Source organism: Scaptodrosophila lebanonensis, unplaced genomic scaffold (genome assembly GCF_003285725.1).
Source record: "Scaptodrosophila lebanonensis strain 11010-0011.00,11010-0021.00 unplaced genomic scaffold, SlebRS2 tig00000061-arrow-pilon, whole genome shotgun sequence".
In the NCBI taxonomy this organism is placed as follows: Eukaryota; Metazoa; Arthropoda; class Insecta; order Diptera; family Drosophilidae; genus Scaptodrosophila; species Scaptodrosophila lebanonensis.
Window position 1 is genome coordinate 1,072,575 of NW_022060554.1, and position 144,179 is coordinate 1,216,753.

A 144,179-nucleotide genomic window follows, 5' to 3' on the forward strand; every position below is an offset into this window, starting at 1 on the left:
AGAGGAAAGATTTGATTGTTTGTTTGAATTGAAAAGGATCCGAATTTACTGGACTGATTTAATGGATTCTTTCACTGTTGGGGAGCTACACTATCGACGGTTAACATGGGCTATATTATATTTGCAAAAAAGAATGGAATCCTTACTCAAACGCCAATAATGTAACCAAAGGTGTAAAAAAATTACCTTAAACATTGTCACTTTAAATCGTAAGGCAATATTAATCAAAAGCTTCCAGCCAAATAAAAAATTACAAGTCGATCGCCACCGTGATTAATATTGAAGACATTTAAATTCACTAAACCCTTCTGGACTGCCGCCACATGAATTGACGGTAAAATTTGGAATTGCAATCATGCTTTTGAGAAATTAAAGCCTTCCAAGCATGTGCAATGGGACGATGCTGTTTATTAAGGACAGGACAATTTAAGTGTAGCAACTATTATCAACGCCCAGCAACTGGTCAACTAGCTCATATAACGAGGATACCGAGTGATTGTGAATGAATAATACTAGAATGTCAATGCCTTTAAATTGTCACTTATGTTTATTATCAGTTTGTGTTAATAGTGGACTGTATTTATCTTGCGCTGTGTGCGTTCGATCGGATCTGCGGTCATGCTAATACTAATGCGTGAAGCGAAAAGGCGAATGTACGGCGAATGCACGCCTGTGTTAGTGAACATTTTAAGTTTGGCTGTTACATTTAAATATAAGTAGGTAGTGCTGCAAAGCGTTCCTCAACATCCCGGCCCACCCTGAAACATCGTTTCTGAATGTGGCAACACAGCAATTTTCGTTATAGGTCGTGTCATCTTTCCAGTCGCAGTCTTCAGTTTGACGGCTCGAACAAGTCCATCAGCTCCATCAGTCCATCAGTGTATGTTTCGATTACTCGAGCCAATGGCCAAGCGGATGGTACGGTGTGAGAGTCCTTAACAAGAATAATATACCCAACCTTTACGTTTAAGATTTTCGTGGTCCACCTTGGACGCAGTTGTAGCGTAGACAAATACTCTCGATGCCAGCGTTTCCAAAACCCCTGGTACATGGCTTGTATGCTTTGCCAGTAATTTAAGCGATTTTCTGGTACATTATTGAGATTAGCTTCCTCTATACCTGTAAACGGCCTGCCTATCAGGAAGTGTGCAGGGGACAGATAATTCGTGTAGGTGTCGGGTGTGTAGCATAGTGGTTGCGAATTAACCACCGCACTGATCTGTGCCAACAGTGTATGCATCTGTTCAAAGGTGAGAACAGCTTTTCCAATAATTCTTCGTAGGCGGAGTTTCACTGAGCGTACTGCGGACTCCCATTTACCACCCCAGTGTTGTGCATGTGGTGGAATGAAATTCCTCTTGATGCCTTCGTCTGCCAATGTGCGCGAGACCTTATTTTTGTGTTCTTCTGATGCCAGTAATTGTTCAATCCAGTGTAGTTTTTGCGCCAACAAAGTTCCTACCGTTGTTGCTGTAGATTTGGCCACATTTTCCTCGTAGCGATATGAAGCGGCGTAGCGCTGCTATGAATGTGTCAGTGCTTAAATCTGTGACGAGTTCTAGATGAAGCGCGGATGTAACAAGGCATAGAAATAGACATATGTAACCCTTCCTCATACGTGGATTGCGTCCGCGATGTTATTTAAGAATAATGGGACCAGCGTAGTCACAGCCTGTGTTTTCGAATGGAAGTGCTTGCGTGATTCGAACAGCAAGTAGATCGGCCATGTATTGCTGCGTAGTGTGTTGACGTTGTCGAAAACATGCCAAACAGTCGTGTGTGATCTTACGAATAAGATTGCGTGTGCCAAGAATCCAGTATTTTTGCCGGGCGATGACAAATAGTGCAGAAACACCAGGATGTAAATTTACCCAATGCTCCTGTTGAAGAAATGGTAGTGTGATGCGATGCGATTTTGGTAGCAAGATTGGATGTTTGGAATCCATCGGCAGTTGTGAATTGTCCAATCGTCCGCCAACTCGTAGGAGACCATCCTTGCAAATTATTGGTGATAGTTTTCGTAGTGGTTGTTTTTCCAGTATTTGTTGACGATCACCGTCGAAGAATTTTTGCGCGTGCCGTAAGCATAAAATACGTGCTGCTTGAACTTCTTCAAAGGAAACAGGTATTGATTTGGAGCGACGGAACCAAGCTTCTGTCATGAAGACACCCGTCCTGCAAGCTCATCGAGTGGTGACTTTGTGAGAGTAGTAGCAGACATGGTGACCAAAACTGTTGTTTTCAATTCGTCGTTTGCTTGTATATCTGAAAAAGAAGAACAGACTTGTGCGTTTCGTAACTTTACTATGTATTCTTTCGTATCGTGCAGCCACAATGGTCCATTCCACCAAAGGTCAAAGTTAATTAGATCAGCCGCTAGCATGCCCCTTGATGCACAGTCAGCTGGGTTTTCTTTAGAGATGACATGTCGCTAGGCAGTGTGTGGTATGATGTCAAGTGTCTCTGAAGTTCTATTGGCAACAAACGTTTTTAGTCGTGACGGCGAATGAACTAGCCATGAAAGTACGATAGTAGAATCGCACAATGCATATACGTTGACCTGGCGTTGTAGTCCGGCCTTGACTGATAGAATGAGGCGGCTCTGCAGTAGCGCTCCACACAACTCAAGGCGCGGTAAAGATTGTTGTTTCAGTGGTGCGACCCTTGTTTTCGCAGGCACAATTGAAACGGTTGCAGTGCCGGCTCCATGCGTAACTTGACTGTATGCGACAGCCGCATAAGCTTTCGTTTAAGCATCTGAGAAGGCGTGTAGCTCGATGTCATCTTTGTTATTGTCAACGAACCGTGGCAGGCTCAGTTGATACAGCAGTTTTAGATCGTTACCGCATTTGATCCACCGGTCTGCAAGTTTTGGCGGGAGCTTGTCATCCCATCCCAAGTCGAGAAGCCATAAATGTTGAAATAATATCTTAAATGACATGACAATTGGCGCTAGTATGCCCAATGGATCAAATATCCGTGAGACATCTGATAGCACTTGGCGCTTGGTGCTATCAGCTTCCGTTGCGAGTTGAACGTAGTATGATATTGTATCATCTTCTGGTTTCCAAGACATTCCCAGTATCTTTACTGTTGCGTTGTGTGATGTATTGGCAATGCTTATAGTTGCTTTGGGCATCGATGTAGATATCCGTTTGGTATTGGATACCCATTTTCCCAACTCCAATTTGGCTTGTGATAGTAGCTGCATGAGTTCATTCCGTTTATGAACCAGCTCATCTTCATTGTTGGATCAAGTCAGTACATCGTCGACGTAGAAATCTTCTAGTACAATCTTCGCTGCTGTTGGATATTCGTCTATGTAGTCGCGAGCCAGTTGCTCCAAAACTCTGACTGCCAAATAAGGTGCACACGATGTTCCATATGTGACTGTGCATAGTTGATAGTGTTTGATTGGAGTAGATGGGTCTTCTCTCCACACGATTCGTTGATAGTTGCGATGCTTCTGGTTGAAATCTGACGAAACATCTTCACAATATCTGCAGAAAAAAAAAACGGGTACATTCTGAATCGTAAGCAAACAGCAAATAAGTTACATTGTATGTTAGGTCCTGTGTGTAGTTCATCGTTCAATACCAAGCCGTTGGAATCTTGGAATGAACCGTCAAAAACCACTCGAAGTTTCGGACCAATAACAGGATGGTGTGGCATATAGAATGTTTGTCCGGTGTCGATCTCCTTTGGCCGCAGTTCCCGCATGTGGTCAAAGTTACAATATTCTTGCATACATTTAACGTATTGTGAACGTAGCGGTGGATTGCGCTGTAGACGACGCTCCACAGCCAAAAAGCGTGACACTGCACCTTGCAGTGTATCCGAAAACTCTGGGTTTTCCCGTTTGAATGGCAGCTCTACTATGTACCTTCCATTGGCGTCACGAGTGTGTGTTTTGAGAAAGTGTTCCTCAACCTTTTCCATGTCTGGATCCTGATTCATCTTGTGATATACATCCTCTAACTCCCAAAAACGCTGGAGCGAGGCATTGATATTCACAGCAGTATGAAGCTTAGCAGTAGTTGTTGATGAATGCATAAATACAGCTGATGTTATGATCCATCCAAATGTTGTAGAAATGGCAATTACATTGCCATGGTTGTCAAAACTATTCTGACCAGTAAAGGTGCTCCAAACGTAATCGTTGCCCAAGAGAGTGTCTACTGGGGCCATAGCATTGTAGTCAGGATCCGCCATTTGTATACCATCGAACATCTTGAGTGTCGATGAATTAATGTGATGCCTATCCAATGGGGACGTTATTTTGCCCAGCACGTGCACTGTGACATCTAGGATGTATTGTGAGACTCGGGACTTCACGTGTATAGTGCAGCAGCCTCGAGTGACCTCAGCTTTGATCGTTGAGATCCCAGAAACCAAAATGCGTGATGATGTGCGTGCAATTCCAAGAGTCCGGATGCAACGCTCCGATATGTATGACAGCTCCGATCCAGTGTCCAGTAAGATGCGACAGATTGTGTACGACCCCTGTGCATTTTGAACGTACACGAAAGCTGTCGGCAGTGTTCCTTTATGCAGCCCTTGCGACTTTGTAGTAGTTGCAGAAGCGCCATGCGCGCATGTTGGCTTGACCATGCCCTGCGTGCGGGCTATGTGACTTGTGGTTGCCAATGTAGTTTGAGGAGCGTTTTGGTTACGCTGTTCCTCCACCTTCGCTTGGGTCATGCTGTTCATGTGCTGAAAGTTAGTAGCTTGTGCATGGATTAGTGTATGGTGACGACCAGAACACTGTTTACAAGTATACTTTGATTCACACTCACATGACAAATGTCCAGGTTTTATGCAATTAAAGCATAACGATTTTGATTTAACAAAGGCCCGGCGCTGCTCAACAGTTAAGCCAAGAAACTGTGGACAGGCGTGCAGCATATATTCCTTTGAGTTGCATTTAAAGCAAGTGTTTGGTTGTACAGCAACCAGTGTGCGTGACATACGCTGTGGTCTGTCACCTTGTGCAAACTTCGACGCAGGCACAGTTTCACGTTGACTTAGCTCAAATTCTTCACAACGTGCATCCAGAAATTTGAAGAACTCATCAATAGTTGGCGATTCAAGTTCACGGCTTTCCTCTATCCATTTGCGACGCTTTTCAAACTCGATCTTCGTAAGAAGCAAGTGTATGATCCAACAATCGCGTCCAGTTCGACCAACTGCATCCAGACCCCGTATGATTTCATTAGCACCATCTGTTACCCTTCGCAGAATGGATACATCACTTCTGGTAGTTGTAGGCAAACCAAAAAATACATCCAACAAAGAGTTTACAATATGCCGTGGGCGATTGTATCGTTCAATTAATTGTTGGTGGTGGTCGTTGTTGTTGTTGTTGCAGTTTCGTGTACTGCCAAGCGTTCAAATAACTGTTGTTGTTGTTGAAGCAAATGGTAAATAGCTTCGCTGTTCGTAGCGACGCCCGACATTGCAGCGCCAACGTCTTCTACGACGTCGCTGCTTTCTGTTCGTTCTTTCGGGCACCTGCCCGCTTTGCGCCCCCCTTCGCTACGACCATGCTGATGCAGTATGAAATACTGTAGTCCCTGTGGAATTTTTTTTCTTATGGCAGTCATATGGCCAAGCTCGATGTATTCGATCATAAAATCGACATACATCTTTTGGAGCGAGGGAGATTTTATAACTCTGCGTTCTAGCGATAGAAATAGTCGTTTGGCAATGTCAAATGATGAGCCTAAGACCTGAGGATCGGTTTTTAATGGCAAACTGACTTCCAAACGATCTGATGACAATGTGTGTACACGCTTGTCGAAATCTTCTTCACATGCAATTGTGCATTTACTACCGATACTACCCGCCCAAACAGACTTTTCTGCAATAATGGCGCACCGCCTGAAAGTTTTATTTTACCAGTACATAAAAGGTCAAAGAATGAGTCAGCGCCAAGCAACAAGTCACTTCTTTGGGGCTTGTAAAACTCGGGGTCGGCTAGTTCGAGATTGGCTGGGATTTGCCACTATTTGCTTGACAAATTGCAATCGGGCTGCTATTTAGAAATTGAACTAAGCACCCAAAAATCAGCATTGAACTGGTAAGAGTTGACTTATGAAAAAACTGTTGCGTGTGCAGGATGTGAAGAAGCTTCAACAACGGACAAGTTATTGAGACTGATGCTCTCGATTAGAAGCCACACTATGCATTTGATCAGGGTCTGAATACTTATGAACCAAAGTGTAATGCAGACGAGAACATACCATACACTTTGACGATGTACAAGAAAAAATACTCTATGCCCTGGCATCAAGCAGTTAATGCATAATTGGTTGCTTTTAACAAAAGCACACCTCTCTAAAACAGGAGTCGCACTGAAACCGCGACATTTACAGATATGGTGATCGGCTCCACAAAAAGAGCATTTCTCTTCGGCCTTGGAGCAAGAAAACGATGATTTAGTGGCCTTTTTCGATGGAAACTCAAACCTTGGCTTGCCTTTTGACTTTGAGGATTCTTCAGCAGTCAAGTGTTGGTACCGCCTGTTAAGTACAGTGACACACTCCGACCATAGTGGTAAACTATCGTAATCTACTTTCGAGAAGACGATGTGTATCAACAACGCATTGACAATTTATTTTTCATCCCCCAAAGACAGGAGTGACTCGAAGATGGCTGATACAGTGTCTATGATTGACATCAAAGCTGAAGATGGGGGCTTGCTCATAGACGGAACGTCAAGCATCTGTGCTAATGTGTCAAAAAATATTAAGCATTTGTTGTAATATACCCGCTCTTTCTAAGGCCTTTGAATAGGTCTCACCGGTCACTTGGAAAGCTTTAACTGTCCCTAAGGCTTCAAACGTCTCTGTTTATTCGCACACGTGCGGTAGTGCGAATTGGCAGGACGATCGTGGTCCTGACGAGTTAAAGGGCGCTTATCAAGGCGGGATACCAGTGGTCCGGTTTTATGTTTGGGTGGACACTCGTGGTCCGTTTAATGAATGGTACTTGTGGCCCTGCTGCTTCAGTGGACCTTCGTGGTTCACCGTTTCTATGTATTGGCCATTGCCCAATCACTTCTTAATCGAATGTATGCTGACACCGCTCAGCTACGCAAGCTAATCTGCTGGTGATTTCACAATAATGATGAGCAAGCATTGATCGTGAGTTTAAGTATGCTGGTGTTAACTTACTGCTTTATGTGTGCAGTGCAGTGATTGTTGGTATCATGCTGGAGTAGCAGAATAATATGTGTCTTATTTTTGCTTATTATTATTGCTTATATTATCTGACCAATATCAATGAAACTAAAAATTTGCGTTGATGAGATGTCATATACTCACTCGTGTCGCAACATGTTTGAAACAATGAAGTGTTTGAATTTTGAGATGCGAGTTTGCATCTAGACTTGGACATATAATATATGATTTTCTGGTCGCTTAAACAGGAGAAAAGGAAATAGCGCGAAGCACCTGATTCGGTGCCACTTTCCTGCCTAATATGAATGTATATTTATATGTACTTATATATTTTATCTTTTTCGTAGATAAATTGGTTGGGCGCGTGGGAGTCCTGCCTTGTTGTCGCAATTGGTCGGAAACGGCGCAAAGGAGCGCTGTCTTGCTGGTGCAGCTTATATAAAAAAAACGGCGCGTAGCCACGGAACGGACTCACCGACTGTGTCTATCCTGTTGCTGATGATGGGCTATTGCTCTTCGGGCGGGCGCTTTTGCTGCGACCTATGTTGTTGCTGCTACTGCCACGTTGCAGCTAGCGTTGCCGTTGATGATTCTGGTTCATGCTGCTGGTGATGATGGCGATGCCATCCCCGTTGGGGACGCTGGTGATGCAGCTATTTCTGCTCCTACTGGAGTGCTGCGTATGTCGCCGTTGCTGCCGTTTGCAATGGCCGCTGTCACCATTGTTGCCATTTTTGGTGGATGCTGTCGGTTCACAACGCATCTACATCGCTTGTTCCAATCTTACCTCTTTCATTTAACACTCCGCACTATATTTGCTCTGGCTTTTACTTCTTTAATCGCCCCAAAAAAACGGTTTAGCGTTCTGCGACCAGCCTTTTATAGGCCGGATGCCATGCGCCTCAAACTTTTTCCTGTCATGCATCCGTTTGATGCGGCTGTGACTGTCGACGTTTATATTTGACTGACTAATTGTTTTTAATTCTGTAATGTACTTATTTAAATAAATAAAAAATATGCCATTTACAAAAATAAGAATTTGCGTAAATGCTAATTAATTGTTGAGAAAATACAAAGCCAATGTTTAAGAAGCGCATCTAATCCCACTTTGGCGAAATAATGAATCCTAGTTATGTTGCTCATTAAATATTAAATTTATTTGTAACATTTTTTATAACATCATTTGGAATTTTGCGCAATGACGGGTGTGCTTTCATAAATTGGACAAAAATTGTATCCTGTTTTGACGATCTACTTGTATGTTTTCCCCAGCAAAAAAAAAAAAAAAACATTTGAAATTGAATTCAGAAATTACAATAATGTTCTTACATTTTGATTCGCTGGATCGTATTGTATAGTTAAATGGCAATTTATTACCATTCAAATTTTCGATTTTCAATTATATATGTATTTTATTTGTAACTTTCGTTTGAGTCACAAAATAAGACTAAACTCAGCCAAATGTGATGTGGCCAAGTGGGCATCATTATTGTGCGGTTGTTTTGGATGCTAGTGTTTTCAATATAGTTTTTGGCGCAGGGGCATCGAAGTCATCCAAATAGCATTAACAATTGCTAACTTTTAACGTAAGGTCATAACACAACATTGTTTGCCGTTTGCATTAAACCTCTGTAACACAACATCATTTAATTCGGCTGCTTGTGCACCGCTCTCTTGCTCTAATTAACATTATAATTTGGCAGCGCTCTCGCTCTCTTGCGTCAATTAACATTATAATTTGGCAGCGCTCTCCCTCTCATAGCAGCGGCTGATCTGCAAATGCAGCTGCATTGGTAGGGCGAAAGAGATTTCTGTGGCACCCATGAATATGATGGAATTCCAAACTATTAATATGCCACCGATTTGAAGACGTCCACTAATCGATTTCTTAAAACTATCGATAGTATCGATACCAAACCTTAAATTAATATCATGTAAATATATACATTGTTATTTATGTGTATACCTAACAACCTTTTTATTACAAGCTAATGTGTATAACATGAACGGATTGATTGTCTTCAATAGTGCCAATGATGTTGTGTACCATAATCTTAACAGCTTACTCAAGAGGAAAATTGTTGAATTGGCCGTCATGCAGGGATTGCTACCTCATCCATCCAAAGGCAACCCGACGTCCACATATAATTTGGATAGCAACGTCTTATTGCAAATTTTTAGTCCCATTATAAATTCACAACGCATTATGCATTGTCAATTTGACAACACATACATAAAGTAAGTATAGCCCTAATCGCATATCAATACATCAGTTAATATTTGCAATTCTTCAGCTTTCAATGCAAGAACGATTTCAATATGGTTTTTGGGGAACTCCTTGGATTCAATTTTTTGCAAATAGGCCAGATGCCTTTGCATCAGTTAAGCCGCAAACTTGACTTTGCAATTACACTCACCCGCTATTTTTATGGAGCCAATATTTTTGGCCCACAGGCAGGCAGCACGCAACTGGAGCTATTGACGCAGTGCCTTGACTTTTACGAAGCCAAGCTATTGGAAGAAGAACAAATGTACATAGTTGAGGCAATTCCTAAACTGTTAATTAACATGGAACTTATGCACACCGTTCACACAACGCTTGAGCAAACCTTAGATCAGCTTCGGAATGCTGGTTATCAACGGGCGCATGTCATTTTCTTGGTCTGCCACAAACTTGTGTCATTCAACAGTACGCACCAAGCGTTGCCATTAGCCGCTGCCGATCTAATATTTCTTGCAACAATTTCGCGTGCTTTACAGTCGAAAAAAACTCAGCGAACTGTAGCAGTTTTTCTGCAGGGCGCATCACACGACGTTAATTCTGGATGCGTGCCTTGTATTGTGCATATATCACGGGTCCATGTGCACCAGTTGCTGGTACAAGTGATCGAATATGCCAACATCCAGTTGACCTGCCAGTTGTACGACCTCTTTTATATGACGCATAACATCATGACCGTTTTCTTACAAGGTGATGTTGATGCTATAAAAACAAATTTTGAAAACCTCGAACTTGAGTCGTTGGTAAACCAAACTTTGATTATACTGAAGCGGCATTTAAAAGTAAAGCACGAGGAACTAGACAATTGCATTAAAAAGTTTACGACAAAGTGGGAGAGCCTGCGTAAGATGTACATAGAATTTTCTAAATTTCACGAACGCGAAATAATATTGCGGATTGAGTCGAATATGCCTTCTTTCATCGTTGAGCTAAAGCACCTCTTTACACTGATCTGCTGCGATAGTTCGGATGTAAAACTTGACCAGCTGCCTGTAGTAGCGGCTACTGTTGAATCGAAGCTTCTAGAAATCGCAGAATTTCTAACAGTTAAAGCAAAACGCAACATATCTATTGAAGCGTATTTGGAGGAGTTTCCCGGTTTGCTGCATTTCATATATGTTAATCGCAGCACTGGCCAAATGTTAGCTTCCGATCTTCGAAGCAACCAAGTAGTACCTAAGATGATTTCGGCAATGGTCGAACTTACACGAAGGTATATGAAGCAAGGCCAAAAAACAGTAATGTGGAAAGACAAAACGTTTCACTTTTCGTATTTCCTCTGGTTCGAGGACAAATCGAGTAAAATTTTGAAGTCTACCTTTGACTTGCAAAAGCATTTTTCATCAAACGGCCTGGGTATCGGTGATAATGGTTTAACAATTTCTGCTGAAAAAGGTGCTCTGGACTACTACAATGACTTGGCCGAGGTTTATTTTCCTAAATTAAACACGGAGAAGGTACGCACCTACGAGCTATTTTGCATCCACTTGGGCTTGGTTACGGCGACCTGTGCCGCAGAGCATGCGCGTCGATTGGTTGCTACTGTTAGCGACGTAATTGGAGAACAGAATTTCTAACAGAATCGAGGACATCAACAATATTTCAAATTGTATTAAGCGAAACTAGTCACTTGAACAATTGCAAATACATACATTCCAGCGTTAATCTTAAAACGATTGTTATCCTTCAGTAATTAGATCCGTCTTGATTGAGCTTGCCAATTCCTTTTGAAGATCATGCCATTTTTGTTCAAAAAATAATTTCCGAGCAGTTAATGGCATTGACTTTTGACGTAGCACGTAGTTTTCATTGCCTAATGCCGTATACGAATCATCACCAGACAACTGGCGAAGAGCAATGTTTTTATTCAATTGCTTATCATAATATCGCATGCCAGCCGCCACTAAATCTGTTCCTAGCGTAGCCAAATATTTATCAATCTCGACGTCCGTGCTGACCTGATTGTAATCCTTCATAAAAGTACAACTTCCAATGCCAAATAGTGCCAAAATGGTGTACATCACCATGCGTACCTACAAGTAAGGAAGATGGTAGCGTTTCCTGTTACTTTGTATATATTGGAACTTACGCTAATGTGACGCGCAAACAAGTTCAGACGTAGGTTAAGATAGTGTCCGACACTATAGACCATAAGAAAAGAAAGACTTGGGAAAATTGAGTTTAGTAGGACATAATTTGTTTTTAGCTGCAGAACCGTTTTACAGAACCCAAATATCTGTTCCGTTTCATCTAGAACTAGTGATTGCTGCAACAGTTTACTGCTGGGCGAATTCCACTCGATTTTTTTGTTACGAAAACGTATTTCACTATAATTTATATCATCAGGGCTTGTGTAACCATAATTAACAGGAATGCCAAGTGCGCCGCCAAAGCGATATTTGGTCGAACCGGCATAATACAAATCAAAGCCAAAAACAGTAAAGGACCTTAGTGATTTTCGGTGAAGCTCCGTGTGCAACATGTCAAGGGCTTTTTCTAGACGTGTTTGTACAATGCTCGGAACTGCACGCTCCACGCCATTCTCATAACATTGTACAAAGTGCAGAAGATATGGCAAGCCAAATGTGTGCGGTACATAATTTCCTAAAAATAATCCACAAGTAGTTGCTCCGGCAGCATAAAACGAAAACTTCCTCCATTTAGATGTGTGAAAAAATCCTCTATTCATGGTAAGTAATCTTTTTAAAATATTGACTAGGATGTAAGTTAGGGATGCACAAAAACATTGATGTATCGAGCATCGACAATGTTTTTAACACGATGCATCGATGTTACTTTGCTTCCGACGCGTCGTCGATCCATCGATATTTTTCCAAACATCGAACATTTTTCATGTTTTGTTGGGAGGTCATAATTTGTTGTGTAATTGTTGCATCGGGCTGGGCACAAAGAAGAAAGGTGGCAGCGCTACGGAAGGTGCCGAAAATTTATAAAGTTACTGCAGCGCCATCTAGCAGTACCGAACGAGGCACCGGGGTGGCAACTGCAGTCGCGCAGGCGCAGGGTTGTGTCCCGATGGCACCCCAAAGTGGGGAAACGTCAAGGCCGTGATGAACGGATGCGCAAGGACGCAGGAATCGGCAGAGGTACGACATCCGGCCTATAAAAGGCAAGCCGCAACACGCCATTCCTGTTTTTTGGGGCGACCGTGCAGACTCACGAGGCGGTGTGTTTTTTGTGGATTGAAAGCGGTGCGGAAACCTGGAAATATAAGGAAGAAAAAACGTTTTGAAAAGGAAGGGAAGAACCAGAAGCCGTTCGAAGGTGAGCAAAAAAGATATAGATACAAGGCAAAACTAAAGCCGATGTATGCGTACCTATATATCCACTTGAATGTGCCGATCCATGCTTAAATGCCTTTTGTTCCTTGGCATATAGATTTTTCGGCATATCGCCAAGTTTTTGGACAGCGGTGGAACCGTGCACAGCAGCTGCAGCTGCCATCATAAGCAGCAGCACGAGCTGCATCGTAGCAGGAGCCACAGCGACAGCAGCAGATCCGACACCACCATCGGTAGCAGCAATAGCGGCGCCACTACCAGCAACAGCAACCACGTCAGTCTGCGCCATCAGCAGAGGAGGAGGAGTCAGCCGGTGAGTCCGTTCCTTGGCCACGCGCCGTGCCTGTTGTTTGCGTTTGAGCTGCAACAATCAGGCAGTTTATTTTCTGCAACAGAAAAGAATACAATTAAAATACATACTTGTACATATAAATAAACATAAAAAAAAAGGCAGAAGCGGCACCAAATCAGAGCTTGGCGCTCCATTTAATAAAAATTTTAAATACATATTAAACTACATATTTAAACTACACATTCAGATACTTTATGAAACGGAAGTTGTAAAGGGAGATTGCCAATTGCAGTAGCGCGCGACAAGTCGCTGTTTAAAAAAAAAAGGAAATAATAAAGTATTCAATCATACAGATAAACATATGTTTATATATATATATAAAAAAGGGGGAGCAAAAAGGGGAGTGAGGGTCTATGATGATATGTCTATGATGATATATGCATATATCATACGTCGTTCACAAATTGCACCCATGACCATCGAGAGCTCTCGTTAGGGTTTTTATGGCTGTTGAAATATATCTATACTAGCAGGTATTGCCCGTCTTAACCCGGCTCAATATAATGTTTCCAATTGTATTTATTTTGTGTGTGCATAACCTATCCATAGGAAGGCATTTAAGGTATTTAAATGAACATTTTCTGTTCTTGACAAAAAATTGTTCAGTAGTCCGTTACATTTTTGTTCTTGCCAAACTATTTCGTTAAACGAACATGACCACTATAACTAATATTTTTATACCCTGTACCCAAAGGGTACAAGGGTATATTAGTTTTGTGCGAGTGCACATGGAACACACAGAAGGAGGCTTGGTAGTCCCCACAAAGTATATATATTCTTGATCAGCATGACAAGCCGAATCGATATAGCCATGTCCGTCTGTCTGTATGAACGCAAGGATCTCCGAAAGTATAAGAGCTAGAATAACCAATCTTGGTATACAGATTCTCCTGAGCCCGAGAAAGGACGAGTTTGTTCATTTTTTCTGATCCACCCCCCCACTCACCCCTATTAACGATTTTCTATAACTCCCGTAATTCTTGGAATTTTGAACTAAAATTTGGTAGACACATTCAGTTAGTAATTATATATCCGTTCATTATGATAGGTTGATCAGAAAGAAAGTTATAGCCATATAACCAGGCGCAATGCACACATACATACATATGTACAAGTACACAAACACGCATAAGGCACGATTCTGATGTAAATGTAAATTAATTAATTAATTTAATTACTTTTTTGTGGAGTGGTTTCCTTTCTTGTTTAAAGCTCGTTTTCCCCCTTTGGAGCTAGAATTTTCCAAAAGCCTGCTAGTGTGCTCCTACACTATGATGGATACTATGAAAGGATACTTGAGTCCAAATTTCATCTTTTACCGTTTGGGCTGTGCGTTGATCACCAATTAGTCAGGACAAACTGTTTTATATATAGAGATAACGCAACGTTTTAAGATAGACTATGCGCAAAAAAGGGGAATAATTGTAAGGGTATATCCTAATTTTAAATTCACATTTGAGTCTTTTCGTGCCATATTGAGTCAATACGGTCACGCACAAACTCGGAATATGAAACACGGCACACGTGTCCATGCCGTGCAGCGATGAGCCACGATCAAAAAGCACTGACAATTCTCATCTCAATTTGCTAGAGTAAAACTTTCGATAGTTGAAGCCACCGATACCATAAAAATATCGAAGTTTGAATGCAATAAGCAGAATACTTAAATAATAAAATCTATTTATTTATTGAGATCAATAAGAACAAATCATATATGTACATACATACATCTGCCCGCAACGCGAAGCAGAATATGCGTAGCTCCGTTATTCGGTTTCTGCTTTACTATCGCTTACGCAGTCGTTGCCTAGCGACGGTAACTGTACACTTTAGGCGTTTTGCCTTTGCAATTAACATTAAATGGTCAAAACGAAAGAAGAGCGAGCCAATGACTTGCAGTTGTTGTTGTTTTTAGAGCATTATTTAATTAATAATTAATCAAACAACTGTGTTCGATTGCCCAATGTATACATTAATACGAATGTACATACATGCTATATTTATACACAGGCATACATACAAATGTATGTTTCTCTTTACTTTTTCAACCGTACGTAGAGAACCGCACACATAGACACGAACTGTTGCTTGTTGCGTGTATGTGATGTCCCCAACTATTTGATATTTGTTGTTGCTGCGCTGCATAAAGTTATTAATGAAAACCCGAATGCCAAATGCACTAAACAAAGAAAAAATTACTTTTAAAAATGTTATATAATTTTCAATTAATTAACATTTCTTGCTCAGTCAGTGCAAGACGAATGTACATACATACATATGTAGATACATAAGTACATACATAGATGTGTCTCACATTTTGCTTTGGCTATTTCAATCGTTTGCACGCAACTACACGAACAGCTGTTTGTATGTGTGTGTGTGTGTGTATACTTAGTTGTCCCCAACTGTTTGATATTTTGTATTGTTTGTTCGGCCTGCTTTTGTAAAATGCATATTTTGAAAATCCTTGAATGCAAAGTTGTAGAGTTATTTACGTAAATTTTAAATCGATCGGACTAAATTTATAACACAAACTTTTCATTTGAAATAGTGAATAAATATTAAAACCCCAATAATTCAAGCTCCAACACAAATTTCGAAAATCTGAGTATGCAGTTTTGTTTGTATTCTTCAATTGATTTTAGAAACTAAGTTTTAAGTCGATCGGTTGAAAAATGCGGATTTTTCAAACAAACTTTGGAGCTCGTTTTCCCCCCTTTGGAGCTCGAATTTTCCAAAATCCCTTCTTAGTGCACATCTACACCATGATAGGATACTTCAGCCCAAATTTCAGCATCCTAGCTTTTACCGTGCGGGCTGTGGGCTGTTGACGCGGTTTGCTTTTGTGCCCCAACATTTTTTTTTACAGGAAAACTCCCATAATTTAGGCCCCAAAAAAAATATCAAAAAACCAAGTATACAGTTTTTCTTGGAATTGTTCTATACAAACTAAGTTTGAAGTTAATCAGATGAAAACTGTAGATTTTTCATACAAACGTTGGAGCCTGTTTTCCCCCCTTTGGAGCTCGAGTTTACCAAAATCCCTTCTTAGTGGGTACCTAGACTATGAAAGGATACTTGAGTCCAAATTTCCTAGCCTTTACCGTTTGGGCTGTGCGTTGATCACCAATCAGTCAGTCAGTCAGGACAAACTGTTTTATATATATAGATACACTTGCCCGCATAACTCTGAGTACACACAAAAAAATAGACAAATTTTAGCTTTAACTGTGAATATCTTTTAACATATGCAACTTATTGATCTAAATGTTTTTGATTTGCTTAGATTCGACATTTTTCTTAATAACTACATTTTTTTTAATATTAATATAACAATGAATATATTTTATTTCTATTTTTTAACGAAACCTTTTTGAAAAATGGACCCGCAAAAGTCTGCGTACAAATTGTTTTTCAAACATATTATGTCACTAAATTCGTTTTTAATAGCTTGTTGGGTATCCTTTTCTTTGAAGGACCTCAGCCAGGCGTCGAGGCATCGATTCCACCAGCTTTTTTGTGTCCGCCGGTGTTATTTTTTCCTATTCCTGCAAAATTACCTCCTTGAGCATACTTTTGGAGGTAATGTTGTGCTGCCGGATTCTGCGCTCGAGCAAGTCCCACAAATGCTCTATAGGATTGAGGTCTGGAGATTGGGGAGGTGTTTGCAAACGTTTTTTTACGTTAAACAGCAACCACAGCCTTACGCTGTGAGCTGTATGTTTGGGATCATTATCTTGTTGGAAATAAAAATCATTTTCCAGCCCCAACTTCTGGGCACTTGGGAGCAAATTGTCCTTCAAAACTTGGATATAGCCTTTTTGGTCCATTATCGACTCTATGAACTCCAGCTTCCCAACGCCATTAGCTGCCATGGACCCCCAAACCATTATTCCTCCTCCGCCGTGTTTGACAGTTGGAACTAAATTTTCTTTATTTAAGGCTGTACCAGATTTTCTCCACACCAATTTCTTGCCTTTTATGCCAAAAATGCAGAACTTGCTCTCATCCGAGAAAATGACCTTGTCCCAAAATTCAGCAGGCTTCGACACGTGCTCATTTGCGAACTCCATGCGCTTTTTCTTATTCACCTCTGAAATGTGAGGCTTCCTACGGGCAACTCGGCTGTGATATCCAGCTTTTTTAATAACTCTTCGCACGGTGTCTTCATATATGGTTTTGGAGAACCTTTCTTCCACCTCAAGACGCACCTGCTGAGCAGTCATCCTTGGGTTTAAGCGAACTAAAGCAACGATACGCTTTCCCTCTCGCTTTGTTAATAGAGACGGACGCCCAGATCGTGGCTTTGGTAACACCGAACCCGAGTAAACATAATTATTGAACACCCTCTGACATGATGAGTGAGTTCTGCCCACCAGCTGCCCAATTTCTCTATAAGATTTGCCCTGGACACGCAAACTAATTATTAATTTTCGAAGGTCAGTGTCGATCTCTTTTCCTGATGGCGCCATGGTTGTGATTGATCAAACACAACTTCAATGCATAGCAAAAGTCTTTTGCAAACTTCAAACAAAAGAAAAAGTGCAACTAAGATAACTGTAATTGCATATTCTCTTATTCTACACAGTTTAGTCTGCTTGTACGCAGACTTTTGCGGGTCCATTTTTCAAAAAGGTTTCGTTAAAAAAAAGAAATAAAATATATTCATTGTTATATTAATATTAAAAAAAATGTAGTTATTAAGAAAAATGTCGAATCTAAGCAAATCAAAAACATTTAGATCAATAAGTTGCATATGTTAAAAGATATTCACAGTTAAAGCTAAAATTTGTCTATTTTTTTGTGTGAACGCAGAGTTATGCGGGCAAGTGTATATGTGCACGCAGAGCATAAGCACAGATCGACCGTCTCTGATGACTGCCTCTCTGCAAATGAAATGAAATTCCCTCAGTGCTGTCATATTTTTTTGAGCAAAAACATCTAGATTGCCAAAAAAAATAAAGCTAAAAAATCTAAATTCAAGGCAAAATAAGCTAAAAAACAAGCCGGCTTTAAAAACACAATTTTCCTGGTTAAATTTAAGGAAATGTCTGTTTTTATGTTTTCATATTAATTCTATATTCTTAATTCATAATTTATAATAATAATATGAGATTATTGTAAAAAATAATAATAGAAAATTCACATTAAAATCAAGCTAAAAATTCTACAGTTGTTCAGTTTCAGTTCAGTTTTGTTACGATTAAGACCGCATCTTAAATTGAAAATTAATTAATATAATTATGAATATGGTTTATTTTGCCTACAAAAAACATAACTTACGCTTAAAATGGAGTTAAGCGTATTTAAATTCATCCCATTTCTTAATTTGGATTTAACTAAGTTCACCTGGTTGAAGACCCGCTCCACTTCGCGAACACTTTGTTATACTCGGTTATACTCGAGCCTGGCGGTGATTTGGATACATTTTATTATCGAAAGTCGTTTATCACAGCTTATATTCATGATTTTATATTTTGGTAGAACAATGTAAAGCTTCTGACTGCCATTAACGTGGAAATGGCCAGAGTGATCTTTGTCTCTGCCATCATCAAGTTGACACACGACCTCCTCGCGGTGCTCTCTGGGTAGCTTTCCGGCTCCATCCGGAGTTGGTAAGTGAGCAAATGTGTGCAGCGCTTTTGTGCGTAGGGCTTGGGACCCACCACATGAAAATTTTTTACTCCCAGTGAAGGACATAACAACAGCCTCGGATAAGGAACACCCAAAAGTTGACGACCCTAGCAAACGTTTAAAGGACCACGATTTAAGGATATGCACCTGGAATGTCCGGACCCTTAACAGAGGAGGTGCTACTATCCAATTGGCGGATGCTCTCAATAAAGTAAGAGCTGACATCACCGCCATCCAGGAAATGCGATGGACAGGTCAGGGTTGCTCCCAAAGAGCAGCCTTTGACATCTACTACAGCTGCCATGCAGAAAGACGCGAATTTGGATGCGGTTTTGCGGTCAGCAAGAGATTGCGTAACTGTGTCTCTAGGTTCACACCTGTGAACGAACGGCTGGCAACCATCCGTGTCAAGGCGAGATTTTTCAACATAAGCCTGATTTGCGTCCACGCTCCGACGGAGGACAAAGACGAGATTACCAAGGACGAGTTCTATGCGAGACTGGAGACAGTCTATGACCGCTGCCCCTCTCATGACATTAAAATTGTTCTTGGCGATTTTAATGCCAAGGTTGGAAGAGAGCGCGTCTTTGCCCCGACAGTCGGACAATTCAGCCTCCACGAGACAACATCCAACAATGGACTGAGGCTAATTGACTTCGCCGCAGCACGAAACATGGTGGTGAGTAGCACCAGATTTGAACACCTTGATATCCACAAAGCTACCTGGCAGTCACCCGATCGAATGACAAAAAATCAAATAGACCATGTTGTGATAGATGGAAGGCATGCATCCAGTGTGCTGGACGTGCGTACGTTCCGTGGTGTGAATATTGATTCGGACCACCAACTTGTTGCAGCCAAGGTCCGCATGCGATTATGCATGGCGAAAAATGTACGCCCCAACACGCAGCGAAAACTAGACGTCGGAAAGCTGCTAGCACAACAGACTGCCGAAGCTTACTCCGCTCAACTCTCTGAGCTGCTTTCTCAACCGTTCTCGGAAACCGATACTGGTAGCGGACTTTGGGCACATATTTCCCGCTCACTGCACACAGCCGCAGAAGATGTCATTGGTTTCCAACAGCCGCTACCGAGAAACCAATGGTACGACGAGGAGTGCCGCGAAGCCACTGCAGCGAAGAATGCCGCGTACAAAAGAACCCTGCAGACGGCGACAACGCGCGCTGTGCATGATGTATATCGTGAGAAGAAGAGGGAGGAGAGGCGGCTTTTTAGACGCAAGAAGAGAGAGCAAGAAAAGCGAGAGCGAGAGGAGATGGAGCTTTGTAGAGACAGGAACGACGCTAGGAAATTTTTCCAGAAGGTGAAGCGTCTAACACAAGGTTTTAAGCCCGCAGCGTCAGCCTGTAAGAACTCGGAAGGAAATCTGGTGGTGGACGGGCAAGCGGCACTGAGACTGTGGAGGGAACATTTCTCCAATCTTCTATCAGGCGAAGATGTTAACAATTCCGCCAGCGGAGATGACCCCACAGAACCGATCGCCGACGATGGTATTGAAGTACCGTCACCTAGCCATGACGAAGTCGAAACAGCCATCCAGCGGCTCAAAAACAACAAATCTGCGGGAGCAGATGGGCTGCCTGCGGAGCTGTTTAAGGCAGGCGGCGATGAGTTGGTAGGGTGCATGCACCAGCTCATCTGCAAAATATGGCTAACTGAAAGCATGCCTGATGATTGGAATCTCGGTGTCCTATGTCCCGTCCTAAAAAAAGGTGATCCCACGGTCTGCACCAACTATCGTGGAATCAGCCTTCTTTCCGTCGCATATAAGGTCATATCAAGCGTAGTGTGTGATAAGCTAAAGCCATTTGCGATAGCACTGATTGGGCCTTATCAGTGCGGCTTTATGCCTGGTAAATCCACCACTGACCAGATATTCACGCTACGCCAAATCCTGGAGAAAACCCATGAGTTTCAAATCGATACCCACCATCTTTTCGTCGATTATAAAGCAGCATTCGATAGCCCGAGGAGGGAACGTGTATATGCCGCACTGTCTGAGTTCGGTATCCCTGCAAAGCTAGTGCGACTTTGCAGAATGACGTTGAGCAACACTCGTAGCTCCGTCAAGGTAGGAAAGGACCTCTCCGAACCCTTTGATACCGTTCGAGGTTTCAGGCAAGGCGATGCCCTCTCGTGCTATCTCTTCAACTTCCTGCTGGAGAGTGTGGTGCGCAAAGCTGGTGTACACCGAGGCGGAACGATCTTTTTTAAAAGCGTTCAGCTTCTTGCGTACGCTGATGATATAGACATTATCAGCCGTACCAGGAGAGGCGTCACCGGAGCATTTGCGGCTATTGAGAAGGAAGCTGCAAAAGTGGGTTTGGTGATAAATGAGAGCAAAACTAAGTATATGTTTTCCTCTAGCAGGGACACGCGGCAACCAGACTCCCAGATCGCGGTGGAAAACTATACTTTCGAAATGGTGAAAGATTTTATGTATCTTGGCACCACCGTCACAGCAACCAACGATGTCAGCCTAGAAATCAAATGGAGATTAACTCTAGCCAATCGATGCTACTTCAGCCTCAGTAGGCAATTGAGTAGCAGAGACCTTTCCCGAAAAACCAAGCTAACGCTCTACAAGACGCTCATCCTCCCCGTGCTGCTTTATGGTGCAGAAGCATGGGTGATATCGCAGACTGATGCAGCAGCTCTTGCAGTGTTTGAGAGAAAGATGCTTCGGAAGATCTTCGGTCCCATACGCGTTGGCGACGACTACCGCATACGATGGAACAGCGAACTGTACGAGCTCTACGAGGCGCGTGGAGAGCTGTGTTACGTCAGGTCATAGCCCGATAACGGGTTTGAAGACCAGTCAAGAAGAAGAAGAAGATATTCATGATTTTAAGTGTTAACAAAGATAAGGAAAAAAATATATGGTGAAAAATTAAGTAAAGCTAGAAAAAGGCTAAATAAATTTTGTGTTTAAGCTAGAATTCCCGCAACCCGATGTTTTCGAATTTTTTCCGCACTGGCATTCAAAAAAATCCAGATCTAGCGGGAAAAAAGCTAAAATGACAGCACTGGAGAGCACGAATGCGAATGCTCCCAGTTGGCTCAGCCGAAGTGCGACAGCTCCCATTCGGCAAATACCCGAACAGCTATACGTTTTCGTTTTATGAAATGCAGCATCTATGTATTATGTTGTATGGTTAGTGCTCTTACTCTGTTATATTTTAAATGTCATGTTAATGCGTGACGTGCGGGATGCATTTGAAGTTTTCTTACTTTTCACGATCGCTGCCAACACCACCAATCAAAGCTTACCGACACATTTAAAAATTAATTTAATGTACAAAATAAAATAACGCCATCAATTCAACGCAGTGATCTTCCCTTTCATAATGTCGTAAAAAAACATCTATAGCTACAAAACTATAAAAACATCGATGCATTAATAATATAATCGATGCTTCTCCACCTATATCACTAACCATATGTACATGTTGTAGGGGATAGTGCCTCCAGCTTAGAGGTTGGAAAACATCGAGTTTAGCAAACATCGATGTTTTTAAACTCTTAATTTTAAATATTGTCCATGGTTACGCTTCACTGTCGCCTCCAACACCACCACAGAATCCAACCACTCTTATTACGTTTACTAAACAATTATATTAAGATAATCCATGTTTTAATATTATAAGTATATATATATTAAATATTATATATATATCAAATAAATAATAAAGAGTTGTACTTACACATTTGCCGCCTTTTGTGCTTTTAGAGAAGTTAAAAACATCGATGTTAAAATCGAGGTGGAAAATAATACATCGATGTTTGATATTTTTTTCGGAACATCGATGTATCGTCGATGTATCGTCAAACCTCTACTCCAGCTGGTAAATAAAGTACAAAGCATCGATTTTTCCTCAGAAAAAAAAAATCATTGGAATATAAACTTTATAGTATTTATGAACGATCTGCGTCAAAAATATTTAAATATTAGTACATTAGCAAATTACTAAATGAATACTAAAAACACTAGCATCCAAAACAAGAACAATTAAATTTTCGAACATCACATTTTACTGAGTTAATTTAAAAGTTGTGAGTCAAACAAAAGTTAAAAATACAATACAATACGCAATTCTTGTTTCGAATAAGTACCAATTAACTTTGTATTAATTAAACAGCTATTATTTATGCAAATGTCATATTTGGTTTTTTATTTAACTTATTACGTTACAGAATTCAAACACAATTAGTCAGTCAAATGTAATCGTCGAGCTGCTGACAGATGAGTGCGTTACTGGATTTATGCTGAATTACTCAGTGAAATGTAAACGTCGACAGTCAGCTGTGACTGACAGTTGACTTGAGCGGTAGTTCGAAAAAATGAAATTTTTCGAAGTTCTGTGACACCGACAGATTTTTTTGGAGATTGCAAAAACAACTGCAGGCGAAATCTCCGGAGATTTCTATGGCAACCCTGTATATGCAATTCATGTTTAGTTTGAATTCTTGAGCCTCCGACAAGATTTCTTTTATTTTTGAGTTACTTACATTTGCCTAAATATCGATGATTCGCGCTCAAATAAAACATCATTAAGAATCGAATACTCCTTATCTACGATGTTAAAAAATCGATGTTTTTTGCAACCTTAGTACATACATATATACATATAGTATAGTACACATATTAGTACTTATGTGCAATGATGCCTACAGTATTTTGCGGTTGAAGGTTGTTAATTAGTATTTACTTGTTTAACGTTTTAAATATTTTCAATTAGATAAGTTTATTACCTGTCAATGAGAGACAAAAAATAGTAGTCTGTTTTTCTTTACAATTAAAGTGACTTTAACATAAAGATTACATTCGTTAATGGTGAATTAATTTATTTCGTGTAAGAAAAATTAACTCCCTCGTGGATATTAATGTAACAGTGCTAAAATCGACATTATCAACATGCAAGTGAGTTCAAATGCCTTGTACCCGAAGGATATAAGGGTACATATTATGAAATCGTTTAGTTTTTATAACAATCACAGGCTGTTGTGCTACGTGTATGTATGTATGTATGTACATACATACTTGTATGTACCAATGAAGTTTCTGCAAGAAATATAAATAATTAAATAAATCACGATTTCTTTTTGTAACCTGTACCCAAAGCGTGTACTTGTTTAGTGCGAATGTACATACATATGTCACACACAGAAGGAGGTCTGGCAGATTTCTCAAAGTATACGCTTACATATATGTATGTATGTATGTACATACATATGTATGTATATTCTTGACAGTTTGACGGTTCGCCTAAACCCTAGGCAGATGAAGTTTGTGTTTTTTTCTAATTCATCCGCCACTCCCTTGCTGTTCTTTGCTACTTGGCCATAATTGAATTTTTATTTTTCCATGTTATACTTTCTTTGTTATAGCCTGAACCCAAAGGGTAAAAGGCTATACTAGTTTTGTACGAATGTATTTAACAGGCAGAAGGAGGCGTTGCAGACCCCACAAAGTCTGTATATTATTGATCAGGATGACAAGACAAGTCGTCTGTCTGTATGAACGCAAGGATCTCGGGAAGTACAAGAGCTAGAATAACCAATCGAGGTTCCCCTTACTCCTAGGCAGGTCAAGTTTATTTTTTATTTTAATACACCCCCCCCCCCCCCCCTTCCACCGCAATTCGAATTTTTTTATAAATTCCGTAATTCTTGGAATTTTGAAATAATAATGGCACGTACATCCAGTTAGTGATTATATGTCCGTGTGCCATGTTTCATCATGAATTCTGAAGAAAGTTATAGCCATAAATAAAACCGCTGCCTGTTGTTGTTGCTGCTGAAAAATATAATTTAAAAAAAAAATAAAAAATTTTGTTTTCTTTTTGGTGGGAGGTACAGGGTATTTAAGAGTTGAGCCTGCTCGACTTTATCATTCCTTTCTTGTTTTTTATTAAATTCTTTTAATTTGTGAAAATATCGTTTGTTTTAAAACTTTTTGTATTTAATAGAAACCATTAGCTTTATAAATCTGATGACAAATCAAAATGAAGTGACATAGGGCATTAGACATCAATAAAATCTTATTGAACATTCATTACACTTTTAAGCGAATTCATATGTTTGCTTGTGCACAGTTTTTTGTCTACAGCTTCGGCTTCAGCTTCGTCTCAGCGCTTACTATGTTTGTACCCCTTGTTTTAGCGCCCTTATATTGTCATATTTAGTATTTATAGCCTATACCATAGGAGAATCCGTAATTGTACTTGCTGAGATCCTTGCGTACAGACGGACGGACGGACAGGGCTATATCGACTCCGCTTGTCATCCTGATCAATTATATATACTTTGTGGGGTCTGCCAAGGCTTCTTGTGTGTGTTACACGCACAAAACTAGTATAGCGTCGGTGCCACAGAACTTCGAAAGATTTAATGTTTTCGAACTTCCCCTCCAAGTCTGCTTTAGATAATTAAACGGCACTCGCTTTACTCATAAAAATCATCAACATAAAATTTAAAGTTATTTTCCGTCAAGCTATGCAATTCACATGACAGCCCTGTTATGCACAGCATTTGTAACAACGGACCTGACCACTCAGCGACACACAATTTTTGCCAACTTTGTTTAATTAATACACAGTTATTTGGCACTTAATTGAAACAAGAACTTCATTAAATATATATTTTATTTTTAGCTTGCGTTTGACTTACAAAATAAGACTTAACTCAGCAAAATGTGATGTTCGAAAAATGTAATTTTCTATTTTGGTCAATGGGACTCCCTATTGTTCGGTTATTTTGGATGCTGTGTGTGAATACTCTGGTTTAACTACTTTTTTTTCTCTAATTTAACTGTTAATTTTATAATTTAAATTAAACTTATAGATAAATACAAATACAACTAAATTAGGTGTTCAGTCTTAATTACAATTTTATATTTTAAATTTATATAAATCTGTTGGCTAGGTCTATAGGGTGTGACCTCTTTAGTCTTCTTCTAACTGTAGCTCTTCCAATTCTGCGCCGTTTCAGCAAACGCTTTGCGAGTAGATTTGCGTGGATTCGTAGACGGCTCACTGTGAAGCTTGTTCGTTGAGGACTTCCAAGGACAAACTTCCTGCACTCCAAGGTTAGCAGGCGAACAAGATTTCGGAATTTCTCCAGGTGGAATTTTGCAGCGATTCCGTATACCTGAAGGCCATATCGCCAAAAAGGAGCGATGCAGGATTTGTATACGGTGGCCTTGTTTCTGAGTGACAGTTTTTTTGCTGGTTTCTAACCAGCCATCTCATCTTATTGACCCTGTCACTTAGTGTCATTATGACCCAGGGTATGTGCTTATGATATAATTGTCAACGTCATCTTCACCTGGAGTCTTTTTGCTTTTTATATGTCCTGTGACTTCGTCCACAGTAATATGGTTGTTGAGCTGGTACTAAATGGCTGAAACCGTGCAAACGCCTCAGCTCTTTCCTTTGGCGATCTGGCCCAGATTCCGTCAGACCTTTTTATTGGGAACTTAGCTGCCACTTGCTGTTTGTATCTTTTCGCCAGAGTCCACAGTGAGCGCCTAGAGCTTGTATCAGTGGAAGCATTTGCAAGAAGTCGGTCTTTTTCATTATGCTTCTGAAGTACCGTTTCTTTACCCTATTTGCTTTTTTTAATTAGCATTACCTGTATGAACCTTATTCAGAAAGATGGCATGCGCATCCTCGATGTCTTCTGACACCAAGATTTCCAATTTCAGATCAAGAGTATCCTCCAACTTTCGACGAAATACGGCTATATCTGGTCCCTTCTGAGCCTTGATGACCGGGATAGAATCATAAGTGGTTACTAAGGATAGGCGATCCGAGGGAATCTTAATTCGACGTTTCCTTGAATGACGTAAAAGTCAATAGCGCTTGGTGTATGATTTGCTACATCAGGAGTGTGTGTTGCTTGTCCAGTTGGCAGAATTTGGAGAGAAGAGTTGTGGATTGAATTTTGCAGACATGTTCCCCTCCAATGATAAATTTACTTCCAAGGTTGGTAAACAGCAGGCTGAGGTCTGTTTCTGACCATGGGAGCTTCGGAGCGAGGCTTGTTGCAACTTGAATAGTAGCTATTTGTAGTTGAACCGTCGTCACCGGGTTACAAGGGAAGTAGGATATGTCCTGTTTGCGTGTTGTTTTGTTTGAGAAAGTGATTTGTCTGCTGCAGCTCCTTAAACATAGCTTGTAAAGTATCAACATTTGCTGTGAGAGCCTGTAGTATCCGTTTAACCAACTATTTCTTTTTTTTGCAATATGCTACAAAAATATAAAATAAATTTTGCATACGAATGACCCACCCTCGTGTAAGTCGAGCTTTCATTGGAGGTCTGATCGGTTGCAGAACTTCGCTTCAGTTAGTCGAAGAAATAAAAACCCACGCCAGTGACAGTGAACGTAATTAGTAATATTCCGTAAATATAGAACCACGTGGGTGTAATAAAAAAAAGAACAATTACAAAATTTTTCCTACGCCACAAGAATTGACCCAAAGGGTTTACTAACTGCATAGTGCCAGTTATTTAAATAAAAAAGGTATGGATGAGTGTAAAGGGAAAGTGCAAATAGTCACAATTGTTTTTGCAGGCTTGTTTAAAAAGCACTGGCCAAGGCAACTGGCGATGTTTGAGCCGAAGATTCGGAAACAGTGGATTGATAGTTTTCCGCAACATCTGCCATTCCGCAACATTATCATTTCGTAACATTCGCCACTCCACGGCCATACACGGGCGAAACGGCTACGTGCAACGCCGCCCCACACGTACATATCTCCCCGATCGAGTATATTTTATTGAAGGCATTTTCATACCAAATGCGAAGTTTCCAAATCACTTGGGAAGCGGATCTTCGTAACCTGCATCAAGAATTGAGCACACCCTTGCTTTGGGTGTAGACTTAAAGGAAACGATTGGGGATAAGTACTGAGTCTTACATACCAGCCAGCGACTAAGCCACCCTAGATACGGTTGTGCTAATGTAGTCTAGCGCCCGCGCGCACTACTTTAGTCTAAACTTACAAACAAACTTACAGTGGGCACTAGCAAAGTTTTCTTGGTTAAAATCAAAAATAATAATAATTTCAGTTCTTCCTTATTAAACTCATACATAAATGTTACTTAATCAATTTTAAAATTAAAAATAAAAATGCTTAATTTATGTTCTTAAATGTTATGTTCTTAATCTTCTGGCTTGGAAGTGAACCTCATATGAATTTATATATGTATATATTATTGAATATTCAATATTCAACTTATAATTGTATTTTGTGCGCTAACATACATGCCGCCGTCTACGTCAAAATTGGGCCTAACGATAGCTACGACTACAGGAGTAAGACTTTATAAGCTGCTGGAGTAAAACTAAAAGAAAATATAAAAAGGTTTAAATAGAAAACCAACAACAATTCTTAAATATAAAAGTCGGGTGTCCCGACTTTGAAATACTCTGCACATATGTTTAGAATAACTATAGAAATTAACAAAAGCAAGAGAATTAAAAAAAAATTTTGAACGATTTTACCTCGCGATTTGCATGGGAGAGGGGGGAGGGAGGGAAATTCCAAAATACACATTTTCTGCGTATTCACATTAGGCATCGGGGACTAAAATTTAGTGTCCCTAGGTCTTATGGTCTCCGAGATATAGGCGATTATACGGGAAACCCTCCATAGGACGGGGGGGAGGGGGGGGGGGGGGGAATAAAAAAAATAATGTCTCTATCTCTTATAGTTTCTGAGATCCAGGTGTTCATACGGACGGACAGACAGACAGACAGGGCTAGATTGACTCGTCTCGTCATGCTGATCAAGAATATATATACTTTGTGGGGTCTGCCACGCCTCCTTCTGCCTGTTAGATTTTCAGCTCCCGCAAACCTAATATACTCTTGTACATTTTATGTACAGAGTATAAACACATATATGTATAAGTTAACACGACCACTCAGCGACAAAGAAGTTGCCAAATCGACATAGCAGAGCTGGCGTGATAATAGTGCAAGATCAGCAACGTCCGCAGATATTGCACAACGAAAACCGTCATTGCAGAGTGCAACGCTCCGCGATGTAAGCAGCTGATATGCACGAGGCGCAGTGTCAGCATGTTTGAGGTACAGGGCTAGCTTTAGTTATAAGAAAGAATGTTCTTAGCAGTTAGATGACTTTTGGATATTAAACCGTTCGGAATACACGAGCTCTTGTCTTTTATTAGTGCAACAATGCACTGTGTTAATTGAATAATAAATCCTTAGTCGGTTGAACATAATAATCACCAACGTCAGGAACTTCTTAATTGGCGCCCAACGTGAAAAAACCCAAAAGTCACTCAAATTGCGGCAGCATAAAACGTCACCATCGACGGCAGCAGCAAAAGAAAAAAAATAAATAATAAATTAATTTGATAAAACTGTTACAACACCAACAACTGAAACAGCATACAGCGTCAACACCGACAGCAGCAACAGAAAACAAAAGTTAAATAATAAAGTGTTTTAATAAAATTTGTTATAACAACAATAACTGAAGCAGCATACAGCGTCAACACCGACGGCAGCTTCAGACAAAATTGTTACAGCAACAACAAAACACAACGTCACCATCGACGGCAGCAACGGAACAAAAGGAAAAATTCCACCGGCAACAACAACAACTGAAGCAGCATACAGCGTCAACACCGACGGCAGCAACAGAATACAAAAATTAAATAACAAATTATTTAAATAAAATTGTTATAACAACAATAACTGAAGCAACATACAGTGTCAACACCGACGGCAGCAACAAAATAAAGAGGAAATTCTACTGGCAACAATAGCAACAGAAGCGGCAACGGCAACACCGACGGCGGCGGCAACACTAGAATTCGATCTAGATAAGTAGATCGCTCATTGACAATTTACAAACTAAAAGAATAAATACGTAATAAAAAAAATTTTGTTAAAATTTTTTTTTATCAATTCAAATTTAAAGAAGAATATAATAAAATTTGTTACAAAGTTAAAATACCAATCTTTGCGTAGTGACAAAACTTATGTGTGACAGTGACATAGAAGACTTGCTGGACAAATTTAAAAAACTTGATAGTAGAGTCCGTGTAAAAAACCAAAACGAATAGGAGTTAGGTACTTATGGCTATGTCTTCAGAGCAATTACAGACAGTAATAGAAGCGGCAGTAAACAATGCACTTGCCGCTCAAAAAAGAAGTTTTGATGCACAGATACAAGATCTGAACAACGCAACGTTTTTTGTACTACACAACTTTACGACTTTTGACGGAATAATTGGACTTGACTTACTAAAACAAACAAGCGTAAAACTAGACTTTAAAAATCAAAGATTAATAATTGACACGGAATCAGAAAAAATACAATTTCCTAATTTTATTTTATTCATAATATCAACAATACTACTGTCGATTATATTATAAAACTTAATATAACAAATTAAACTAAACAAAATAAAAGATAAGAAAGCCTAACACAAAGCTGTACAATGACGTCTATTAATGCCTCCGACACGTTGGGGGAATTTTATTTGCCAATTGGCCAGCTATGCCCCGATTTACAGCCATATGCGGTCAGAGACATTAAAGACCTAAAAAACTATGCAAAAAGTAGGTAAAGGTGAAAAATTAATTCTATTTAACAACTAATTAGAAAAAGTACGAAGTAGAAAGAGAAAAAGAAAAAAGGAAAGAGAGACAGAGAAACAGAAAAAGAGAATGTTAGAGAGACGAAAAAGAGGGAAATCTCCAACCCGGTGGGGGAAATTTTAAATGCCAGTCCGGCAAGCTATGCCCCAACTCACAGCAGTAAGTGGTCAGAGATTTCCCCGAAGATAATTATAAAGAATAGATTTGATAGAACAAAGAGAGAGCCCTGTCGAAAGTAAATGTGAAAGATCATTATAATGTCTGCCCATGACCCGAAAACGATTGTGCAAAGCGTAAATGTGCAAGTGTAAATTTCACAAAAGTTGAAAATATCAAACCGACAAAATATCGAACCGATGTATTTGCAGACTCTAATAAGGATTTACCTTATAACACAAACATAGTCGGCACTATCCGAACTGAGAACGAGGACCCCATCTATTCTAAATTGTATCCATATCCCATGTGCGTAGCAGACTTTGTAAATTCCGAAATGCGAGACTTGCTCAAGGATGGCATAATCAGACCATCAAGGTCACCATACAACAACCCCGTATGGGTCGTTGATAAAAAAGGAACTGACGAACATGGGAATAAAAAGAAAAGATTAGTGATAGACTTCAGAAAATTAAATTTCAAAACAATAGACGACAAATACCCTATACCAAATATAACTTCCATTTTGTCAAATTTGGGAAAAGCAAAATATTTCACCACATTGGACCGAAGTCAGGCTTCCATCAAATCCTACTCGCGGAATGGGATAGTGAAAAACAAATAAAAAAAATTAAGAAAATAAAAAAAAAAAATTTGATCGATTTTACCTCTCTCGGTATTCGAGCTCACGTAAAGTGTTTATAATTGCACATTTACATAGCAATTGCGTCTGTGTGAGTGTATGTATGCCTATACGCGTCTATTTGTGTCTGTGTAAGCATTTTCGCAGTCAACCAAAGCACCAGCATCAACAACAGCCGCGGGCAGCGCTTGAGCAGCGCTGCAGCAGCAAATATATTTATGGCTATAACTTCTCGTTAAATCGGTCTATCATAGTGGCACACGGACACACAATAACCAACTGGGGGTACTTGCAAAATTTTAGTTTGAAATTCCAAGAATTACGGGAGTTACGATTTGTGGGGTAGAGGGGGGAGGGAGGGAAATTCCAAAATATACATTTTCTGCGTATTCACATAAGGCATCTGGGACTAAGATTTGGTGTTCCTAGGTCTTATAGTCTCCGAGATATAGGCGATTATACGAATGTAAAATCGGGAAAACCCCCATAGGGGGGAAGTGGGGGGAAATCAAAAAAATAACACAAACTCGTATAGAATACACACATAAGGCATCTTTGTGCAAAATTTGGTGTCTCTATCTCTTATAGTTTCTGAGATCCAGGTGTTCATACGGACGGACAAACAGGGCTAGATCGACTCGTCTCGTCATGCTGATCAAGAATATATATACTTTGTGGGGTCTGCCACGCCTCCTTCTGCCTGTTACATTTTTCAGCTCCCACAAACCTAATATACTTCTGTACATTTCATGTACAGAGTATAAACAGCTTTTTCAGTGGGAAACGGGAAATATGAATTTTGCAGGCTTCCTTTTGGCTTTTGGGCCATTGACGACGTACTTAGAGAACAGATCGAGAAATCATGCTACGTTTACGTCGATGACGTCATAATCTTCTCAGAAAACATGAACGATCATGTAAAACACATAGCATGGGTCTTGGACAAAGTATACCAAGCCAACATGAGGGTCTCGCGAGGAAAATCAAATTTCCTTAAAGACAGTGTAGAATTCTTAGGCTTTGTGGTATCACGCGGTGGTATTACTACATGCCCTAATAAGGTAGAAGCTATTCGTAACTATGAACAACCAACCACACTATTCAATGTCAGATCCTTTCTTGGATTGGCAAGTTATTACAGATGCTTTATTAAAGACTTATTAAAGACAAGACTTATTAAAGACATCAATAGCAAGGCCTTTGAGTGATATCTTAAAGGGAGAAAATGGAAAAGTTAGCGCTGGCCAGTCAAAGAAAATACCAGTAAATTTCGACCAAAAGCAATGCGAGGCATTCAGTAGGCCTAAAGAGGTTCTTGCATCCGAAAATGTAATGTTACTCTATCCCGATTATAAGAAGCCGTTTGACCTAACAACCGACGCTTCGTCCTTTGGTTTTGGGGTTTTGGGGAGAGAGAGCTGAATTTCGCCACAAACGAAAGTGAGTTGCTCGCTATAGTGTGGGCTCAAGGAACCTCAGGAACTACTTGTATGGAGTAAAAAATCTAAATATTTTTACCGACCACCAGCCCCTGACATTCGCAGTCTCTGACCGCAACCCTAACGCAAAAATTACGCGGTGGAAAGCTTACATTGACGAGCATAATGCTCAAATATTTTACAAGCCAGGGAAGGAAAATTGCGTTGCAGATGCATTGTCAAGACAAAACATCCACACTTTGGAGGAAGATGCACAGTTCGATATTGCAACGATACATAGCGAGTTGTCACTCACACTGTTGAATCAACAGGCAAACCAGTCAACTGCTTTCGGTACCAAATAGTAATAGGTGAAAGTGGACCTGCCTCAGATAGGACTGTTATTATGTTAGGTGAGAAAACTCGTCACCTCATACATTTCTCAGGTAGAGAAACGTTAATTTAGAGGGTATGTGACGCGGTCAAGAAGGACGTAGTAAACGCAATTTTCTGCGAACTACCAATACTAGCATTCATTCAACATAAACAAATAGAAATATACCCTACGACGACAATCCGTTATGCAAAACATATGGTAACCGATATTTTGAATAAAGGCGAGCAGAAAGAAATAGTTGTCACAGAGCATAATAGAGCTCATAGGGCCGTTTAAGAAAACGTAAAACAGATTCTCCAAGAATTTGTTAAAAAGAGAAGTATGATCGGCACCCTCAGAAGCAGGTACTTCCGTTGCGTGTGGGCGAGATATTGCACGTCGACATATTTTCAACTGACAAGAAATATTTCCTTACTTGTATACACAAGCTTTCAAAGTTTTCGATTGTCCAACCTATCGCCTCTAGAACAATAATAGACATACAATCGGCAATCTTGCAGCTCATGAGTACAAGTACACTAAAACAATATATTGCGATAATGAACCTTCCATAAAATCAGAAACCATAAAATCACTTCTAAATAATCGATTTAACGTTCAGGTTGTAAACGCACCACCGCTTCATAGCACTTCGAATGGACAGGTAGAGAGATTCCATAGTACTCTTGTTGAAATCGCAAGATGTCTGAGATCTGGAAAAAATATTGCCGATACAACCGAACTAATACTTCAGGCAACTATGGAATACAACCGGACAATACATTCAGTTACCGACAAACGACCTATTGATGTGATTCATTCTTCTCCTCCAGAGCTTGACGCAGAAATAAGAGATAAAGTCCTTAAAGCACAGAATATACAAATGCAAAGGTTAAACGAAGTAAGACAAAATAGAATTTTCCAAGTAGGGGACAGAGTCCTCGTAAGATCAAATAGGAGACTGGAAAATTAACTAACATCCTTGTACAACGAAGAAACGGTAGAAGCAGACTTGGGGACCACAGCCTTGATTAATGGGAGGGTGGTTCATAAGGATAATATAAGGTAACTATAGTATGGGTTTCCTTTCTTACTTAGGATCTGGACTATGCTACTTCTTGTCACAATGACAAACGCTAAACTGACTGACTACTCGAACGCGGACTACATACCAATCATGGACGGAGACACGACAATTTGGAAAGATTTCCAATATTTAAAACACTCGACTAATCTAACAATGTACGCGGAAATGATGGGCGAAACAGAGAAGTTGAGGAACCATTTTCCTCAATCACACATGAGACAGATACTAGACTCGGACATACGACACACGAGAACACTCTTAGCAACAATAGACATTCACCACCGCCACGCCAGAAGCATTAATATGTTAGGCACTGTTTTAAAGGTAGTAGCTGGGACTCCAGATTTTGACGACTTTGAAAAATTGAAACTGACACAACAGGAGCTCATTGAATTTGCAAATAGGCAGGTAAATATTAATACAAAAACGCAACGACAGCTAAATAAGTTAACAGACACAGTAAACATGCTAATAAAGAATTCAAAGAATAGCCATATAAACACAGAACACTTATACGAAACTTTGCTCTCAAGAAATACAATATTAATTTTGGAACTTGAAACTTTAATGTTATCTGTTACACTCACAAAGATTGGAATTATTAACCCAGCAATATTAGACACTAACGATTTAAATAACATAATCAATGAGCGTTCTACGAACATAACCATTACTGACTTGATGGAAGTAGCCCAAATCAGAGTTATACTAAATAATAATAATTTACTACATTTTCTAATTAAATACCCTAAGCCATGTTTAATATGTAAGAAGATTCTCTTGTACCCTGTACAAGATAATAACACCATCCTTAACATAGCTGACGAAAACATCATAGCCGATTGCGGGAATGAAATATTTCCAATCGGAAACTGCAGCGCTGCGCTCACAACAACTTTCTGTAGAAGATTGCCCTATGCTACGTGCGCTCAACAACTACACTCTGATGGCACGGCCCATTGCACCACTCGACCCAGCCATCTCGAGTCATTCACGGTCATCGACGACGGCGACATCATCATCAACGACGAAACAGCGGCTATCACGACTAGTGATAACGAAGTGCAAATTGTAACCGGCACGTTCCTCCTTACCTTCGACGAAGATGTCTTTTTGAATGGTTCTTTATACCGTAACCTGAAGAGTTATGTGAACCAGGAGACTTGTTGTTGCCCAGCAGCGTCAACGTTGGTCAACATAACAGCCCACCAGGAGGTATTAAGCCTACCATACTTACAAAGACTGAGTCTCGAAAACACGCATTACATTGGCGAAATCGAGAAGGAACTGATAAAGCAGCCCATAATACCTGGATTGACTCTGACTACCTTTTTGGTTTGTTGCTACGCCTCTTTCAAATTCTACAAGAAGCGTCAGGCGTTTCGAAGTCAAGACATCCTGCAATAATGCAAGATCAGCAACGTCCACGGATATTGCACAACGAAAACCGTCATAGCAGAATACAACGCTCCGCGATGTAAGCAGCTGATATGCACGAGGCGCAGTGTCAGCATGTTTGAGGTACAGGGCTAGCTTTAGTTATAAGAAAGAATGTTCTTAGCAGTTAGTTGACTTTTGGATATTAAACCGTTCGGAATACACGAGCTCTTGTCTTTTATTAGTGCAACAATGCACTGTGTTAATTGAATAATAAATCCTTAGTCGGTCGAACATAATAATCACCAACGTCAGGAACTTCTTAATTTATATATACATATTAAACAAGAGAGAACGCAACAGTCGAGCGTTGTGTTTTTTGTTTGTGTTTTTTTTTTTCTGATGCACCCCTACACTCCCGCGCAATTCATGTTTTTTCTTATAACTTCCGTAATTCTCGGAATTTTGAAATCAATTTTGGTAGGTACATCCAGTTAGTACTAATGTGTCCGTGTGCCAAATTTCATCATGATAGGTCAATTCTGAAGGAAGTTATAGCCATAAGAGTGTTCAACATGCGTGTATGTATGCAGCACACAGTTGAACCAAAGCAGCAACAAGAACAACGGCTGCGGGCAGCGCTGCCGGCTGGGCTGCAGGCAATGCATGAGCAGCGATTTCATTTATGGCTATAACTTTTTTCAGAATTGACCTATCATGATGAAACTTGAGGGTGAGTGGGGTGGGGGGGGGGGGGGGGGGTGTATCAGAATAAAAAAAAAAAACTTGACCTGCCTAGGTCCTAGGGGAACCTCGATACCAAGTTTGGTTATTCTACCTCTTGTACCTTCTAAGATCCTTGCGCTCATACAGACGGACGGACAGATGGACATGGCTAAATCGACTCGGCTTGTCACCCTGATCAAGAATATATATACTTTGTGGGGTCTGCCACGCCTCCTTCGGTGTTTTACATACATTCGCACAAAACTAGTATAGCCTTACCCTTTGGGTTCAGGCTATAAAAATACGGTAAAATAACATAGCTCGAATTGTAGCATGATAAGGGGCAATGCCAACATAAACTCCACATTGCCATGGTAGGGTGGGTAAAAACGAGGGACGACATTATCTAGTTTACCTCAGATAGGTAGACTTCATAGTATGTACCGAATCGGTGTGTCGGCGCTAGGGTCTTAGGCCGAATTGTCTTGACACACGTTTTTCCGAATTGCTTCCACTTAAATTTTCTTCTCCCGTTAAATATATATACAGTCGACTCTCGTTAATTCAAACCTGCTATAACTCGAACCTCTTTATAATTCAAAGTTATCACGAATTCCCTACAAAATCTCTTTATATTTCGAACTAAATCAATACATTTTTATGCACTTCGTAATTCGAACGAAAAAATCATTGCTATATAACAAGACGACGCGTTAATTCGAACTCATCGGCTTCCAATACTCGATAATTACAAGTGCTAGTCTCACCCGTCGCGCCGCACTTCATACCGTCAAGCAGACCCAAAAATCGACTCCTGCGTCCTGGTCACCGCTCAAGATTCGTCCCGGTAATTGTACACGCGCCTTTGTTTTTGTTATGATAAGTTTGTTTATTTGACACACACTTCCCACGAATTGGTTTGTTTAGTTATCACTCAGTTACTGTTACTCTTTCATTGGTATACAGATTAAAAGTTTGTGTTAGTTATGAGGACACACACTTCCCACGAATTGGTTTGTTTAGTTATCACTCAGTTATTGTTACTCTTTCATTGGTATACAGATTAAAAGTTTGTGTTAGTTATGAGCCCTACTAAGTATAAATGTTTGTAGATTGATGAGAAGAAGTTAATCGAAAAAGTAGCGGAACGTGAGAAGAAAAGTGATGTTGCAAAATAATTTAAGATCCCTCTGAGTACTCTCTCAACCTCAAAGCATAAGAAGAAAATTAATGCTGCTCAAATTGCTGGAAAAGAATTACTAATGTTAATTTTCTTGTCTGGAAGAAACCCTGGTCATTTGTTTAAGACAGTGTACAGGACAAAAAGTGTCTATTAGCGGAAACTTGTTGAGGGAAAAGCAAAAGTGTTCGCGTCTACTCTGAGCATAAAAACTTTGTGGCAAGTGAATGTTTAATGCGAGTAGCTTGAGCTTTTATTATTATTATTTCCTAGTGCAACAAGAAATAAATTCTTATAAATTAATGCACTAGTCACTAGAAACATACAATTTTCATTAAACAAATTTAAGACGGTTTGATTAACCTGGTTAACCTATTTATAAAATTGAAGTTAAATCTAATAGACTATATTATGTTGCAAGTATTTTATGTTGTTAGTTACTTATTTTTAAGAACAAATTTAATTTTTCCCTAAATTGCGATGCACTACTAATTTTCTTTAAATATTGAGGTAGCTGATTCCACAGACGAATAGCATGAATAAAGAACTGCCGTTCAGAACAGCCAAGATTGTATCGTATACTGTTTATATTATTGGTTCTTGAGGATGCACTAAAACGTAGTTTTTCAAGTAAATAGCCCGGTTCTCTGGTATATATAATTTTATGCATCATAATTAAGTTTCTAGAATCTACCCATGTTCTAAACTTCATATGGTAAATGCTGTGTGCCAAACTGGATTTGTGCTCTCCCCTCTTTACATTATAAACATATCGAGCTATATTATTATATGCTACATTTAGTTTCTGCTGAGAGGCACTATAGCACTTACTAAAAATTTCGATACCACAGCAGAGCGTGGGTATCAGATAAGTTTTAGCGATTAATAGTCTGATATCTAAGGGCAAGAATTGCTGAGTCAACGAAAGTAGTCTGAGTAAGCCATAAGTTTTTCCTGTAGCCTTGGATACATGATCACTCCAGGACAAAGAACTGTTGAAGGTGATACCAAGATTTAGGATATGATCCACGTATTCAATTGTGCGTTACTGAGTGATAACTTAGGCAAATTTTCCGTACTCAGTAACTTTTTATATATTATGATGCATTTCGATTTACCAGGATTTAGTGACAAGCCATTGAGAGTTCATCATTACATAAATTCACACACTCATTTATACTACGTAACGGACAACTAACATACATTTGGACATCATCAGCGTACATATGAACACTGCAATTGGACAACGAGGCTGGGAGATCATTAACATGTAACGAGAAGAGGAGTGGACCAACGATTGAACCTTGGGGTACTCCACGTTTTACAGGTAGAAATGTTGATATAGCACTATCGGTTGTCACAGCTTGGCTTCGTCCATGTAAATATTAATTTTTATTTTTATATATTAATTTTACAGCACTGCTCGTAAGATTAAAGAATTTGTGTAACTTGGTACTTAAGATATTATGATCTACCGTGTCAAAAGCTTTGCTAAAGTCTAGAAGCATCAAAAATGTAATATTACTATCGTCAAGTTGCTGTCTAATATTTTCTGTAACGTCTAGTATGGCAGTAGTACAACTTCTAAATTTGCGAAAACCAGATTTTTTATTGCACAGTAATGAATGTTGTGCTAGGTATTTATTGATTTGATTAGCCATAATAATTTCGAAAACCTTGGATAGAAATGGCAAAATTGATATTGGTCTGTACTCATCCTTACCCTTGTGAACGGGAATTACTTTGGCTAATTTCCAAGTATCGGGAAAACACGAAGTCGTAAGCGCAGTGTTACATATGTGCGTTATGTGATTAATTATTCTGGGCAGAATTAATTTAAGAAATACCAATGGCGTTCGACTTAATTCTAAGAACAGAGCTCAGGACAACACATTCTACACACATAAAACTAAAGCTATTATCAAAGCCAGTATTTACTATGGCGTCAATGTAAGGGTTAATCAAGATATCCGGTACAGTCGATTGCAGAAATTTTCTGTTCAGGTCATTGACATCAGCTGTAATTTTTGGAGAAACTTTTCGTTTTCCTATACTAAACTTTTTGAGCTCACCCCATCTCTGCTTAGCTGATATTGCGTTTTTGAATTTGACAGAGTAATAGTGACACTTTTCCCTACAAATCATTTTTACTGACCGTCTTAAAATTTTAAATTGCTGGTAAAGTTCTGGAGTTTTGTATCGCTTCCACCTATCGTACGCAGTATCGCGTTCCTTAATTATTGTAGCAATACCATGATTAAACTTATGACTAGTTTTAAAAATTTTCTTTTTTAAGGGTACATGCCTATATATATATAGGTCAATTTCGCTACACAGTAGTCCAAGATTAATGCTCCTTAAGTCCCTTAAGTATACGATTTGGTCAGTCAGATGGTAGTTAAATTCATACGTCAAGTAAACTAAATCATGCTTGGTACGTCAATTTGGTCATATTGGAGAATCTTATTAGTATCACTAACAAAAAAAAAACGTCAAGTAACGTATTAATCGTGTTGGAGAAATGGGTTGGCATAGTCGAATTGACAAGATTTAAACCCAGAGAAGACATTTCATAAGCGAGGTGCCGCTCAGTTAGCATATTGCACGAAATTTTATCAGCGACAGATACGAATGAAAAAAGTAACGATTAAAATGAGGAAGATACATCAGAACCTTTGGCAGAGGTGTCAGTTAAGGAAGCAAGATCCTCATTCGATACCATACAAAGCTTCTGTCTACAAAACGAAAGGGATGAACACGCATTTCAGGCACTTTTTCTCTTTAAAAAGTTATTTAGCAGTGTGAGAAGCAGCAATATGCTTTGAAGCAAACTAGTATAACAGAGTTCTTTCGAAAGATTAAGTAATTCACATTATGAATACATATATGTACACGAATGTACCTCTAAACTTTTGACATTGTTATAGAATAGCAGTAAATAATTAATAATTGATCAACACTTAATAATTCGAAGTTTTATTTGTTTTCTCTCACAAATTTCAAACCATTTGATATTTCAAATACTTGATAATTCGTAATATTCTAAGAGTCTCTCGAGTTCCGAATTAACGAGAGTCGACTGTATATATAAAGTGCACTTCAAGCTGATACCGAGCCTAGCAAGAGTACACACCCTCTGAGTCTAACAACACCATTAACATCTCTCTTCAGCTATTTTAACATCACTACTGAAACTCTACACTACAAGCCTCAATAGCCGCTTCCAACCTCAAGCTACGGTTTGTAGGTATGTGTTGCCTGTTCTGGTTGTGGGTGGCAAAGTTGTCTGATGTTTCTTCGTTAGTGCCTAATTTCCGATTAGGATTCATATTATGTACGCTAGTACGGGTACGAATTGCATCTGCATAAGAGATGTTCGCTTGCACCATAGCTTCCGGTACAAATTCTTGCCGATATATCGGGTTACTGGCACGTTTTGCTATATTTATCTGTAGCCTTCGTTGCTCAGTTTTAGCTCTGTAGATACGGCATTCCCTAGACCAAGCCAGGTGACTATCACCGCAATTGATGCAGCAGAAACACTCCATCGGGGTTTCCTTACATTGAGTGGTCTTTTGCACATTTTCCACAGATGAATGGCCTCCAAAAATAGGTTTTCGTATGCCCAATACCTTAACATCAGCTTGTAGGTCTTAGGTTAGGTTAGATCGGAATGGCTGGGGTAATGGTTATTACCCGCTCACTTAGACCTGAAAGGCCCTTTGTGATACCATGTAATCTCCTTTTCACTTTCCTCCCAGCGCCGTTGGGTCATAGAAAGCGCTAGGTTATGTGTCCTGAGCCGATAGGAAGTAAGCGGCATGCCCATTCCAGGAAGGACGAATGCAGGCGTTCCATCCCTTGCCAGCTCATTTGCGATGCAGTTGCCCTTGATGTTTCGGTGTCCAGGAACCCATACGAGGTTGACACTGACATGCTCAGCTATCTTGTTTACAGATCTGCTGCAGTTCGTGATGACCCTGGAATTATCCATGTTGGAGTCAAGCGCTTTAAGAGCCGTTTGACTGTCCGAGTAGAAGTAGCACTGCCTTTCGCTCATTGTGTTCGTGGGTATGAGTCGTGCAGCCTCCATCACCGCGGTGACTTCCGCTTGGTAGACGCTGCAGTGGTCGGAAAGGCGAAAGGACAGTCTGATCTCCAGATGTGGGGAGTAGACGTCTCCCCCGACTCTTCCGTCCAGCTTGAAGCCGTCAATGAAGATGTTAATGCCGTCGGATTTGACAAGCGTGCCCATTGGTTGAATCCTTCCAAGCCGAGGTTTCCCTCAGCCTTAGTGCCACGTTGGTTGCCAGTTCTTTCCCGATGATATCCAACGGAAGAAGGTACCATAAAATATTCAAGGCATCAGTTGTCTGTAGTGCTCCGCTGATGCTTAGTTCGGCTGGTGAACGCAGAGGGAAGTATATTATTAAAGGCACCTTCTAAGTCAAGAAAAGCCACCAGCGAATATTCTTTGATGTTCAACGAGTTCTTTATCTTAGAGACCAGAGAGCGAACCGCAGTGTCTGTGGACCTTCCTTTACTATACGCGTGTTGGGAACAAGAGAGCAGGGACGGGTTGATGGTCTGTCTCAGGTAGGTTTCTACTAATCTCTCTAGAGTTTGTAGTAAGAAAGAGGACAAGCTAATGGGCCTAAAGTCCTTTGGCTTTACATGTGATGTTTTGGGATGAACACCACCTTCATCTCTCTCCAGCTTGTGGGAATATGATTAACTATGCCCCTGAGCATAGCCTGTAGCCAAAGCATAATGAGCTCCAGAGAGCGGGGGATTTGTAGGGCTTGAAAGTTTTGATAGCCGAGGAGATTCTCTTCTCATTCACTATGCAGTCCACCAATTGCATTGGTACGCCTTGTGGGAGCAGCCCGGGAAGTGGATTTTAAACAGTAAGCCTAAGGATTCCTTACATGAGTCTACCATCCTCGTCCTGTTAAGTTTTTAAGTTACTCAGCTAGTATTAGTGTTGCTGAGCCTAGCTTTGTTGAAATATTTTCTACAGTCAACCCTGAATTTGTTCAGCTCGGACGACCACAAGTGTGGTTTACGATTGGTTTTGTAAACAGTGCTCGTGCAGGCTTTGTCTAGCGCAGTCGAGCACGCGTTCGTGAAGGTATCAACCAAGGAGTCTAACTCTTCCCTCTTTCTTGGTTCTGTAATTGGTGAGGGAGAAAGGTTCTTGAAAAGAAGTCTTAGATACTGCCACCAGTTTTTATTTCTAGGGTTAGTTATTTTGGTGAGTTTCGGGCGGTCATGCCCTGGCTTAAATCGAATAAATTTATATTCTGAGAACGAGTGCTCATCTATGACCCTCCAATTTAGGATTTAGGATATCCGCGAGGAAGTTAGATGCAAGAGTAATGACTAACACCTCACTACGATTCTTTCTAACAAAGGTTGGGTTGAGTTGCTACCTTTATTACAAATGAGCAAATTGCTAGTAATAATATAATCAAACAGATACTCAAGACCTCCAAGTACTACGCCAATTCTTCTTCATCTTCCGCAATCGGCTAGGGTTTTCAGCAGCTGCGTGGGGGGGGGGGGGGGGGGGGGGGGGTTGCCCTGGTGGTCGTGGGCAAGATAGGAGGAGGCCATCCAGAAAGTGGTCTTACCCTTTCCACGATGACCCTCAATCTCCACGCTGACTGTTGTCATGTCAGTGTCGCTGAATTGTGGAAGTAAAATAGCGTTAGTTTGTTTCGTCGCTAAGATACACGGAAAGGGTGTACAGAAAAGGGTGTACCCATTTGTGTTAAGGCCGCGAATCATGTTGTTATTGATCCAGTGCTCCTGTATCTGGAGTATGGCGAGAGGAAGGGCAGGGGTTGCTGCCTTGCTGTGGGTCTTGTAGGTCTTGTCCTCTTTCAATTTGTATGAGTAATGGTGCGCATTTTTTTCTTTGAGAAACCTTACTAGGCTACTTTAAGAGGCAAATTCTTCTACTTCCACGTGGCAACTACGACGTCCAGTTCAGCCTCCATTAGTATCCCATTTTATACTGATAGGGGGCGGTTTCCGCGATCTGGTTTCTTTGTTGCCAGCGTTTTGTGCAGTTTCATTTTATCAGCGAACGCCTCGGCATGGATGATTTCAGCCTGCGTAGGATCATGACCCTCCAGTAGTGCAAATTGGTTACTGGAAGTTAATAGAGCGTCTTTGGCGAGGTTGCTTGTCTCTAAATAAGAGTCAAGCAATCTTCCTTCTTTTCTGCTGTGTTTTAGCAATTGTATCACTTTATTCAAATACTCAGTATCAATACTGCTCAAGAAAAACTATCTGCTTCGACGACGAGCCCAGACAAATAGGTTTGTGGCACTGAATTTCTTGTACAATGCACGTTTTTATTAAAATAAAACGACGAAATGATCCAACATTCCGGCCCCGTTAAAGCGATAGGCTTTAACATATTTGCAGTACGGCCAGCTTCTGAATTGGCCGTTTCACCACTCCTGTTGTTGTGCGCACTTCTGCCACACGCGCCTTACCGTCTTGCCCGACGGTTGTGCGAACCACGCGCCCTGTCAGCCACTTTTGGGGTGGAAGATTGTCCTCGTGGATGAGAACGAGGGCGCCGACTTCCACGTTGGGCTCTCCTTTGTCCCACCGAGTTCGCTGCTGTAGGCTGAGGACGTAGCCCCTGGACCAGCTGCGCCAAAACTGCAGCTTGAGCGCCGAAAGTTGCTGCCACCGTTTCAACAACCCGGAACTGGTCCTGCTGCCAGCCCTTCCTGGCTCGGATTCGTGCGGCAGCGAACGTAGAGGCCGACCTATTAGCAGGTGGCCTGGAGTGAGGGCTTCGCCGTCGCTTGGATCGCTGCTGAGGGGGGCGATAGGCCTGGAGTTGAGTAGGGCCTCTACTTCCACCAGATGCGTGTTCAGCTCTGCCTGCGTCAGATTGGCGTTCCCGACTCCTCGCAGAAGATGACTCTTGGCGGCCTTCACTGCTGCTTCCCACAGTCCTCCGAAGTGGGGTGCTCGCGGCGGGATGAACACCCAGTCTATCTGTGCGGCGTACGACACCATCCTGTCCTTCTGGTCGCTGAATGCTGCCCGAAGCTCCTTCAGAGCGTTGCTTGCTCCCACGAAATTTGTCGCGTTGTCGCTGTACACGCACTGTGGAAGATCCCGTCTGCCGATGAACCTTTTAAAAGAATTTAAAAAACAATCAGTTGACAGGTCTTCAACAGGTTCGAGGTGGACTGCCTTTGACGTAAAACACACAAATACTGCGACATAAGACTTTAAAGGGGCTCTTCCACGAATTCTGAGGCTCACGTGGAAAGGACCAAAATAATCAACGCCACAAACCGCGAACGCGTGCTCAGGATTCACGCGATCGGCTGGCAAGTTGCCCATTATCTGACTCAGCAACTTCGGTTTGTAGCGGAAGCAATGCACGCAGTTTTTTACTGCCCTTGTGCATGCCTCTCGAGCATTAATAAGCCATATTTGTTGCCTTAGAAGAGCAACCATGACTTTGGCACCTGCATGATGATTTTCAAAATGCAAGGCGCGAACGAAAAGAATTACAAAGCGTGAATTTCGTGGCATCAGCAAAGGAAATTTTGTGTCGTACGGTAGCGAAGCGTTGAGCAATCGTCCGCCTACTCGCACAAGTTGCAAGTTAACTCCGTTTTGCTTGTACTGATGCAAGAACGGATTTAAAACGATTCTGACATATCGAACGGCAGCGGCTTTTCGTCGCCACCATTGGCAAACAACTCAGCGTGACTTGTTGCCCACTTGGCTAGCTGGAAACCACCGGATTCCAATATTTCCGAAACTTGTTTGCAGATGACTTTTAGGTCTGCCAAGGTGTCAGCTCCTGTGAGCATGTCATCGACGTAAAAGTCGTTCTTTATGACGTGCGCTCCAATTGGGTGCGAGCTGCTGTACCGATCACTCAGTTCGAAAAGGCATCGAATTGCCTGAAATGGCGCCGAAGCAGTTCCATAAGTGATCGTGTTCAGACGGTACGTTTTCAGATCTTTAGAGGCATTCTGTCGCCAGAGAACCAGCTGAAAGTTGCGATCTGATTCAGCCACTTCGACTTGCCGGTACATCTTAGAAATGTCAGCACTTACTGCATATCTATGCAGCCGAAAACTAATTAGAGTGGCATATAGTTCCCTCTGAATTGTAGCACCTACCATAAGAATGTCATTCAGCGACACTAGTGCCGAAGTTTTGCTAGACGCGTCGAAAACTACGCGCAGCTTAGTGGTGCTACTTTCAGGCCTCAGAACGCACTGATGAGGAATATAACAGTGTGGTTCTGGAGGAGTACCAACAAGCTCTGACATGTGACCGAGATCTAAATATTCCTTCATGAAATTGTTGTACATGTCATGCGAGCTTTCATCTTTAAGCAGCCTACGCTCTAATGATAAGAAACACCTTTTTGCTGTCTCAAAGGAATGACCAAGCAAATCAGGGTTTCGTTTAAAAGGAAGTTTTACTTCGAAACGTTCAGAAGGTAGCCTGCGGACTGTTTGAACGAAGCTTTGCTCACAGGCTAACTGTTCAGCTGAGTAAAACCCAGCCTTCGATATCTCTGGGACTTTCTCTAACTCCCAAAAACGTTCAACCAGAGAATCGAGAGAACATTCATTGTTTTTGATGGCAATATTACATATTGCTGACGCAGAAGGTGACCTTTGGGTGCATTTTCCAGACACAATCCAACCTAACAGCGTCTTTTGTACAATTGGAAGCGTGGGACCGAGTTTTATTTGACCAACGCACAAAAGCTCAAAATATGTTTCAGCTCCCAGCAGCAGGTCTATTTTAGCTGGTCTGAAATACTCAGGATCAGCCAGTTCGACATTTGGTGGTACCTTCCACTGGTCGAGACGCACGGCATCGCTTGGCTGACAAGCAGATATTGAGCTTAGTACCCAAAAATCTGCCACGAAGGTGTATGCCGTGGTGCGTGACTGAACACAAGTATTGACTTTATGCCGAACTGAAGTGTTCGACTGGCCAACTGTTAAAATGTTTATCGCACCATTTTCTCGGCGTAGGCGCAAGCGTTGAGCCAGCGACTCCGACATGAAGTTGACTTGGGACCCAGAGTCCAACAATGCCCTAGCGACTTGAAATTGGCCAGTTCTATCCTTAACTTTTACAAGTGCTGTAGCAAGGATTACCTGATCCTTGCTTCGAACATGGCTAACATACGCCTCACTGGCCGGATGCGATGCAGCCGCATTATTGGCACCTTGCCATTCATACCGATGAAGCAGCGTATGATGAGCCTTGGAAGCCTTACACTTCGACACACCATGACCGATTTTTAGGCAATTTATACACAACTTTTGCGCTTTGATAAAAGTGAATCGCTCTGCAACAGGAATTGCTGCGAAAGGCTGACAATCAGCTATGTCGTGGTCTGCTGAGTTGCAGTAGTTGCACTTGTGCGCAGATCTTGTTTCACTTTTTGCACAAGAAAATGCCGATTTGGCTTGGCCCTTGACTAATTCTGGCTTTGGCTTGCCTTTGCTCTTAGTTGCTTCTTCTGCAGATAAATACTGATAGCGCCTATTTAATTGTGCTGCGCAATCAGCCCAAGATGGAAGCTTATTATAATCGAGCTGCTCCTCAAACCGTGATTTGGTGGTATGGTCTATGTTAGACATCACTGCGTTCAGGATTTCTTTATCGTCGCCAATTGACAATAGAGACGCGTATACAGCTGAAACTGTATCGATAATGTGTCTTAATCCACTGGGACACTGTATCGAAGAATATTAGACATTTATTGTCATAAACTGATTTAAGACATGCAAGATCCTTTTCATAATTGCCGTCTGTTATTGGGAATGCCTTTATTGTACCTAACGCTTCATCGGAAAGGCATGAAACTAAATTTAAAATCAGCGTGCTTGCCGCTGAACTTGGGCAAGCGCGTCTTTGGCAACTGAGAATGGTGGCCATGGGAAATGCTCGCCGAACAATTGTGTTCGATGCGTGACTCATCGTGCTGCACTGCCGAAAGAAACAACGCTTTCGTAGTCACGCAAATATCCTCAAGTGCACACCTACTATCATTGGTGGGATCTAGCGTATCTATCTCTGCCTGAATTGCCATTGCTTTGTCAATGTAGTCAGTCAGAATTTCCAAACGACACTTCAATTGAACCTTATCAAATGAAATGGTCTTCTGATCAAAGCAATTTTTTAGATTTTTAATGTTATTTACGACTCTGTCGTACCTTTGCACTGCTAACGTGAGTTTGGCATTAACCTTTGACGGATCCATACTGACCGCTTTATATTGCCTTCACTGTACCGGCAACCAACGAAGAAAACAGTGAGTTAGCAGTGCAAGAATAATTACGCGACGCAAAAAGAGAACTGCCCAGAAGTGCAAGCTATAGCAATGCGCGCGGTTATGCTCTCAAACGTACGTACGTAGTTTGAACGCGACTCTCTTGTACGCAATGTATAAAGGCAACTACAACTACCAACTTTTAGCACCAACAGCTAACCATACGGTACTCGCGCAAAGAGAACGAAATGACAACGACGGCAAGTACAGCTGTAAGGGCAATGTACTTAGCGGCCGTCCGACAATTATGCGTGCATATAACGGCGAAAGGAAAAGGGGGCGAAGGGGCTAGCAGTTTAGTGTGCCAACGTCAGGCTTAAACCTCTTTTCAATTTATTATAATACACGTATATAACGTATACATATGTATATATGTGCGATAATGACCATGCAAAATTCACAGTACCAAAAATTGAATTATTTTGTTACTAAGTATTTGTTTGTCTTTTTTGCTCGAGGAAACATTCAATTTTTAGTACGAAATACCTGTGAACTGTCCATGGATTGTTCCGACACTTCCCTCTTAGCCTTTGGCTCAACACGGGACATCTATCGTCTTGGTTAGTGGAAATTCCAGATAATCGTCCACTCCAGCAAGCTTGGCGTTGAAACAGCAACCACTCGCGGCCAGCAAACCCAACAACAACGAAATATGCAAAATAAGTGTCGAATGCACTAATTATTGCAACGAGAAACACTCAAAACCGAAGTCCCTGCTCGGGCGCCAGTGTAAAATTGCAAGCATTTTTGCAATTTTATATACATAAACTTTTAATGTTTATGTACATACGAACGAAATTTTAGTTCGACCGCGGTAATGAGACAGTTGGGTTGCTGGCGAAAAGGCGAAATTTATTTTTGACAAATTCGTGCTGCTTACTTCGATGTTGCTTCACGAGTGCCAGTTATATTCGTTTTTTCATGTGCTTAGGCCTACGACAATGCGAGCTTTTCTTACATTCTAACAGCGCGCCTTACGCTACAATGTTAACTTAAGCTTATGCACTACGTTTACTATTATACTAAAATTCATTGGCTTACACATTACGTTTACAATAAGTATAACTACATTCTAACAATTCAATCTATAATTAAACTTATAATTAGGAACTCCTGATCCAACAGAAGCATTCAAAGAACGCGACAGAGAGTCAACAAATTAGTACTGCAAAAACATTCGCCTTGCGTTCGAATATGCACCAGATATTGACTTCTCTGCACACCCTAAGATTGTCTTTGCATATCCAAGACGAATTCGTTAGAACATGAAAAGTTTTCAAAACTGCTCTGTTAAAATAGGCGTTTCCCCTGACATCATTTGTTTCATTTGGACGGCACTGTCTCATAAAGTAATCAAATAATTGTGTATATCCTCTAGAATAATGTAGGTAGAATTATTGTTATTTTTGAAGTCGGTGTCAGCCAAGGAAACACTACAATATAGTATACCTAGCAATAATAATATGAGAATACTTAAGGAAATATCTTTTTACAAATTAACTTTTATAGAAACGACAATATACTGTGACAGAATACCAATACCTAATTAAACCCATTTGCAAATTAATACGACAATATACTGTGACAATATCTGCGACTTTAAAACGAGAAAAATCCAAATACTTAATTAAACCAAATTCAAAACTAACTTTTATACGACAACTAGCAGGTCTTGCCCGTCTTTGCTGCCTCAGTATTTGTGCTTACAAAATAAACGTTTATTTACTATATGATATTTCTCTTTCGATAATCTCTGAAGTTTCTTATGAGTTCATTTCCCAAATAGCAAATTACTTTGGTACGATTCAAGAGTTAGGACATATGTGCATACATATGTACAATTTGGCAAAGTTATTTGGTCAACTTATGCAACAGCACAACATTTAAATGAGCATACACATATGTACTTGTATATACATACTATATCATAATTATTTCTTCTACTCTTTAATCAAAAGTTTAAAAAGTACAACGCAGTTTATCTTGTATTCTTTCTCAGAGTAAATACATAAACCAAGTTAAAATTTAATCCTCATATGCATGTACATACATAAAGGTGTATGTATTCAATTGTACAGTTCAACACTTATCCGTGTGTGTTTTTATACCCTGTACCCAAAGAGTAAAAGGGTGTACTAGTTTTGTGCGAATGTGTATAACAGTCCGAAGGAGGTCGTAGCAGACCCCATAAAGTACATATATATATATATTCTAGATCAGGATGACAAGTCGAGTCGATATAGCCATGTCCGTCTGTCTGTATGAGCGCAAGGATCTCAGAAAGTATAAGAGCTAGAATAACCAAACTTGGTATCCAGATTCTCCTAAGCCCGAGAAAGGACGAGTTTGTTCATTTTTGATGCACCTGATCTCCCCAAGTCCCCCCTATTCACGATTTTCTATAACCCCCGTAATTCTTGGAATTTTAAACTAAAATTTGGTAGTCACTTATTGCCTATATACCAAGTTTCATCATAGGTCAACTATGAAGAAAGTTATTGCCATAAATAAAATCGTATGCTCTGCCTGCAGCTCTGCCCGTAGCTGTTGTTGTCGCTGCTTTGGTTCAACTTTATGCAGCATACATACACGCATATAAACACGCAGAGACACGATTCTGATTAAAATTTATTATATACATGTGTGGAATATTTCATATTTAATTTAATTAATTAATTAAATTAATTAATTTTTTTAAATAATTTTTTTTTAATTTTCCTTTTTTATGGATTACAGGGTATTTTACTGTCGAGCTTGCTCGACTGTAGCGTTCTATCTTGTTAAAACTCGTTTCCCCCCTTTCGAGAATTTTTATACTCTGGACATGAAATGTATAAGACTATACTAGGTTTGCACGAGCTGAAAAATGTAACAGGCAAAAGGAGGCGTGGCAGACCCCACGAAGTATATATATTCTTGATCAGCATGACAAGACTAGTCGATCCAGCCCTGTCTGTCTGTCTATCTGTCTGTCTGTCTGTCCGTATGAACACCTAGATCTCAGAGACTATAAGAGCTAGAGTCACCAAATTTTGCACAAAGATGCCTCATGTGTGTACGCTGTGCAAGTTTGTTTTATTTTTTTTTTATTTTCCCCCCTATGGGGGTTTTCCCGGTTTCCCATTCGTATAATCTCGGAGACTATACCTATACCTCGGAGACTATAAGACCTAGGGACACCCCTGTGAATACGCAGAAAATCTATATTTGGGAGTTTCCCTCTCTCCCCCCACTCCCCCGCAATCCATAACTCCCGTATTTCTTGGAATTTCGAACTCACTCGGCAAATACCTCCAGTTAGTGATTATAAGTCCATATGCCAAGTTTCATAATGATGGGCCGATTAAACAGGAAGTTATAGCCATATATGTACATAAGACCAAGCAGTGCCCGCAGCTGTTGTTGTTGGTTCTGCTTTGCTCAGGCACACGAGACATACACAGACACACACAAACACACACATACACGCATAATTATTCTACACATACATATGTACAGAGTATTTCAAAATCGGGACACCCGAATTTAGCTTTTTTACTTGTTTAAAAGCCTGTCTTAGTGTTCACCTACACTATGATGGATTCTATGAAATGATACTTGAGTCCAAATTTAATCAGTCAGGACAAACTCTTTGATATATATAGAGATAACGCAACGTTTTAAGATAGGATATGTGCAAAAAAGGGGAATATATATAAGAGTATATCCTAATTTTAAATTCACATTTGTGTCTTTTCGTGCCTTATTGAGTCAATACGATCACGCACGAACCGTGCTGCGATGAGCCACGATCAAAAAGCACTGACAATGCCCATCTCAATTTGCTAGAGTAAAACTTTGGATAGTTGAATCCACCGATACTATCGATATCGACACATCGAAATTTGAATGCAATAAACACAATATCTAAATAATAACATGTTATAATTTATTGAGATCAATTAGAACAAATCATATACATACATACATACATCTGCCCGCAATTCGAAGCAGAATACACGTAGCTTCGTTATTTGTTCTACTCAGTTCATACCAGCGACGATAACTGTAAACTTTTGGCATTTTGCCTTGCAATTAAAAGGCGTAGATGATCAAATAATGTGAACGAAAGAATAAGAGCGTGCCATTGACTTGAAGTTGCCGCTGTTGCTTTCCTTTTAAAAATTTAATTTCTGATTTAAATCCATAGAACACTATTTATCACAATTAAACATCAATGTTCGATGGTCCACTGTATATATACATTCAAGGTACATTCCAAAGTAAACAGAACTTTTTGAATCTAGCGCCCCCTGGTGGCGCTATCTATATGTCGACTAGTGCGTTCGAATCTGCTATCTTTATCGATTGTCCAGTGAGAATTTCATAACATTTCATCGATTGAAATTGATGGAAATGGAATTGAATATCTCCTAAACATCGATTTATCGCATTTTGTCCGAACATTTGGGCTTACGAAAGGTATGTGCACGGTTTGTTCCGCACAAATTGACTGACGACCAAAAATTGCTCAGACGATCGTAGCTTGTGACTGATTATTTGACCAAAAATCGCATTTTAATCGCCGTATTCACCTGATATGGCACCGTGCAACTTCTACCTTTTCGGAAAAATGCATTTGCCCATGAAAGGAAAGCGGTTTGCAGACTTAGAAGCCATTCAAAAGGCTTGCACCGGCATACTGGCGACCATACCGGCCAACGAGCTAAAACACTCGTTCGACATGCTTTTGGATCGTGCAAAAAGCTGTATTGAAGCAGAAGGAGACTATTTAGAATAAAATAAATTGATTTTGCCGAAAAAACCATTTGTTCTGTTTTTTTTTTAAGTCCTGTTTACTTTGGAACACACCTTGTACATATGAATGTACGTACATTATGAATGTACATACACACTACCCAGCAGTACGGCAAACCGGTCCAAAATAGGTGCAAATACCGGTCCGCCGCGCACCACCACTAGTCCGAACTTCATGCCATGCCTCCCTTCGTTTTTACACACGATGTCATACAAAGCGGACAATTGTCCCCGTCTCGCCAACATCGGACTGGTAAATGGACCGGTCCCTTTTATAACGAGTGGACTACTCCATGGACCGGTCCGTGACTACCCCTCTGCCAGTCAGAAAAATCAATACACAAATAAAAATTCTTTCATTATAATTCAGTTTATTGGCTACATAATATTAATACATTAAATTAATGTGTACATATATTTATTATATTATTTATATTAACTATGTATTTTTACGGTACGTTCTCTTCTTTGACAGCTGCAGAGCTCTGCGCAACTTCACTCCTGCGGAGCCTTCAAAATAGATTTACAAGGTGTGTTCCAAAGTAAACAGGACTTTAAAAAAAAACAGAACAAATGGTTTTTTCGGCAAAATCAATTTATTTTATTCTAAATAGTCTGCTTCTGCTTCAATACAGCTTTTTGCACGATCCAAAAGCATGTCGAACGAGTGTTTTAGCTCGTTGGCCGGTATGGTCGCCAGTATGCCGGTGCAAGCCTTTTGAATGGCCTCTACGTCTGCATAACGCTTTCCTTTCATGGGCAAATACATTTTTCCGAAAAAGTAGAAGTCGCACGGTGCGATGTCAGGTGAATACGGCGAGTGGTTAATGGTTAAAATGTGATTTTTGGTCAAATAATCGGTCACAAGCGTCGTTCGTCTGAGCAATTTTTGGTCGTCAGTCAATTTGTGCGGAACAAACCGAGCACACACCTTTCGTAAGCCCAAATGTTCGGTCAAAATGCGATAAATCGATGTTTTGGAGATGTTCAATTCCATTTCCATCAGTTTCAATGATGATTTTGGCTGATTTATGATGAATTCACGCACAGTTTCGATGGAATTTTCGGCGATCCCGAATTTTGCTTGAAATTAATGTGAAAACTTTGAAAACGTTGAAACCACTCGTGCACTCTGCTACGGGATAGGCAATCATCGCCATAAACTTCTTCCATCATCCGTTTCGGTAAAAGTTTTACCAATTTTAAAACAAAACTTAATGTTGGCTCTTTGTTCGAAGCTCATTTTCGCACCGATAATACAAACATACTGACACTTAAAACGCAATAACTTTACTTCCAATCTATAAAATGTTATGAAATTCTCACTGGACAATCGATAAAGATAGCAGATTCTAACGCACCAGTCGACATATAGATAGCGCCACGAGGGGGCGCTAGATTCAAAAAGTCCTGTTTACTTTGGAACGCACCTTGTATAAGCAATTCTAAAATTGTAAATTTATTTATTATACAAGTGTATCAATTATATGTATAAATACTTCATTTTTACTTTTTATAGCCTGTACCCAAAGGGTGAAAGGCTATACTAGTTTTGTGCGAATGTATGTAACACACAAAAAGAGGCGTGGCAGACTTCACAAAGTATATATATTATTGATCAGGATGACCAGACAAGTCCGTCCGTCCGACCGTCCGTCCGTCTGTCTGTATGAGCGCAAGGATCTCAAGAAGTACAAGAGCTAGGATAACCAAACTTTGCATTGAGGTTCCCCTAACTAACTCCGGTAATTCTAGGAATTTTGAACTCAAATTTGCATATTTGTGCATAATTAATTCATTTTTTTTAATAATTTAATTTTTAATTTAATTTTTAACAAACATTTTGTTTTTTTTTAATTTTCCTTTTTTTTTTGTGGAGAGTACAGGCTATTTTAGTGTCGGGCTTGCTCGACTGTAGCTTTCTCTCTTCTTTACATATGTGAAGGTGCTTACATTTTTGAATTGAGAGCTTGGCTCCAGAGTGATCGCACCAAGATAGTATATCATGCACCAGAGGGTCAATGTCGAGGTTTTTTTTTTTTGCCAACTGAAAAATCGCTAGCTTTTTAGCGAAACGACAAGATTTAACTATTTATTAAATGAGACGCGGTGTTCTTTAATTATTAAAATGGCTTTTAATGGCTTGGTAATTGTGCAATAACGATGTTAAACGTGCGAGAAGTATTTAACCAGTCATTTTGCCTGCTGCCGCTACAAGTCAGCGGGCCGGCATAAAAAAGGTAATGCACAAAGAGAGCGCAGTAAAGGGCGCGATAGAGAGCGCAACAGAGAGACTTAAAAACTATACATGGTGCTCCAACATTCCGGCCCCATTGAAAGACTAGCGGTCTTTCAAGTCCATTGGGAGCACCGCCAACTTGTGGACTGGTCGCCTAATAGTGCCGGTCCTGGTTCGTACGTCGGCCACCCGCACCTTGCCGTCCTCGCCGGCAATCACGCCCACCACGCGCCCTATGAGCCACTTCTGTGGGGGGGCGTTGTCGTCGTGGACGAGCACCACTGCTCCGTCGTCCAGGTTGGCCTCGCCTTTGGCCCACTGCGTCCGTTGCTGCAGGCTGAGCAGGTAGTCCTTGGACCACCTGCGCCAAAACTGCAGTTTGAGCTCCGACAGCTGCCGCCACCGCTTCAAAAATCCGGACCCGGCTCTGCTCAAAGACCCTTCTTGCACGCCTTCGTGCGGCAGAGTAAGAAGCGGTTGTCCGATGAGCAGGTGGCCCGGAGTGAGCACCTCTCCATCGTTGGGATCGCTGCCGCTTGCCCCCATAGGCCTGGAGTTGAGAATTGCCTCCACGTCCACCAGGTGCGTTTCCAGGTCGTCTCTGGTCAGGTTCGCGTTGCCTGCGCCCCTGACCAGACGAGCCTTCGCCGCCTTCACCGCTGCTTCCCACAGTCCTCCGAAGTGGGGAGCCCTGGGAGGAATGAACCGCCAATCGATCCCTCGCTCTGCCGCTAAGTCCATCAAGGCGGCTTTGCTCCTTTCGAACGCCGACGTCAGCTCCTTCAGCACGCCGCTCGCTCCTACAAAGTTGGTCGCGTTGTCGCTGTAAACCGTCTCCGGCAGGCCGCGTCTCCCGATGAACCTTTTGAAAACATTAAGAAAGGCGTCAGTCGATAGGTCTGTTACCAGCTCGAGGTGAACGGCCTTCGAGGCAAAACAAACAAACACGGCGACGTAATTTTTAACGGGCGGTCTTCCTCGTATGCGGTAGCTTACATGGAAAGGACCGCAAAAATCGACCCCACAAACCCTAAACGGTCGACCTTCTCGAAGGCGATCACCTGGCAAATTTCCCATTATTTGCCCTAACAACTTGGGCTTGTATCGGAAGCAGTGTACACAATTACGTACAACTGCTGAGCAAGCGCTACGAGCATTCACCACCCAGATCTGTTGCCTAAGAAGCCCAATTAATACCTTTGCACCTGCATGATAGTGCTTGAGGTGTAAATGCCGAATATACAATGCTACTATTGGTGCATCTTTAGGCAGTAATAGTGGAAATTTTGCGTCGTAAGGAATTGGACCATGCAACAAACGTCCACCTACTCGAACCAAACGAAACTTAATCCCAGTGTCTTCGAACTCGTGTATAAAGGGATTAAGAGATTGCAAACTTGGGGGAAGTGGCGCCGACTTTTGTAGAGACTTGATCTCACGGCTGTATATATCAGCTTGCAGCACTTCAATCAGCTTAAAAAACGATAATCTTCGTTCTAAAGCTGACACAATTAAAGAATCACTGCGATTTTTCCTGTAGCAAAATCGCAAAACATATGCCAATATCCGAATTAATTTAGGAAAGGACGACAGTTTCAACATAAGGTCCAGTATGCAATTTGACTCTAGGTCTGATCGAATGACTGTAAGTACAGTCGCATTCTTTTTATCTTCAGATGCCTTATCGTCTGACGATAATTCAACATGGTGAAGATTGGGCCAATCATTTTCACCGAGCTTTAGAAAATTAGGGCCCTTAAACCACAGTGACGATACAATTTCGTCTATATCAGTTCCACGAGAAACTAGGTCAGCAGGGTTGCAGTCTGTAGGCACATGACGCCAAACAGTATTCTCAGAAGCCTCTTGGATCTCAGCCACTCTATTTGCCACGAATGTGGACAACGTGGATGAGTCTCTCTCCAACCAATACAACACTATCTGAGAATCTGACCAGAAGTTTACACTTTCTATAACAAACTTACTCAGCGTGGCGCAAACATGCTGCCAGAGTTTCGCTAGTAAGAGTGCCGCACACAACTCGAGTCGAGGAATCGTCTTTACGTTGAGTGGTGCCACTCTGGATTTGGCTGTAAGCAACGAAACGCCTACGCTATCATTGTTGCAAGTCCTAATGTATATGCAACAACCGTATGCCTGACTTGAGGCGTCTGCGAAACCATGAATTTGCACTGTCTCATAAACGTTTAAGCAAACGTATCGCGGAATATGAATTTTGTGTAGATCACGCAGAGTCTCAATGAACTTATTCCACGAAGTATGCATACTCGCTGGAATAGTTTCATCCCACTCTAGTTTTAACCGCCCAACTCTTGCAACAGAATTTTCGATTTTGTGACGATGGGGCACAACAGCCCAAGTGGGTCAAACAGACGAGACGCTACCGACAAGATGTTTCGTTTTGTTGGCTTTAACGAAATAAAGCTATCCACATCTAGATGGTACCGAAATACATCATCTTGAGGGGCCCAGCGCATTCCAAGCGTTTTCACTGAGGTGGAGTCGTCAAACTTAATTGCCTTTTCGATGATGTTGCCATCATCCCCGAACAAGGCCTGACAATTTGATGCCCACTTTGCCAAAGGGAACCCTCCGGAATCTAGTACCTCTCGTACTTGATTACAGATTTCTTTAAGCTCATCTACAGAATCTGCTCCTGCCAACATGTCGTCAACATAAAAACAATTTTTAATGACATTTGAAGCTACAGGGTGAGATCGAGCATAAATATTTGCCAATTCAAACAACGAGCGCACAGCTAAAAATGGCGCTGACGCAGTCCCGTATGTGACAGTGTTCAACTTAAAGGACTGCAGCTCATGAGAGGCGCTTTCTCGCCAAAGAACGAGCTGGTAATTTCTGTCTTTTTCAGACACGTTTATTTGCCTGTACATCTTTGAGATGTCGGCAGTAATTGCATATTTATTCAACCGAAAATTTACAAGTGTTGAATAAAGCTCCCTCTGAATAGTCGGCCCAACCATTAAAGTGTCATTTAATGACAGGGCCGTTGACGTTTTACTAGAAGCGTCAAACACCACACGCAATTTGGTTGTGGTGCTTTCAGGTCTCAGGACACACTGATGAGGAATATAGTAGTGCTGTCCTGGAGGAGGGGATTCAAGAGCAGACATATGCCCAAGATCACGATATTCTCTCATGAAGTCATGGTACATGTCATGGAGAGTTTTGTCTCTTGCGAGTTTGCGCTCAAGTTGCAGAAATCGTCTTTCAGCAGTTTGAAAGGAAAGCCCTAGTACAGTGGGATCGGATTTGAACGGAAGTTCGACTTGAAAACGTCCTGTAGACAGGCGCTGTACTGATTTGGTGAAGTGAGCTTCACAGGCCTTTTGTTCAGCTGTCTGGCGCACAGCCTTCGACTCATTTGGGCTCCGATCGAGTTCCCAAAAGCGTTGAACTAATGTGTCGAGAGAACAATCACTAACTTGAGCGGCAACATTAGCACTAAGTTGTTGACGAGGTATTTGTCCTGTGTACCTACCAGCAACAACCCATCCCAGCAAGGTCTTCTGCAACAACGGAAGACCAGAATTGAGCTCGATTTGCCCAACACACAACAAGCCGTAAAAGAATTCAGCGCCTAGAAGAATGTCAACCTTGGCTGGTTTGTAAAACTCTGGGTCAGCCAGCTCCAGATTTTCGGGTATTTTCCAGCTCGTTGTGGGCAAAAAGTTACAAGGTTGACAAGTGGATATGGATTCAAGAACCCAAAAATCAGTGGCAAAGTTGTGTGCATTCAAACGAGATTGAATAGCAGCACACACCTTGTGCTTACTATCAGTTGTGGTCCCACCTGCCATTGCAATACTCACTGCCGTGTCTTCACGCTTTAGTCGCAAGCGCTGCGCAAGGTTCTCAGTCATGAGATTCAACTGCGAGCCGCCGTCAAGCAACACACGTGCAGGATGGTAGTGGCCGAATCTATCTCTAATATTCACCAATGCTGTGGCAAGAATGACTTGGTCGGCACTTAAAACGTGACCTAAATATGGTTCTGGAGGTGCGACCGCTTGTAGAACGGGTGAATTTGACACAGCTACAGAGTATCTGTGCAACAACGAGTGGTGTGGTTTTGAACACACCCGACACTTGGAAGCTTTGCAACTGGAAACTACATGACCCACATTCAAGCAATTGAGGCACATTTTTTGAGTCTTGGCGAACTCAAATCGCTGCATAACGGGAATAGATCCGAAAGAAGGGCAAGTATAGATATTGTGTTCCGCAGAACTACAGTATGTGCACTTCGAGATCGGTTTTGCAGGCTTTGAAGGACCCTTTGTGCAAGAAAACGAAGCTTTACTGTTTCTTGCAGGTTCGGCTCGCGGTTTATTTTTAACCCGAGTTGTCTCTTCAGCCGCTAAATATTGGTAACGTCTATTTAACTGCTTAGCGCAGTCATCCCAAGAAGGCAACTTGTCATAGTCGAGCTGTTCCTCAAAACGAGATTTGGTTACATGATCAACCTTGGCCATAACCATATGTATGATCATTGCGTTTGAGATGTCCTTTTCACTTCCCAACGAAGTTAAAGACGCATAAATGGCAGAAACGGTGTCAATGATGGACCGCAAACTAGACGCATTAGGTTTGGTCATACTTGGGATGTCAAACAATTGCGAGATAGTGTCGAAAAATATCAAACATTTGTTGTCGTACACAGACTTGAGGCTAGCAATGGCTTTTGAGTAATTGCAGTCCGTTAACTGAAACGGTTTCACAACTCCTAGAGCCTCACCTGACAAGCACGACACCAAATGATTAAACTTCTCGACGTTGGTCAACGAAGGATCGTCATGAACTAGACTTTCAAATAAGCACATAAAATTCTTAAATTCGGCATGCTTTCCACTGAATGTAGGCAGCCGCATTTTGGGTAACTGGGACCGTTGACTGGCCATCATAGAACAGTCATGAGAAGTCTGACTTTCAACTTTTTGTTTCGTTGCCTTCACATACAACGCCTTAGTTGAAATGCACAAATCCTCAAGTGGCCCTCTACTATCGTTACTTGGATTGAGACTATCCAAATCTGCCTGAAGCCCCATAGCTTTCTTTATGTAATCTTCTAACAGCTCGAGACGACACTCGAGTTCTGTTTGCTCAAACGAAATTGTCTTTAACTGAAATGCTGTTCTCATACGAGCAATATCAGCGCTAACCTTATCAAATTTCTGCAAGCATTGTACTAGTTTAGAACTAGATTTAGCTACTACTTGGTGCTTCTCAGATTCCGACATGGTAGAGTATAACCAAATAAACTCTAAACAAGTTGCAAATCAAACAAAACTGAAAACCGAACTTTCCTAACAGCCCTCGCAAATATAGACCTAACAGACACACTGACTACAGAGACTTTCTGGATACCTTTTCCGCAGTGTCTATAAAATATAACAATATTGTCCTGGCTGGAGATTTTAACAGCAATATGCTAATCGAGCACCACCTAAAAGATGACATGATCGGTTTGGGCATGAGACTGGTAAATACTGTCTTACCTACACATTTCTCCAACACCTGTAATACCCTCCTTGACGTATTCTTTGTTAATGACACCAATAAAGCGATTCTTTTTGACCAGCTCTCAGCACCAGCTTTCTCAAAACATGACATGATCTTTTTGACGTATGATATCTACCTAGATCAAAATAATCATACAATCACTTATAGGGACTTTAGGAATATTGACATTAGGCTACTCTTTGATTACTGCGATACCATAATCTTTGACGAGATATATACAAAACCCACAGTAGACGAGCAGCTTGAACTTTTTAATGAACACTTTCAGCACCTTTATAATAGTTTTGTGCCGCTGCGACTAAAAGTAATTAAGCCTGTTAAAAACGAATGGTTTAGTAGAGAAATTGGTTATGCAATAATACGACGAGATCATGCTTTCAATAAGTGGAAACGCTATAAGACCACGGCTCACCTTTTGCATTATAGGAAACTCAGAAAAATAGTTGGGCTGAAAATCATAAATGCTAAGCGTGCCCATTACTCAGCCAAATTTACATCAGCCCTGTCATCAAGTCAGGTTTGGTCGGAAATAAAAAAGGTAGGGATTGGAAAATCCCTACCCTCCGTAAACCTTGACGTAAATGTCGATGAGCTTAACAACAAGTTTGTGGATTTAGCAGTACCTGAAGTTCTCGAAAATGCGTACGTGAACCATACTTCGCTACTAAACTGTGATATTAGTTTTATGTGTGTACGTGAATGTGATGTTTTAGATTTTATCCTCAAGGTGACGTCCAATGCTGTTGGTCTCTATGAAATTCATCCAAAATTTTTAAAATTGCTACTCCCTAAACTTTTAACGCGTATAACATACATTTTTAACTCAGTGTTTACAACCTTATGCTTTCCGTATAAATGGAAATTCGGGAAAATAATCCCAATACCAGGGGAGGCAATGATTTTCGGCCAATTTCCATACCACCATTTCTTTCTAAAGCATTTGAACACCTGATGACAAACCAAATTACTAACTTCATGGTAACAAACTCACTATTAAGCGACAAACAATCGGGCTTCAGGAAAAATAGAAGTTGTATAACTTCAATATTAAAAATTACAGAGGACATTCGTGAGCAAATGGACAACAGTATGGTAACTTTTTTGACCCTTCTTGACTACTCAAAAGCTTTTGACACGGTAAATCATACCATACTCTGCACCAAACTTGAAAGACTCTATAACTTCTCTGACTCCGCTATACATCTAGTCCAATCATACCTGTCCTGTCGCCATCAAGCAGTCGTCACCTCGTGTAGTGTTTCGTCTTTTCTGTTAATAAAACGTGGAGTCCCACAGGGTTCAGTGCTAGGGCCCCTGCTATTTTCTATTTATGTTAATGACCTTCCATGTTCTGTGTCAAACTGCGATATTCACTTGTATGCAGATGATGTTCAGTTGTATGTTAGTCGTCCGTTAGATAGATTAAAAGAATGTGTACGTGCTTGTAATGACGATCTGTTGAAAATCAGTGAATGGGCGAGAATAAATGGTCTGGAAGTCAATCCGGAAAAATCTAAATGCCTGGTAATTTATAAAAAGAAAATTAACTTACTTAATCTAGAGAAATTACAACTGAAAGACAAACATATTGAATACGTAAGGCAGGCAAAAAATTTAGGGATAATCATTAATGAGACACTATCATGGCACAATCATGTTAATAATGCTGTAGGAAGAACGTATAGTGCACTTAGGTTTCTCTCTTTGACGCAGAATTTCCTCCCAGCCAAACTCAAGCTACTTATTGCTAAGACATACTTGATACCCTCACTATTTTATGGAGTAGAATTATTCGGAAACTGCGACGCCGTAAGCCAGAACAAACTAAAAGTAGCCTTTAACAGCATTGCACGTTATGTCTTTAATATTAAAAGAAGAGAATCCATAACGGAATACGCAAAACTAATTTTTAACTTGACTCTTAACTCCTGGATTAAACTTAGGACCCTAATTTTTATACACAGAACCATTACTCGAAAAGAGCCGAATTATTTGTATGACAAAATTTCATTTACCTCTTCAAGAAGAACAAATAATATAGTCTGCATAAGATATAGATTATCTTGTTCCGAAAAACACTTTTTTATATTTGCTGTTCGTCTGTGGAACGAGTTACCGCATGGCTTAAAAACAATCAGCAATGAAACGCATTTTAGAAATAGAATTCACGCGCACTATCAAGAAAATACCTAAATGAAATAAAGTAAGAGCACAATATTAATACATTTACACTTAGTAGGCAACATTTTTGGTCAGATTATAAAATAATAATAATATTAATAATACGAACCAAATACACTTTAAATTTATGTATAATTAAAATGTATCTAATATAAATAGGTTAAGTACTTGAATTTTAATAATATCTAAGGAAATTTAATTAATGTGACTAGTGCATTAATTTATAAGAATCATTCTTGTAGCACTAGGAATAAATAAATAAATAAATAAATAAATAAATAAATAAATAAATAACAACGCGCTAACAGCAAGAGACCAACTGAGATGCACACAGATTACGTACACACGCACTCAATACAGTATGCACGCAAGCAAAGTAGCAGTCCAAGCGACCGCACAAACAACAACGAAATCTGCAAGCAGTCTCAGCTGTACTCAGAAAATAGGCGTCGATTACCGCAAGCACGCTTGTAGGCAACGCTAATCCGAACGGGTAGCGGGGGGAAGTTCGTTGGCCCAGCGACAAGTGTAGCCGAAAAAAGGCGCGCACAAAGGAGAGAGCGACAAAATTCTTTTGCTACGCTAGCGGCGCAAGCAACAACAAAGCTATGGTTGTATGTGTGCAGCTGATGCAACAAATCTTCACCAAAAACCAACACAATAGAAACAAATAACTTTAAAATATTTGTTTATGTTAAAAATCAGCTTAGTAGCCCTTTTTTAATTGTTGTGGTTTGTTTTGCCTCGAGGTTTTGTTAGTAGTTATGTTTATGAGGGTGTATAATTTTGTTAATTTATGCAAGGTGTGGTGTATGTGTGTATATGTATGTATATAATATAATTTGTGTATGTAATGTTGTTGCACAAAATAAATCAAGTGCCAAAAATTGAGTCGGCAGCACACACGTACTATATGTACACACGTATGTATGTATGTAAATAGATTTTTCTCCACTTTGCACTTGCACGAATTGCAGCAATTAAACTTGTTAATGCTTTATGCTCAATTGTTGTCACAGAATACCTGCAAGCTCTCAAAAGAGTCCACCGAAACTTCCCTGGATTCCGAGCGACGATCACCCATTAGCCAAGCGAAACGATGCACAAGTAGGGCAGACAGCAGCTCCACAGTCCAAACGAATGTATGTAGTTGATGATATCCAGAAAGGCACCAAGCTCCAACTCCAAATCAAACGAAGTAATCACACGACCGCGCACAAAAACCAAGCCACAAAGACCGCAAACAAACAAGGAAATAATCTTCTGAAAACCGATGTCCCTGCTCGGGCGCCAATGAAAAATCGCTAGCTTTTTAGCGAAACGACAAGATTTAACTATTTATTAAATGAGACGCGGTGTTCTTTAATTATTAAAATGGCTTTTAATGGCTTGGTAATTGTGCAATAACGATGTTGAACGTGCGAGAAGTATTTAACCAGTCATTTTGCCTGCTGCCGCTACAAGTCAGCGGGCCGGCATAAAAAAGGTAATGCACAAAGAGAGCGCAGTAAAGGGCGCGATAGAGAGCGCAACAGAGAGACTTAAAAACTATACATGGTGCTCCAACACCAACTTTTATGAAAATAACGTAGTCGTCTGCATTGGCGCAGAAATTAAATTGCTTTTGGGCGTCTATAGTTTTGTTTAATTTGTTAAAAGCTATTAGAAAAAGGATGACTGAAAGAGGAGATCCTTGGGGAATACCATTAAATAGTGGACGAATTTTAGAACTATGATTATTTAGGGTCACTAATATTTTACGGTTGGTCATAAAGCTAAGATATATTGTATGATTTTCGGGCTCATTTTCCATTGTACAAGCTCGTCTACGATTGTGTGTAGTCCGATCAAAGGCCTTTGAGAAATCTAGTGATATGAGAGAAATGTGGTTCTTTGCGCTGAGGGCGGAAGTTATCCAATAGTCTAGGGAGACTAGAGAATTGGATATTGAACTACCCTTTCTAAATCCTGATTGCCGGCTATCGATTGATTTGTAGCGGGATACAAACCACCATAGCCGGTTGGCAATAATTTTGTCCAGGTGTTTGGAGATGCAAGAATTTAGTGAAATAGGACGGTAGGATGCTTGCAATTTATACAGCATTTGAGATTGCGGCATGGTTCATCCTGATCGGCATGGGCAGCATTGCTGCAGTTGAGACGGAGCTTAGTGATTTTGCAATTAAGTGTGGAGTGGCCGTAGCGACCGCAATTTTTACACCTCAGACATTGGGGTATATAAGGCCGGATTTGCACTTTTTGATAGCCAACATTTAGGTTTGAAGGGAGACCAAGTAAACCAAAAGTAAGAATGATTAGACCGGTTTCAATTAGGGTGTATTATCTTTTTTAAAGATTTTTTTGCACTCGATGACATTTTACTATTTAAGTTCATTTAATATGTCCGCTTCTGGAATGTTGCACAAGTCGTTGCAGTATATTATGCCTTTGAAAGAGTGTAAAGACTGGTTCTCCGTCACATTCACATTAATATTGTTGTTGAGTTAATTGGTAGAGCTTAGCTGCTTGCATAAGTGTTTTTGTTTTTACCAATATTGTTCCGTTGCGTAGTTTTTTACACTCTTGGACTTCACTTTTTTTATTAGAAAGGGCGGCAGATCAGAAAGAGAATTGTTGTTGTGTATTCTATTAATTACTAGAAATTTGGGACCGGCTGATTGAGTAGTTAGCAGTTTTGTTTTATCAACTTTAAATGCTAGTTGGTTTGCAGGGTCAACGGCCGGGCGACTGCGATCGGGTGGATCTGTCTAAATAAAATATTACAGTCCCTCCCACCAAAAAGGAAAAAATGCAAACAAAATTTTAATTTAATTTTAATTAATTTTAAAAAATTATATTAAATACAAATTATTCAATACATATGTACAGAAGTGGAGACATGTTCATGTACAGTTTCAACAGCATACATTTACATCAGAATCGTGTCTCTGCGTGTTTATATGCGTGTATGTATGTAGCACAAAGTTGAACCAAAGCAGCAACAATAACTACAGCTGCGGGCAGAGCTAAAAGCAGATAATAAAATATGGCATTCTTCCCCCTACTCATCAGTAATTACTTACTACTCTGGCAGCAATCGACTCTATTCAAAACACAAACAATAACAGCTTCTTACTCCAACAAAATCAGATCGCTAATTACACACTTAGCCCCTAAAAGAAAGTGAACGCAGTGAAATTCTGCGTCACAAATATTAATATTACTTCCTTATTTTTGGATACTATAATTTAACTTAATATTACCCTACTTATTACGTACTATTGTTTTGTTATTGCACATGAATAATATTCATTTGTTACTATCTTAACTCAATAGGCAACACCACGGATAAGAGTAAAGCAAGCTGGCATCGCCGCCTACGCTCACGTAGGGATTTGATAAGAAAAAAAAACACACACACGAGGTTAGAAGAACTAGAAAATAGAGAAGAAAAACTCGCTCTCTCTTTTTCGGCGACCACCCAAGTAGATGGACGTGTGTGTTTTCGACGAGTGCGAAGTAGCGAAGCATAATATAAGTTAACCTAGTAAAAATAAAATCCGAGGAAGTCTAAACAATCAATGTGGAAATTGTGTACAGCATATGGACAGCAAAATACAGATTAGGAATACAAGACATTTTGATGCGTGTTGATATTTCTGAGCATATGCGATTATATTTGCTGGGCCACTAAACGGCGAATATATCGCTAATGTGTTATAAGCCTCGAGATCGGCAGATCAGACTGCCGACGTTCTGCAGTTGCAGGGCCAACCGCTGTTGTGAAACGGCGGCAGACTGATGCGTGGAATTTGCGTTTATCGGGCATTAACCGGTAAGTGCGAATTCTACGTGTCATTGCCTACCGGTACCCTACAGTAGAATTCGAGCCCTTTTGTCGCAAGGTCCCGCAATTTACAAGATTCTTGTAAAGAGCCCTAGACAGCTGAGCCATTACCGCAGCCGGAAAAATAATTTCTTTATACAGCAAATAAAATGCCTCTTATTTTTACGCCAAACATAAAATCAACAGACATAAAGAGATACCTACCTAAAAGCAGAATTCATGGCAATATAAAAACAAACCCTTACACAGTGTAGTCAATGGTACCGTAAGATAAATTCGTATAGCTCAAATATTGGCAAGTACCTCGGCCCCTGCCACCAAAAGTTCAGCAGACTGAACCAATCCAAAATAATCCAACTACGGCTATGCCACATTAATCTGACTCATCAACATTACCTTAACCGTAACCAACCACCATCCTGCCCCTCTCATCCCCACAAACAGTCTATAGCAACAGTCTTCAGCAACACAAACCCCCTAAGCCTCTTTAGCAACCTCGGCCCAGATAACATACAATAAATCTAAGAACCCCTGCAAATGTATTGCTAAACAATGCACATTGGGCGGAATCGTTTGGCAAAAACCCAAAAAACAAGAGAGAACGCTACAGTCGAGCAAGCCCGACAGTGTAATACCCTGTACCCAGGTAAACTTCCGTCACTTAGTTATATGCGCCCATAGCAGCAGCAAAAAAAGAGGAAGAAGAAGAGCGAACTTGTTGCTGCAGTTTGTGGGGGTTGTACTGGCGATAATTTGTTTTGCTAATAACTTTTCTTAGAATTGACCGAATTGAATAAAACAACAGTAGAAATTTATTTATAAATTATGTGTGCAAAGTTTGGTTTATAGCCTGTACCCAAAGGGTGAAAGGCTATACTAGTTTTGTGCGCATGTATGTAACACACAGAAGGAGGCGTGGCAGACCCCACAAAGTATATATATTCTTGATCAGGATGAGAAGACGAGTCGATATAGCCATGTCTGTCTGTCTGTCTGTATGAGCGCAAGGATCTCAGTAAGTACAAGAGCTAGGATAACCAAAATTGGTATCAAGGTTCCTATAAGCCCTAGGCAGATCGAGTTTGTTTATTTTTTCTGATACACCCCCCCCCCCCCCCACCCCCCACTCCACCGCAATTCGTATTATTTCTTATAACTTCCGTAATTCTCGGAATTTTGAAATCAATTTTGGTAGGTACATCCAGTTAGTACTAATGTGTCCGTGTTCATCATGATAGGTCAATTCTGAAGAAAGTTATAGCCATAAGTAAAGTCGCTGCTCATGCGCTGCCTGCAGCTCTGTCGGCAGCGCTGCCCGCAGCTGTTGTTGTTGTTACTGCTTTGGTTCAACTTTGTGCTGCATGGGTACGTGATGTAAATGTATGCTGTTAAAACTGAACATAAACATGTATTCTAATTTAATTTAATTAATTAATTCATTCATTCATTTTATTTAATAATTTAATTTTTTTAAATTTTTTTTTTTTTAATTTTTTTTTTTTTGTGGAGAGTACAGGCTATCTTACTGTCGGGCTTGCTCGACTGTAGCGTTCTATCTTGTTTTTACTTGTTTCTAGTAAATAATTGTTCCTCCTTATCGAAAATATTTTATTTACATTTTATTATGAAGCCCTCATTTTATGCCAGCCCGTTAAAGTCAGGTGTTTGTGACAGGCGCTGTTTGCACTCAGTCTGATTCCAAAATTTGTAAATATTTGACAATCTCGCATTTCTAAACGGTGTTACAATTATAAATATTTTAAAATGGAATACATACATCAAGGTATGTAGAAAAGAGTTGTACTTATATGTGTTTAAATGCTTTTGTGTTTTTGTTTCGTTTTGTCGTATCTAACCTCAATATAGTTGTGTTTCGTGTATTTATGTGATAGTATGCGTTATTATATATTCAATTATTTAAGTAGATTTTAAAACATAAGTGGATTTTTGCGGTTTTTCGAAATATTTCAATGGATGGGGGCAAGGTTGCTATTCGTTGTGCCGATTTGCTGGAAGTTTTGTTTGAAAAGCGTATCTACTTTTGACTGGGTTTGCGCCGAAAAACTTCAAAATTCTGTTTCAGAAAATTCTTTGATGGACATTAAAATGCTAAATGCTAAAATGCTGCTAAATAAAGCCAAAGAAATGGTCGGCTTGAATAACAAAATATTAGCTGCCTTGCACAAGATATAACATTTTATTCAATAAGGCATAATGGCAATAAAAATGGACGGGCACCTCTATCTTATGACGAAGGAAGTTCACAGTTCTACAGAAAATTCAAATCATCTCCTTATGCAGCTGCTAAGAAAACAAATGATAAAGAAATTTCACATATTCTGAAAGCAACATTAAATCATCCTGAACATTAACGGAACTGCTTGAAAGAGCCACTACCATTATCACCTGAAGAGGCCTTATCATTTATTATAGAAAATTCGTTTTCAAGCAGCAATATAATAAGATACGCTTAACGAATATTGAAAAGAATTCTAATAATTATCCGAGATACGAAAAGGTGAGGGAGGCTAAGGAAAACAACAAGCAATAATTCCACTCCAAATGGTGGATCCATATGGATGAATTATTTGGATAAATCGGTTCCCACAATCCATTAAATATTGCAGGCCGCTAAAAATAGAGTTGACTTATGAAAGTCGACATCACACAAAGGCACTTTAAGATGTTTAAATAAAACTCCTACTTGTAAAGCCATTTATTTATGAGGCAGACCAAAGGAATGCAAAAGTAATCTTCGACTTACACATGACGCTCATCCATGGAAATATAATAATGTCCAATTTGCGACGCCAGCCAAAAGGACTTTTTAAAAGAAACGGACGTCAACAGTTCAAGCCAAAACCGAATACTATTCGGTACGGAATTAGCCCCCTCCACGCGTGGATTAGCTTTTTATAGCCTGTACCCAAAGGGTACTCCGTATCCAGGAAAGGACAAGTTTGTGTTTTTTTCTGATGCACCCCCCACTCCCCCGCAATTCGTGTTTTTCCCATAATTCCCGTAACTCCCATATTTCTTGGAATTTTCTACAAATACATCCATATAGTGATTATGTGTCTGTCTGCCAAGTTTCATCCTGATAGGTTAATTACGAAGAAAGTTATAGCCATAAACATAATCTCTGCCCAAGGTCTGCAGGCAGGGGTTGCTGCTTTGACTTATTTTATTACTGCATACAAGCACGCATAGACGCGATCCTGATGTAAATCTATGCTGTTGAAATTGTACAGGGTGCGCCATCTTTTATGTCGGTATGTAAATATTGAATATCTTTGAAAATAAACAACCGATTTTCAAGTATGAGCTATTTTTATTTAATTTGGTTCTGTACAATTTCTTGAAGATGTCGCACCCTGTACATATGCATGTGTTAAATATTTTATTACTTATTTATTTTATGTTAACAAATTAAATCTAGTATCTAATACTAAACTTAATATTAGATTAACGAGTACTAGCTACTCGGGCCTTCAACTCACTTAAATATTTTATATTAAATTAAATTAATTAATTACATTTTTTATTTATTTATTTTTTATTTTTTATACTCTGTACATAAAATTTACAAGAGTATATTAGGTTTGCGGGAGCTGAAAATCTAACAGGCAGAAGGAGGCGTGGCAGACCCCACAAAGTATATATATTCTTGATCAGCATGACGAGACGAGTCGATCTAGCCCTGCCTGTCTGTCTATTTGTCTGTCCGTATGAACACCTGGATCTCAGAGACTATAAGAGCTAGAGACACCAAATTTTGCACAAAGATGCCTTATGTGTGTATTCTATACGAGTTTGTTTTATTTTTTTTGATTTTCCCCCACTTCCCCCCTATGGGGATGCTTACACAGACACGAATATACGAGCATATACATACATACACTCACATAGACGCAATTGCTATGTAAATTATACACCCTTTACGTGAGTTCGAATACCTAAAGAGGTAAAATCGATCAACATTTTTTTTTTAGTTCTCTTATTTTTTTTTATTTTCTATAATTATTTTAAACATATGTACAGAGTATTTCAAAGTCGGGTCACCCTACTTTAGCTTTTTTACTTGTTTTATTTTTATTTATTTTTTATTTTATTTATTTTTTTTTTGTGGGGGTATTTAAAAGTTGAGCCCGCTCGACTTTAGCATTATTTTCTTGTTGGAGTTCGTTCTGAATATTTCATATCGCGTCGGGCTAAAGAAATTGCGAATCAGTACGGATTCTGACAAAGACCCAATGCTGATTCGTAAAAATGACATTGAAAGAAAACTTTGGTCTGAAATGGGGCTATATATAAACAAACCAAGCCAGAATGGATCTGGAAATTCCAACGATAGAAATACGGCACGAAGGGCATTTTCAAATATTCCATTATTTGCCTCTATATTGGAAATCGATGAAGAGCTATTAAACAAACTATATTTAATTTTAATAGTTATACAAGTATCATGCGAGTATGAAATTTGTTCGATTAAATTAAAAAAATGTGTAGTGACGCTTACCCTAGTCACAAAATACCCGTGGTACTCAATGACCGCTACCATAAAATTCCATATCCATAAAATTTTAGTTCACAATGCACAGATTATTGAGCCATCTTTACTACCTGTTGGTTGCTTAGGCGAAAACGCTTCTGTGACTCCCAACAAATACTATAAGCGTGAGAGGATATTATATGCCAGGAAAAATAGCCGACTCAACAACTTAACAGACGTATTCCACCGTGCTTTGGATACTTCTGATCATTATTTATCAAGCATCGCTTTAGCAAAAACTTCAAAAGCACATAAACTGCCAAAAGAAGTTATTGCACTTTTAAAGTTGCCAACATTTGAAGTTGCAGACTGGATATATGGAGATGAAGACGAGTTTGAAAGTAAAGAACAATTTGATGTTGATCTAGAAGCAGAAAATATATTTTAATCAAAATTAATGTTATATACGTACGCCTTGCAAGTTTGTTTTATTTTTTTCCCTAAGTTTCTAGATTCTAGCTTTAAAATTCGAGTTTTTGACAAATAAAAGCCGATTCCGCCCAATGTGCAATGTATAATAAATGTATAAATTAGTTAATCAATTACATATAACTAGGCTAACATATAGCAAATGTAAATAGACCACCACCAGCAATACCAATGCCTAAGTTAGTTTAGTTTTGTAAACTTCTCTATCTTTTATAATAATAATCATTTATTAACATATTTTTATTCCTCAATTTTTTCTCCACCGTCTGCAGGCCTGTTTTTTTCGCCGCTGTTTTTACTCATTTAGATTTCATTAATTGTAAAATTTGTAGAGCTAAAAATTTGTATAGAAAATTTTATTTTTTATTTCACACTTACGATGTCGCACAGGACAAACTTATTAATTGTCCCACGATCGCAATTCTTTTTATTTTTTTGCAGTTTTTTTAAAGTTAATTGTATTGATAATTGCTATTTGTGATATATTTGATGAGCTTTCTGCTTTTATTCTGGACGCACTGGTATCAAATGATGTTTTTTGATGTCGCATGGGACATGCCATATGCCTGCCAAGCACGAACGAGCGTTCGGCTTATGCCTGGTTGCACGAACGAGCCCTCGGCATCTGCTTGCCTGCACTCAACTGCACACGGCCTCTGCCTCCCTGCACACTGCCATGGTATAATCGATCAAAATATTTTCTTGTGATATTACAATTACGTTACTTTTGTTTGTCAATTTTTATACCCTGTACCCAAAGGATAAAACTGTATACTAATTTTGTGCGAATGTATGTACACACAGAAGGAAGCGTGGCAGACCACACAAAGAATATGTTTATTCTCACACGTGCGGTAGTGCGAATCGGCAGGACGATCGTGATCCTGACGAGTTTAATTTAAAGGACGCTTCTTGTCCTTCTGTTGAGCAAGGAGGGATCCCAGTGGTCCGGTTTGATATTTGGGTGGACACTCGTGGTCCGTTTAATTAAAGGCACTTGTGGCCCTGCTACTTCAGTGGACCCTCGTGGTCTAGTAGGTGCGAGTAGCACCGGGTGTCCTGGTTGCACTTGAGAGAAACTACGCAGAACGTTTGCAGTGACCAAGGATACCGGATGGCAATCCTTGGGAGCATGTAGTTCAACGTGGTAGTCGGCCTGATAAAGATCAGCGGTTCCCGTATTGGCCCAAGTAACAGACCGTACGTTGATAATTTGCATACTGATTTTATTCTTACAAATCATAGCTTATATAGCCATGTTTAAAACTACCTTATGACTATATACATTTACCATTTCTATGTGTTGGCGTTTTCACAATAATGATGCACAAGCATATATTATGAGCTTAAGTATGCTGGTGATAGATCAATTTGGCTCATAAACTTATATGTGCAGTGCACGGAACTATGACCTGTATCTAATTGTTGGTCTTATGCTGGGGTAGCAGAATAATATGCGTTTTATTCTTGCCAAGTTACTTATCCGTATGCCAAGTTGCATTACGATTGGCTAATTATGAAGACAGTTATAGCCATTTATATACTCTCTGGCGAAGCTCTGCCCCCAGCTGTTGTCTTGTCTTCGCTTTTGTATGTATGGATTGAAAATTTTTTATTTAATTTTATGAATTAATTAAATTTTTTTTTAATAATTATATTTTTTGTGGAGAGTACAAGGTCGGGCTTGCTCGACTGTAGCGTTCTCTCTTGTTTTAAACTTTTATAACGACTTTACACATATGTACGGTGTATTTCAAAGTTGAGGCATCGGACAATAGGGTCCCCATTTGTATTAAATAAAGGAACTTTGCACATACACCATATCATATTAATCCGAAGTTTGGCTTTTTAATGTAGTAATACTTCTCTGGTTTTAGCCAGGCTTCGGAAAATAATTAGTTACATTGTAAACATGGATAACGAGCAACCACATCAAGAACTTGTAAAGTGCGTTTTAGTCGGAGATACAGCCGTAGGTAAGACACGTTTGATTTGTGCACGTGCCTGCAACAAGCACGTTTCCCTTTCGCAACTATTGTCAACACATGTTCCGACTGTATGGGCAATAGATCAATATCGCATATATAAAGATGTAAGTAAAATGATGAGAAATATCCAGATGTTTTCTTAAATACAGTTTGTTACAGGTTCTTGAACGGTCATGGGAGGTGGTCGATGGGGTTAATGTATCTTTGCGCCTATGGGATACATTCGGTGACCACGAAAAGGATCGCCGTTTTGCTTATGGAAGGTAAAATTTCCGACTTTAGGAAGAGCGAATTAACTTATATTTTTAACGAATTTCTCAGATCGGATGTAGTGCTGTTATGTTTCTCCATTGCAAGTCGAGTTTCATTACGAAATTGTAAGACCATGTGGTATTCTGAGATAAGACGTTTTTGCCCAGATGTTCCTGTTATACTAGTTGGGTGCAAGAACGACCTACGTTACATGTACCGCGATGAGAATTACTTATCTTTCTTTGGAGAGAAAGGCACTTTTGTTCGGTATGTAAAAATGTTACTACTCCTTTTTACTTATAAACAATATTATATATTTTAGAGCTGCCCTAAAAAGTGATCTCGTGATGCCCGACGAAGCACGTGCTGTTGCAAAGGATCTTGGCGTTGCTTACTACGAAACTAGTGTATTCACGTATTTTGGTGTCAACGAGCTGTTTGAAAATGCCATACGGTCGGCATTAATTGCTCGACGGCAGCAACGCTTCTGGATGACCAATCTTAAAAAAGTCCAAAAACCATTGCTTCAGGCACCATTCCGACCGCCTAAACCACCACCGCCTGAAGTCAAAGTCGTAGTTGGCAGTTACCACCAAGACATCTACAACATGTTTCTCTCACAGTCGTACACCGACCTCATTCTTGTAGTGGGAATAACAAAATTTGCCGTACACAGGTTTATGCTCGCTACAGCGTCAGGTATTTTTCAGCGTCTTTTGAGCATGGACTTTAGTGATTTGGGAGGTCGCAGCAGCAGCGAATCGAGCATGGTGAGTTCTACATTTGGAGATTCTACTGTAGCCGATTTTAATGATGACACGGAATATCTTATTCGTAATGAGTCACGTACCCAGCGGTAAATACATCCATTGTCTACGATTCGTATATTTTATTTATGTCCCGGTCTTGCAGTGTGTGGAACCACCTGAAGCGGCGGTCCAGTTACCAATCGATACCATTAATAGAATCCAAAAGCTCTAGTGATCAATACAAAGAATTGCATCATCAACTTTTACAAAGTATACGCTTAGTGCAAGTGGAAGGCCAACGCGGTGCTAGTACTCTTCAGACTATTGTAACCCTGAAGCTCGTTTCTTCTCAAGGATTGTACCAATGCCTCAGATTTATATATACAGGAACAATTGATAAGGAATGCGGCAATATGCAAGTATGTTAAAGTTATAAACTAGGACTTATTACCCTTGCAAAGTGTTAGTTCCATTTATTTTGATACTTGTAACTTTTTGGCAAACATAGCCATTGGTATTTACATGATCAGCGCAATGATTTGGGAAATAACTTGCAGTGAGTCTTTTATTCTGAATGTATCCTAACCAAATTTAGCATGAGGTAGTTTAATAAAAGTTAGATGACTTTTCAAGTTCCGCGAGCAACGTACATTTGAATATCAATTTTTTTGTTGTTGTTGTGTTGGTACACATGTCCCGAATATATGTTCAAAGTTTGAAGTACATAAAACACTAGGTTGGCTCACTTGGGTACTTCCATTGGGAGGATGGGGCTCTGGCTTCGACGTTTAACCATATCTGCATGATTCGTCACCAGGTTTGACCCTTTAGAGTAAATCAGGATCATAGCTGACATCATTTAAGAGCTCCAGAGCGATGCTCATGCGAGGGTTCTTCTGTTCGCTGACACACGTCTCACGCCCAAAGCATAAAAAAAAAAAAAATCACGACACAAGTCGAAGGATATGCCAACATCTTCAGCAACTTCTCTTATGGTAATTCGATGATTTTCAAAAACAATTTTCTTCGCAGCTTCGACGATATCTTCTGTTGTTGATATGTTGGGGTGTCCAGAGGGAGGTTCTTCATCGGCGTCTTCTCAGCCATCTTGGAAGAGTTTGTACCACTTGTACACATTTTTATACCCTGTACCCGTAGGGTAAAAAGGGTATATTAGGTTTGTGCAAAGTATGTAACATGCAGAAGGAAGCATCTGCGACCCCATAAATATATATATATTCTGAATCAGCATGACGAGAGAAATCGATCTAGACATGTCCGTCCGTCTGTCCGTCTGGATGAACGCAAGGATCTCAGAAACTATAAAAGCTAGAATAACCAAAGTTGGCATCCAGGTTCTCCTAGGTCCGAGTAAGGACGAGTTTATTTTTTTTTTTTTAATTTTCCCCCCCGTCCCCCGCTACAGAATTTCGTCAATAGCGTCCACATTTCAAATGCTACCTAAACCAAACTGCACACATAATTTATATATAATTGTCTATTGTTGTTTAATATTTTATTCAATTCGGTCAATTCTAAGAAAAGTTATTAGCAAAACAAATTCTCGCCAGTACAACCCCTCCAAACTGCAGCAACAAGTTCGCTCTTCTTCTTCCTCTTTTTGCTGCTGCTATGGGCGCATATAACTCAGTGACGGAAGTATACCTGGGTACAGGGTATTACACTGTCGGGCTTGCTCGACTGTAGCGTTCTCTCTTGTTTATACTCTGTACATGAAATGTACAAGGAATTACATAGGAATTCTGTGTATGTGAGCATGCATGCACAATTTTGAACCAAAGCAGCAACAACAACAACAGCTGCGGACAGCGCTTGGCCAAATACTATATATATATGGCTATAGCTTCATGATAAATCGGCCTATCGTAATGAAACTTGGTATACGGACACATAATCACTGGAGGTATTTGCATAATTTGAGTTCGAAAGTTCAAGAATTACGGGAGTTAGAGATTATTATGAATTGCGATGGTGAGAGGTTGTGGATAATGCATCTTGGACTTCCAATTTGGTGTACCTAGGGTTACCTAGGCGTTACTGAAAAATCCCATTACCGGGGAAGTGAGGGGGAACATTAAAAAAATAAGACAAACTCGAATAGTGTACACACATAAGGAATCTTTGTGCAAAATTTGGTGTCTCTAGCTCTTATAGTCTCAGAGTCTCCAGGTGTTCATACGGACGGACGGATGGACAGACGGACAGACAGACAGACAGACAGGGCTAGATCGACTCATCTTGTCATGCTGAGCAAGAATATATATACTTTGTGGGGTCTTCCACGCCTCTTTCTGCGTTTTACATTAGCTTTTTTACTTGTTTAAGATAGACTTTGTGCAAAAAACTGGAATAAATATTAGAGTATTTCCCAACTTTAAATTTTATTTTGGTCGTGTTGTTTTTGTTTCTATCGCATTTTCATGTTCGTATCTTTTCGTGCTTTAATGAGTCAACACGAATACGCACTAAATTGGAATATGAAACACGGCACTCGTGTCCATGCAGTGCAGCGATGTGCCACGACCAATAAAGAGCACCGGTTTTGCCCATCTCTGTATGTGTCTGTGACTGTGTGACTGTGTAGGTGTGTTTATGTGATGTCCCTAACTGTTTGATATTTTGTGTTCTTTGTTATTTATTGTTGCTGCACATGGCAAGTGAAAAACATATATCTATATTTCGAAAATCTTCGAAGATATACGGATACCAAATTTGAAATCGATCGGACAACATTGATAACACAAACTTTTCATTTGAAAACAAGAGAGAGACACTCGAGCAAGCCCGACCGTGAAATACCCTATACCCAGGTAAACCTCCGACACTGAGATATATGCGCCTATAGCAGAGGCAAAACGAAGAAGAGCGAACTTGATGCTGCAGCTTGCGGGCGTAGTACCGGAGTGAAATTGTTTCACTAATAACTTTTCTTAGCATTAACCGATTTAGATGAAATTTGAAAAGTAGATTATGTATAAATGATGTTGCATGATACCCATGTACCCGGGTATAATATTAAAACTTCAATAATTCAAGTTCCAAGACCAATTTAAAATAGTATGCAGTTTTATTTTTATTCTTTTACTAGCAGGCATTGCCCGTCATAATCCGGCTCAATATAATGATTCCAATTGTATTTATTTTGTGTGTGCATAACCTACCCATATGTTTTCACCTTATAAGTAAGTTACCAGTAGGAAGGCATTTAAGGTATTTAAATGAACATTTTCTGTTCTTGACAAAAAATTGTTCAGTAGTCCGTTACATTTTTGTTCTTGCCAAACTATTTCGTTAAACGAACATGACCACTATAACTAATATTTTTTAAAGCTCGTTTTCCCCCCTTTGGAGCTAGAATTTTCCAAAAGCCTTCCTAAGTGTGCTCCTACACTATGATCGATACTATGAAAGGATACTTGAGTCAAAATTTCATCTTCTACCGTTTGGGCTGTGCGTTGATCACCAACATTTTAAGATAGACTATGTGCAAAAAAGGGGAATAATTATAAGGGTATATCCTAATTTTAAATTCACATTTGAGTCTTTTCGTGCCATATTGAGTCAATGCGGTCACGCACAAACTCGGAACATATTCCGAGTTTGTGCGTGACCGCATGTTTCATAAAACACGGCACTCGTGTCAATGCCGTGCAGCGATGAGCCACGATCAAAAAGCACTGGCAATTCTCATCTCAATTTGCTAGAGTAAAACTTTCGATAGTTGAAGCCACCGATACCATCAAAATATCTAAGTTTGAATGCAATAAGCAGAATATTTAAATAATAAAATCTAATTATTTATTGAGATCAATAAGAACAAATCATATACATACATACATACATACATCTGCCCGCAATGCGAAGCAGAATATACGTAGCTCCGTTATTAGGTTTCTGCTTTACTATCGCTTACGCAGTCGTTGCCTAGCGACGGTAACTGTAAACTTTTGGCGTTTTGCCTTTGCAATTAACATTATATGGTCACAACGAAAGAAGAAGAGCGAGCCAATGACTTGCAGTTGTTGTTGTTGTTTTGTATGTACATGCTACATACATATACAGGCATACATACATATGCATGTACATATGTATGTATGCATGGGCACACATAGACACGAACTGTTGCTTGTTGTATGTATGTGTGAGTGTGTGTATGGGATGTCCCCAACTATTTGATATTTGATATACATATGGCAAGTAAAAAACATATTGCTATATTTTAATCGTTGAAAATTTATGACACAAACTATTCATTTGAAAAAGTGAAAATATCGAAAATATCGATACTTGTGTTGATATATCGTAATACATGTCGAATACAAATACAACGAAAAAAAACGTTTGAGAGTTATTGATTATAATACTGTATTCGATTGTTCACTGTACACATATGTACATAAATACATACAAATGTATTTGCATGTGTACGGTAACTGTAAACTTTTGGCATTTTGCGTATGCAATTAACAGCCGTAAATGATCAAAACGAAAGAAGGTTTGCGAGCCAATAACTTGAAGTTGTTGTTTTAAAAATTTCGATTTGAAACCATAGAACACTATATATTACAATTAAACAACAGTGTTTGATGGCCCACTGCATACATACCAGACCTATATACATATGTATATAAGAATGTATGTACGTACATACATACTTATTGATGTACATATGTACATACTATACATACAGACGTATGTACATATGTATGTACGTATGTAATACATATGGTGCTGGTGTAATTCATAATGCGAAATTCTTTCTAAGGGGAGCAATGTCCCCCCTGCCCAACCTGCGTACGCCCTTGTAGTCCGTTGTCCTAAAAACCCCTTATGCCAAATGTACTAAACAAAGAAAAAATAACATAAAAATGTTTATGTTAATAATTTTTAATTAATTAACATTTCTTGCCCTGTCAGTGCAAGACGAATGTATTTTATACATATGTACGTATGTATGTATGTACTTACATTACACATTTTGCTTTGGCTACTTCAACCGTTTGCACGCAACTACACGAACAGCTGCTTGTATGTATGTATGTGTGTGTGTGTGTGTGTGTTTTTTTTTTTTTTTTTTTTTGTATTCTTTATATAAACTGACAAAGAGTGGAAAAATAACAATATAGAATAGATAGAAATAACAATAGTAGTAATAATAATAATAGTAAAAGTAAAAGTAATAATAATAATGATATACGCAGGTCAAAGTCCAGGCGGTACGGCCGTTAGGCATTGCTTCGCCCGGCCGATCAACCCGCTTATATCGCGCTCCTGTCCCGCTCCTGTTTCCTGAGCTTGCCCATAACGGAGGCCGCAAAGTTTGCGCTCGCAGCCCACGACTCTTCGTTAGCGAGCATGTTGGCCACAAAGTTCGACGCCGTTGGGGGTGATCCGGTTGTCGCCTCCAGTCTCCTTCTGTCCGCCCCAAACCTTGGGCAATGGAAGGCTACGTGGTTAGCATCTTCTGGTATCCCTCTGCAGGCCGGGCATTCCGCACTGGAGTCGTGCCCAAATCTATGAAGATAACTTCTGAAGCATCCGTGGCCGCTCAGAAGTTGGGTCAGGTGGAAGTCGACCTTGCCATGTGTTCTGCCGATCCACGATGCTACGTTAGTGATTAGCGTGTGGGTCCACCTGCCTTTTGACGAGGCATTCCATCGCTCTTGCCACTTGCTTACCGTCGTACGTCTAGCCGCCGCCCGCGCGTCCCTTCGCGGCCGCCCGGCAGCAAAACTGTGAAGGTAGCTCGCTTCCAGGACGAGGAGGTCGATAGGTGCCATCCCCGAGATCACCAGTACGGCATCGTCAGAAACCGTCCTGAATCCACTACAGACACGGAGAGCGCCAAGACGGTATGTAGCAGCGAGGTCGCGGATGTAGCTCCTCTTGTTCACCGCGGCAGCCCATATCGGTGCCGCATACAGCATTATTGATCTGGTTACGCTCATAAGCAATAACCTCCGACCTTGCTTTGGGCCCCGAGTGTTGGCCATAATTCGGGCTAGCGCCCGTGTGGCCTCTGCAGCTTTATTATTCGTCTGCTCCAGATGCTCACGAAAGCACAATCTCGTATCCAATCTAACCCCAAGGTAGTTAATTGAACGTTTGGACCGCACGAGAGTACCGTCAATTGATATGTGCGCTTGCTCTACCGCCTTGCGGCTGCTGATTAGCACTGCCTCTGTTTTGCCCGCCGCTAGTTCCAGGCCCACGGTGTTCAGCCAGTCAATGATCGACCGGATGCAGCGGTTGCACGCGTCTTCCACGGTTTTGATGTCCTTCGCAACGCCTACAATTGCGACGTCATCTGCGTACCCCACTAGCTCCGTACCGGGTGGGAGTTGGAGGCGGAGAATGCCGTCGTACATGACGTTCCAGAGCAGCGGCCCTAGGACCGACCCTTGGGGGACGCCAGCAACAACATTGAGGGATTTGGTGCCAGACAATGTGTGAAACCTAAGTATCCGATCGCTAAGGTAACTTCTAATGGAGCGCACCAGGCACGTGGGTACGCCTTGATCCACCAGTGCGTTGAGAATGCATCCCCAGTCTGCCGAGTTGAATGCATTTTTGACGTCGAGGGTCACCACCAGGCAGTATTCTTTGGCACCTCCCTTCCATCTGCTACCTGATATTGCCTTCGACGCAAGATCCACCACTCTACTGATCGCGTCTATGGTGGACCTCGATTTCCGGAACCCGTACTGATTGGGGGATAGACCGATTGCTGTTTCAAGCCTCGAGCAAAGCAGTCTCTCCAGCACCTTACCGATCGAGTCCAGGAGACAAATCGGCCTGTAGGATGAGGGGTCTTCGAGTGGTTTTCCCGGTTTCGGCAGTAGAACCAGGTTCTGCACCTTCCAGCAGGCAGGGAATATGTGTGTGTGTGTGTGTGTGTGTGTGTGTGTGTGTGTGTGTGTGTGTGTGTGTGTGTGTGTGTGTGTATGTATACTTAGTTGTCCCCAACTGTTTGATATTTTGTATTGTTTGTTCTGTGTGTAAAATGCATATTTTAAAAATCTTTAAATGCAAAGTTGTAATTTCAGTTACGTAGATTATATTACCCAAATTTGAAATCGATCCGACAAAATTTATAACACAAACTTTTCATTTGAAAAAATGCATAAATATTAAAACCCCAATAATTCAAGCTCCAACACAAAAACCGAGTATGCAGTTTTGTTTGTATTCTTTTATAGATTATAAAAACCAAATTTAAAGTTGATCGATTCGGAAATGCAGAATTTTCAAACAAACTTTGGAGCTACTTTTCCCCCTTTGGAGCTCGAATTTTCCAAAATCCCTTCTTAGTGCGCATCTACACCATGATAGGATACTTGAGCCCAAATTTCAGTTTCCTAGCTTTTACCGTTTGGGCTGTGGGGTGTCGATTGTGTTTCAATTTTTCCACGGAAAACCCCCCCTTTTTCATGCCCCAGGAAAAATGGTGAAAAACCAAGTATACAGTTTTTCTTGTATTCTTTGTGAGAGTACACAAACTAAGTTTGAAGTTAATCGGATAAAAATTGTAGATTTTTCATACAAACGTTGGAGCTCGTTTTCTCCCCTTTGGAGCTCGAATTTTCCGAAACCCCTTCTTAGTGCTCACTTTCACTATAAGAGGGATCTTGTGTCCAAATTTCAACTTCCTAGCTCTTACCGTTTGGGCTGTGCGTTGATTGCCAATCAGTCAGTCAATCAGTCAGTCAGTCAGTCAGTCAGTCAGGACAAACTGTTTTATATATATAGATATTATACCCTGTACCCGTAAGGTAAAAAGGGTATATTAGGTTTGTGCAAAGTATGTAACATGCAGAAGGAAGCATCTCCGACCCCATAAAGTATATATGTATATTGAATCAGCATGACGAGACGAGTCGATCTAGCCCTGTCTGTCTGTCTGTTTGTCTGTCCGTATGAACACCTGGATCTCAGAGACTATAAGAGCTAAAGACACCAAATTTTGCACAAAGATGCCTTATGTGTGTATTCTATACGAGCTTGTTTTATTTTTTTGATTTTCCCCCCCTATGGGGGTTTTCCCGATTTTCCATTCGTATAATCGCCTATATCTCGAAGACTATAAAACCTAGGAACACCAAATTTTAGTCCAAGATGCCTTGTGTGAATACGCAGAAAACCTCTCCCCCGCAAATTTTCTCTAACTCCCGTAATTCTTGGAATTTCGAACCATAAATATATTTGCTGCTGAAGCGCTGCTCAAGCGCTGCCCGCGGCTGTTGTTGATGCTGGTGCTTTGGTTGACTGCACATATGTTTACACAGACACGAATAGATGCGCATAGGCATACATACACTCACATAGACGCAATTGCTATGTATATGTGCAATTATACACCCTTTACGTGAGCTCTAATACCAAAAGAGGTAAAATCGATTAAATGTTTTTTTTTAATTCTCTTATTTTTTTCATTTCTATAATTATTCTAAACATATGTACAGAGTATTTCAAAGTCGGGACACCCGACTTTAGATTTTTTACTTGTTTTATCTACGTTTTCTGCTTTTTTGTTTACTGATAGCGAAGATTTGGTTTTGGCGGCTGACTCACCGATAATATTTGTGTCCGTTTTGGTTATAGGAGGTAATGTTTCGGTGTTTGCCGTTTCAGTGGAATAAGAAATGCCAGAAGTTGAGGGTAATTGAGCCTTCTGTTTGAACAACATACGGACTTCTCTTATGGTGCATTTGTTTCTGGTCTTATTTTTAGAATTTCCATTTGCTCTTGAAATTTTTTACACATGGGAGATGATGAGATATGTTCTTCCTTACAGTTAGCGCATTGGGTGCGGGTGCATTTTTCTGGGGAATGTGGAGGCAAATTACAGTCTTGGCAAACTGGGGGGGTTCTTGCAATATTTGGATGTGTTTTCCAATAGTTGACAGCATTTGCAGCGCACTTTTTCAGTGTACCATGAAATGTTTATTTTATTTAGAAGTGTGTATAGGTTAAATGTAAGTAAGACTACTCCAGTAGGTGTTGGGGTACTGTCAATCATTTTTGTGAATTTGTAGATAGATGTGACATGCTGAGATATAAGTTCATTGATAATTTCTAAGTCAGGGATATTTTTTAAATATGGGTCAAAAATGGGTCTGATCAGTTTGATGACATTGTTTAAGGCAATGCAGGAATAATCTGGGCTTCTTATTGTCAGACGAAGAGAGAGAGAGATATGTATTTAGGGTTATGGGATGTAATTTCAGGGAGCTCTGGAAAATCGCGCGGGATACGCTGGAATTGTCTTTTCTTTTTTGTTTTCGGGCTATCACTTAAGAGGTAAAACTGATTTTCCCTCGGATCAGGTGGCCCAGAGGCCATGGGACTTATTTTTTTCGATCCGAACACGTTGAAGTTACTTGACCGCAAAAAAAAAACGAACGAAAGCAAAGCAAATAGAAGAGAAAAAAAAAAAACAGAGATAAGACTTGTACTTGTAATACGCGAGCTTATTAGCGAAGACGTCTGTATCCGTGCAAAGTCGGCGACTGTAAAATAAATTTAATTAAATACACTCAATACATTTGTACATACAAAAGTGGAGACATGTTTATGTACAGTTTCAACAGCAAACATTAACATCAGAATCGTGTCTCAGCGTGTTTATATGCGTATGTATGCTGCACAAAGTTGAACCAAAGCAACAACAACAACAGCTGCGGAAAGAGCTGCGGACCGAGCATGGACAGCGATTTTATTTATGGCTATAAATCTTCAGAATTGACCTATCATCAAAATTCCAAAAATTACGGTAGTTATGGAAAAAAAACGAACTGCGGAGGGGTGGAGGTGCATCGAAAAAAGAACTCTCGAACTAAGGAGAATCTGGAAACCAAGTTTGGTTATTCTAGCTCTTATACTTTCTGAGATCCTTGCGTTCATACGGACGGACGGACAGACAGATATGGCTCCTGAAATGTCACCCTGATCAAGAATATATATACTTAGTGGGGTCTGCTCCACCCCTTCTGTGTGTGACATACATTCGCACAAAACTAGTATACCCTTTTACCCTTTGGGTACAAAGTATAAAAAGCATTCAATGCCGAGAGCCTACTTACGTAAATAAGTACACCTAATTTAAAATCGAGAAATTTATAGTACAACTCTTCATTTGAAAATAAGTAAAGAAATGTTAAAACCCAATAATTCAGACCGCAAGGAAATTTAACAAAGTTTCGGGTGAAAACCTATGTTTTTAAGCGTTATAGCCTGTTGAATTTTCACCTACACTGTGTATGGAAGATTGTGTCAATATTTCAGCGCCCTAGCTCTTACCGTTGATGAGCAGTATGAGATTGAGTATACAAGGCAAAGTGACTGATTGCATTCAACTTGGTGAATGCCAGCATGATCCTTGTCAATACTCTCTCTAAGTCGACGCACTACCTCCTCGTGGCTTCTCCTGGATTGCCACTTAACATCCGTCGGGTGGCAAACTGAGTGCGCGGCGGGTTCCCTAGAACCGTAATCTGGGTTGTAGCATAGGACTTGAGATGAACCCATATGAAATGAAAAATGCAAGAGAGTATGCACCTGGAATGTACGTACATTGTACAGACCTGGTGCCGCTCAACAACTATCGGATGCTCTCAAAAAATATAATGCTGACATTAATGCTATCCAGCAAATGCGATGGATAGGCAAGGGCTACATAAAGAAAACAAATGTGACATCTACTACAGCTGAACACTAACATTGACTCGGAACATTATCTTGTTGAAGCCAAGGTACGCACGCGTCTATGTGTGTCCAAAAAGTGGCGAAGTATGATGAATAAGATGAAAATCGGAGAGCTACAATCACAGACAGACAGAGGTCGCATACTCCACTCAAATCTCTGGCATGCTCAGCCAGCGCTCTCCCATGCCTGGAAACATTAGCGATATGTGGGCGTAAATATTCCACTCCCTGCGTGTTACAGCAGAAAATGTACTTGGGCTCCACCGCCCCCCACCACGGAATCCATGGTACGACCAGGAGTGTCGTGAAACTACGTTGCCTACCAAAGAACTCTTCAAGCTGTAGCTACTTGAGCTGTGGTAGAGACTTATAGAATAAAGAGGAATGAAGAGACGCGACTTTTCAAACGAAAAAAATCAGGAGTTTGAAAAGCGTGAGTGTGAGATTTTGGAGCTAAGCAGAGACAGGAATGAAGCCCGAAACTTCGACCAGAGGGTTGATTGTCTGACCCAGGGCTATAGGAAGGGCGCATTTGCCTGTATAGACAATGACGGAAACCTGGCCACGGATGCAGAGATTGTGCTAAGGCTATGAAGGGATCACTTCTCAAGTCTGCTAGCCGACGGAGATGACGATCCACGAACCCCAATCTACGACGATGCCATAGAAGTACCGGTCCCCAACCTAGGGAGGTTAAGGTTGCAATACAGAGGCTTAAGAAAAACAAAGCCCTAGGTGTTGATGGCCTGCCTGCTGAGTTTTTTAAATCTGGTGGCGATGAATAAGTAAGGTCCATGCACCAACTCATCTGCGAGATATGGCTTGTTAAGAATATGCCCGAAGATTGGAGCCTTAGTACGATCTGCCCTACTCTGAAGAAGGGTGATGCCACGTACGTACCATACGTACCAACTGTCTTGGTATTAGTCTTCTTCCAATCGCATATACGATTTTTTCGAGCGCACTGTGTGAGAGATTGAAACCACATGCAAAAACACTGATTGGACCTTATCAGTGCGGTTTCAGACCGGGCAAGTCCACCATTGACCAGATCTTCACACTGCGCCAAATCCTGGAAAACACTTACGAAAGTCAGATCGACACTTACCACCTTTTTGTCGACTACAAGGCTGCCTTTGATAGCCCACTGCGAGGATCGCCTATATGCTGCCATGTCTGAGCTTGGTATCCCTGCAAAGCTAACTCGGCTCTGCAGAATGACGTTGAACAATACCATCAATTCTGTTAAGGTAGGAAACGACCTCTCCGAAACCTTCACTACCAAGCGAGGTCTCAGAAAAGGTGACTCGCTCTCATGTATGCTCTTCAACCTTCTTATGGAGAGCATTACAAGGAAAGCCGGAAAACACCGGACGGGCACAATTTTAACAAACAGATGTGTCCAGCTCCTTGGATATGCCGATAATATTGATATCATCAGTTGAACCAAGCGTAATGTCACTGGAGCTTTTGGAGCGATCTAAAGGGAGTCGGTAAAAGTAGGTCTGGCGTTAAACATGACCAAAACAAAGTCTATGGTGTGCTTTAACAGAGAATCGCGACGTCTTGATTCTCAACTGACAGCAGGGAACTATAACTTTGAATCTGTCAAGGAATTTTTATACCTTGGCTCTTCTCTTGACAACAACAATAATATCAGCCTGGAGATTATAGCCCAATAGGTTTGTTTATGCCAAATAATAATAATAATAGCTCCTATCGTTTTGGCTGTGCGTTGATCGCCAACTGGTCAGTCAGGACAAACTGTTTTATACAGTATGTTAAGAGTGTGCGGAGGATTGCTTGCGATTAGAATACGCCAACTACAAAAACTTCTTTGTAGCATTAGCTACAGCTTTTGTGTTCGGAGCTTTCATAAAAAACTGAACACCCAAAAAAGTCTACGATCTTCCAGATCATGGGAATCAAAGAAGGCTTTAAAAAAAAGATGAAATGCTGATTTGGCCATATTTCCCTTCTTATCCTTGCGTTAAGGAAAAATAAAATTGCAGCAAAGGGGACTTGTTATATCTTAGTTACGTGAGATATATCAAGTCCTGGAATATTTACGTGAAAATAATGTGTAATGGCAAAACACAATTAAAAACCGTGGGCAATTGAGAATGTTGATCGCGACTGGAACAATGCTGTATTTTCCGATGGAGCTTCTGTGGTAGCTCAGTCATCTTAGACAAAATAAATTATAGTTTAAAAAACTAAAAAAAACACGCTTTAATGGCAAATCGAACTAAAAAGTAGAAAATAATTTATAAGTATCAAGAGCTTGTGTTACAGCAATAGAAAATTCCAACAATCAATTATTTTTTTTTCCAAGTTTTATTTATCGAATCTTCTCTCACGGAGACTTACGATAAGTAGTCAAATCTTAATTCTTTCATTAATTACAATTAAATGTTTGAATTATGGCCCTAACTGTTATTGCTGGGTTGGGAGGTCTCTTCGCTGGAGTCGTGTATGGCTAGCCTGCCAAGTTAAATTCTGCGCAATTCTGTTTGAATGGTTCCGAAGCTTAAGCTGGTACTTTGCTTTCACCTTGGCGATTTCATCTTTAATAGGTCCCACATTTATATCTTTCCGGATATTTTCACTCCGTATGTACCTGGGTGCCCCAGTATAAAAGTTCTTTGTACTCCAGTTTTAGTGGTGAACGGACGTTTATAATCCAATTTAGATTAATAGCTTTTCATTTCAGTTGATCTCACTTTGCTTAGTTGTGTTTACGCCAAGTCTATCCAAATGGACACTAAGGTATGTTACATTGGTTTTTTGTGGAATATTGATGTTGTTTAGAGACTTTATGGCTAATTGTAATTACAGATTTTCTCCATTGTTGAGGATAATAGCCCCATTTCATCATGCTATTGAAAATGATGGTGAGAAAATATACTGCACAGCTTGGCAATTCAATGATCATTTCGGGGAAAATTAAATCGTGGCCCGGCGCTTTTTTTTTTGCTTTGAAACTTGACCTTAATGACACGTGTAACTTCTCCTGCTGGGAATACGATACGCGTGCTAGATTCAAGATGGTTGGTTAGTGGGAGCACAAAGTTATTTGTTGCTGGATGTGGTTTGAAGACTTTTTCTAAATGAGCGGCAAATACATTTGCCTTATCTTCATTGCTGCGAGCCCACTTTCCTCTTTGTGTACGTAATGATTATTCAATCTCGATTGGTGGACACCTGATTTAACTTTCCAACAAGGGGAATCTTTCGTTGTTTGTTGGTCGGTGTTCCTCATCTACTAGGGCTTTGTGTAGTAGATGGTTGCCTATTTTTAACCGCTCCTTTGAGTCAGGCGATCTGTGTGCTTGCCACTCCCGCCGAAGCCTTCTCTTATTTCGTAGCAGCTCTTTAATATACCTGGGAACACGACTGCTTTTGTAAGGTTTATAAGAGTGGAGTGGAATGTTTTGCCGCCAGTGACATTACAGACACTAATGCTTCAACTGAGGTATCTATGTCATCTTTACAATATATTAAATGTTTGGACAGCCATCAATATGAGAACTTACGTACTTCCTGTATTTAAGCCAATCAGTTTTTCTAGAAGTTAGAATGTGTTGGCGCTTCGAGTACTGTGACCACCCACAGGGGAAGAAGGATTGGCGAGTGATCCGATGTTAGATCTGTTAAGTGCTCCACACAAATCTGAGCCTGGCACTCTTCTTGTAATAGCAAAATCAATCAAGTCTGCTGGCTTCTTTGGATCTGTGGGAAAAAAAGAGAAATAAAGTCAAGCTTGTTTCGTGGTGTTATTATAGCGTTATATAGCTGTCTTCCTTTCGGGCTGCTGAGTTGGGATCCCCAATGTGTGTGTTTGGCATTGTAGTCACCAGCTGCTATTTAGCGGTCACCTATTAGGTCGAAGAAATGTACAAATTCTGCCTTAGAAACGGGGAAGCGCGGTGGGCAGTATACTGTGGTTGGCTTAAATAGCCGCTGTCTATTTCGATATGAATTGTTGTGGCCTGTAGATAAGTTGTAGCAAATTATGGCAACGGATAGTGCCTGATGCGACGCTTTATCAGGATGCCAGTACCTCCATGAGCTTTACCATCGGGAAATCATCCCGGTCGCATAGAAGTTGTAACCATTGAGACGTTTGTTGTATTGCTGCCATTGTATTTGTTAGAGTTGCCAGAATTGATTCAATTCCACTAGTCAATTGGGATGGATTTGCAGTGGTATGTTGCGCAGTAGTTTCTGGCCCCTGTTGCGATGTCTGACGATTCATTATTCCTGCAGTGGTTTGTTTAAAGACTGAGACGTACGACTCGTTGGTGTAACTTAACGCCTTAGCAAAAGATACTCCTGGAATCGTAGTTGATGGTATGTATTGCAAGTTTTGTTCCAACAATCAATTACGACTAATAAATTTGGAATAAGATTAAAATAAAAACAAGTAAAAAAGCTAAAGTCGGGTGTCCCGACTTTGAAATACTCTCTACATATGTTTACAATAATTATAGAAAAAAAAATAAGAAAATTTAAAAAAAATGGATCGATTTTACCTTTCTCGGTATTCGAACTCACGTAAAGGGTATATAATTGCACATTTACATAGCAATTGCGTCTGTGTGAGTGTATGTATGTTTATGCGCGTCTATTTGTGTCTGTGTAAGCATTTTCGCAGTCAACTAAACAGCAACATCAACAACAGCCGCGGGCAGCGCTTGGGCAGCGCTTGAGCAGCGATGCAACAGCAAATATATTTATGGATATAACTTCTGGTTAAATCGGTCTATCATGATGAAACTTGGCATACTGACACATAATAACTAACTGGGGGTATTTGCAAAATTTTAGTTCGAAATTCCAAGAATTACGGGAGTTAGAGAAAATCGCAATTGCGTGGGAGAGGGGGGAGGCAGGGAAATTCCAAAACACATAAGGCATCTGGGACTAAAATTTGGTGTTCCTAGGTCTTATAGTCTCCGAGATATAGGCGATTATACGAATGGAAAATCGGTAAAACCCCCATAGGGGGGAAGTGGGGGGAAAATCAAAAAAATAAAACAAACTCGTATAGCGTACACACATAAGGCATCTTTGTGCAAAATTTGGTGTCTCTAGCTCTTGTAGTCTCTGAGATCTAGGTGATCATACGGACGGACGGACGGACAGACGGACAGACAGGGCTAGGCTAGATCGACTCGTCTCGTCATGCTGATCAAGAATATATATAAGAGAATATAAGAGAATCTGGATGCCAACTTTGGTTATTCTAGCTTTTATAGTTTCTGAGATCCTTGCGTTCATCCAGACGGACGGACGGACATGTCTAGATCGACTTCTCTCGTCATGCTGATTCAGAATATATATACTTTATGGGGTCGGAGATGCTTCCTTCTGCATGTTACATACTTTGCACAAACCTAATATACCCTTTTTACCCTACGGGTACGGGTACAGGGTATAAAAAATTAAATTATTAATAAAAACAAAAAAGGAATGCTAAAGTCGAGCAGGCTCAACTCTTAAATACCCTGTACCACCCCAATTAATTAACTAAATTAATTTAATTAATTAACTAAATTAATTTAATTAATAAACTAAATTAAATATAAAATATTCCATACATGCATACATACATTTACATCAGAAGAGGAAGAAGAAGAGCGAACTTGTTGCTGCAGTTTGTGGGGGTTGTACTGGCGAGAATTTGTTTCGCTAATAACTTTTCTTAGAATTGACCGAATTGAATACAATTTTTAACAACAGTAGACAATTATATATAAATTATGTGTGCAAATGTGGACACTATTGACGAAATTTACTATCAAGCACGGGTTTTTTGCTATAATTGAATTTTTATTTATACTGGGTAAATCAAAAAAATAAAATAAACTCGAATAGACTAAGGATTAGGAGCGTCTGCATACCACGTTTGGTTGATTTATGCTCAGCCGTTTCCGAGATCCAGGCGTTCATCCAGACGGACGCACATTGTAATTGTATTGTCATCAGTCCTTGTGCAAATTTTCAAGCTGATATGGTAAAAATTACGCAGAAAGATTCCGTTACATACATACATAAAGGTGAAGCTAATAAAAGCGTGTTACAATGGGGTTAACCTCGGAATTTGAATTCATAGTCAAAGGCCACGGAAATCGGGTATTTTCGTTTATCTCGCTTCCTATGCTTTGGATGAGATTTGCACTCATTACAAATTATCTAATTTCTCATACGAAAATCCGTTTTTGAGATAGAGCGCAAAAAGTGTCCAGCGCAGTCATATATATAGTGCGCGACAACCGGACCAAAGTCCAGGAGGTCCGGGTGGCTTTGCTTACTAATTTCATGATCTACGAAAAGAAGAGCATACTTTAGATCGACTTACAAGTCGTATGAATGCCACGGCATACACTGATGTATTGAAATCAAAGATACTTTTGGGTCCTGGAATGGAAGTGCCAGAAGGATAGCGTACCTATCCACACTGCAAGAGTCGTAGTCTTGGATTGAGCGCCAAAACGTGCCTTTACTGACCTGGCCGAATATTCTCGCCCGACCTAAACATTATACAAATTGTTTGGGGATGGTTAGCACGCAAAGTATACGAGTCTAGAAAGCAATACCCAAATAAAATAGAACTAATTGATGGAATAAAAAGGGTTTCAATAAATTATAAAAAAAATTAAAATTTTGATTAAATAATGCCCGATATGATCGATGAAAAAACTTCAACAAATCCAACGCAGATCCATCTTAAGGCGAAATAGTGCGTCATAATAATGAACGTGTGGTTGACAGTCTGAACTCGATTTGCTAAGTAAGTTTATTTTATCGTTTATGCTCGCTCTCATGCGCGTGTGGAACGCATTGAGAGACAGCGCGAGAGAGCAACATATGTGCATAGAACATATAGCTGTAAACAGACAGCGCCTAACAATTACATATATATGTGTGCAAACAATTCATTTCTTTTTACATAAATCTAAACTTCAATATTCTTAATAGCTAATGCAATTCTTAAAACTATGAAATGACCAAACATCGTCCGCGTTGACCGCCCGTAGGGCTTCAAGAAATATTTTTTGGCAATGGGGCCAAACGATGGATCGCTCGAGTGTACTGGCCCGTCTTAGTTCGGACGGTCACCACGCGCACTCTTCCATCCGCTCCTCGAGTCGTTCCCTCGACGACTCCCAGCATCCACTGCTGCGGTGGAAGGTTGTCCTCGTGGACGAGGACCACCGTGCCGACCTCCAGATCGGGCTGACCTACTGCCCACTTCTGGCGCTGCTGCAGGCTTAGCAGGTAGTCTTTGGACCAATCGGCCCAAAACCGCTGCTTGATGCCGCAGATCAGCTGCCAGCGTTGCAAGTAGGTCAGCTTGCTTTCGACCACGGGCTGCGTTGATTCGGACGGCAGCGCTGTGAGCATTTCTCCTACGAGAAGATGCGCTGGTGTGACGGCCTCGCCGTCGTTTGGATTGGTGCTGTCCGCGATGATCGGCCGCGAGTTGAGTATGGCCTCCACCTCCACCAGCACGGTCGCCAACTCGTCTTGCCGCAGTCGGGCGCTTCCTATTGCCTTTAGGAGAAGCGTTTTTACCGCCGCCTCCCAAAGGCCGCCGAAATGCGGTGCTCGTGGGGGAATAAACACGAATGTTATTCCCTTCGTGGCAGCAGCTGAAACGATGGCATCCTTGTTGGCGTTGAAGCTGCTCTTGAAGTCCGCCAACATGCGTGCAGCACCCACAAAATTGGTGGCATTGTCGCAGTACAGGCGCTTCACAAGCCCACGGCGGCCGACAAATCTAGATAAACACATTACAAATGAATTAGATGTCAGGTCGGTTACGATTTCTATATGCACAGCTTTAGAAGTAAAACACACGAATACTGCGACATACATTTTGACCGGGGCTCTGCCACGAATTCCCATCGAGACAGGTATTGGACCACAAAAGTCCACTCCGCTTACTTCAAACGGTCTACATCCATGTAGCCGATCAGCGGGCAAATTTCCCATAATTTGGCTTGCCAATATTGGTTTATACCGAAAGCAATGTACACAACGACGCACAATTGCGTCACAGGCTTGTCGCGCATTTATCAGCCATACTTGTTGACGAAGAATGCCGACAAGTGCACGAGGACCAGCGTGGCAATTTGTTACATGCAAATATTGTATGTACAGGGTAATAAACCGGCATCCTTTTGGCATTAACAACGGAAACTTTGCATTATGAGGAATTGGTGCCTTTAATAAGCGACCGCCCACTCGTACCAATGTAAGCTCATGTGGACCGTTCCGATGCGGGCACAGAAAAGGATTTAGCTTTTGGTACGAGGGCTTCAATGTTAGTGATTTGTCCAGTTTTGAGATTTCATCTGCAAAAGCTGTGTGCTGCACCGCACGCACAACTGCCATGAACGCGAATTCCAATTCGGCTGCAGTTGGCACAAGAGACGAGTGATTAAATCGTTTTCCGTTTCTAAATCGAAAGATGTAGCAAACAATGCGAATAATTTTCGGAAACGATGAGAACCTTTCCACTAAATCAATAAGTGGATTAGAAGGCACATCGGCCGCGATGAGAGCCGTAGCACTCTTTCGCAGCTCCAGCTCTGACTGCTCTTTGGTCAGTTCAAGATGTGAATTCTGAGGCCAAAGGGAACGATCCAAACGTAAAAATTTCGGACCATTGAACCAATGTGAATCAGTCAGTTCAGTTGTGGTACAACCACGCGAAGCTAAATCTGCTGGATTTTCTTTTGTGGGAACGTGACGCCACAACACATTTGACGTCAGTTCCTGAATGTTTGCTACTCTATTGGCAACGAATGTATTAAGATGAGACGGGTGCGTTTGCCACCAATGTAACACCACTTCTGAATCTGACCAGAAAATTACTTGCTCCACTGGCGTGTGCAGAAGTTGCCTGACTTTGTCCCATAAATTGGCCAATAATTTGGCTGCACAAAGCTCCAGGCGTGGAACCGATTTGGTCTTCAATGGTGCAACTTTGGACTTAGCAGTCAACAAGTGCACTGTCACGTTCTGCTCATGCTCTACTCGAATGTAGAGACAGCACCCGTACGCTCTTGTTGAGGCATCAGCAAAACCATGCACTTGGCACTTTGCTGTTTTTGTGACACCAACGTAACGGGGTATGCGCAACGACTCCAAGTCAACAAATGATTTCGTTGTGGACTGCAAATCCTTCAGAAGGTGACTAGGTATTTGGTCATCCCATGCAAATTTAAGTAGCCAAAGTTCTTGCATTAATATTTTTGCCCTAGTAATAACTGGGCACAGCAAACCAAGGTCATATAGACGCGATATAAACGACAGAATTGCCCGTTTTGTAGGCACTACGTCTAACGATATGTTTGCTGTAGAATATTTAAATGCGTCATCACGAGGACTCCACACAATGCCTAAAGCCTTTGTGTCCTCTTGATGTCCAATGACAAGTTCGTCAGAAGGCTGGACTTCAAAATCCTTACAATTTGATGACCATTTTGCAAGAACAAACCCAAATGGTTTTAAAACTGCATTAAGTTCGCAATATAACAGCTGCAATTCTTCCACAGTATCTGCGCCAGATAGCAAATCATCCACATAAAAGTCAGAAGCTAATGACTTAGAAGCCAGTGGATGTGACTGGGCGTGCAGCTCACTCAAATATTTTAGGCATCGAATTGCCAAGAACGGTGCCGATGCGGTACCATACGTGACCGTATTTAATCGGTATATTTGAAGTGGCTCTGTGGGGCCTCTTCTCCAAGTGATTAACTGGAAATTGCGCTGTGATTCTTCGACTTCAACCTGCCGGTACATTTTGGCAATGTCAGCCGACAGTGCAAATGGCCGAAGTCGAAACCTCAACAAAGTGGAGTACAAACATGGTTGGATGGTTGGACCAACCATAAGAATGTCATTTAATGACTTCTGTGACGACGTCTTGCTCGACGCGTCGAAAACTACTCGCAACTTCGTTGAGGTGCTTTGTGGTCTTAGCACACACTGGTATGGAATAAAATAGTGTGGCTCTCTCGGAATTCTATTGTCGGTAGCAGTCATATGGCCCAACGAAATATATTCCAACATAAAGTTGTACATGACATATATTTCTGGTTGCTTAGCCATTCTTCTCTCTAGTGCCAAAAAACGCCTTTTAGCATTCTCAAATGAGTTGCCAAGACACTGAGGGCTAGATTTAAATGGCAATGCGACACTTAGCCGACCCGAGGGCAAACGAGTGATTGAATTCACGAATGATTTCTCACAAAGCATCTGTTCTGGGGTATAAAAATTTGTTTCAGTTAAATTTGGAACTTATTCTTATAACTCCCAGAACCTGCGAACAAGTGTGTCTAAATTAATTAGTTCATGATCAGGCGAGATATCATGACTTGACCTTACAAGGGACGCCGAACAAGATTTGGGTGAGCTCGCAGACTGGCATCGGCCAGCCACTATCCAGCCGAAGGCTGTTGCTTGTAACGATGGAGACTCACTTGTTCCTTTTACGTGCCCTTCTCTCAAAAGCTCGAAAAATGCATCTGCTCCAAGAAGCATATCAATACGTTGTGGCCTATGAAATTGAGGATCCGCCAACTGAAGACCCTCAGGCACATCAACGTTTACCACAGCCTTTTCAGGCTGGTAGGACGAAATAGCGCTCAAAATTCCAAATTCAGAACCGAATGTGAAGTTGCCGACGCGTGAAGCTATCGACGTTTGCACGACATGTCTGACAGCAGATTTTCGTTTACCTATGCCAAGTAAGCTTATATCTTTTCTTTCCCATTTTAAATTCAACGATTTGGCCAACTCTTCCGAGTAAGGCCCTGGCAAGTTGGAAAGATCCTGATTGATCCATAACTCGAACAACTGCCGTAGCTAATATGACCTGGTCAGAAACAGTAGTTGCATGGTTAACAACCGAAGTTTGTGCTGGCGTTGCCGGCTGGGCAGCTACTGACAGACTAACAGGTGCAGGATGTGGGAAATTTGCAGCATATTTGTGCAGGATTGTGTGGTGTGGTTTTGAGCAAACTCTACACCCGACTGATTTGCACACTTTGGTTGTATGACCCTTTCTAAGGCAGTTTATACATAACAGAGACCGTTTCACGAAATTGAAACGTTCGTCTCGAGTTATCGCTGCAAATTGGGTACACGAATGTATGTAATGCTCATTCGACTGGCAGAACGGACACTTCGGACCAGACGGCTGACTAGGCTGAGCAACTGGTAGCGCAACTTTACTACCCTTTTTTGCATAATTGGCACAACTTTTTTGACTACGGCCACAAGACGATTCTTCAGCAAACAAATGCTGATAACGTCGATTGAGTGCAGCCTCGCAATCTTCCCAAGACGGAAGACGGCTGTAGTCAAGGCTTTCCTCCCACTTTGAACGTGTAGTGGGGTCAACTTTGCTCATAACCAAATGTATGAGCATTAAGTTTGAAATCGTAGCTGGCGCGAACATTATCAATCAATGAACGCAACGACACAGCTGACGGGCTTTGCAACTTGCAACAAAAGGGCAAATCAAAAAGTTTGGCAATGCTATCAAATACGATAAGGCAACTATTATCGTACACGCGCTTAAGCGCTGCACGCGCTTTAGGATAATTATCCTCGGTTACCTGGTAGGCTCTAACGGTACCAAGCGCTTCTTTTTCTAGGCATGAAAGCAGGTGGTTGAACTTTTCAATATTGGACAAAGATGGATCGTCGTCGACCAAGCTCTCAAAAAGACCAATAAAGTTTTTATAATCGGAATAGTTTCCGCTAAATCTCGGCAACTTCATTGCTGGAAGTTGCCGGCTATGAGAGTGTCCACTCATTGTGGAATTGGCTAAACTATCCGTATGGAGTTTTGCCCGTCCACCTCTGCTCATGAGCAATGCCTTTGCTGTGACGCATAGACTTTCTAAGTCTGCTCTAGAAGCTAGAGAAGGATTTATGTTATCGAGCTCTTCCTGTATTTTGAATGCCTTTTCTATATATCTATTCAAAATTTCTAGCCTGCACTCAACCTCGAATGGTTCGATGACTGGGGTACTCTGAATGGAGCGTTTAATGCGTTCAATGTCCCGAACCACATTATCATGCGACTGTAGCCAGCAGTCGGCTTTACTAGAATTCGACTCGTCTAGTTCTCGGCTCTGAACTTGCTTGCATCTTTTACTAGGCATTTTGATTCTGTTTTATTAAAATCGGTGTATTGATAAATTTGAATAATAGCTGGCGATTATCAAATCTAACGCTAATATACTAATGGACAGGTATAATGGCTAATATATTAGACCGGCACGTTTTAAGTTAAACTGCCTAAATATGCACAAACTCAAAAGTGTGCCTAATATATTTGGCCGGCACTGTTCTATTAGTTAGCGCAGCTGATCGACGCAAAGCAAACACAAGTTCAATAACTCGAATTAATATTTGAGTTATCAAACGTTGGCAGCGCAGCTACAACAGAATAAATATTCGGCAGCGGCGCAGGCGCTAGCAGAATCAAGATCGACGGCTGGCGCAACGAGAAAGCGCACAAGCAACAAGTGCGAAGAGAATCGCTGCAAATTTAAAGTCGCTAGACGAATGCACAAAGCCAACGCACGATTGCTTGTTGCTTTGTGTGTGCCTATGTACAGCTGTAACCGTTTGCAGACCGAGCTGCAACGACGGACAGTGGACACAAGTACCAAAGAAAAAGCAACGGCAAATTGGTAAAGCGCAACGACCCAGCCGAGAATTTGGCGCGACTAAAATTTTCTCTTATGTATTTATGTATGTATGTATGTGTGTATATATACATATATATATATTTATATGTAAATTTATATACTGTATATAATATTTTATTTTATGCCAAGCGCAACAAGTTTAAATAATACAAATACATATGTATATCAAGTTCAAATTTGACTTTATTTCTTTATTCAAACTTTATTCAACTGTGCATGCATTTAATAATGTGACAATGTCGGTACAAATAATTATTCCGAATGCCAAAAAAAGTCACGGTCCACCTTGCAGCAAATAAGCGCAGTTATGTACATACGTATTGTCACTTGGCAATTTGCATTTATTTATTTGGCACAAGCCGACAATGTTGGTACACACATGTGTGGCCGAAACTTAATTTGTATTCGTTACCTTTGCACTTCCCTGACAATTATGGAAAGTCATATGGATGCTGGATGAACTTGCCAAGATCCAAACCCAATGTGAGGCACAAGTTTAGCAATCCACGTACAGGAACGAATCCAACGAAGTCCAGCGGCGACCAAGAAAAGCCAAAGTCCACCCGGGGGCGCCAAAATGTTCAGCTAAAGCTGGAAACTTGCCGGTATGGCAAAAGCTAAGGTCCAATGTATTTGATTTACTTCCAAATGAAGTAAATCTCACGATAATGGCAGACTGCTTTTGGCTCGCACTGGATATTAAGAAATTGCAAAGAAAAGCGAACTGCACAGTCTGAACTCGATTTGCTAAGTAAGTTTATTTTATCGTTTATGCTCGCTCTCATGCGCGTGTGGAACGCATTGAGAGACAGCGCGAGAGAGCAACATATGTGCATAGAACTTATAGCTGTAAACAGACAGCGCCTAACAATTACATATATATGTGTGCAAACAATTCATTTCTTTTTACATATATCTAAACTTCAATATTCTTAATAGCTAATGCAATTCTTAAAACTATGAAATGACCAAACAATAATTATGGAAAACAAAAAAAAAATTAAGAAAATTAAAAATAAAAAATTTGATCGATTTTCGGTATTCGAACTCACGTAAATGGTGTATAATTGCACATTTACATAGCAATTGCGTCTGTGTGAGTGTATGTATGCCTATATATATATTCGTGTCTGTGTAAACATGTTAGCAGTCAACCAAACAGCAACATCAAGAACAGCCGCGGGCAGCGCTTGAGCAGCAAATATATTTATGGCTATAACTTCTTGTTAAATCGGTCTATCATAGTGAAACTTGGCACATAATAACCAACTGGGGGTATTTCCAAAATTTGTTTTGTTGAGTTCTAATTGATCTTTGACACGAGTACCATGTTTCATATTATAATTTCGTGCGAGATCGTGTTGACTGAATAAGGCACCAAAATATAAATTAAAATTGGAATATACTCTAATAATTATTTAAGTTTTTTGCACAATGTCTATCTTAAAACGTTGTGTTATGTACATATGTATATGTATTTTATTTATTTATTTATTAAGTGTTCCTATGGGATGTGAAATCGACATACGAACAGTAAGAAAAAGACCCGTGGCCTTAAGCTATGTTACATAAATATAAAATTTTTGCTAAAAATTACCTAATAAAGTATTTGCAGTATATTACAACAATATGATAACAATAAAGGAACATGTTGTATTCGTTATTATTATTATTATTTTTGTACCCTGTATCCAAAGGGTGAAAGGGTATACTAGTTTTGTGCGAATGTATGTAACAGGCAGAATATGGACTAGTTTTATAAAGGTGATAAATATTTGATTTTTTAATGAAAGTGATGAGATTAATTATGTGGTCTTTATCAGGGTTGACGAGGGGGGTGGTGGGGGGTTATTTTCCGTGCAGAGAGCTCAGGCTTGGGTATGAGCAGAGAAGGTGGTAGTGGGGTGTTGGAGTTCAACAGGCTGCAGGTTGGAGCCAGTGTTCTAGGCATAGACGTAAGAATTTACTTACTTCAGAGCGTGAACAGTTTTCTGTGAGGGTGGCTCTAGATTATTGAGGTAAACATATTTTATCGGGGTTTATAATTTTGTAGTGGGGGCTTGAGTGAGTTTGGTGGTGCTTTTTGCGGAGGCTAGATGTTGCAGTGTCCAGGGATCTGAGGTAGAAGGGTGTTGGGGAAATTTTTTAGAAAGGAGTTGACGAATAGTATGAGGATAGTAAGAGGTGTTCAAAGTATTGTTTATTGCTTCGATTGAGGACAACGAATCGAAGCAAATGCCATATTTATAACCTGTATCCAAAGGGTAAAAGGCTATATTTGTTTTGTGCGAATGTATATAACACACAGAACGAGGCGTGGCAGACCCCACAAAGTATATATATTATTGATCAGGATGCCAAGACGAGCCGATATAGCCATGTCCGTCCGCCCGTCCGTCTGTCCGTCCGCCTGTCTGTATGAGCGCAACGATCTCAGTAAGTACAATAGCTAGATTCAGGTTCCCCTAAGCCCTAGGCAGATCGAGTTTGTGTTTTATTAATTAATTAATTAAATTAAATTAATTTTAGACATGATAAAAGCTTTTAAGAGTAATAACAGTGAATATTGGTGGCAATTGAATTTTTGGCTGGATAAGCATTCTATTATGATGAGTCAGTTGGAGAGGGAAGCGAGCAGGTTAGCTATGTGGCTATTCTAGTTATAGCGACGATTAAATGTTATTCCAAGAATTGGCTTGTGACATTTTCAATAGGGGCGAGAGTAGTGTAAACGTTTACTTAGCAGTGGTGTTTTTATACTCTGTACATGAAATGTACCAGAGTTTATAATATTGCGCGAGCTGAAAAATGTAACAGGCAGAAGGAGGATTCGTATAATCGCCTATATCCCAGGGACTATAAGACCTAGGAACACCAAATATTAGTCCAAGATTCCTTTTATGAATACGCAGAAAATGTGTATGTGGAATTTCTCTCCCTCCCTCCTCTTCACCGATATTAGTGATCTCACATAACTCCCGTAATTCTTGGAATTTCTAACTCAAATTTTACAAATACCTCCAGCTAGTGATTATGTGTCCGTATGCTCGTTTCACTATGATAAGCCGATTTAACAAGAAGTTATAGCCATAAATATATTTTCTGCCCAAGCGCTGCCCGTGCTTTGGTTAAGTGCAAACATCAGACAGTCACGAATATATGTGCATAGACATTCATACACTCACAAAGACGCAATTTCTTTGTATATGTGCAATTATACACCCTTTACCCTTTTTAATTTCTATAATTATTGTAAACATATGTACAGAGTATTTCAAAGTCGGGACACCCGACTTTAGCTTTTTTACTTGTTTCCATATGCGAAGGCGTTTACATTTTTGAAGTGAGAGTTGGGCTCCAGAGTGATCGCACCATGAGAGTATGTCATGTACCAGAGGGGCAATGTCGAGGTTGTTGCGTTTGCCCACTTTTTTGAAAACCTGCATAGGCGCAGAAATTAAATATTTGTGAATGTCTATAGTTCTGTTTAATTTGTTAAAAGCTATAAGAAAAAGTATTACTGAAAGAGGACAGCCTTGGGGAATACCATTAAATATGATATGATATGTTAAATGATATATTGTATGATATTCGGGCTTACTTTCCATTGTACAAGCTCGTCTATGATTGTTTGTAGTCCGAGCTTATCAAAGGCCTTTAAGAAATCTAGTAATATGAGAGAAATGTGGTTGTTTGTGCTTAGGGCGGCAGTTATCCAATAGTCTAGGGAGACTAGAGAATTGGATATTGAACTACCCTTTCTAAATCCTGATTGCCAGCTATCGATTGATATGTTGCGAGATACAAACCACCATAGTCGGTTGGCGATAATTTTGTCCACGAGTTTCGAGATGCAAGATGGTCACTGCCGTAAGATTCAAGAGCAATTGAGGGAGTTGCTAATAATAGGTCAATATGATTGAGGGAGCTATGGGTACTGAAATGGGTGGGGGAGCCATCATTGAGAATTACGAGAGGTGATTGGGTTATGAACTTAAAGATACAGTTGCCTCTTTGATTTGGTTTTTTTTTAGCCCCAGGTTTGATGCCATCCATTAAAGTCGCCAGCAATGAGAGACGGCATAGATAGCATATTTAATGAGTGTAGGTGTACGTTTTTGTCCGAAATGGGGTTATTGGGAGGTATGTAAATTGAGAAATGTTGAATATTTGTTTGGAGTGAATAGTTGCTGCAATTGATTCTATGTTATTGTTTGGCCTTGATAAAGTAAGGCTGGAGTGATGAAGAGAATTGTGGATCAGAAGGGCAACTCCGTCATGTGACCCCGCAGACGTATTGCTATGGTAGAGGGAGTAGTTGATGGGAGTAGGAATAGGTATTAGATTTAAATTTTGGAAAATTGGCTCAAAAGAATAACACGTATGCATAGCTCGACTTCAATATTACAAATGTTTTAATTGTAGCGAAGCTACATGAAAGAAGCCGCCGCCGTAAGCACAAACAAGAGAGCGGCATTGCAATTATGCAGCTCGCATACAGCTGCAGTGTACGAAAATTTTTCGCTTAAGGCTAATGCGTTTATTTCAATTATAATTCTCCTAAGTGAAATTCCTTTACAATAACCATGCAAGTATATTAATTAAAAAATAGTGAAACAGAAAGTAATTGTGCTATTATGGTGACATTTGAGATGTCATCATCGGAGAAAGTGTACATGTTTGATTTACGGCTAGAAGTTGAAGTGTTAGAATTGGAATTTGAATTTCCTTTTTTTAAATTGATGGAATTTGCGGATAACTTCAAAGGTATTTTTTTAAATTATGTTGCTTGTTGATGGAAAGCTGTGGAAATTTTAATTTTTGTTTTAGTGACTGAATCTAAGCTTTTGTAGATTCTACTGATGATGAGGTAGTCGGAGGCGCCGCTTGCGAAAAGAGCGATGAGAATGTCGGCATAGGAAACAGGATGGCGAGGTTGTCGAGATGTTGATATGTATCTCGATGAAGGTGAAGAGCTTGTGGAGTTGTAACGCTCGTTATAAATTAAGTTCGCATTGTTCATGTCCGTTTTCTCTAGCGTTCTAATGGCTTGTAGTTCCTTTTGCTAACTTCCTTTTGCAGGGCAGCTGCGATCAAAAATACTACGATGGTAATTGGATAAGTTGCTTTGTTTTCAATTGATACAATTGAGATTGCGGCATGGCTCATCCTGATCGGCGTGGGCGGCATTGCTTCAGTCGAGACAGAGATTAGTGCTTTTGCAACGAGGCGTGGCCGGATTTGCACTTTTTGGTAGCCAACATTTAGGTTTGATCGGAGATCAAGTAGTCCAAAAGTAAGGATGATTAGACCGGTTTCAATTACGGAGGTATAATCTTTTTTTAAAGATTTTTTCGTGCTCGACGATATTTTGCGATTTAAGTTCATTAAGTATTTCAGCTTTTGAAATGTTGCGCAAGTAGTTGCAGTAGATTACGCCTTTGGAAGAGTTCAAAGTCACATGCACATTAATAATGTTGTTGAAGGCTGTTAATTGGAAGAGCTTAGCTGCTTGCAATAGTGTTTTTTCCAATATTGCTCCTTTGCGTATTTTTTTACACTCTTGCGTTTCTTTACCGTACACGTTGTATGTATTTTATTGTTGAAAAAACAAGGGATTTGGATGGAAAGCGCATATCCCAAAAATAACAATTTTAATGTTGCATAAAATAAATTAATATTTTGCGAAAAGTAATATTATGTACATACATCGGTCATTAAAATTGGACTACCATATATGCCTTATGTGTACGCTGTGCCTCTTGTGTTTAATTTTTTTGATTTTCCCCCACCAAAGTTTACTCCAAGATACATTTTGTGAATACGCAGAAAATATGTATTTTGGTATTTCTCTCCCTCTCCACCACAAATTACAACTCCCGTAATTCTTGGAATTTAAAATTTTTCAAATACCCCCAGTTAGTGATTATGTGTCCGTATGCTAGTTTCACTATGACAGACCGATTTAACAAGAAGTTATAGCCATAAATATATTTGCTGCCCAAGCGCTGCCCGCATCTGATGCTGGTGCTTTGGCTAACTGCAAATATGTTCTCACAGACACGAATAAACGCGCATAAACATTCATACACTCACGTAGACGCAATTTCTTTGTACAATTATACACCCTCTACGTGAGTTCAAATACCGAGAGAGGTAAAATCGATCAACTTTTTTATTTAATTTTTGTAATTTCTATAATTATTCTAAACATATGTACAATCGGGACTCCCGGCTTAAGCTTTTTTACTTGTTTTTACAGCCAATTACGTTATTACGTTACGAAAAAAGCCGACACATACCCATCTCTAGCATTTCAATTGATCGCATATTTACTAGCGATAAACTTATTATTGTAAGCACATTTTACATAGACCAGCAAAGACAGACAAGACCTGCTAGTAATCTGTAAATGAATGAAAAAACAAACTGCATACTCGGTTTTTTGAAATTTGTGTTGGAGCTTGAAATATTGGGGTTTTAATATTTATTCACTTTTACAAATTAGAAGCTTATATTATAAATTATAATATTATAAATTTTTTCCGATCGATTTCAAATTTGGGTAATGTAATCTACGTAACTAAATCTACAACTTTGTATTCAAGGATTTTCAAAATATAGAGTGTTTCACTTTACAAATGCAGGCAGAACAAACAACATATGCATTATATCAAACAGTTGAGAACAGGAACGCGTTCAACTCGGCGGACTAGGGCTGTATTCTGAATGCGCTGGCGGCTCAGGGCGTTCCTACGCACCTGCAGTGTGCCATCAGAAGCTACTTCAGCAACCGTGTACTCAGGTACCACACCACATCGGGCACGAAGACCTAAAACATCGTTGCGTTCCCCAAGGGTCAGTTCTAGGGCCTTTGCTGTGGAACGTCATGTACGACGGAATTATCCGCCTCCAGCTCCCACCTGGCACGGAGCTAGTGGGGTACGCAGATGACGTAGCCATTGTATGTGTCGCGAAAAAGATTCAATCCGTGGAAGACGTATGTAATCGCAACATACAAGAAATTATGTGTTGGCTAAACACAGTTGGCCTTGAACTAGCGGCAGGAAAAACCGAGGCCATCCTCATCCTCAGCAGTCGAAAGGCGGTAGAACAGGCGCACATTCGAATTGGAGGACTGACAGTAGCTTCCAAACGCTCCATCACATACCTAGGAGTTAGGTTGGAGAGAAAGAGTAAAATGTGGGGCACCAAGTTGTATAGCTCCAGTGGTTGAGATGCTACGATTGGCACAGTCAATTTGAATATGACATGGTTATCCACCACTGTTCCTTCAGCCTTTATCAATTTATAAAACTGAATTATATGATTGCTACTAGCTGGTACCATTTGCCCCTGTTGTAGGTGAGCTTGCATGAACTGTAACTGCCCTTCCAATTGCCGTGGCGAGATTAAAAGCGGGTTTATGGTGCTGTGACGAATGTCTGTGAGAACCTTTAGTATCTCAGATTGCACTCGTTGGATATTGGTGCCAGTAGTGTAAGTTGTGTGGTTATTGCCACATAACATTGGTATGTTTTGCCATGGTCTGCTAATCCCGTCAGTTCTTCCAATTCTTATTCCAAATGGTCCATTCTTTTGTACAACGCAAGCTCGTTGCGTTTCAGAACGTTTATTGTTGAGTCAATAACCGAGGTTTGGTTTTTGACAAGTACTAGTAGATATTCCTCATTCATTTTAACTTTGTGAATGGTATTGGACATCTTCTAAGCGTATTCCTCTTCAAGATTTCCGTAAAGACTACTGGCTATGTTTCCAACGATGTCTAAAGGGGATCTCCGGGTTCGTGGGTACTTCAACAGTTCGTTTTCGGTCTTAAGCTCTTCCTCTATATGACAGAAGTGTTTGTGCAGCGATACACATGCCTGTTTGTTATATGTGTGAGGACATAATTTGTTGAGACTTAGTATGCCAGATCGGAATACATCCATATCGTTCCAATACGGGTCTAAGTCGTAGTAGGCAATTATGTTCCATTCTGCAATTGCTAACTTGGCTGTCCCAATTCGTTCATAGAGTATTCCAGACTTCGAGCTGAATTTCGTAATCTTTATTGGCTTAGCGAATGCTAATGGTAGCAACAGTATTATGGTCAGCAACACAGTGAGTGCTGGGAAGCCTATCGGCTGGTGCCTTTTTGCTTCGCCATATTTCATTACATCGCTCGGAAGTAGATGCAATAACGTGTTATGTTTTTTATTACAATTAAAGCATCCTCGGGAACGGCATTCTAGGGCTCTATGATTTTTTCCCAAGCAGTTTACGCATAATCTTTTCGTTTGTGCCCAGTTTAGTCTTTCTGAGGCTGATTTTGCTTTAAATTTGTCGCATTGAAAAATTCGGTAGTTAGGCTGATTACAAAATGTACATGTTTTGTCTGTGTCAGCTGTGACCGATGCTCATGACTTATATTTCTCCTTGTTTCCTTGCTTGCTTCCGATGGCCTACAAAGCCAGAAAGCGTTGCTCAAGGAAGGATTTCAACTCACTTAATGATTGGAGTTTCCGTGTGTCCAGTATGGACTGTTCATACAAAGTGTGAGTTTAGCGATCAAATTTCTTCGTCAGAATGTTCATCAACATTGGATCCCATGAAAGAGTGTTTATCTTCATATTTTTCAATGCAGCCATTGTTTCATGAATGGTGTCATGAAACTGTTTTATTGACCAGGCTTCACTCACAACTTGTGGTTGGTCTACGAGTTTTTTTTTAGCAGAGCTGAACATAAAACACGTTCATTATTAAAACGATCCTGAAGCCTTTTCCATGCTGTCTCATAGTTCGCTTCAGTGAGCGAGAAGTGGCGAATCAATCGTTCTGCTTCGCCTTGAACATTGGCCTTCAAGTACCACATTTTTTGGATTGTGGGAAGTTCGGCTCATGAATCATCTGGTCTTGTTGCGTCAAGTGCACTGTCTGTGTTAGGTGTTGCATTCATTTTCATAACAGCACTTTCAGCAGAAATATAATTGGCTACATTATAGCCCAGGCTGTCAGGGTTTTCAAAGTCTCTATAGATTTGAAAATGGAGATCGGAAAATTTGATTCTCAGTTGTTTGTTTTTAAGTGTCATTTTTCCCACTATGCGAGACAATGCACTCATCAAAATGTTTTGATGCCTTACTATATGCGACTCAATACCTTGTGGCCTTTCAGCATTATCGCCTAAGAGGCTGATGTCCATGTCAAACGTTTGAAGCATTGTTGTGTGTTGAGTAAATGTAGTTAAATACTCATTAGCGATATCTATTATTTTTGTGTAATAGTCGCTTTCAAAATAGCTGTGGTCTATTATTTGATCATTTAAAGCAATAATAACATTATTATTGCCCGCTTGAAATTGCTCCCGAAGATGGCTTAGCCTTGCCTTTATTTCTTCGTTTTCCTATCCTGGGAATCCTTTTTGTAATTCCTTATCAGGGTTGGAATTTCTTCACCCAGCGATGCCTGCTTAGTAAGCAGCGAATCCATTTCTGGAGATAGAGTTGCCATTTCTCCAATCTGGTATTAGTTGTCAGACCCGTTGGAGGTGTTTTTGTTTAGCTTTTAAAAGCCGGATGTACCTCGACTCACACCGATGAAAGCCCAATGACACTAAATACCAATGGAGGTCCGCCCGTTTCTGGCGGCGGATTTCTAGGCTTCATATGCACATGCGTGGCCCATGCGTCATGATACGGTCAAGTGTAATAAATAGTGTCCTATGGTTTTAAATCAGTAATTAAATTTTGAAAACGAAAATCAACAACGGCAACTGCGATTATGGGCACGCTCTTATTCTTTCGTTCTCTTTTTTCGATCATCTACGCCTTTCAATTGCTTTAGGTTAAGAGTTACCATCGCTAGACATCGACTGAGTAAGCGGGGGCGGGGGGAGTTCTCTAGCAAATTGAGATGGGCATTGACAGTGGACTCAAGTATCATTGCATAGTATCTATCATGGTGTAGGTGCGCGCTAAGAAAGGCTTTTGGCAAATTCAAGCTCCAAAGGGGCTAATTTAACTGCGCTATTTGGGGACTTGGGACCATACAATGGCCTAGTGTTCTGCGCCAAGCCAATTTATCCAGCGACCCGTTAATCACCCAATAAGAGTTCATCTTTGAGCCAACTGCCAAATGACAATTACTGTAAAAATGGAATGGTCGAATGGATCCAGCTGAAGGATAACTATCCGCCTTTGCACTAACTGCAAAATGGCATCGTCACTTTCGGTTGACCATCACATTCAGGGAAAACGCCTATTAACTCTTCAGCAATTTGTTCGTCAAATTCGCTTCCACTCGAATATGCTGAAAATTTGATGGAAATCATGCCTTGCGATTAATGACTCTGGATGTGAATGGTATCAATATTAATGCAATCGAGTTATGTGCAAAAAGTTAATTAAAAATAAAGCGTTTTCGGTTTACGCGCCACACGCTCTTACTTAACATACTGTATATAGAGAAAAATAAATATATGTATAATTGCTAGTACAGTATGTATATATATTCTTGATCAGTATTACAAGACGAGTCGATAAGGCTATGTCCGTCCGCCTATACAAACGCAAGGACCTCAGAAAATATAAGAGTTAGAGCGACCAAACTTAGTAGTTAGTTAGTTTTTCCTCCACTCCCATGCAGTTAGTGATTTTCTATAATTCTTTGAATTTTTACCCAAATTACATCCAGTTAGTTTATGACCTCATCTTAGGTTTTATCAAGATAGGTAACAATCCTATATCCTAATCCTATATAAATCCTGTAACGCCCTCAGCTGTCAGCAACAGCTGACTGTCGACGAGTACATTTGACAGACTAATTGTGCTAGATATGCTATTTGCATTAATATTAGCCCGCGACATTTGCGGATACGCCAATTAATTGTTGAAAAATACAACACAAATGTTTAACAAGCGCATCTGATCCCACAAAAGAATGTTACTTATTAAAAATTACATTTATTTTACATTTTTAATAACATAGTTTCGAATTTTGCGCAATTACAGGGTGTACTTCCATAAACTGGACAAAAATTGCGTCCTGTTGTGGTGATCTATGTTTAGCAAAAATTATCATTTGCCGCGTAATTTGCTTTATTTTTAAACAACTTTTTGCACATAATCTTAACAATTGATATTGATACCAGTGACATCCAGAGTCAAAAATCGGTTACCATCTGCGAGGCATGATTTCCAACAAATGTTCACCATATTCGATTGGAAGTGACCAAATTTGTCGAATTTGACGGAAAAGTTGCTGACGAGTTAATAGCCGTTCTCCCTGAAGTTTATTCTTTATAAATATCCACTGTGACTGTGATGGTCAATCCAGTCGCGGCGAGCATTCTCAACGCCCATGCGGGACGTTTTTCGACGTATTTTTTAGTGAGCATTGGTTTTTCATTGTGCTTCGCCATTTCCCATTATTTGCCCGTAAATATTCCCGGATAGTCACGTGATATATATCAAATCCCTTTTGCTGCAATTTTATTTGTCCTTAACGCAAAGATAAGAAGGGATTCCTTGAAAATGCCGCCAAAATCAGTTTTCCGTCTTTTTTTTAAAGCCTTCCCATGATTTGGAAGGTCATAGACTTTTTGAGTCTTTAAAACGCTTCACCCACTTCTGAACCAAATTCTCTATCTATCTTATATACTTTACAGCTGCTACATGAGACATTGTAAGACCATTTGAGTGATAAAAGAGGAACATAATCATCTAGAAGAAGTTCGGTTGAGTCAGTCGTGTTTCTTATACGCTCCTTTACTTTATTATTTTTCGCGATAAATCTTTCTTATATCAGCCTAATTTGTAGAATTTTGTTGCCTAAGCGGTAAGCCCGACTTTTGCGTTTTGTGATATGAGTTTTTCACTGCAATTTTGTGTGTTATACACATTTTAATTACGCAGCGTCACGGCTATTTTTGGTGATTGTGTCCTCTTTTCTACGCTCGTTTCCGTGCTCCCTTTCTTTAACAGCTCGCCTACGCACTTTGTTGTGTTTCGTTCTCTAACATTTCTTGTGGTAGAGCTTTTGCTGCTGCCAGTAGCCTTCAGTCTTATCAGTTTATCTTGTACTTTACACCGTTTTTAGCCACAGAGGGAATTTAATATTTGTTTTTGAAAAAATCTTGCACTATTAAGGATGCTTATGGTGTTGCTCAACCGCAGTATATTAGCTGCTGGTTGTGTGACAATATGATGCATATTAAGTGTGTAGGGCTTACCGGTCGTGACCATGACCAGGTAGTTGCTAAGGCCAAAAATGGCTGCTTGCAATGGTCATGCCCGGTATGTATTGATATGCAATTTGATTTTTCACGTATGTATAACAGCGTGAAAGCCCAATTTGTAAAATTGCAAAAAAAAAACTTGCCAGCGATTTCGATTTGAGTATTGACTTGATAAGCAAGTATAAATTTGAGTCTCCAGAAAAACGCCGGTTGGATTCGCAATTTTTGTTTCCCCATTTATCCCTTCTGGCTCAACCTTGCCACATTTTATATTTACTCTTTTTATAAACGACCTTGCTTCTATCCTGTCACGTTCTCACATTCTGATGTATGCTGATGATGTGAAGCTCATTCTTTCATATAACAATCCTCTCTTCCACCCGTTTGCAGGATGATCTGAACTGCATGCAGAGATGGTGCTTGGTTAACCAGTTACACCTTAACTGCTCCAAATGAAAGTTTATGTCCTTTTATCGGAGCAGACCTCATCTTGTCACCTATACGATTGACAATGAATTATTGCACACACATTCACATTTCTTGCATCATAAACAAGGCTAAGGCCGTTCTTGGATTCGTTAAACGTTGGTCCAAAAAATTTGATGATCCTTAACCACTAAACTAATTTACAGTTGACTGGTACGGCCTAAAAACGCTCATGCGTTTGGTGTCCGCAGTACAAAACGCATCAGGATCGCACTCAGTCTGTTCAGAAACAATTCTGGTTTAATCTGGGATCCCTACCTTCGTTTGCCGCCTTACTCGAGCAGACTTCTGCTTATTAATCTTCCGTCATTGGCTAAGCGGAGGACTGTCCTTGGAGCTGTATTTCTCCACAAACTGATTGCCGGTAGTGTTGAATCTCCTTGCCTATTAGGTGGTCTTAATTTCTCAGTTCCTTCCAGAACGACAAGAAATTATCTTCTCCTTTTTCTTAGTAGGTGTACAACTGATTATGCATCGCACAACCCTTTTCGGGTTTTATGCTCATCTTACAATGAGTATTTTCACCTGCTATCAACTGAACTGTCTCTTCCTATAATAAAAGCCTCTCATTTCAGCCATCTCCGGAATCTCTGATCAGGATCGGCTGTGAGACGGGGACTGCCTAAAAAATATTCCCCCACCGGGTCTGAGATTCCAATTTTTTTTTCTCACTTTTTTTTTTTTTTTTTGATTAGTTTTTAAGTATTTCTAAGCTTCTTCTCTCTGTTAAGTTTTTCTTTTTTTATCGGTGGATCTATTGACGCCTCTGACCACACTTGGCTGTGAGACGGGGCACAGCTAGCTGAAGGGCAAATAATATTCCCTCACCGGGTCGGAGACGTTAATTAGATATTATTGTAATTTGATTAGATTTCTTTTTTGATTTTTATATACTATTTCCTATGTCGACATAAATAGATAAATAACCTCAAAACACTTAGCAAACGGGGCATACATTGCAAAGCACATGTCAATACTTCAAAATCTCAACATGGAATTCAATATTTTTATGAAAGCTCCGAAGACAAAAGCTCTAGCTAAAAGTTTTTGTAGTTGGCTGAATTATAATTGCAAGCAATCCTCCGGACGCTCTTACTTAACATACTGGTCATACAGTATTCACATTTGCGCTAAGTTTCCTAATTAATGCATAGATATGTAGTACTTATTTGAAACAAGAATTGCGTCAAATATATATTTTATTTGTAACTTTTGCTTAAATCACAAAATAAGACCTAATTCACTAAAATGATCAGAAAAACTATAAGGTTTATATTCCAATGATTTTTTTCATCACGAAAAATGTCTTTGTTAGTGTTTTTAATCCAAACAAACGAGATTAGAAACCTCGCAAGAGGTTTTGGTGCGAAACTTGGACAGAAGAGATTTCTGTGGCACCCCTGATAGTCTTTTCCTAAGCTCTGCTGGCAGCTGTTGTTTTTGTAGCAGCTTTGCCTTATTTCTGCATACGCACACGTGCATAGACTCACATAGACAATCTCGATGTGTGTACTACTGAAAATGTACACTAACATTATTCTCTACGAAGTTCTATAGAGCTTTTGTGGAAATGAGCTAAGTGTGCTAAATGTGAGAAGCAGCACTTGCCAAAAAGTGTACTTTTGCAAGGATAAATTATCTTTGGACCCCCAAAGCTACATCATATACTTATTTTAAAATTAAATTTAAAATTAGGAAATAAAGGAAGCCGCCGAGTTCTTAGAGCTCCCGCAATTATCTTTATTACTTTCTAAGCCACAAAGAGCGGAGGGTAATGGAAGTGGTGAATCAAATCCTTATGTTTGTCATGTAAGTATATCATTGGAACAGATCAGGCTATATACATTTATAAGATGTTACGATTTACTGATTTCTGCAGCACATCAAAGAAAGTATGGAGCGACATTGTATTGGAAACGACTACTTTAGCGACGTTACTTTTCAGCTGGATGACGGTCAAATGAAAGCCCACCGCGCGGTTTTAGTAGCACGATGTGACGTCATGCGTGCAATGCTTTCTGGTGATTTTCGAGAGGCACATTGCAATGTGGTAGGAAAGCTTTGAACATGAATATGCGTACTGATATTATCGATGCAATTTTTATAAAGATTATGTTTCCCGGCGTTACAATCTACACATTCCATAAATTATTGTGTTATTTATACACTGATCAAATTCCGCCAATTTCGGCTGATCCGATGAAATGCCTGAACCTTCTGGAATTAGCGAACCGCTTATGTTTGCTGCGTTTAATCAACTTAGTTGAATGCCGCGTTATCGAAGATCTCACAATAATTTCTCAGAAGGAAACTAATGAGACTGTGGACCATTGTTTAAAACTACTAGAGCCAGTGAAGGTGAAGACATTAAAAAATAAGCTACTGTTTTTATAAAACATTCCTGTTGTCTTATTACAGCTGCACAATGCACATCAATTAGCGGAATGGTGCATGTCCTACTTGTGCGTGAATTACAACATAATTTGTAAGTTTTCACTGAAGGGTCTCAAGGCCCTGCATCTCGACAACCAAGACTATTTGCGGGAACATCGATGGCCACCTGTTTGGTATCTTAAAGACTACGACTACTATCAACGCTGCATAAATGAGGAAAATAAAGATACGAGGAGCTCCCGAAGAGACTTGTTGAACGATGATAATGATGGGTGTCTTTGCTTCAAGGGAGGTAGGTTATACAAAAAATCGTATTTTTTATCATGGTTCGCAAAAATTAAACGGTTTATGTGCTGCACTTGCTAATGTGCAGAATGTCAAGTCGGGACTTTGTAACTTTTTGGGTGAAAAAAGCGGGATTCTTTCGTCGAATGCGGGGCATAGTAAAACAAAACGTATAAAATCAGACGTTTTCAAATATCAATTTCAAATCTTTTTATTTGACTTCAAATTACCATTACTCGTTTTTACAAAGTTTACAGTAAGCTTATTATACATCCGACGTCACAATACACAACCAATTATAATAATTCTGCCAATTTGTACTGTATTTCGTGAGCCGACGTTTTTCTAGTTTTACCTTCTTGGGTTCAATGTTTTCCAGTTCTCAGCAATCCGAAACATCACTATCGCTTTCATTCATCTTTAAACGATTTTAATAAGTAAACTCTATTATACGAAAAAAACGAAAAAAACGTACACTTTTGTTTGCTTAATGTAATTAAACTAAATTACGTACGCAACGCCACTTACTACTTGCTCCCTGCTTTTCAAGCTAAAACAAACAAACTAAGACAAACAGTATTCGTTATTCCTTCGATAGTAATTGTAATCGTAATCAGCGCCGGGCGGGCGGCCAGTCCACACTTGTCTGTGCCACCCGCCCGCTCTTCCTCAGAACGCTGAACGCACGGCCGAGTAATCCCAGAAATGCGGGACTGAGCATGTCCCGCTCGGGATATTTAATTTTGTTTAAAAAATCGGGACGCCTGGACGTATATGTATTCAATTTTGCAATTCAACACTTAAATGTGAAACGGTGAACCGCTTGTAAATATGCGAGCAGCTGAGATGCTAGTGATAAGCATATGTTGGCTTTTTTGGCCCGTCACAGCACGATCACGTAATTGACTGTAAAAAAAACACGAATCCGTATGCACGGTGATGGATACACAAATTATTCTTTGTGAATGGAATAATTAGGAGAAAGTCGATATTTAATTTATACCTGTTTGCATGTGTATATGGTAGTCCAATTTTAAGGACCGATATACATACATACATATGCATACAAAATTTATTTGGGCATTTCCACGATGTCGCACGGGACAGTCGTACACATTTAAAGTGAAAAAAATCGAATGAAAACGACATTTTTTGTTTGTTAATGGGCTTAACTTACAGCTCTTAACTAGCCCTATAATTGGTGCTAAGGTTGATTTTGGGTAGCTTTTTCGTTTGCAAGATAATGACAAAAAAGCACGATGTTCCCACGCGATAAATTCAGAAGTGGTTTATGCGGCCACCAGCTCAAACCCAGATTTGAGCGAAACTTGATGCAATATTGTATAAAAGTTTTGCATTGATGTCTCTTAAAAATGCTTTTCATTCTATCCACAAATTATTTATACATTTTGTGCAAGTAATTTTTAAGCGGATTTGAACGGGACATATCGCACCGGACCGTTTAAATTTTTTTACAAAAATATATGAAAAGGGCTTAATAAAGTTTTTAAGATGACAAGTATTAAATGTATTTCGTTATCTCCCAGACTTTCCTTCAAATAACTGCTCGACCACATAAACCGCTCCCTTTCCATGTGAGCTGGGAAAAAGTTACTTTCAAATGAGGAACATCCAAATTCCTTTACAAAATGAGGTTGGCTTGATAATATAAATTTGTTTCTAAATTGGGAGCAGCTCCCATCCGAAAATATAAATATTTATGAAAAACATCCATGGGATTTTTTAGTTTCAGTTTTGAGATTTATAAAAAAAAACAAGAAAGGAATACTAAAGTCGAGTGAGCTCAACTTTTAAACACTTTGTACCTTCCACCAAAATGGAAAAAATTACAAAAAAAAAAATTTTTAATTTTATTTAAAAAAATTATATTAATTATAGTAAATAATTTAATTAAATTAAATACAAATTATTCAAAACATATATACAAAAGTGGACCCATGTTCATGTACAGTAGTTTCAACAGCATACATTTACATCAGAATCGCTGTAGCATATAAACTTGAATATCAGAAGAAGGAAGAATAAAGGAGCAAGTAATATATAGCGCGTGCAAATAAATTTTCAATTTAAATTTTTAAAATTTTTGTATTTATTCCACACATACATACTTATGTACAGAGTATTTCAATTCGCGACATCCCACTTTAGCTTTTCCACTTGTTTTCAATAAAAAATTGGTGTTCTCAATTTGCGGTTCATATACACCTAATTCTGTTTTTACACGGTGATTGGTTCCAGAAAAAGTCGTGTAAAAAAAACCTTGTAAAAAAAACAAGATATGTTATTTTGAATCGTGTTAAATGGAATAAAGTCGTGCAAACATATATAACATTTTTATACCCTGTACCCGTAGGGTAAAAAGGATATATTAGGTTTGTGCAAAGTATGTAATATGCAGAAGGAAGCATCTCCGACCCCATTAAGTATATATATTCTGAATCAGCATGAAGAGATAAATCGATCTAGACATGTCCGTCCGTCCGTTCATCTGACCGTCAGGATGAACGCAAGGATCTCAGGAAGTACAAGAGCTAGAATTTCCAAACTTGTTATCCAGGTTCCCCTGAGCCAAGTCTACAAGGCTAAGAAGGAAAAGGGAATCTATATCACCAGAAAGAAGTTTGTGAAGGAGGGTTACTCCTGAAAAAAATCTCCGGTGATGTAAGGAAGGTAGGTCTATTAGTTTTAATGTGGACCTATGAGGAGGCAAGCGGCTTGGCGGGTCCCAGTTTAGACTCCGAAGAGCAAACAGTAAGAAATGGTTTTGTTCCCGTAATTCTCCAAATTTTTGATTGAAATTCTAAAAGTCTTTCCAGTGAGTAGTTATGAAGTCGTATGCCAAGTTTCATATAATTAGGCCGATTTAACAGGAAGTTATAGCCATATATGTAGCAGTGCTCGCAGCTGTTGTTGTTAAGATACACAGACACAAACATACACGCATAATTATTCTACACATACTTGTATGTTAATAGTATTTCAAAGTCGGGACTTCTCTACTTGTTTCATTTTTATTTTTTTACCAAAGTTGAAAAACATACTACACATGGAGAATGAAGGGTAACAAGAGAGAACGCTATATTCGAGCAAGTCCGACATAATACCATGTACCCAGGTAAACTTCTGACACTGAGGTACATGCGACTCTAGCAGAAGCAAAACGAAGAAGAAGAGCGAACTTGATGCTGCAGCTTGCGGGCGTAGTACCGGAGTGAACTTGTTTCGCTAATATATATACTTTATGGGGTCGGAGATGCTTCCTTCTACATGTTATATACTTTGCACAAACCTAATATACCCTTTTTACCCTACGGGTACTGGGTATAATGAGATATAATGTTAAGTTTGTGTTTATATATATATCACTTATTCTTAGAAAAGACCTAAGTCATATCTATATTAATAAGTATTTCGAAAAAGTGTTTTCTTTCTTCTTAGGTAAATCCAGGCGCATAGAGACCGGAACTGGGGTCTATGGTGACGGCAGCACCATTGAAAATCAAATCTTTAATAGCACTGTAAACTCCATCAATCATATTGACTTGGAAGCTGAGATTGATTTAAACCTTTGACACCCAGAGCTTGGCCATGGGAGGTATGTTTTCCATCTTTAATTTAATCTCTCTAATGATTTTAACCATTTTCAGGTTTCGCTTTGTTGTGATTTTGCCTGTATTAATTTGTTTCATCTGTACCATATTGAGTATTTTAATACTTTTCCATATTCGTTCATAACAATTCGTGACAAAAAAAGTAATATGTTAAATCGGAATCGTTTTACCTCATCAACAAAGTGGCTTGTATATATAATATTTCTAGCGGCTCACAATATGATATTTTGTATCTCAAAGATGTCTATCCATAGCATAAGATACAAATTCTTAATAAAAGATTTTTATACGTAAATTGTTTAATAGAAATTTATTTTTTCAGCATTCCTTAAAGATTTAATGCTACGTAATATGCTATTTGTCACTGCAGAGAGCGATAAGGGAAACACGATGTCTAGGAATTAATACCAAAACTCTGCAGCTGAAGAAAATCTATTGAAAACAAGATCTTGCCACTTGATTGAATTAAAAAAAAATAATAAACTCGTCCTTTCTTTGGTTATTCTAGCTTTTATAGTTTCTGAGATCCTTGCGTTCATCCAGACGGACAGACGGACGGACAGACGGACGGACGGATGGACATGTCTAGATCGATTTCTCTCGTCATGCTGATTCAGAGTATATATACTTTATGGGGTCGGAGATGCTTCCTTCTGCATGTTACATACTTTGCACAAACCTAATATACCCTTTTTACCCTACGGGTACAGTGTATAACAACTGGAGAAGCTAAAGTTGGGTGCCCCGATTTTGCAAGACTCTACCTACGTCTATGCTTGTTTGTGTGCGAGCATGTGTTCAGTATAGAGTTGTGCCAAAGCAGCAGCTACTGGCAGAGCTTCCGCAGATATTACATTTACGGTTAAATCTTCCTTTCGTATTGGCCTTATCATTGACACATAATCACTAATTGAAAGTTATTGCCAAATTTGAGTTCCAAATTAAAATAATTGCGGGAGTTACGGCAATCACTAATTAGAGGAGAGGGCAAAGGGAGGGAAATTAAAAAAGTATTGTGAAAAGTGAGGCGAGTACGATATGCGAAGTAGAAGCTATGGGTGAAGTAAATGTACCGTTAAAGTGAGCGTCAGGTGGCTCATACCACGCGACTGCCCTTTATGCTTATCATGCAGTTTTACTGACCCGTTTGGTGAACCCTTGTTATTACTGTTGCCTTTGGCAAACAGTGAAGTCTCCATACGTGAGGTGACAGTTGTCGCTACCCCTCCCCTTTTAGAGAAATAACGTAACATTGGAATGTGTAGGTTTTTAATGGTTTCACGTGTTCATATATGCCCCATAGCGCTGAAGTTCATCGTACTGTCAATGTCACACGCACTTGACCGTACCATGAGCTACGCATGGGCCACGCATATAAAGTCAACGCAGGCAGCTATTCATGTGCACAAAACAACCACCAACCGGGTGCCACGTCTACCTACACCTACGCTGGATATGCATGCACCGACTCAGCTAGCTGCATAAGACACCCCGCAACGATTTATTTTAAGAATCACCTTTTAGAAATAACTAGACCAACGCAAGCTCAAATACTGTATATAAACTCTTACAAAAAAGCTTTCGCTTGTCTTTGCATTTGGTCGTGTTTTTACTTAGCTCCGCTTTTTATTAATTTTCATTTTAAGTTCCGAGCTTTTTTACCATTTAAATAACTCACGGGCTCAACTCCCGCTTGGAGTTGTTATTAAATATCGCCTTGTGAAAGACAGTGATTTTATATATTCCCCAATAATTAATATTGTTTGCGCCGCAGTTTTCTCTGTAATTGTTGTTGCATTCTTGCATTCTGTGCTTGAACGCGTAAACAACAACACAAAATCACTCGATTTAAAATCTCTGCTAACCGCGCTATCAACAAACACCCGTGTTTTTTTTTGCTTTTTGTTGTCTCTGCCTATACTTCTACCGTGTGGACTATACACGTGCCCTCTGCTGCATAAAAAATTGTGCGTTTAAAAACAAAATTGCAACCGATCAGTTTTTATCATGCTGGCTTTGCAATAACTTGTCGCATGTTAAATGCGCAGGACTTAATGGACGCGTATTGGATTTTATTTCGCTACGCATGGGACTCAATTGGACTTGTCTGGATTGCAGACCTATTAAAATGGAGATGCGAACTTTCATGGCACAAACCAGGAATGGACTTAAGGATATAAATGATGACTTCAGATCGCTTGCCTCCAAATTTAATGCTCTCGACTCCTTTCTAAACGGATTACAACTTCTGCCTGAGTCTCCTAAAAGGAATAAACGTAACTCGCTGACTGATTCTGATAATAATAATGTTCCTGACCGAGCTACTACGCCAAACTTGCTCATATTGTCGCCTACGTTTGATGCTTCTGCACGGTCCCTTCAAACTGATAATTCTTTAATGAACTCGGATGGAATCCCTTGGTCACGGCAACCATCGTCTCCTCTTTTACCTGGTGCCTCTGTCACTACTACCACTACCACAGATTTAGTTGCTGAATCAGAAAAGGGAATTTCTACAAATGTTACCACAACTACTCCAATTGCTACAGCGGAGGTTTTATTGGCCCAGTGTAACAATATTCAAACAGACATTCGTCCGTCAACTTCGTCTGATCTTTCTAAGGAACTAGCTGCTGCATCTGTTAATGATCTTAATCATCGCGCCTGTTATCAGATGTCTGCCGGTGCTGCTGATGGCAACCCATCACAACTTCATGCTGTCCAGCCAATGCCCTTGTCCACTATTTCGCCCCTTCTGTTATCGCAGCACCTGCATTATTGAAAAATCTATTTTTATTTCGCGATTCTTACCTAACACCTCTGAACTTGATTTAAAATTCCATATTACTAACCACCTTCTGCTTACTGATTCAACCGAGTTAATTGTTAGAAAGTTCAATTTTAAACAGAAAAGAAGCTACTCCTCGTTCAAAGTTGACCTGCCTGAGTCACTATTTTCTAAAGTTGTTGATCCTGTTATTTGGCCTGCGCATACTATTGTGCACGAATATGAAAGGAGAGAAAAGTCGCGTACATCCTCCCAATCATCTGCCTCAGCCCCAAGCACTTCTAAAAATTCAAACAAGATAGAACGCTACAGTCGAGCAAGCCCGACAGTAAAATAGCCTGCACTCTCCACAAAAAACAAAAATTAAAAAAAAATTAAATTATTAAAAAAAATGAATGAATTAATTAATTAATTAAATTAAATTAGAATACATGTTTATGTTCAGTTTTAACAGCATACATTTACATCACGTACCTATGCGTGTTTTTATGCGTGTATGTATGCAGCACAAAGTTGAACCAAAGCAGCAACAACAACAGCTGCGGGCAGCGCTGCCGACAGAGCTGCAGGCAGCGCATGAGCAGCGATTTTACTTATGGCTATAACTTTCTTCAGAATTGATCTATCATGATGAAATGGCACACGGGCACATTAGTACTAACTGGATGTACCTACCAAAATTGATTTCAAAATTCAGAGAATTACGGAAGTAATGAAAAAAAATACGAATTGCGGGGGAGTGGGGGAGGGGGGGGGGTGCATCGAAAAAAAACTCAAACTCGTACTTTCTCGGTCTTAGGAGAATATGGAAACCAAGTTTGGTTATTCTAGCTCTTATACTTTCTGAGATCCTTGCGTTCATACGGACAGACGGTCAGACGGACAGACGGACGGACAAGGCTATATCCACTCGGCTTCTCATCCTGATCAAGAATATATATACTTTGTGGGGTCTGCCACGCCTCCTTCTGTGTGTTACATACATGCGCACAAAACTAGTATAGCCTTTCACCCTTTGGGTACAGGCTATAAAAACTAAAATCACACCTTAATTTCTTTTATACAATCCCCTAGTAACTTTAGCAGTAACATCCTTTTTTACTTAACTAATCATCATTAAATACACTTGCACTAATGCAATACTAATCACTCGCTGTGAGTCGGCCTATTTCGGCGACTAAAATACCCGATTAAGATTAGTACTGTATTACTACATTTTTATACTCTGTACATGAAATGTACAGAAGTATATTAGGTTTGCGGGAGCTGAAAAATGTAACAGGCAGAAGGAAGCGTGGCAGACCCCACAAAGTATATATATTCTTGATCAGCGTGACAAGACGAGTCGATCTAGCCCTGTCTGTCCGTCTGTCCGTCCGTATGAACACCTGGATCTCAGAGACTATAAGAGACAGAGACACAAAATTTTGCACAAAGATGCCTTATGTGTGTATTCTATACGAGTTTGTTTTATTTTTTGATTCCCCCCCCCACTTCCCCCCTATGGGGGTTTTACCGAATTTCCATTCGTATAATCGCCTATATCTCGGAGACTATAAGACCTAGGAACACCAAATTTTAGTCTAAGATGCCTTGTGTGAATACGCAGAAATTGTATATTTTGGAATTTCCCTCCCTCCCCCCTCTCCCATGCAAATGCGATTTTCTCTAACTAGACTGATTTACCAAGAAGTTATAGCCATAAATATATTTGCTGCTGCAGCGCTGCTCAAGCGCTGCCCGCGGCTGTTGTTGATGCTGGTGCTTTGGTTGACTGCACATATGCTTACATACATACATACATACACTCACACAGACGCAATTGCTATGTAAATATGCAATTATACACCCTTTACGTGAGTTCGAATACTGAGAAAGGTAAAATCGATCATTGAATTTTATTTTATTTTCTTAATTTTTTTTATTTTCTATAATTATTGTACAGAGTATTTCAAAGTCGGGACACCCGACTTTAGCTTTTTTACTTGTTAATATTAATTTCTGTTTCCCCCCTTTTTTTATAATTATGTTATAAGTTTTCTTTTTCTTTTGTTATACAAAATGGCAGTATCATGTACTATTAACTTTAAAAAATAAATAAATAAAAAAATAAAAAATAAAAAATGTCGATATTAAAGATAGAACAAAAATAACACTCGTGCTCTTATGATCTCAAATTCCCTTTCAGCTCCTCCGAATTACACTTGTTTCAAGAACCGATTGTAAAAATACCCAGCTACTAGTTTATTACTAGGGGCTAATTCAACAAACAACAATAATGATGTAAAAGGTTGTGTTTCTTATGACATCAATGTTAACAATATTTTTGTTTATTTGTGTAGTACAATGTGTGTAATGTAATATACTATAAAGAATAATATGAATACTGAAATATATATATATATTTTTTTGAGTGTGCGCACTTTTTCTCTTTTTTTTAATATTTATTGTATTTTATTAGGTCAAATTAATAAATGTGGTTTAGTCCTTATACTTCTTTATTCTATCTTTATATACTTTCTGTTTTTTTGTTTTAGTATCTTTCATAACTATATTATCATTATCTTCAATTTATATTACTTCATATGGTCCTAGGTATTGGCTTTTCAGTTTGTGATCTGTTTCATTTTAAAGTAAATTTTTATCTCCTATCTTCAACTCAAAATCATTTATTTTTTGTATCGTATAGTAGTTTTCTTTTCTTTTTATTTTCTTCTAACATCTGTCTTGCTCTTTTATATGCTAATTTTACTCTTAATTACTTTCCTTAACAAAATCATCTATGTTATACAGTGGTTCTATATAATCAAGGGCATTAAAATCTTGTGGTATATTTACAGTTTTACCAAACACTAGTTCATATGGACAATAGTTATGAGCCATTGAGGGCGTTGTGTTAGAACAAAAGGTAAAGTATTTAAGCCATACATCCCAATCAGTTTTGCCTGTCGATCTGTACGATCTTATACATATGTATATTCATTTAGGGTGCGGTGGCTTCTTTCCACTGTTCCCATCGTCTGGTGATGATGTGCTGTTGAGGTAATATTCTTTATTTTAATATATGTCGGTGATGAACGTCTTCATTGGACCCTATTTGAGTATGAATGATTTGAATATTGCTTCGGCAATAGGGTTTGCGCTTTATGCGGGACTTGTACTGCGACTAAATATTTGCTCAAATAGCAAATAAGTGTAACAATATATTCGTTTCCCTTTTCTGACCTAGGTAATGGTCCTACTGTGTCAACCAATACTCGGTCAAAAGCGTAAAATGCTGCGTTAGTAAAAGCTAATGGGGTCTTTGTATGTTTTTAATTAATTTAATTAATTTTATTAATTTAATTAATTAATTAAATTAAATTTATTTATTTTTTTGTGGGGTGGTACAGGGTATTTAAGAGTTGAGCCTGCTCGACTTTAGCATTGCTTTCTTGTTCATACATAATAGTCTACTTTTGTTTCAATTCAAAACAAAGAGAGCGCCACAGAGAACGCAGTAAAGGGCGCAATAGAGAGCGCAAAAGAAAGGCTTAGAAGCTAAGTAGGGTGTTCCAACATTCCGGCCCCTTTGAAGGACTCCCGGTCTTTCAAATCCACAGGGAGCACCGCCAACATCGTGGACTGGTGGCCTAGCAGCACCGCTGCCTCCAACAATCCTCCTACGTGGGAGGTCGGGGAAGAATGAATCACCAATCGATTCGTCGCTCTGCCGCAGAGTCCGTCAGGGCGTCCTTTCTCCGCTCGAAAGCCGACGGCAGGTCCCTCAGCAAGCCGCTTGTTCCCGCGAAGTTCGTCACGTTGTCGCTAAAGACCATTTCCGGCAGGCCGCGCTTCCCGATGAACCTTGTAAAGACGTTAAGGACAGTATTAGTGGATAAATTAGCTACCAGTTCGAGGTGAACGGCCTTCGAGGTAAAATAAACGAATACCGCTACGTAATTTGTAACGGGCGGTCTTCCGCGTATGCGATAGCTACCATGGAATGGGCCGCAAAGTTGGAGTCCACAAACCCTGAAAGGTCGACCTTCTCGAGGGCGATCACCTGGCAAATTTATCATTATTTGCTCAACTAACTTGGGCTTGCATCGAAGGCAGTTATGTAAAACTGCTGAGCAAGACCTACGACTATTTATCACCCAAATCTGTTGCTTTAGCAGCCCAACTAACATCTTAAATCGCCACAGCTCTTGCCACAGAGTTTTGGCCGCTGTGACGATGGGGCACAAAAGTCCAAGTTGCTCAGACAAACGAGATAATATATTCCGCTCTGTCGGCTTCAACGAAGTAAAGCTATCCTCATGCAGATGATAACGACATACATCATCTTGAGGAGCCAGAATGTCGTCAACATAAAAACAATTTTTAATGACATTTAACGCGACATGGTGACATCGAGCATAAATATTGGCCAATTCAAACCAAACAGTGCACAACTAAAAATGGCGCTGATGCAGTCCCATATGTGACTGTGTTCAACGTGAACGACTGCAGCTCATGCGAGGCACTTTCTCGCCAGAAAACAAGCTGAAAATTTCTGTCTTTCTCAGACAACTTTATTTGCCTGTACATCTTGGAGATGTCGGCAGTTATTGCGTTTTTATTCAACCGAAGTTTACAAATGTTGAATAACGCTCCCTCTGAATAGTCAGCCCAACCATTAACGTACCGTTTAATGATAGAGCCGTTGACGTCTCACTAAAAGCGTCAAACACCACACCCAATTTGGTTGTGGGACTTTCAGGCCTCAAGACACATTGATTAGGAATATAATAGTGCTGCCCTGGAGGAGGAGATTCAAGGGCTGACATATGCCCAAGATCACTATACTCTCTCATGAAATTGTGGTGCATATCATGGAGAGTTTTATCTTTTGTGAGTTTACGCTCAAGTTGTAGGAACCGCCTTTCAGCAGTTCGAAAGGAAAGGCCTAGTACAGTGGGATCGGGTTTGAACGGAAGCTCGAATTGAAAATGACCTGTAGACAGGCACTGTACTGAATTTGTGAAGTGTGCTTCACAGGCCCTTTGTTCAGGTGTCTGGCGCACAGCCTTCGACTCATTTGGGCTCCGATCGAGTTCCCAAAAGCGTTGAACTAAGGTGTCGAGAGAACAATCATATCATTAACTTGAGCGACAACGTTAACGCTGAATTGTTGAGGAGGTATTTTCCCTGTATATCTACCAGCAACAACCCATCCCAGCAATGTCTTCTGCAACAATGGAAGACAAGAATTGAGCTCGATTTGCCCAACGCATAATAACTTGTAAACAAGTTCAGCGCCTAGGAGAATATCAACCTTGGCTGGCTTATAGAATTCTGGGTCAGCCAACTCAATTCGATGTGGGCACAAAGTTACCAGGCTGACAAGTAGATATGGATTTAAGAACTCAAAAATTAGTGCCAAAGCTGTGAGAATTCAAACGAGATTGAATATCAGCGCACACCTTGTGTCTACTACCAGTAGTGGTTCCACCTGCCATTACAATACTCACGGCTGTGTCTTTACACTTTAGTCGAAGGCGCTGCGCAAGGTTCTCAGTCATGAGGTTCAACTGTGAGCCGCCATGAAGTAACACACGAGCAGGATGGTAATGGCCGAATCTATCTTTAATTTTTACCACTGCTGTGGCAAGAATGACTTGATCGGCACTTAAAACGTGACCTAAGTACGCTTCTGGAGGTGCGACTGCGTGTGGAGCGGGTGAATTTGGCACAGCTACAGAGTATCTGTGCAACAACGAATGGTGTGGTTTTGAACACACCCGACACTTGGAAGCTTCGCAGTTGGAAACTATATGACCCACATTCAAGCAATTGAGGCACATTTTTTGAGTCTTAACAAACTCAAATCGCTGCATAACAGATATAGAAGCGAAGGAAGGGCAAGAATAAATATTGTGATCCGCAGAACTACAATATGTGCACTTCGAAATCGGTTTTGAAGGCTTTGAAGGACCCTTTGTGCAAGAAAACAAAGCTTTACTGTTTCTTACAGGTTCGATTCGCGGTTTATTTTTAACCCGAGTTGTCTCTTCAGCCGCTAAATATTGGTAACGCCTGTTTAGCTGCTTAGCACAGTCATCCCAAGAAGGCAACTTGTCATAATCGAGCTGTTCCTCAAAACGAGATTTGGTTACATGATCAATTTTGGCCATAACCATATGTATGATTATTGCGTTCGAAATGTCCTTTTCACTTCCCAACGAAGTTAAAAACGCATAAATGGCAGAAATAGTGTCAATGATGGACCGCAAACTAGACGCATTAGGTTTGGTCATACTTCTCCTAGAGCCTCACCTGACAAGCACGACACCAAATGATTAAACTTCTCGACGTTGGTCAACGAAGGATCGTCATGAACTAGGCTTTCAAATAAGCACATAAAATTCTTAAATTCGGCATGCTTTCCACTGAATATAGGCAGCCGCATTTTGGGTAACTGTGATCTTTGACTGGCCATCATAGAACAGTCATGATAAGTCTGACTTTCAACTTTTTGTTTCGTTGCCTTAACATACAACGCCTTAGTTGAAATGCGAAGTCCTCAAGTGCCCCTCTACTATCGTGACTTGGATTGAGACTATCAAAATCTGCCTGAAGCGCCATAGTTTTCTTTGTGTAACCTTCCAACAGCTCGAGACGGCACTCGAGTTCTGTTTGTTCAAACGAAATTTCTGTAGGCATTGTACTAGTTTAGTGCTAGATTTAGCTATTACTTGTTGCTTCTCAGATTCCGACATGGAGTATAACCAAAATAAACTCTAAACAAATTGCAAATCAAAGAAAATGAACACCGAACTTTCCTAACAGCCCTCGCAAATAACAACGAGCTAAAACAGCAAGAGACAAACTGAAATGCACACAGATTACGCACACACGCACTCAATACAGTATGCACGCAAGCAAAGTGGCAGTCCACGCGACCGCACAAACAACAACGAAATCTGCAAGCAATCTAGCTGTAATCAGAAAATAGGCGTCGATTACGGCAAGCACGCTTGTAGGCAACGCTAATCCAAACGGGTAGCCGGGGAGAGTTCGTTGGCCCAGCGACAAGTGTAGCCGAAAAAAGGCGCGCACAAAAGAGAGCGACAAAAATTCTTTTGCAATGCTAGCGGCGCAAGCAACAAAAAAAGCTATGTTTGTATGTATGCAGCTAATGCAACAAATTTTTACCAAAAAACCAACACAATACAAGTAGAAACAAAATAACTTCAGAATATTTGTTTTCGATGTTAAGAGTCAGCTTAATAGCCCTTTTTTAATTGTTGTGGTTTGTTTTGCCTCGAGGTTTTGCTAGTAGTTATGTTTATGAGGGTGTATAATTTGTTAATTTATGCAAGGTGTGGTGTATCTATGTATATGTATGTATATAATATAATCATGCAGTGGTTATTGGCGAGTATGTATGTATGATTATGTATTTGTGTATGTAATGTTGTTGCACAAAATAAATCAAGTGCCAAAAATTGAGTCGGCATAAGCACACACGTACTATATGTACATACGTATGTATGTATGTAAATAGATTTTTAACCACTTTACACTTGCACGAATTTGCAGCAAGTAAACTTATTAATGCTTTATGCTCAATTGTTGGCACAGAATACCTGCAAGCTCTCAAAAGAGTCCACTGAAACTTTCCTGGATTCCGACCGACGATCACCCATTAGGCAGGCAAAACAACAATAGTACCACAAGAAGAAAGTCCAAGCGAGTGTCCAATACGACGCCAAATCCAAACAAGGCAGTAGCAGGATGGCGTCCAAACGACACCAGCGTCAAACAAACGAGTTGTAATACCACGACTGCGCACAAAAACCAAGCCACAAAGACCGCAAACGAAAAACGAGAAAATAATCTTGAGAAACCGATGTCCCTGCTCGGTTCAATGAGAAATCGCTAGCGTTTTAGCAATTGACAACGAAAATATTGTAATTAAATGAGACGCGGTATTCTTTCAATTATTAATATGGCTTTAATGGCTTGGAAAGTGTACAACGAAGTTTAATGTGCGAATATTACTTCACATGTGATTTTGCCTGCTGCCCCTACAAATCAGCGGGCCAGCATAAGAAACAGAATGCACAAAGAGAACGCAGTAAAGGGCGCAATAGAGAGCGCAACAGAGAGACTTAAAACTATACAAGGTGCTCCAACAGATGTTTAAATAAAAATTTTATGAAAATAATTGCATTACGGAAATGCTACTACAAAATTTGTGTACACTTTAAAGTTTCATACTTATAGATGTTTGACAAACAAAAAAGAATGAGAATTTTATATAATTTTATAAAAATTTGCAGCGCCAAAAATTGCGGGCTCCAACGCTTGAAGGTTTTGGAGCTTTCAGCCATTATCTATGGCCATCTATATACTATAAATTTATTTTGAGGACACATTACCAAACACATGTTTTCAGGACACCGTCCTCGAAATATTAGAATTATAAAGTACGAAATATATGTATATAAAATATTTTTTATATAAAGTATATATCGGGGACAGTGGTGTAGAGTTGAAACCTCACAAACAGTTCTTATATCCAACGTATATTTTGGGGACAGCCGAATATTGGAAATGAAAGGTCCCTTACATTGAGTCTCGATATATATGTATATATGTGGGGTTTTTTATTTAATACAATATAATGTTTTTTTAACCAAAAGGTGGGAATGAGTTTGTTTACATCTTTTAACGTCAAATCAAAAATGCACGGCTTGGCTCAGCGTTCCAAGTGCCGAACTTGTCGTCGTTTTTGCTCGACACGTCTGTCGAATTCAACCTCTTTCATACGACTGCTGGACGTCGTCCTGCTGTCGTCGATCGTCGTCTTCTTCTTGTCTTCTTCTCGTCTTCTTCTCATATTCGTCTTCTCTTATTCGTCATGCTTGTTGTCTAGGGCGTCGTTTGGAAGGAAAAAGGGAAAAGGAACAACAATCCTTCCCACATTCGGCCATCCTGATTATGCACTCGCCTCGAATGCATCTTCGTCGTCGTCATTAGGTGTTGACCATGGCTTCAGGTATTCAGCACAGGTCGATGAGTTGTTTGGGCCATTAGAGTTGCCCACCTTGGTAACATCGTAGGAATTGTTATGTTTTACTTTGACAATTTTGTAGGGACCCAAAAACTTCGGCTTAAGTTTCAGACCGCTACCAAATTGTGTTCGTTTTATGGCAACTAAATCGCCAACGTCGTATTGCCTGGCTGCTGTGCGTCGTAGATTATAGGTTTTCTTGTTCTCAGCTTGCAACTTCTGGATTTGGAGTTTTGCTTTCGCTCGTAGTTCGTTGCGGTCGTCGTTAAATGAATCAATCAATTCATTCTTTATCAAATTTTGTAGATTCTGGTTTTCTTTGTATCGCATCTTGACTCCCATTAACAGCTCAAACGGTGTGCTGTCAATACTTCTGGTAAACGTTGAATTTATGGCGCGCTGGACTCGATCGGTGTGCTTGTACCATTTTGCAGGGTCATTCACGCTGAGTTTGGCAAGCACCGAGATGATTACAGCATTGAGTCGCTCCACTTGGCCATTAACTCGGGGTAGTCCTGTAGTCGTCTTGATAAGTTTAATGGTCTCGTCTTCGCAGTATCTCGTTTTAAATTCGTTTAATAAGGCCTGTTTTAACGCACTCCAAGTATTAAGGCGCTTTTCACTCAAAACGAACAATTTCGCTATTCCTTTTAGTGACTTCTTTGCAAATATTAATTTTTGCAGTTCGCTCCAGCACATCAACAATGCTTGTTCTTCAAACTCTGATATCCATGCCTCTATCGATAAATCGTCATTGCCATCGAATGTTCGGTTTGACTCTTCGATATCTCGAAAACTAATGGCAAATCGTGGTGCTGCCATTTCACAGCTGTTTTGTGGCTCTATTCTTTGTGGTTTTTCTCCCATGTTTGTAACTACGCTCGCAAATTCGCCGTCGTCGCTTTCTGCCTCTTTTGCGTATATCTCCGTCTCCTGCGTTTTCTTGTCCTTCGCCGTCGTCGCTGCTCTTGTCGTTGCTCTTGTCGTCTTCGTTTCCATTATCTTTGTTGCTAAGCAATTGGCCGGCTACCAAATTGCGAAATATGTGCAACTATACATCATCAACGTTGTGGCTTATGCCCAATACAACACAAATCGATACAAGGTCACTATCGCTTAGATTTTGTTGTATGTACTCGCATTTTGCCTTGTGTAAGTCATCATTTTCGTTGAATTCGAATCCAGAAAATTTTCGCAAACGCTTTCTATTACTTCGGTCTCCTTCGGTTTCGAATACATATTTATGCAAAGCGCAAATGCTTGCCTTCGTTGCTGCCTTTAATGGCGTTGATATTAAATCATTTAAACACGTAATTTTAGGTGAAAAAAAATCAGTTCTCTTTTTTTCAATTACGGCTTTTTAAATCAAAATTTCACACGTCGTTGTAATTTAACCACTGCACTGTATTCCGGGACGAGCACCCAAAATGTGGGGTTTTTTATTTAATACAATATAATGTTTATTTAAATAGAATAGAATAGAAATAAGTTTGTTTACATCTTTTAACGTCAAATCAAAAATGCACGGCTTGGCTCAGCGTTCCAAGTACCGAACTCGTCGTCGTTTTTGCTCGACACGTCTGTCGAATTCAACCTCTTTCATACGACTGCTGGACGTCGTCCTGCTGTCGTCGATCGTCGTCTTCTTCTTGTCTTCTTCTCGTCTTCTTCTCTTATTCGTTTTCTCTTATTCGTCTTGCTTGTTGTCTAGGGCGTCGTTTGGAAGGAAAAAGGGAAAAGGAACAACACTCCTTCCCACATATATTGAAATATAATAAAGTTTGAATTTCAACGGTTATATATATTTCGTTATGCTCACCGTATATAATCACCGACCGGGCCAGAATAAGGAGTACGTAGCTCCATAGTGGGTAGCCACAAACCTTGTCGGCTACAAGTTGGGCGGGAGCTCTTGGACACCGATGTCCACAGAAACTGCCGGAGGGGTTTTTTTTATTGCACGTATTGTTATGTGATGAATGTTTTGGCGAAACCGAGTTATCGGTATTTGTTCGGCTCACGCGGGCATTGGGATGAACTCACACCCTGATTGGAGTTCCGATGAGCCAGTGGGCGTTGCCCAAGTAACAAAAGCGTGGTCGTACCATGGTTCGGTTGGCTTTTGAGGACATTCAAAATTTAAGCTTAAGTCAGGTGAGTTGAGCCAAAGGCAGCAAGAACAACAACAGCTGCGGGCAGAGCTTGAGCAGATATTACAATTATGGCTAAACCTTCTTTTAAAGTCGGCATATCTCAATTGACATTGACATAAAAAAAACATAATCACTTTTTGAAGGTTAGGTCAGATAGCGGCAGCCAGGGTGAAAACCCTGGCTTACTTCGGCATTAAATTGGCCCGTTGTGTTTAATCGTGGACTTTTCTTTAACTGCGTTCCTTGGTTTCCTTTTAGATAGTGACTAGCTCCTAGAAAAGACTGTTGTATGGGCATTTCATGCCTTTATACTTAAGTATAGATTTAAGTTTGTTGAAATAATCTGAATTGTAGATATAAGTTGTTTGAATTATTATTGAATTGTAGACTTAAGCCGTTTGTAAGTAATTAATTGTAAGCGCTCATAAATGTTAATTTGTAATAACAGCTGTTTATGTTAGTCTCTTGGTCGCTGTTAAGTTAATGTCCACATTATGTTATGCGTATGCTAAGCCTTGCATGACTAGCAATAAAGCACTTGAAAATTGGAAGTCGATTTGTGCAGTTTATTTTATTTTGTTTCGGTGGTCTTCAGTGCATACATAAGCCAGTACGTTCGTGCATATAAGTACAAGGGTTACTTATATACATACATACATCTTTGGTTGGATCGTCGTGACGAGGGACCCCTTCACTTTAGCCTACCGGAAACTTTGGATGATCTGAGCGATCATTTTGGCGCCCCGGGTGGACTCATCGTTGTGACTTGTTGGACACTGGACATTGGGTCTGGAGTTATTGCTGCCATTGGTTGTGTATTCTGGAGATTTGGTTTGGTACTTTCCTATTTGCGGTAGCTGGCGATGCAGTGCCCAATTCCACAGGGAAGTTATACACAGGTAACGACTGCAAATTAAATAGCGGCCAAATGTTAATTGTCTATAAAGGCACATATGTATGTGAGTGTATGCGTTCAATGCTTTCGCATGACTAGGCCGCAATTTACATGTTGGCATTCGATTTGTTTGTTACCATATACCATATACACACAGTAAACTTTTAAATAAATAAAGTTTAATATACATATTTGTTGGTACATGAGTGCATAATTTTTATTTGGTCGTACATACATGCAAATTTATCCACATACATACACTTATATATTTGCCAACATACATACATATATATACACATATATATAAATACCTATGTATATACATTTGTGCTTGTACATACATATAACTGCTGTACTTTGGACATTTGTTATACCAACGTACCGCAAGAATTTGAAAGCGCAAAAGTTAGAGTTCAGCGTCTGTTATTTGTCAGCTGCTGTTAACATAGTTGCGTACATACATAGGTATTATACGTGCGTACAGTGCTGGCCACAACTGTAGACATTACATTTATTTACCATACAAAGTTAAACCTTTGCGCCTGCGCTTTCTCGCCAATAGTATACAGTGTATACATTTGTTTATATTTTTCTGGACATAGTCCAATTATACATTTATACACTTTTAGTCTTGTGCAAACATTTAAAGACTCGCTACAAACATGCCATCAAAACGCAGCTAGCAAACTTACGGCCAGCTGTCGGATGATTTGGAGTCGAGCAAGTTCGATGCATTATTGCAATCACACAACAATGTTGTCAGAGATATAGAACGCATTAAAGATTCCGTGCAAAATGCCACTAAGCCCATTGAGTCTGTTGAAATGGAGTGCCGGTTGAAAATTTTAACCAGATATATTGACAGAGCGTTCAATCTGCAGGAAGAGTTGGATCAAATCGATCCGGCCTTAGCCTCAAGAGCAGATTTAGAAAATTTGTGCGTCACGACAGAAACGCTGCTCATGAGTAAAGGTGTTCGGCCTAAGCCTCAGAGGGAGAGCCTGGCAAACTCTACAATGTTTGGATCAGGTTGCCATAGCAAGCAGCTGCCGTCGATGAAACTCCCAAAATTCAGTGGCGATTATTCGGAGTACAAAAGTTTCATTGGTCTGTTCGAAAACTTGGTTGACCATGACGCATCTCTGACGAACATAGAGAAATTTAATCACTTGCTATCTTGTTTGGACAAAGAAGCGCTTGGCACAGTCAAAGCTTATCAAGTGACTGATGCCAATTATCCAAAGGCGCTAGCAGCATTAAAACGAGTGTATGACAATAGTTGCCTAATCGTTTTCGACAGCGTGTCCAAGCTGTTCGACTTGCCCAAAATGCAAGGGCCGTCTGCTTCATCTTTGCGCTCCCTAATAGATAATGTAAGGGCAATTTATGAATCGCTGTTGTCATTGGGTGATGAGAAGCAAATAGCAAACGTCATTCTCATACATTTGGTTATGGGTAAAGTTGACTCCATCACTCGATCCAAATGGGAAGAGGGCTCAAGGCCCTACAGTCAACTTCCATCTTGGGAAGAATGCGAGGCCACTCTTAATAAACGCTACCAGCATCTGTCTGCTGAGGAGGCATCGTCTGGCCGGCCCAAGAAGCCAAGTTCCGATGGGTCAATAAGGAATGGTAAAACGGCGTTGGCAGTAGCACAGCCAAGTCAGCCAAGTCAGCCATTGACCCCTAAGTGTCCGTTTTGTCAGTCGAATGACCACTACATACAAGTATGTCCTCAATTCTCAGCGATCGCTAGAGATGAGCGTTTTAAATTTGTGAAACGGGTCCAGTTGTGCATAAACTGTTTGCGAAAAGGTCATACGATTAAATCCTGCAAGTCCTGTTGTTGCAGAGTCTGTTCGAAGCCGCATCACACGCTCTTGCACAAGTACGAATATTGTTCGAACATTTCGCAAGCTGCGGCTTCTAGTAACACGTTGGTAGCACAATCGGCAGTACCAACGCAAACGTCGGCGGTAAACCACGCCACGACAGTGACTGACCAAGTAATTTTAGCAACAGCAATTGTTAAGGTAATGGACCAGTCAGGTTCCTACCAATTAGCCAGGGCACTTTTAGACTCTGGTTCGCTGGTCAATTTTATGACCGAGGACTTGGCCAGAGTCCTAAAGCTTAAGAGGGAGCGCAAAGACATTTGTTTATTAGGCATAGGCAAACGAAAGTCTGAAGTACGTCATATCGTTCAAACTTCTATAGCTTCTCGACTTGACAAATTTGAGCTGACGGCAGAATTTGCAGTGTTGAATAACATTTCTTCGTACCAGCCTGAAAAACTGGTAGTAGACGTGCCTAACGGTTGTGAATTGGCAGATCCGCAGTTCCATCGGCCGCAACGCATAGATCTGCTACTTGGGGCGGATGCATTTTTTGATTTGCTACGAGAAGGGCAAATAAAGGGTACCAGTGACTCGCCGGCTTTGCAATTTACGGCACTTGGCTGGATTGTAGCTGGCCGTTGCCGTTCTGCGGGGTCACCTGAGCTGCCGTCAACATCGCTCGTGAGCTTAAATCAAAGCGCTTTGTCAAATCCAGAATGTCAGGAACTAGATAGTCTCATCCGCAAATTCTGGGAGTTGGAAGAACTTCCAAATTTGTCCGATCGAGTTTGTACACCCCAGAACAAGTGCTTTGCGAGAAAACATTTCTCGAATCGGTCAATCGCTTACCCTCGGGCAGGCTGACTGTTTCGTTGCCATTCAAATCCAGTCCCAAAAGTCTCGGATATTCGTATGAGACAGCCTTAAGGCGGTTTTTGGCTCTGGAAAGAAGAATGGCAAAGCAGCCTGATACACAGTCGATATACATTACCTTTATGAAAGAGTACATTTCGTTGGGCCATATGAGTGCCATTGAGAACAGTGTACCGAGAGAGCCGCATTATTTTATACCGTACCAATGCGTGCTAAGGCCACAAAGCACATCAACAAAGTTGAGAGTCGTTTTCGACGGCACCTTTTTTGGCAATTCGTTGCTTAAAACACCTGAGTGAGCTACATGCGGTTTCGCATCCTTTGGCATCAAAGTCGCTGGCTAGCGATTTCTATGTAGATGATCTGCTATCTGGAGCAGATACAGTGGAACAATTGCGAATGCTACGGAATGAGCTAGTTTCAGTGCTCGAGTCGTTCGGTTTCACCCTAACGAAATGGGCATCAAATTGTGAAACATTTAAAGCGTCGCCTTCTGACGAAATGGTGATCGGCCATCAGGAGGATACGATGACGTTGGGGCTCATTAGGAGCCCGCGTGAAGACGCTTTTAAATATTCGATGTCGAACATGTCGATAGACATTGCCCCCACCAAGCGCTCGATTTTATCGTTTATATCCAGATTGTACGACCCGCTTGGTTTACTTTGTCCGATTATCACTCGACCAAAAATTCTGATGCAAGAAATTTGGCTTCAAAAATCCGCTTGGGATGAGCAAATTCCAGACCACTTACTGTCCGACTTGCAGTCAATTGCGCAGTCTGTGAGATTGAAGCTATACGCATTCCCCGATATGTCAGGTTCATGGCTTTGCCGACGAATTGAGCGAGAGCACACATTAACTGTGAATTTGCTGACTGCAAAGTCGAAGGTAGCGCCTCTGAAGACAAAGTCGGTGCCACGCTTAGAATTGTGCGCAGCACAGTTAGCTAGCAAATTTGTGGGAGAAAGCTCGGCATCTTCTCCATGTGCCTGTTGACCAAATCGTATTTTGGTCTGATTCAGAGGTAGTCCTGCATTGGTTGCAAACTCATCCTTCACATTTACATTTGTCGCCAATAGAGTTGCTACCATACAGGAATTGACATCAGACGCCACTACCGACGCCATGTACCTACTGCAGAAAATCCAGCTGACTTAACTTCGCGTGGTTGTACCACTGCAGAATTGATTGATTCACATTGGTTTGGTGGTCCAAAGTTTTTACAGAATGACCAGAACCTTTGGCCAACTAATTCTCACATTAAGTTGACCAAAGAGCAATCAGTGCTGGCGAAGCGGAAGAATGCGACGGTTCTCATCGCGGCCGATAATGATTCAAATCCAATTTTGGATTTAATTGAAAGGTCGTCGTCGTACTTAAAAATTCTCCGCATAGTGTCGTACATGTTTCGATTTATAAACGGAAAGGGGTCAGGACACATATCGCTTGTGCCAACTTCGGCTGAATTGCACTTCGCCTTTTTGGCTATTGTGCACGTGATCCAGCATACTGCTCTCGCAGCCGAAATAGTCAAATTAGACAAGTCGGTGATCCTGCAACTTTCGTACCAAAAGCTTAATCCATTTCTGAGTCCGTATCAGTATGGAAAGCGAACTTTGATGTTGGTACGAGTTGGCGGCCGTTTACTCCCATTACTCATGCCAAAAGGATGGCGATTTGTTAATTTATATCTGCGATACTGGCACCTTACCAATTGCCATGCAGGCCCTCGTGCGCTCTTGGCTATTCTTCGTAAGAATACTTGGCTGGTAAACGCTAAGCGAGCGTGCAACGCAGTGGTTCGGCAGTGTGTGCATTGTTTTCGATACAAACCAATACTAGCCAACCAAATAATGGGAAATTTACCTGCTGATCGGCTACATGGATGTAGGCCGTTTGAAGTCAGCGGAGTGGACTTTTGTGGTCCAATTCCTGTCACGCTGGGAATACGTGGCAGAGCGCCAGTTAAGATGTACGTTGCCGTCTTTGTTTGTTTTACGTCCAAAGCTGTGCACATTGATATCGTTTCTGACATGACTGCTAATTCTTTTATAATGTGTTTATCCAGGTTTGTGGGTCGCCGTGGAGCAGTCAAGCGGCTATATTGCGACAATGCCACCAATTTTGTGGGTGCAGCGCGCTTGCTGGAGGAGTTCCGGGCCACTTTCATCAGCAACCAGGATGCCATCAGGTCGTATGCTGCCACCAAGGGAATAACGTTCCAGTTTATTCCCCCTCGAGCGCCGCATTTCGGCGGCCTATGGGAAGCGGCGGTAAAGTCGGCAAAGGGGCTCCTCCTTAAGGCAATAGGAAGCGCCAAGCTGCGGCAGGACGAGCTAGCAACCGTACTGGTAGAGGTGGAGGCCATCCCCAATTCGCGGCCAATCGTGGTGGACGGAGCGAATCCCAACGACGGCGAGGCGATAACTCCAGCTCACCTACTCGTAGGCGGAACGCTCGTACCGCTGCCAACCGGGTCAGGGCAGCCCGTGAGAGACGACAGGCTGACCTACTTGCAACGCTGGCAGCTGATCTCAGGAATCAAGCAGCGGTTTTGGGCAGACTGGTCAAAAGACTACCTGCTGAGCCTGCAGCAGCGCCAAAAGTGGGCAGTGGGTCGGCCAGATCTGGAGAACGGAATGATCGTAGGACAACGCGCCGCCTCAGCAGTGGATGCTGGGAGTCGTCCAAGAGGCGATAAAAGGCGCAGATGGAAAAGTGCGCGTGGCGATAGTACGGACGAAGGCAGGAGAATTTAAGAGGGCAATTCATTGCTTGGCGCCTCTATCAGTAGAGCTGATTTGAAGCGAATCGCTTCAACGCGGCCGATGTATGGGCATTTCATGCCTTTATACTTAAGTATAGATTGAAGTTTGTTGAAATAATCTGAATTGTAGATATAAGTTGTTTGAATTATTATTGAATTGTAGACTTAAGCCGTTTGTAAGTAATTAATTGTAAGCGCTCATAAATGTTAATTTGTAATAACAGCTGTTTATTTTAATCTCTTGGTCGCTGTTAAGTTAATGTCCACATTATGTTATGCGTATGCTAAGCCTTGCATGACTAGCAATAAAGCACTTGAAAATTGGAAGTCGATTTGTGCAGTTTATTTTATTTTGTTTCGGTGGTCTTCAGTGCATACATAAGCCAGTACGTTCGTGCATATAAGTACAAGGGTTACTTATATACATACATACATCTTTGGTTGGATCGTCGTGACGAGGGACCCCTTCACTTTTGCCTACCGGCAACTTTGGATGATCTGAGCGATCAACTGTCTTGTCCGTAATAACTCCTCCTTCACGTCTCGACAGCGTAAGTTTACAAAAAAGGGACAGATCGATGATCTCTGAAGAAAGTCAGATCGACATGTTGTCGACTACAAGGCTGCCTTTGATAGCCCATTGCGAGATCGCCTATATGCTGCCATGTCTGAGCTTGGTATGCCTGTAAAGCTAACTCGTCTCTGCATTATGACGTTGAGTAATACCATCAATTCCGTTAAGGTAAAGAAAGGTCACTCGCTCTCATGTATGCTCTTCAACCTTCTTATGGAGAGCATTATAAGAAAAGCCGGAGTACATCGGACGGGCACAATATTGTTATGTGCGGCGCGGCAGTATTGGGAAACCACAAATGTCGTCGGACAAAAGGAGTAGAATCCATTTATGGGGTGAGATGGGGTGACTAAAGTCCCGGAGCAGAAGGAAAACCAAACCAAGCATGTTGAAGGGAGCCGGCAACAAAATGCCAAAACCGGCTCAAGGTAGGGAGGGCCACGCGGCTACATGACACCAAAGTAGCCACAACTCCACCCAAATTCCACAGGCGTCCCTCAGCCGACAATATGAGTAGGTGTGTTTGATAAAAAAATATAAATTCATTGTTGGTCTGCCGCACCCCTGTCGCGGTCGAATCTGACCCTGAGCCGATGGCTAGCCGGCGTAACGACAGGGGATGCACTGGCAAAGGCGGACATAACAAGGTGGCGCCCAATGTAAATACACCTGGGTCTACATTTTAGCAAATGTTGCCCCAGTTCGAAGCAAGTTAAAAGCCAGAGTCTTGTTGTTTGTTTTTTTTGTTGATTTGTATTCTTTATTTAGTGTTTACATGTAAATTTCAACAGCAATAGCTGCTGGCGGCCCCTGAGCCGGCAGGAAACGGTGCAACTCCCAGGTCCGTGGGTGAGCTTCACTAGGGCTCAGCCCATCGTTGCCGCAGTTGCATCTTTCTTACAGCGCGGTGTAGGTGGGTAACCAGCAGAATAGGCGCAGCGAAGGAGCGAGTGTAGCAGGTCCGTGAGGGGTCTTGGTGCCCACTCATTGTTGCCCTACAGGGTGTTCTGAGGCTGAAAAGATCGAGAGGAATGTCTGTTAGGTGTTAAGTAAAGAATAGTCTAGTTGCCTTGTTTTTTTTTGTGTTAGTTACCTTTTTTTTTGTAGTTGTTTGGGAGTTCTTATGTATGGTTGCGTAGTAGGTCCATGTCCAGTCCCAAGCGGAAAGAGCATCGTTGCCCTACGTAGCAGAGCATAGGAGCAGCAATTCGCCATAGCCCGAGCAGGATTTGAGTTTTAGTCGGCGCCTGGAAGAAATTGGGTGGTGTAAAGCGTGCGATACATATATGTTTGTTTTGGTTGTTTACCTTCTGCAGTGACAGCGTGCCGTGGTGCAGCGTCATACTGAGGATCCCCATCTCACCCTTACATGTCTGGTTATTGAGTCTGTAATTGTGAGAATCTGTTTTTATTGGTCTTATGGTCAGTTAGTGTATTAATTACCTTTTATTTATTTATTTGCGTAGCAGCAAATAAATTATCAATAGACAGGGAGTCCATTGTGAATGGTCCCGGTCAAGCACAGCTGTTCCTGGGCTGAACCATCGATATTAATAAGTATCGACAGGGTATTTTGGCACAGATTAGCAGGTCTGTGCATAGGGCGGGAATTTGAAGTTCAACTTATCGTTAGTTTGTTTTTTTTTGAGTAATATTTTCACTTAGTATTTTTTTTTTGTTAAGTCTTTTGGTATACATTTATTTATTCTCATTTATTTATTCTCATTTATTTATTCTCATTTATTTATTCTCAATTATTTATTCTTATTTATTTATTATTTATTTATTTATTCCTTTTTTTGGTTGTGTGTTTGATGGTATTTCTATGTATATATACATAAGCATTTGATTGGATTAAATAATCAAACGGGTACTTAGCTAAGGATATTATCCCCGCTTATCATTTAAGAAAACACATACATACGAGTGGACCGATCTATTTATTTATTTGGAGTTTGCTCGTTTATAATATAGATATAGTTTTTTTTGATATTATAATCGGCGGGTACGGATCCGAGTACTAGCAGTGGTTTTTTTTTGGGTTTGGATTAACAAGGTACTGAGAAATGAATCTTGACCCGAATGTTACCCGGAAGGTCAGGCGGAGTCAGGAGTTTAGTAGAAATAGGCCATTGGTTCACTTGGACTCTCCTCCTCACGTAGGATTGAGTGAGGCGGGCAAGCCAGCAGAAGCACTCCATGATGACGCATCGCCGCCGAGTGTAAACGAGGCAGCGTTCCGAGGATTCGGGGATGAATTTCCGAACAGTTCCGGAGCAACAGCCGGCGCACGCGCGCATGACTATGGCGGTGAAGAGCAGGGTGGCAGAGCCGAGTCTGCGCTGCCAAGCGAAATTCGGTCAGCGATCAACGTGGCATTAGCACAGGCCCACGAGACGTATCGCGCATCGTTGTCGTCAGAAGTAGAGGCCATTCGAGAGACGATGCAGGCCAGCATGCTGTCGTTCATGCGCGAGATTAATGAGGCAGTGGCAGCACTGAGGCAGGAGAAAACGCATAGCGCGCCTCCGTCTGTAGCACAGGCGCCGGTGGGCAGGCCAGAGCGAGCTCACGCGCAAATGCAGCGGCCAGCCTTAGGCGGGTACGAGCCGGCAGAGAAAGAAAGAGATTTTGTAAGTGGTAGACCAGCAGCTGCAGCACCGACTCACCTGTTCGTCGACAACCGAACTTTAGAGGCAGAACAGCGGGCACATGTGGAGCAGCGGCAGTTCTCAGCCGATCCGTGGATGCGCGATTTGGGCCCTGACGTGCACAGGCCATTAAGGCGAACCACGATGGGAGACTCCCGGCCCGACGTCGTCCACATCAGAAAGTGGGGCCTTGTATTTGATGGCGAAACCAAAGGAATGCCGGTGGCAGAGTTTATATTTCGATTGGAGCATTTGCAGTCCTTGTATCAGGTGCCCTGGGCCGACGTGTTGCGAGACTTCCACTGCCTGGTGAACGGAAGAGCGAAAGATTGGTATTGGATGTATATACGTACCTCGGGCGTGCCAGACTGGCCGAATCTCCGATATGGGCTGCAGCAGCAATTTCAGACTCGAAGATCGGAGTTTGAACGAGAGCAGGAGCTGAGGGAGCGGAAGCAGCGGCATGGCGAGAGCATAGAAGAGTATATTCAGGCGATGCTGGTGTTGCGTTCTCGGTTGGTGTGTCCATTTTCGGATTATGACCTTATTAAGGTGATAAAGACAAATATTAAAGACACCGTGTCTAGGGTCATCTATCCGATGAATATAACTAATCTGCAGAAGCTGAGAGAGGAGTGCCAAGACGCCGAAAAGATGCTGGCAACGCGTTGGGCGCGGCCCTCAGCCAGTACCAACTACGGGCAGCAGCGAGAGCAGCATCGAGTACACGAGCTGGACGTGGTAGCAGAAGGTACAGAAGGCGGCCAACTGGAGCATTTGGAGGCGGTATATAGGCCACATGAAACTGGTGGGAGCCGCTCGAATCTCAAGTGTTGGAATTGTGCACAACCAGGGCATACATATTTCGATTGCGAGTCTGCGGTGCGCAATATGTTTTGCTTCAAATGCGGACAACCAGGCGTGGTGCTGCCAAGATGCCCGAAATGCCGTCCGGGAAACTCGGAGAGGAGTCCGACGCAGCCGGAGGAGTCGCACTCTCGGTAGACGGTGAAACGCGTACCTCCGATGAAACAGTAGTTAGGATAGGAATTAGTAGCGATAAGGATAGTAGCGTTAGTCATATTTACTCACAGATATATAAAGTCAACCAGGCAGTCCCACCGAAGAAAGTATGGTCGCAGCGGAAACCCTTGGAGCAGCGTCAGCGCGACTATGAAGTAGCCAGGAACCGCATATTTGGTAGCCAGCACGAACCGGATGCGAGAGGGGCGTCGAAGACATCCTTGCGGGCGCGTAGGAGACACCGCGAACGCCGACAGAAACGCCAGGCGGTGTGTGCCGCGGTGAATTCTGAATGTCGTTCCGACAGCCGCCCATATGCTACGGTAGCGATTGAAGGCAGAGAATTTACCGGTCTGTTGGATACCGGGGCGTCGGTGAGCTTGCTGGGAAGTGGTGCCATAGAGTCGGTCCGAAAACTAGGTTTGGTGGTACGCGAAAACAAATCCGCGGTAAGGACGGCCGGCGGTGCGCCACACTGCATTATTGGCAGCGTGATGGCGCGCGTTAGGTATAACGGAACGGAGTCGGACATGGTATTCTACGTTTGCCCGTCGTTATGCCAACCGCTTTATCTGGGCGTGGATTTTTGGCGCAGGTTCGGTTTGGCTCCGAATGTGATCCCGGCTGGAGACGAAGGACAGCACGTGGCTGAGTTGGAGGAGGAGCGCTTAGGAAAGAGTACACCAACGGAGCCACACGATTTAGAGGCGTGGCAACAGGAGAAGTTACAGCGAGTCGTGGCCCAATTCAGATCCTTCGAGGAGCACGGTCTGGGTAGGACGCCAGTGGAGCAGCACCACATTCAGTTGACGGAGGGGGCACTGCCAGTGAAAGAGCGTTTTTATCCCGTGTCGCCGGCAGTGCAGGCGCTATTGTTTGCGGAAGTCGACGAGATGCTTCGGCTAGGGGTTATCGAGCCAAGTGAGAGTCCATGGAGCAACCGAGTGACTTTGGTGAGGAAGCCTGGAAAGAACCGGTTGTGCTTAGACGCGAGAAAGCTAAATCAGCTCACGGTGAAGGATGCTTACCCACTCCAGAGCATTGAGTCGATCTTGAGCCGAGTGGAGGATACCATTTACATCAGCAGCCTGGATCTAAAGCATGCTTTTTGGCAGATCGAGCTGGATCAGGAAAGCCGGCAGTACACCGCGTTTACGGTACCAGGAAGGCCACTGTATCAATTTAAGGCCATGCCGTTCGGGTTGTGCAATGCGGCGCAGCGCCTTTGCCGGGTGATGGATAAGGTGATTCCCCAGCGTTTGAGAAGCCATGTATTCGTCTACCTGGACGACCTTCTCATAATATCCAGAACGTTTGAGGATCATTGCAAGGTGCTGTTGGACGTGGCAAGTGCTTTGAAAGTAGCCAATTTGACGATTTCCTTAAAAAAATCCAAGTTCTGCTACAAGTACTTGAAGTATCTGGGGTTTGTGGTTGGCGATGGTGCGTTGCGGACGGATCCAGAGAAGGTCGAGGCGATTCGGGCGATTTCCTTGCCGACCAGCGCAAAGCAGCTCCGCCGATTCTTGGGGACCGCTGGCTGGTATAGGCGTTTCATTCGGAATTTTTCCACGATTTCCGCGCCGTTAACGGACTGCCTGAAAGGGAAGGGAAAGTTCCAATTATCGGGCGAAGCGGTTGCGGCATTTCAGGAGTTGAAAGGGGCACTCACCTGCGCGCCAGTGTTGGTGCATCCAGACTTTCGGAAGCCGTTCGTGATCCAATGTGACGCGAGCCAAGCGGGCATAGGAGCGGTTTTGTTCCAACTCGATGCAGACGGGGCCGAAAGGCCGATAGCTTTTTTTTCAGCGAAGCTTCGGGGCGCTCAGCTGAACTATAGTGTCACCGAGAAGGAATGCCTGGCTGCAGTAAAAGCGGTCGAAAGATTCCGGCCGTACGTTGAGTTGATGCCGTTTAAGGTGGTGACTGATCACGCCAGCCTGCGGTGGCTGATGTCATTGAAGGAGTTGGACGGTCGATTAGCGCGGTGGTCGTTGGCTCTGCAGAGGTTCGACTTTAATATTGAGCATCGGAAAGGCAAGGAAAATATTGTAGCCGATACCCTCTCACGGCCTTTCGAACTGGAGGAAGTTGATTTTTTTGATTTCGAGACAACCGAGTTCGAAGGTGCGGAGTATACCGAGCGGCTGAAGCAAGTGCGGGAGAACGCGGAGCTATTTCCGGATTTACGCGTGGAGGATGGGCTGTTGTATAAGCGGGCGCAGTTCACGCGGCCCGAGCGAGAGGAATTTTCCTGGAAGCTCTGGGTACCGCGTCCTGTGTCCGCAGCCCTTATACAGCAGGCCCATGAGAGCGACGCGGCTATGCATGGGGGCATGAAGAGGACCATAGAACGGCTCAGGCAGTTTTTTTTCTGGCCCGGGATGGTGGCACAGGTGAGGAGGTACGTTGCCGGCTGTGAAACGTGCAAAGCAACAAAACACAGCACGCAATTAGCGAGGCCGGTAATGGGCGCCGAAACCGTATCGCTCCGACCAATGCAGAGGCTGTATCTGGATTTTCTGGGACCGTATCCGAGGTCCAGGAGAGGGAATACCACCATTCTGGTTGTTCTTGACCATCTGTCCAAATTCGTGTGGTTGCGAGCGATGCCAAAAGCAACAGCGGCGGCAGTGGTCCGGTTTCTGCAGGAGGAGGTGTTTTCGGCATTTGGAGTCCCAGAAACCGTCCATACCGACAACGGTAAGCAATTTGTGGCCAGCCAATTTACGGGGTTCCTGCAGGGGC

General features: G+C 40.8%; 4 protein-coding genes across 10 annotated transcripts; 3 read left to right on the plus strand and 1 right to left on the minus strand.

The window, feature by feature from the left end:
- Window positions 1-9,140: 9,140 nt before the first annotated feature.
- On the plus strand, window positions 9,141-11,135 carry LOC115624541. Its single transcript, XM_030519266.1, has 2 exons — window positions 9,141-9,419; window positions 9,476-11,135. The coding sequence occupies exons 1-2, from the start codon at window positions 9,184-9,186 to the stop codon at window positions 11,037-11,039; spliced, it is 1,800 nt and encodes a 599-aa protein (XP_030375126.1). The 5' UTR covers window positions 9,141-9,183; the 3' UTR covers window positions 11,040-11,135.
- On the minus strand, window positions 11,045-12,332 carry LOC115624822 (transmembrane protein 177). The gene is made up of 2 exons (XM_030519670.1): window positions 11,552-12,332; window positions 11,045-11,495 (listed from the first exon to the last, which is right to left on the minus strand). Exons 1-2 carry the CDS (start codon window positions 12,149-12,151, stop codon window positions 11,142-11,144), a joined length of 954 nt encoding a protein of 317 aa, XP_030375530.1. The 5' UTR covers window positions 12,152-12,332; the 3' UTR covers window positions 11,045-11,141.
- An 8,387-nt stretch (window positions 12,333-20,719) lies between these two features.
- On the plus strand, window positions 20,720-21,337 carry LOC115624650. Its single transcript, XM_030519426.1, has 2 exons — window positions 20,720-21,088; window positions 21,142-21,337. The coding sequence occupies exons 1-2, from the start codon at window positions 20,810-20,812 to the stop codon at window positions 21,304-21,306; spliced, it is 444 nt and encodes a 147-aa protein (XP_030375286.1). The 5' UTR covers window positions 20,720-20,809; the 3' UTR covers window positions 21,307-21,337.
- Window positions 21,338-23,532: 2,195 nt separating this feature from the next.
- LOC115624670 (rho-related BTB domain-containing protein 1) lies at window positions 23,533-117,118 on the plus strand. Of its 7 annotated transcripts, XM_030519467.1 has the most exons (13): window positions 23,533-23,692; window positions 25,762-25,858; window positions 73,212-73,426; window positions 73,482-73,585; window positions 73,644-73,841; window positions 73,897-74,430; window positions 74,487-74,742; window positions 112,208-112,321; window positions 112,392-112,562; window positions 112,622-112,870; window positions 112,931-113,198; window positions 116,633-116,807; window positions 116,860-117,118. In XM_030519467.1, exons 3-12 carry the CDS (start codon window positions 73,247-73,249, stop codon window positions 116,782-116,784), a joined length of 2,226 nt encoding a protein of 741 aa, XP_030375327.1. In that variant the 5' UTR covers window positions 23,533-23,692; window positions 25,762-25,858; window positions 73,212-73,246; the 3' UTR covers window positions 116,785-116,807; window positions 116,860-117,118. The 7 variants fall into 7 exon arrangements, 6 of the variants coding, with proteins under 6 accessions (XP_030375327.1, XP_030375325.1, XP_030375326.1 ...); XM_030519465.1 differs by lacking the exon at window positions 25,762-25,858; XM_030519466.1 differs by lacking the exon at window positions 25,762-25,858 and having other exon boundaries at window positions 73,216-73,426.
- Window positions 117,119-144,179: the final 27,061 nt, after the last annotated feature.

Excerpts from the sequence above, each read along its gene's own strand:
- LOC115624670 (XM_030519463.1), top strand. Across the intron at positions 73,842-73,896 it reads GAGAAAGGCACTTTTGTTCG|AGCTGCCCTAAAAAGTGATC; the intron begins GTATGTAAAAAT and ends TATATATTTTAG. Across the intron at positions 112,322-112,391 it reads CAAATCCTTATGTTTGTCAT|CACATCAAAGAAAGTATGGA; the intron begins GTAAGTATATCA and ends TGATTTCTGCAG.
- LOC115624650 (XM_030519426.1), top strand. The coding sequence starts at position 20,810 with ATGACGTTGAGCAACACTCGTAGCTCCGTCAAGGTAGGAAAGGACCTC. Across the intron at positions 21,089-21,141 it reads TTGAGAAGGAAGCTGCAAAA|GGACACGCGGCAACCAGACT; the intron begins GTGGGTTTGGTG and ends TTCCTCTAGCAG.
- LOC115624541 (XM_030519266.1), top strand. The coding sequence starts at position 9,184 with ATGAACGGATTGATTGTCTTCAATAGTGCCAATGATGTTGTGTACCAT. Across the intron at positions 9,420-9,475 it reads TTTGACAACACATACATAAA|CTTTCAATGCAAGAACGATT; the intron begins GTAAGTATAGCC and ends GCAATTCTTCAG.
- LOC115624822 (XM_030519670.1), bottom strand. The coding sequence starts at position 12,151 with ATGAATAGAGGATTTTTTCACACATCTAAATGGAGGAAGTTTTCGTTT. Across the intron at positions 11,496-11,551 it reads TGTTTGCGCGTCACATTAGC|GTACGCATGGTGATGTACAC; the intron begins GTAAGTTCCAAT and ends CCTTACTTGTAG.